Raw genomic sequence first — 103,420 nt, 5'->3', positions numbered from 1 at the left:
AGCCAAAAACAGAACTGAGGAGTCCTGACCCGCAGTGGCTCTAAACCCCAGATCACACTCCCCTTCAAGCTGGAAACAACCCAGGAGTTCTGACTCCCAATCCTATGGTTCTCACCCCCTAGACAATTTTTTGACATAGACAGTGAATTCCTGCAGTTCTTACAACACAGGCTGCAGGTCCTTGGCACCCTTTGAGAAACAGGCCCTGCGTGTTTCTACCCAGAAACTGAAGCACTCAAAATCAGTGGGGAGACATCGGAACATTTGTCTTGCCTATCGCTCAGACAATTTGTCACTCCAGAGTATGTGGTGTAGTTGTAGCCATGTCAGTCCCAGAATATTAGAGAGACAAGGTGTGTGAGATAATATATTTTATTGGATCAACTTCTGTTGGTGAGAGAGACAAGCTTTCAGCCAAGAAGAGCTCTGTTTGGCTGGAAGCTTGTCTCTCTCACCAACAGAGTACTAAAAGATATTACCTCACCCACTTTGATTCACTTCAGTGGACATTTTACCTGAGTAAGGACTGAGCAAAAGTTGGGTGAAGGCCTCCAGATTTGGCTGATAGTGAGGAGTATAGTAAGGGCCTTTAAATGCCAGTTTTAAAACTTTAAATCAAATAGAAAAAGCAAGTAAAAACTCCCTGCCTTCCCTCTGATGAAAAATACCCCCTTGCAGTTTCCATCCCTGTCTTATTCTAAAGAGAAAAAATAGTGAAAAGGACTATTTTGAGACTTGAGTGCTACACATGATGGATTGGGGATCAGTGCTACTGAATGATATAGCAGTGGCCGCAGCAATGCACCATTAAATCTATTGGAAACTGTAAGGTTTGGACTGTTACTGTAGAAGGCAGATGTAGTTTTGTATCATGGTCACATCACTTAAAGGCAATTTTTCAAAAGCTCTGAAATATTTTGATTAGTATTTATTCAATTTGCATGTATGTATATATGGCTTCCATGTAGCCATGTCAGCATTTTGAACACAGCCTTCTGCCTATAATAGTTGTTTGTATCTCATTATAGACCTCCTTGACTATATTCTCTAGGCCATAAAATTGCCTTTAGGCTCATATTTTACAGACTTTAAAAACAAATCTATGCTTTGTTTTTAAGTTAAAGGATGGCAAAAGAAATACAAATAGTTTGTGGTTTATGGCTGCTTTTGCTCCCACCTCCCCTACTAAAAGCCCCAATTCTGCAATGAGCTCAGTATGGAAAGCCCCTTATGCCCACATAGAGTGCCACTAACTTCATAGTTTTTAAGGCTAGAAAGGACTATTGTGATCATCTTGTCTGCTTTCCTTGTCTGCTTTTTAACACAGGCCACAGAATTACACCCAATAATTCCAATATCAAGGCCAATAACTTTTGGCTGAAGTAGACTATATCTTTTAGAAAGACATCCAATCTTGATGTAAAGACTTCAAGAGATGGAGAATCCACCACTCCTCTCAGCAAGCTGTTCCAATGGTTAATAGTGTCCCACCCCACATATTGTTGTTAGCAAATCTGCACCTAATTTCCAGTTTGAATTTGTCTAGCTTACATTTCCAGCCATTGGATCTTGTTATGCTTTTGTCTGGTAGTAAAGGTTTTTTTAATCTATCAGAAATCTTCACATATAGGTACTTCAAAACCACAATCAAGTCACCTTCTAACTTCCTTTTTGGGACGCCTACCACATGGAGCTCATTACAGGATCAGGGCCTCACTAATATCCTGGTAGACAGATGACCTCCTTGCACCCTGATTTTATTCTTCAATTTGATCCGCTATAATGTGTGTTTGGTTCCACAGAGAGCACTGTGATTTATTACAAGATTGTAATGAGCTGGCCTGTATAAGTGTTCAACACAGTTCTCTACTGGATGGAATCACACCTGTGCATCAGAGGCCCTATACTGCTAACAGCTGAAGGAGATTCTCCTTTAGTTTACTTGGTAGAATGCAGTGCTTTCTGGAGCAGAAGGATATGAGTTCTACCTCCACATGTCATGAATTTCAGAGTGATTATTCTGTAAAAAAAAGTGACAACCATTATAGTCCTAGGTAGCATTTTCCCCCATTTGTATTGCATTGGCAAATCTACTAGTTTTATCGGGACAGTTTTCCATTGCTTTTTTGTTAAATATTAATTTATTTGTATTCACTACCTCACATGGGTACGTGTTAAGTCATATGTACCCTGCACCATAGGCCATTGAATGGGGATAAATCTCTTTCCTTGGGGAAAGAGAGAATCCTATCCCATTCACAAAGATTGCCTGAGCTGCCACTCTTGGAGAAGAGGGTCTTCAGCTGTGGCTTATTAACAGAAAGTCAGTGCCATAAAGAGGGAAGGTATGAAAGTAGGCTGGATTTCTCCAGGGGGAGAGAAGAGTGCCTGCCTATCTGTCTGTCTGTCGGCAGTTAAAATCAACTGCTTAGGCAAACTCTCCTAAGAAGAGATCTTTGTTTGTCATATTGTAGGAGCGAAGCAGGTATACTTCTTGGATTCTACAAAAGGGCATCTTTCTGTTTACTCTACAAGGAGCTAGAACTATGCATTTGGGCCTGATGGGGAGTGTGGCTGCCTACAAAAAACTAGATACTTGACGCATTATATCCTGCTCCAAGAAGAATGATACGCGCTTGGGATATTTTCTTCCCCATGCTCTTGTATTGTTTCCCCTTTAGGGGACTAGTGACCCCTTATTTTTGGGTGTTGTGAGCTTTCATGCCTGTAAAGTTCTTTGAGGCCTTCTGATGAAAGCCATCTGTTGTAAAAGCCAAGCAATGTTCAGCTGCAGAAGACCTGACTCAATGAAAGGGAGCAACAATAGCCACTGGATAAAAATAATGTAAAAATAGTTAATATATTTTGAGGACTTGTGTTATTTTACATAGATTTTTCTAATTGTAAAGGTGCCTAACATAGCCTCTTAAAAACCTTCTTTGGGGAGAAAGGTGTAAAACCTATAATAAGTTTAAAAGCTCACTTTAGATGTGTTTAGAACTGTAACTGTTAATGTAGGGCCTAAACTTTTTTGTCTACTGGTTCCTGTAGCAGGAAGAAGAACAGGAGTACTTGTGGCACCTTAGTAGGAATTTACAGATCAGATAAATTACACATTAGATACATAGTGGGTGAAGTAATGTCTTTCACCAACAGAAGCTGATCCAGTAAAAGATAAGTTTTTTTGAATGTACACAACTCTTCTTAGGTGTGGGGCACGTACTCAACAGTGTCCTAGCAAAATACAAAGTGGTACAAACTGGTATAAGGAGTTAATGCCTGTTGCAAGAAACCATTCAAGATGAAGTGACCCACTACCCAGCTCTGTATTTTGAGGGTGGTGTGTAGGTTTTTGATGAGGATTAAGAGGTCAGATAGGGAGTGATCATTTTGTGAAAAGTATTTACTTACAGCTGATATAGTGTTTTTGTCTCACCATTTTTCTGAGTGAACTCATTGGAGAGCTCATTTCACCTACATTGTTGTTACTGGAGCGTTTAGTGCACTGGATGAAATATATTGAATGATGTGATAGGCATGTATAGGACCCATGGATCTTGAAAAGTGTGTTGGGGCACAGTATTAATCTTGTCTCTTTCACCAGCAAAAGTTGGACCAATAAAAGCTATTACCTCATTCATCTTGGGACATATGTGGCTACAATACTGTGAATTAGGCCATATCCAATGAAACCACTAATTCCTCAAGTCTCTTCTTGCCCCATTTTATAACTCAACAGTAGGTTCAGGCTGGATGACTATAGTCAGTGGAGGCTGCTTTTGCAGCTTCCTTCATAACCCCTGCACATCACCTGTGATATTAAACTTACTTTATAAATGAATAAAATAAGTCTGTTTACTGTCCCATTTTAGACATGAAATTTTCTGCCTCATATTGACATGCGGTATCTTGCTTTCATAATGGTAAAGTGCTATCTGAAACAGGGAATTATGAAGCTGAAGTTACAGCAATGTTGTTTCGGCCTAAGAAAAGAATCCTGTCTTGTCTAAAATAACTTGCCCTGCTTTTGCATTACTTATGTTAAGTCTCTTAGCTGTTGGGATGGTAGGTTTTGAGATGTGTGCTACCCTTCCCCCAGCAGTAACCACGATTTGCTGCTTCAGCTATTTTACAAAGTGGGGGGGAGGGGGAAGGGGATGAAACTTTTCTGTTTAAAACTTTTTAGGTTGTTTTGTTTTTTTTTCCCCCCCAGCAATTAAATATTTTTGTAACATTTTGGCTTCAGTGGCAGTTTTTTCCACCTGCGGACGTAAAACGCCCCACCCCTTCTCCCTCTCCCCTTGCAGAAGCCGCTGCCTGCCCTGTGACCCTCCTGGGCACCGCATGGGCGCACACGTGCCCCCCGCCTGTGACCTCTCACGACCCAGCCCCGCTGCCCGAGGAAGGGGAGGGCCGGAGGGAAAGAGTGAGGCCCGCAAGTCTCGCGAGATGACACCCCCCCCTCGCTCCCATCCCGGGTCTCGCCGCTCCGCTCTCGCGAGACGTCTCGGTGGCTACGAGAAGGCGGAAGTGTCGCGCGGTTTGGAGCGTAGCCATGGCCGTTGGGCTGGCGGCGGCCGCCGCGGACTGAGGCCCGAGCGGGAGGGGCCTGGCCGCGGGTACCTGCTCTACGCCAGGCCGGCGCCTGCGGCCTGCCCCGGGGCCCTCCTCCCTCCCCCCCTCCCAGGCCCGCACCGGCCCACGGGATGAAGGCGGCACAGGGGGGCGCCGAGGGTGAGTCGGGGAGGCTTGGCCCTGGCCCTGGGAGAGGCGGGGCTCGGGGGGGGGGAGCTGAAGGGGGAGCCCCAGACGCTGTAGGGGGAGCCCTGGCTTCTGGGGAAGGGGGCGATCTGCTCCAACTTCCCTCAGAGATTCTGCTGCCCCCGCCCCCTTCCCTGCGTTCAGCTCCCCCCCCCCCCCCCCCCAGTCAGCGCCAAGGGATTTAGGTTGCTCCCTGCTCTTTGCTGGGCTAATGGGGAGTTATTTCCTCCCTACACACACGTCGTTCCCCCCCCCCCCCCGTTGCTACCATGTTGCTCTGCTACCCTGCATGGAAGGGGACCGACATGGGGGGCCCACGGCCACCCACATCCGTCACAGCACTACAGCCCATGTACGCTGGGGTTCTTCGCTACCTGTCGCCCCAGTGGGATGTGAATGGTTGCTGGAGCTTACGGGTTCCTAGCCCAGGCTGCTGCATCTTCGTGGGAGCAGCCTGAGGACAGCACAGCTGTTTAGCGTGGGATGTTTCATCTTGGGCTGCGTGGTCTCCTGGTATACGGAACGTACGGCTACCTAAGCCATGTTGATCCAGCATGATCCTATATGGCCCAGGAGAGGTTACAGTAGGTCCTACTGTGCAAAGCTTTATGTTGATCAAAATAGCTTGCGCTTTGATCAAGATACAGCATTATATAGTGGAGTTTGAGATCTTTTTGGGGATGGGTGTAGCATAAAATAGATCAGATTGCAGACACCTTCACCTTCATTAAACATGCCCCTTCAGTTGCTATTACACTGTCAGTGAATGATATAATTTAGTCCAGAAGTTCCCAAACTTTTTTTTTGCTGAGCCCTCCTTTGGAGATTCATGTCCTGAGCATACACGCCCTTGTGTGGGGTGCCTGGTACGCACGGGGTGAGTGTCTGGTACCCACGTTGAGCGAGGGATGCCTGCTACCTATGGGGAGCAGATTGGGTGTGTCCCATGTGGCAGTTTCCACTCCCTAAAGGGGTTGGGGTGGTCTTGGCTGATGGGACCTGGCTCCCTGCCTATCACACTCCTCCCTGTGCAGGGAAGCAAATGGAGCCCTGCTTGGATCAGGAGAGCAGCGGAATGCTGCACCCTATGAGTAGTGGCCCCCTCCTGACTTTGGCCTCTTAGCCTGGCCCTGGGGCACTAGGCTCTGTCTGCTTCCTCTACTCAGGCCCTGTCCAGCAGGGGAGGCAGCTGGGGCTTGGTTCCCTGGGGCTGTACTGAAGGGCTGGGGACAGGAAGGCGCTCTGTGCTGCAGGGGTATCAAAAGTAAGGGGGACAGCTTACAGCTTCCTTCTTGCAGAGTCCCTTCTGGCTTCCCCAGCAGAGCATGGTAACGGCCAGTTGGCAGCAGTGGCAGTGGGGGAGTGAGATGAACAGGGAACCTGGTCCTAACAGCTGAGACTGCCCACACAGCCCCCTCATCTGCTTCTCTTACCCAACTGGGCCCCTCTTGGCTCAGACTCTTCAGCACAGCACAGTCAGGTCCTCACATTCCCCTAATAATGTTGTGCTTCCCTTGCCCTAGAGGTGTTCTCCACAGTTTGGGAACCTCTGATCTATTCCATCACCAACCTGAGTTTGAAAAGTCCCTAGATGTGTGTTTACATGAGCAGTAACTTACATCATCAGGTGCTGTTTCCCTCTGTTTTTCTTGGATCTGACAACTCAGATGAGGTTGCTAAAATAAACTGTGATGATTGCTGTACATTTAAAAGAGTCTAACTATAGAGGAACCTGTTTCTTTTCTAATAAAAGCAGGTGTGGCATTAGCATGGGTTCAGTTGGACCCACAGAAATAATGAAACCACAGGTGCAAAAGCAGGCAAACGTTCATTTGTCCTGGCCTGGTGCAGAGGGGAGGGCGGGGGAGTTGGTAAATGAGCCTGCCCTGCACTCACCCCACGGCAGTGGCTCCTGTCACAGTTGAGGTGTGGCTGGGCCAAATCTGAGTGCCACTGCAATCCTGTGCATCAGGTGCAGTGCTCTGCCCTCCTTCCTCCCCCCATGACCTCGCCTTCGCACCAGGGTGGGAGATGAGTAAGGGTTGTGGTGCTAGGGAGGAGGCTGAGACATGACACTCATTTTTTTAAAATGACTAGATTTCAAGTGATGGTGTCCCTTGAAACCCCATTTACTGTGAAATCTCGAATTGTGTCACTCCCTTGCAGTGTGCAAATAGCAATCCCAGTTCTAGGACATCTCTGCAACCTAATGATACCGTGCCCACAGGATACCAACCCTTCGGTATTGGCTCCATCCCACTAGGCAGGTCAGAATACCTCTAAATCATAGAATTTTGAGCCCTCTGAGGTGCTGGCAGTTGGGTCGGGGCATGAGTCCCTTCCTGTACAGCATTCCAACTGTCGCTGCCTCAGTCAGGTCCTTCACTGTAAATGGGCTCCAGTTGGAGTCTTTATAGTGTGTTATGTTGACTTCCATTCAGTGCTGTGAAGGTGTTTTTAAAAAAAGAAAATAATTGAATACATGAATGTGATTACAGTGGATCTCAAACTGTGATCTGTGGCTTCCTTCTTGGAGATTCACAGAATACAAATGGTTGAGGAATATGTAGTGGGAGGTGGGGAGAGAAGGTGGTCTGTGCGGAGGATCTTTGCCATACAATGAGGTTAGTAGAACAAAAGGGTTGGAGAGGAACTATGTGTATACAGTGCAATAAGAGACAGGAGATTAAAAGTAGAACCTCCCCTCTTTAAAGAACTGCTATACTTCTTATCTTCTGTTTTCCTTGAGGTTTCAGCAGGTCTTTAAACCATCCTCTTGTGTCTGCAAGGGGTACCCAGTCAGTTATAATGCAATACCAAGACTAAACAAGATGGACCAAATCCCACTCTCACATCTTACTCACATATGTAGTACTACTGATTTCCCCAGAAGGTATTTGAAGTCTTATAGTCTCCTGGGTTTGATGATCTTTGGTACAATCTTTGCATTATTTAACTGTGTGTGTGAGTGTGTGAAAAAGAGAGAAGAGTAAATTGGCAATAAGTAAAATTTCTCTGAATTGTTTTATGTTGCTGTTAAGGGCAAAGGACACATCTTTTATTTGGAACTCGCAGGAGTTTTTATTTGTAAAAGTTTGAATTTTATTGTCAGCACGGAGATTAAACAGTGGCAGGCCCCCTGACTGAGTTGTCCCATATCATTTGTCCTGTAGAAACGGAGAAGCTGAATAAGATGAGTTCTCTCTTGGAAAGACTTCATGCAAAGTTTAACCAAAACAGACCTTGGACTGAAACGGTGAAGCTTGTCCGTCAAGTCATGGTGAGAATTGGAGGAGTCTGGATGAGATTGTTTACTGGGAGAATGGTGTAGTTATGTAGTCTGGATTAGTAGTAATACTTCTTTAGCACTCCTCAGCCAGCTATCTCAACGTGATTTGCAAAATATTAATCCTTACAATCGCTCATAGAAGATAGAGTTTTACCAGTTGCACCTAGAGGGCATAGCCAAGATCAGGGTCCCCATTGTGCTAACTGAAACAGGGAGAAATAGTTCCTGCCTGAGAAAGTTTATAATTTAAATAGACAAGACAGACTAAGGAGAAACAAGAAAAGGAGTACTTGTGGCACCTTAGAGACTAACAAATTTATTTGAGCATGAGCTTTCGTGAGCTACAGCTCACTTCATCGGAACAGACACAAAGAGACGATGTAGCTTACCCAAGGGCTAACACCCATGGAACATTGGCAGAGTCAGGAATAGACCCCATGATCCTGCTGCCCTTAACCACTGGACTGCAGTGTCTACTTAGAACTAAGGTACCAGTCCCCTTTGGCAACTAGCTGTTAGTGCAGTTATGCAGCACAGTCTCATTCATTCTCCTTTTCTGGTAGAAGTACAGTTAATTTGTGAGACACTGCACCAAGTTATTGTAGAAGTGTTCCTAATACTAGGCATGTTGCATTCAGTTTTAGCACCACTGCCCGGCTGGTGTGTTTGTTGAAAAGGCAGCAATGGGGAAGGGAAAGATAGGGGGACCAGATAGTAAGTGTGAAAAATCGGGATGGGGGTGGGGGGTAAAAGGAGCCTATATAAGAAAAAGCCCCAAATATCAGGACTGTCCCCATAAAATCAGGACGTCTGGTCATGCTAGGGAAAGGTAACGAAAAGTTTTCTGCAAATATTGTTCTGTGATGTGTGAAATTTGCATGCCTGGCTATTCCCTCCCCCTCCCCCCATTTCTTCCTTTATTATTCTGTTTGTTTAGAATTATGCATATATAAAAAGCTATTAGAGTCAGTTCCTCCAATTCAATCAGCTGCTTAAGGAAAAAAAAGAGGTGTGTGCGCAGTGGATATCTTTGTTATCTTGCTCCTGTTCTCATTTTAGGGACCTAAATGGAAGAGTAATTCTGGGATGGGATTTAATTTACTTTAAATTGTTTGAATAAACAACATTTGGCCCTGAATAATAGTTATAATGACTCACTCTTGATGAACATTGCATACAAATGGGGGTTGTTTTCTCCCTTTTCACTTAGGAAAAACGGGTTGCGATGAACTCTGGGGGCCATCAACATCTGGTGAGCTGTTTGGAGACTTTGCAGAAAGCATTAAAAGGTTGGTAAACTCTTTGGAAATGTAACAACAAAAAATGTACTTACGCTTTCCATGGTGTTCAGAATGAAACATGATAGAAATATTAAATTGTAAAAACAAACAGAAATAGCAAATGTTTCATTTTGTGTTTATGGTATGTGCATTGACATATATGCATGCACACTTTCACACGCACATATTTACCACTTATGCCACAGTAGAATGTCATAGTTTAGGTTGCCAGTAGTATTTTATTCTAAACCATTTGCCTGGCCTCAACCCAAAAGTGATTAGGTATGGGAACATGGAAGAATATCAGTTCATTTCTTTGCAGTTGTGACTGCGATGGTGGGCTGTATTTTTCTTTGTAAAAATTGCTCCTGCTATATTTTGCATGTGGATAATTCATGTGTGCGCACACCCAGATGTGTAACTGTACAAGTGCGTAATGTTGGCTCGTGTGTGTGTGAGGAAGGGTAGTTGAGACTGCACTTAGTGCCAAAGGAATACACTCCTATGGGAAAAGTAAGAGTCATTCGATCTAAACTTGCCTTGTGTCTTTCCTGTTTAGTATCATCTCTGCCTGCCATGACCGATCGCTTGGAGTCTATAGCTAGACAAAATGGGTAAGTCTTCTTTTGTGGCAGAAGCATTTCCTGTGTATCTGTACAGAATCATCATAATCTCACTGCTGGTTTGATTGTTTTTTGTGTGCATCTCATAGCAATTTTTGTTTTGTTTTGTATGTAAGCCTTGGATCTCACCTTAGTGCAAATGGCACTGAATGTTACATCACTTCAGACATGTTCTATGTGGAAGTCCAGTTAGATCCTACAGGGCTGCTGTGTGATGTGAAGGTGGCGCACCATGGAGAAAATCCTGTGGTACGTATAACCTAGAAAGAGGAGATGAGTAACGCCAAAGGCAAGCAATGTTGGTTTGCCTCCCCTCTGCACAAACACAGGGAATCAATTGTGTAAAATATGTCCATCTAGTTCTCATAGAAAATCTCTACTCATGGCTTCAGTGGAAGGTGAAAACCTCCATGGGGAGATTCCTTCTCACTCCTAAATTTGGTGATTGGTTCAGTTCTGTGCATGTGAACAAGAACCACTTAGATAATGGTCCATATTTTTCTTTGAGTCAGAGTATAATCAATTGACAAAGCAGAATTACAGTTATCTGCAGCTTTTTATTGGTTTTCTTCAGCATATTTCTTTATCATTGATAAAACTTACAGTTCTGTAGATGGAAGATGGAAACTTGGGTCAAAATGTTTCAACTTGGAGGCCTAAAGTTAGGCATCATAAAAAAGTGGCCTGATTTTTCAGAGGCAGTAGCATCTGCAATTCCCATTGATTTAATTGCACCTCTGAAAACCATGCCACTTTTAGTAGATACCTACATATGGATTTAGGTATTCAACTTAAAGCCCCCAAGTTTGAAAACTGGTATAGTTGTTTAACAGGAGATAGTATTAAATGAATTTGTGCTGCAAGTGATTGACAAACAGGGCATCAGAACCATGCTGGTGTAGAGCAGTGAGTGTAAAACTCTTTCTGACCAGAAGATAATGGTCAGAAACCTCATTCTGTCCCTGTATTTTATAGTCATAGAAATGTTCAAAAGTCACAGATGAATTTGAAATGAATGTAGTATATGTTCTTTCCATTTCAGAGCTGTCCAGAACTGGTGCAACAGCTGAGGTGAGCAAAAACAGCTGTTCATTGCATCCTGAAAAAGATTCTTTTTCCTGATATTGATCAGCAGTACTATTTTATGGGAGGAATTGTACAGCAGTTGGTAACTGTTCCTTCTTCACAAAGTCTTTGCACTTTCACAAGAGGTTTTCTGGCTTTGTTTGGCTAGGGCTTCCTGACTCTCTTCATCATGCATGGTACCTCTGAAGCCTCTGTACGAGGCCACACAATTGTCTCTTGACCAGGGTGTTTTGCAGAGACATTTAAAAAACAAAAAACTAAAACTAAATCAACTGCGAATATTAAAGGAGTGATTAAAGAAACATATTTTCGCAGTTTTCATGTTGCAAAAGTAAATTCCTAAGTGATTTAAGAATTGTATTATAAAGGTAATAATTCTTAAAAATAAAATGATCTACTATGAACGATTTATTCAGATTGTTTAACAATGACAATTTTTTCCTCCTCCTAGAGAGAAAAACTTTGATGAATTCTCTAAGCATCTAAAGGGGCTTGTGAACCTTTATAAACTTCCTGGAGACAAGTAAGTGTATGTAGTGTATTCTCCTCCCGCCCCCATGGTTATATAATCAGTCTAGGCCCCAATTCTGCAAGCACTTAACCCATGTTAATTTTACACAGGTGACTAGTCCTGTTGGCTTCCATGCCCCTGCTTGTGTGACAGATAACCATCTGTCTTTTATACATAAAAAAGCACTGCATTTAAAGGTCACTGTCAAGATAAACAATATTAACAAATTTCCTTACCAATGCCCTGATCCTCTGTGTATTTATTTGAATTACCATTGTGCCTAAGAGTCCCAGTTGTGGATCAGGATCCCATTGTGCTAGGCGTTGTAAAAGCACAGAACAAAAAGACAGTCCCTGCCCCAAAGGGTTTACATTGGGTTATTCAGGTGCATACATGTTTGCAGGATCAGGGCCTAAGTTAAGACTATGAAGCATAAAAATTCTTATTCTTTTCATTTTCTCCTCTGTGGTTCTGTGCATTTTTTATTTAAAAAACACAGATGTACGTGTAAATCCTTTAATTTTATATTTTATTATAATCATGAAGTACACAGATACCAAATTAGGAATACATATGTACATGATTTGCTCTGTACAAATTGAGAAAAGAAGATAAAATATAATATACAATCTAAGATGTGAGACATTGTATCATTCACTGTTTATATGTCTTATCAGTTTACATTGAAACCATAATAGGAAAAAGTGACTGTCTTTAGTGATTTAATACCATGATTAGGGTAATACTTTTAGTAAAGAATTTAATCTGAAGTTCTGAGGTAACTTTAGGTTCTGTACAGTTTCTTGAATTCTTTTTTTGTTTTCCCATATTGCTTTTTTTCAAGCAAACTTAAAACTAAAATGTACTTGGCTCTTCAATCTTTGGAGCTGGATCTCTCAAAGATGGCAGTGATGTACTGGTAAGAACATTTATACACCTTTGATTTTCTCAATACCTGGGCATGAATTGGCAGCATGATGAGACCGGTACTTTCTGACTTCCTTTTAAAAACTGATGCTTACATTAGAGCAACCCCATGCAACTGGAGGTTGATACAAAGCGTTATAGAAACTGTTCATAATTTTTTCGGCTTTTCTAAAGTCTGTGTTTAACTGCAGAATGAGCAATTGAAATAGAAGGTGAGGAAAAAACAGGCTGAGGATGAAAAAGAGAGATTAGAGATAGAAAAAGAGCAGAGACAGCGTGGACGAGAGACTGACCAAAAAAAACACAAAATAGATACAGCAGCTTTTTTAGTATCTAGCAGGAGGAGATCCTGGGATGGGGTTGATCAGCCACCCATCACAGAGGTTGTTCCAACAAAACAGGTTGGGAACCACTTACGTTAGGTTTAGTGGACTAAAACCCACTTAGCTAGTGGGGAAACTGATGACTCCTTTTGCCAATACTTTGAGACATTTTCCAGTTATAGTGTGGAGCTTAAGATATTTACTTTTATCTGACTGTGAAGTGTGTATTGTAAGATCTTAAAGGAGCCACCAGTGCTTAGACGTTTGGGATTCGAGCTATGCTCCAGCACATCCTAAATGTACTATTCTCTCTGTTGTAGGCAAGCCACCAACGCAAGTCCCCTTGACAAGATTCTTCATGGCAGTGTTGGGTATCTCACCCCAAGAAGTGGAGGTATCTGTGTCTTTTGTGTAACCAAAAGAGAGAAAAGGGGATTGAACAGACCCTTCTTAGTTGTCTGATTTTATTCAGGTGACTTAAACCTTTACGGATGGTAGCTGAGCTTCATATTAGCAGATACTAATAGTGGATAAGAGTTGCCAGTGTAAGAGTGGTGGTCATCTACATATTTCTAAGTATCTCATGATCCAGTAGGGTAGTTTTACTTTTACAAAATCACTCAGTATACTGGATTTAGAATGCACAGTTTCTCTCTGTCAGACATCTTGGCCTCTGTTAAAAAGAGCGACTGTTTGAACAGCTTTGCGCTTCATGTGCTGTGCAGTATTGCAAAGTGAGTATGGTCTGGTTGCTAGTGACTTTTATGAAGGATCAGAGTAACTCATCCATCAAGGCCCTCATTAACCAGCCTTTTCCCACAGGTCATCTGATGAATCTCAAGTATTACGTTTCACCCTATGATTTATTTGAAGAAGGCACTGGAGCCACCATTATTTTGCATGAGAACAACGGTACGTCACCTAAAAGGCTGCTTCTGGCCACTGATTGTACTTTAGGCACATAAGATTTTCAGTCTGTCTAAAACTTGTTCCTAGTTTTGTTTAAACTTTTCTATGAAGTCAGAGGCAAGAATATTGTAGAAGACGGCAGCTTCTTTATAGCGTGAGTGAGTGACTCACTGGTGGTAGAGTTTAGATTTTTGAGGAAAGTGTAGAATTCTGAAGATTGATGGCTGGCTTCTCCTTCATAAGCGGCACAAAATGGCCTTCCTATCTGGAGCTGGCTGATGGAGAATTCACACTGCATAGGGGAAGTCTTCACCAGCAGAAAGCTGGCAGAGGTGGCTCTTCTGCTTTCTACGCCAGCCAGCCCCTTGCCTCTGGCATAACAGAAAGGAGAGGTCATGGCCAATGTGTTCCAAGGGCAAGAGGAGCAGGGCGAAGCAGAGCTCCAGCGCTCTTGGTCATCCACTAACATAAAGCCAATGGTCCATTCAGGACCTTACACCAGTGACAGAAGTTAAACTAGGTCCCCTGCTACTCCAGCTTCCACTGGGGCTGGACAGCCAGGATCAGGGAGTCATGACCATTTGGCTGTCTGCAACCACTGCTCTCCAATATGAGAGAATCAAGGGCAGAGTGACGGACATAGGTTTGATAAGCACATGCAAACCCTGGGACACTTCTCCCATTTTCTGGATACAGTTGACCTCTGGAGGTGAAATCCACTTCTGTGCAGGCCTGCACAAAGCCAGTGCATCACTTAAATCCTGCTTAAGCCCTCAAAATATGCTGGTCCTCTGCACTGGAGTGAATTTCATCCAGGATGGCTAACTCTAGGTTTATTTTATATTGATTAATTTAAAAAGAAAACTAAAAAAAATTCTTTCCCCTGGTTCCAGCTGTGATTATGAGTGTGGCTTTTTGTAGGACGAGAATAGTAAACTTCCACACCTGTTCGTAGGTGTTTGCTCTTCGGTAGCATTTTATACAGTAACACCAAGCTCTGTATCTAGAAAAAGCGAGACAAGTTGGAAAAATAAGACACTGGGGCTGAAATGCTCCAAAATCATAAATAATTTTGCACATAGACGTGTACTGCAAGCTTGTAAAATCACCTGCAAGTTATTGCTGACCGGTAACAAGCCCACTCCAGAAATAGAACTTCAAATAGCATAAACAAAAGGCTGCACACTCAAACTAGGCTATATCAAACTTTAAAAGAGGTGCTACATAGACAAATAACACATCTCTATGTGAGCAGTATTTTTAACTTCTAAAACACATGAATGGGTTTTCCAGCCGGTTTTGATATGGTCTCCTTTCTCTTGCCTCCCCTTCCAGTCCCTCGGTCTTTGGGCATGAACGCGTCGATAACAATCGAAGGAACCTTGGCTATGTACAAACTCCCAATTGCACCATTAATTATGGGATCTCATCCTGTTGACAACAAAGGGTAAGGAAAGGGCACTTCTGCTGGGGCCTCTCACAGTGGCCTCATTCAGATGCTGCTGGCTTGTCACTCTTTTGAGTCATCTTTCCAAGGCATGTCAGTAACACAATGTCATATCATCAGTCATGGGATTTGATGTTGCCCTGATCTGTGAAATACCCTGCACTTGAGACATGAGTGAAGCCTAGTTTTCAGGTGTTAATCAAGTGTCGTAATTTTTCAGAAGTAACAGACACTATACTTCTGTTTGGGCAGAGGATAAAATGTGTATCTTACACTTAAAATATATATACACTTTAAAAAATGTTTCTGTGCATACATCATAATACTTTTCTACCTTACAAGTGTGTTGTGAGGATAAATTCATTAATGTTTGTATGGTACTCAGGAAATTGTTTTCGGGGGATAGGAGCATAATGTACCTACATAAATACAAATATGCATGTAATAAAAAATAACAAGTAACTTCAACGTTTTAGGACTCCATCCTTCTCATCAGTCACCAGTGCCAACAGTGTTGACTTGCCAGCTTGCTTCTTCTTGAAGTTCCCACGACCTATTCCAGTATCCCGGCCTTTCATTCAGAAACTGCAGAGCTGCACAGGTGAGCTGTAACTCTATCAGACAAGTATTCACTAGCTTTTACTAGTAGATTGTTTTAAGCACACCAAGTGAGTTTAACCCAAACTCTTATACTCTCTTTTATATGTGCTTTTGAGGATTGACTAGGTCCATGTTATTGTGCAGCTCCTTTTAGCTCTGTGATGTCATTATGCTCTGCTGTTTCCCCTCAGGAATCCCATTGTTTGACACCCCGCCAACATTTGTCCCCCTGTATGAGCTGATCACACAGTTTGAGTTATCCAAGGAGACCGATTCTGTACCTTTAAACCACAACATGCGCTTCTATGCAGTAAGTATGTCACTAGAACTGGGGAACTAAGCACACAGAAGAGGCAGGTTGAAGACTCTTGAAAAGAGTTAGAAACCCTGGACTGGAATCTATTAAATACAACTCCAGCCTTCTCTTGTACCAGTATAACTGTCAATTAGGGGCATGTTTTTATCAGTAGTTATTCCAGTACAGCCCTTAGAGTGGATGCAGTTATATTTAAAGAGCTACAGCTTTTGTGTGTAGACACAACCTGTTATCCAAGCCAGAATGCTGGAAAAGACACAATCACAGTAGGTTAATTGTCCTGTCTTAACTGTGGATTTGTCATCCTCTGGACTGCAAGAGTTTCTTTTTGCAACTGATCTACCTCCATTACAAAAGGTAACCCAAAACCACGATGTACTGTGTTGGTAAATAAACCGATGCATGTGCAACCAATGAGTTTGTCTGCATGGGTTGTCTTGTTTAATGTTCCTATTTAACTGAGAATCACATACCAGAACACAAGTGGAGAATGTAAGGTGACCAGAGGAGATCAGCAATTTGGTCTAATAACATTTGATAAATGACCTCTTTTAAATGTGTGCCTGTGCTAATGAGCTGATCCTCCTAAGGACAGACTTGCTCTTTTGATTGGGTTAATTGCACAGATGAGAACTATGAGGGTAGCCAAAATTATGGTATGCCGGAGCCTGGATTTATGGGAAGGTATTGAAATCATCTGTACTGTTAAACCACTGCTTCTCTGAGTGACTGCCATGAGCTGGAAAACTTGTAGCTGATGTGAGGAGGGAAGAGAAAGGTACTTTCTGGGTTGGCTACTGTGTTGAAGGATGCAGTTTCCATTGAACATTCCAATATCTGTAAAAAGCAAGTGACTGATTGTTTACATTAACATGGAATTATTTGGCTTCTATAGGTATCTCAGATTCTTAATGTAATTTGAATGGACTTTTTGTGGGTTTATAGATGTTTTTGCAATTGCAGGTACAATGAGTGGGAATTGACTTTGACTGTGTAATTATAAAACCCAAGCACCATGAGAGGTGGAATGTCACCGTGGTGGTTAGGGCAGAGATCTGGGAGATAGCATTCTTGGGTTCTGTATGTGGCTGTTCCACTGACTACATTGTGTGACCTTTGGGTAAGTCACTTAAACAGTTTGTGTGAAATCCTGGGCTCACTGAAGTCAATATAAAACTCACATTGAATTCAGTGAGGCCAAGATTTCACCTTCTGTGCCTCCATTTCCCCAACTGTAAAATGAATCAATACTTAACCACCTCACAAAAGGACAGTGAAGTTTACTGTGTATAAAAGTGCTTTGAGAACCTCTGATGGGGCAGTATAGAGGTACAGAGTGATACTATCATTCTTGGCAGTGGTATTTCTAGACTGGTATTTTGTTGGTTCAGGTTGTAAATCAGTTTATAAAAGGGTTTGATTCTTAGAAAGTGTCTCTACAATGTTTGTCAATTCCAACCACAAAGGTAACTTAGCATGACACAGATTTTGGAGTTGCATTTGCTTTGGTAGCTGTCTTTACTTCCTTGTATCCAGTACCATTGGGGTAACGCACAGGTTGTTTCCTAGGCTCTTCCAGGACAGCAGCACTGCTATTTCCTGAACAAGGATGCTCCTCTTCCAGATGGAAGGAGCCTGCAAGGAACTCTCATTAGTAAAATCACCTTCCAGCACCCTGGCCGGGTTCCTCTCATCCTCAACTTGATCAGGCATCAAGTGGCCTACAACACACTGATTGGCAGTTGTGTCAAGCGAACTGTTTTAAAAGAAGGTGGGTGACACATTGACTAATATAAATAAAATTCTGTGACTGGAGATGATCCTGGACTGTTTTCTGTAGCATATTAGAATCAGACGGCGGGTTTGGGGAATAGGAAATTAGAGGCCCAGGCTGCTTTGCTTCACCTTTTTATTTTTCTTTCTTTTCAATGGCTATATTTGAGCTCATGTCTGTCTTTGTCTCTTGTGCTGTGTAGATGCTGCATTTACCAGCTCCTGTGTCTTTCAGATTCTCCTGGGATCCTGCAATTTGAAGTTTGTCCCCTCTCAGATTCCTGCTTCAGTGTATCCTTTCAGCATCCTGTGAATGACTCCCTGGTGTGTGGTGAGTAGGGTTCAGTGAAAAGCATGTATTTATAAATGGATTTCAGGTGAAGATAGGGGTGTTGTTTTTTGCCACTACAGTTGGAAGTTTAATTTCTCCCAAATGCCTCCTCTCTGTCTTTCAGTGGTCATGGATGTGCAGGACTCCACACATGTGAACTGTAAACTATATAAAGGGCTCTCTGATGCTCTCATCTGCACAGATGACTTCATTGCCAAAGTTGTTCAGAGGTAAACCAGGCCTTCTCTGTGCTGCTATAAGATGCTACTCAGAGCATCTTTTATAAATCCCCAGAACATTAGCCCCCAGATACTGGTGGGCACTTCACAAATATCTAGGGGACAGTGGTTCTACAGTTCATTTTTCTGCAGAAAGATCCCGTTGTGTATCATCTGCTACCTCGCTCAGACTATCCTCCATAGTTATTTATAAAGCACTACAGTTTGTTCAGCCAAAGAGGGTGCTTGAATAGCTGAACATTTGTAGTCTTCCAATTTTGAATAGAAGGTGTCTAATGAAACCGAGTTAATATATCAGTAACTCTTGCTTAACAATCATTGTGTTAAGCATGCCACATAGATTTCTAGCCTCCTCAATTCTCTGTATAATAGTAATAGCGTTACAATAATACAAATAAATAATAATGCCTAGATCTTTTGTAGCAATTTTCATCCATAAATCTCAAAGCACTTTACAAATGACTTAAGTAGCATTATTCCCATTATACAGATGGGGAAACTGAGGCACGGAGGTTTACAGTCATATGCCCAAGGTCACCGAGCAGGCAAGTGGCAGAGATGGGAATATAAGCCAAGTCACTTGAGCCTCTGTCTAATGCCCTGTCTACTGGTACATACGGCTTCCATTATCCTTTCTATTTCTTAGCTACAAAAGAGACAAAATATCATTAAAAGACTTCTGAATTCTGATGAACACCTCTGTCTGGGTGGCATCATTCCAGAACTCCATTTCTATTGCACTTCACCTGTTGTTGAGAGTTTTCTACGCCAGCCTTGGACAAAACCTACCAGATTTGAAGCCATTCATCCTTTGTCTGTGGATTTCAGGCAAATGATGGTCGGGAGAAAGGGAGGCAAAACCAGGGCTGTATTGGAATCTCGGTTCCAATCGTAACTGTGGAGCAGCAACAGCTGACCTTATTAAATATTTGTTTCCTGGATGCCTGTCTTAGTTGTATGTGTTTTCATGCTTCATGATGAGCTTGTATTTGCCTTCAAAGTCTCTGCCTCTCTTTGAATTAGAGGGTGACTCACTCACAGTTCCAACATTTGATAGCCCTGCCACCCCCCAGATTTTACATTTATCAAAATTACTCAGCCCCAGGCAACATTGGAAGCATTTAGAAAACTACAAGGTGTTAATAATGCTCTGCACATACAGAGACCCTACAGACTTCTTTATCAATGTTGATGAATTACCTACCTTCCAGGTCAGTATGATTATTCCTATTTTATAGATGGGGAAACTGAGGCACAGATTAAGTTGACTTGCCCAAGGTCACACATAGAGCCTGTGGCAGAGCCGGGAACAGAACCTATCCCTCCTAACTCCCAATCTCTTTAGCTGCAAGATCATCCTTCTTCTCTTAAGTATTACTTAGTTACTAATTATTAAAGTTTGATTGTAATTAAAAATGTAGCAGATAATATTAATAAAGGCAATGTAGAGAGGCACTGTTGTTCAGTGGTTAGAGGAGTATGATAGAGTAGCTATGAATAGATACAGCAGGGAACAAAAGATTCTAAATTCTGGCAATTCCTGGCTCAGTTGCTGTCTTGCCATGTGACCTGAGGCAAGTCTCTTGCGATTTGCATTAGTTTATCCTCCTGCAAAAGGGAGATAATTCCTAACTCTCAGAGCTGCAGTGAATCCTGTAATGTTTTTAAAACTCTTTAGTTGACAGTTTCTATACATGAGCAAATTGCTTACTAAATCCTTCACACTTTCTGTCTTGCAGATGTATGTCCATTCCTGTGACGATGAGAGCCATTCGTAGAAAGGCAGAAACCATTCAGGCAGATACACCAGCCCTGTCCCTTATTGCAGAGACAGTAGAAGACATGGTGAAGAAAAACCTGCCCCCCGCCAGCAGCCCAGGGTACGGCATGACCACAGGCAGCAACCCAATGAGTGGTACCACTACACCAACAAACACTTTTCCGGGGGGGCCCATCACTACCCTGTTTAACATGAGCATGAGCATGAAAGAGAGGCATGACTCGGTGGGCCATGGGGAGGACTACAGCAAAGTGTCTCAGAACCCTATTCTCACTAGTTTGTTGCAGATCACAGGGAATGTGGGGTCTACCATAGGCTCAAGTCCAACCCCTCCCCATCACACGCCACCACCAGTATCCTCACCAGCAAGCAACACCAAGAACCACCCGATGCTCATGAACCTCCTTAAAGACAATCCTCCTCAGGACTTCTCCACTCTGTATGGGAGCAGCCCTCTTGAAAGGCAGAACTCTTCTTCTGGCTCCCCCAGAATGGAAATGGGCCCTGGGGGGAACAAGCAAAAGAAAAAAAAATCTCGCACACCAGCAGATAAGCCCAAGCATCAAACTGAGGATGATTTTCAGAGAGAGCTGTTTTCAATGGACGTTGATTCCCAGAACCCAATTTTTGATGTCAACATGACCGCGGATACTCTGGATACCCCTCATATTACTCCAGCGCCCAGTCAGTGCAGCACTCCTCCTACTACGTACCCCCAGCCTATACCTCACTCTCAGCCCAGTATTCAGAGGATGGTTCGACTTTCCAGTTCAGACAGCATTGGAGCTGACGTTACTGATATCCTTTCTGATATAGCAGAGGAGGCTGCCAAGCTCCCCAGCACTAACGAGGACTGTCCACCCATTGGAACGCCTGTAAGGGACTCTTCTAGTTCAGGACATTCACAAAGTGCCCTATTTGACCCAGATGTCTTTCAGACAAATAGCAGTGAGACCCCGTACACTGATCCAGCCGACCTTATAGCAGATGCGACTGTGAGCCCAAACAGTGACTCTTCAAACCATTTTTTCCCTGAAGGAGTAGATTTCAACCCTGACTTACTGAACAGTCAGAGTCAGAGTGGCTTTGGGGAGGAGTACTTCGATGAGAGCAGTCAGAGTGGAGATGCTGACGATTTCAAGGGCTTTGCATCCCAGGCCCTAAGTAGTTTGGGAGTGCAAGTGTTGGGGGGTGACGGGGGAGAAAATAAATTTAAAGGAAGCAATCAGGCAGACATGGTTGACTTTAGTATTATTGCAGCTGCGAGCAAAACCCTGGGGTCCTCTGACATTATGGAGCATCACAGTGGAAGCCAGAGCCCTTTACTAAGTACAGGGGATTTGGGAAAGGAAAAGTCTCAGAAACGGGTAAAAGAAGGCAATGGCTCTGGGAGTAGTTTATCGGGTCCTGGGCTAGATGGTAAGCCAGGAAAACGCAGCCGGACCCCGTCCAGTGATGGTAAAAGTAAAGAAAAGCTTCCAAAGCGGAAGAAAGCAGACATAGAAGGGAAATCTCCCTCTCATAGTTCATCAAACAGACCTTTCACCCCACCAGCAAGCTCCGGCGGATCAAAATCTCCTGGAAGTTCAGGCAGATCTCAGACTCCTCCTGGTGTAGCCACTCCTCCTATTCCAAAAATCACAATTCAGATCCCCAAAGGGACAGTGACTGTTGGCAAACCGTCACACGGCCAGTATACAAGCAGTGGCTCTGTCTCGAGCAGCAAAAGCCATCACAGCCATTCGTCCTCCTCTTCCTCCTCCTCTTCTGCCTCAGGCAAAGTAAAAAGCAGTAAATCAGAAGGGTCTTCTGGCTCAAAGATGAGCAGCAGCCTCTACCTGAGCCAAGGTGGCTCAGGTTCAGGTCAGTCAAAAAGCTCAGCTCAGTCTGTGGGAAAGCCTGGATCCTCCCCTATCACCAAACATGGCCTCAGCAGCAGTTCCGGAGGTACCAAGATGAAGCCTCAAGGGAAGCCTTCATCACTTATGAACCCTTCCATGAGTAAACCAAACATTTCTCCTTCACATTCTAGACCATCAGGGGGTTCTGACAAGCTTGCCTCTCCAATGAAACCTGTTCCAGGTACTCCCCCATCATCTAAAGCAAAATCGCCTATCACTTCAGGTTCTGGGGGCTCACATATGTCTGGGACTGGATCAGGGTCAAATATGAAGTCCTCTTCAGGAATGGGATCCTCTGGGTCCATGTCCCAGAAACCACCTCCTTCATCAAACTCTTCTACAACATCTTCATCTTCCTTTTCATCTAGTGGTTCTTCCATGTCTTCATCTCAGAACCAGCATGGAAGCTCCAAGGGCAAATCTCCAAGCAGAAACAAGAAGCCATCCTTGATTGCAGTCATAGACAAACTTAAACATGGGGTTGTTACTAGTGGGCCTGGAGGTGAAGACCCAATGGATGGACAGATGGGGCCAAGTTCCAATTCCTCAAGCCATTCTTTGTCCTCCAAACACAACATGTCTGGAGGTGAATTTCAGGGGAAGCGGGAGAAAAGTGACAAAGACAAATCCAAAGTCTCTGTTTCTGGAGGATCTGTTGACTCTTCCAAGAAGACTTCGGATTCCAAAAACATTGGTAGTACTGGAGTGGCCAAGATTATCATCAGCAAACACGATGGTGGTTCCCCTAGCATAAAAGCCAAAGTAACCTTGCAGAAACCTGGGGAAGGAGGTGGGGATAGCTTAAGGCCTCAGATGGCTTCTTCCAAAAGCTATGGATCCCCTCTGATCAGTGGGTCTACTCCAAAGCATGAACGTTGCTCACCCAGCCACAGTAAGTCACCAGCATACACTCCTCAAAACATAGACAGTGAGAGTGAGTCTGGCTCCTCTATAGCAGAGAAATCCTATCAGAACAGTCCCAGCTCTGATGATGGCATTAGGCCACTGCCGGAATATAGTTCAGAAAAACATAAGAAGCACAAAAAAGAGAAGAAGAAAGTGAAAGACAAAGACCGTGACAGAGATAGGGATCGTGACAAAGACAGAGACAAGAAGAAGTCACACAGCATTAAACCAGAAAGTTGGTCTAAATCACCAATTTCTTCTGACCAGACTCTGTCCATGACAAGTAGTGCTAGCCTATCAGCTGACAGGCCATCTCGGCCAAGCCCTGATTTTTTGATTGGGGAGGAAGATGATGACCTCATGGATGTTGCTCTGATTGGCAATTAATTTAAAAAAAAATAATTTTAAAAGATCTCTAGAACCCCCAGTGGGTTCTAGAGATAGCAAGCAAAGAATCGTTCATTTCAGAGTTCCACACTTACCTTGAGGGACATGGTTTAAAATGAAAACAGTATTCCTGAGGATCTCAAAAACCTGCACAGAATACCTGCGAGTGCTGATCTTTCTGACTGGGAATGGCAAACCAGTCTTCTGACTGTGGCCCCAAGTGTGCAGCTCATTTACACACATGCTGAATTTTACACGTATTAATAGTCCTGTAAAGTCAGTGGGCGTAGAGTTAAGCATGTGGGTAAGTGTTTGGAGAAACAGACCCTAAATTGGTGCAGAAACATAAATTATTGTGGGAGAATCAGATTTTTCCCCCCTCCCTCTCCTTTTCATGAGAAATTTTTAGAAAGTTTTGAGCTAATAACTTTAGGGCATATTTTAATGTTTGGGGCTTGTGGTTTTCTCTTTTTTTGAAGGGTGGCTGGAGAAAAGAGAAATGCTTTGCAGGTTTCTTTTATGGAGTTTCTTCATCATTTAGTGTCTGATTCTTAGAGGTGCTGAGGACCTTCATCTTCCATTGACAGCAGCAGCTCTGCAAAATCAGGCACTGTGTTTTGATGGACATCAGCGTTTTATTCCAGGTCAAAGCGATGAAGGATATTTATGTCGATGTTTGATTGACCTTGCATTTTAGCTATTTATTTATGCCCCTATTTGAATGCCTCATGCTGTTTGGTTTTCATGCAGTCTCTATATTTAAATGGTGTGATGCGGGGTTTGAAGGGACTCTGGGAGAGTGGGAGCTTGGTTAGCTGTGGGTTAGGAAAGCTTGGAAAATGTGAAGCCACTGTAGCTTTGGGAAAGCTGGTAAAATCACAGCATGCTTTGCCCTGATCTGAGCGCTGTTTGCTAGGTTTAAAGGAAATGAAATTCCCCAGAATCCCAGTGCTGTGAAAATTCACAACCTTTACAGAGATACATTTAGGGGCCAATCCTGCAAATACTTAAGAATAGGCTTAACTTTATTCATTGTAAAAAATCCCATTTGAAGTCAGTGCAACTGTTGTTACTCGTGTGTGCAAACGGTTTGTGGAATCAGGCCTTATTTTTTTAATCTTTTTGTTGCAAAAGTGCCTAAGGGGAGTTTTTAATTTTTGTGTGTGTGCAGCACATTTTTCCACAGCAGCACTGCTGGTAATACACACACAAGCATTCCCCATGCCTCCCCCCCCGAGAGGTTGTTAGCTCACCAATAGGTGTGAATCATTCCTGTGCCGGTGTTAGAACTTATGTTGATGAAAACCATGCTGAAATGTCTTGGCTCTGTGAAAACTGATTGGCTGCAATAGAAGCAATAATTTCCCCGAATGGCGGATTTCCCTCTCTCACCAGGACTTTAAAGGAAGAGGCAGGCAAGACCTGCTAGTCTCTGTCCTTGAGAGGATAGGAACGAGAAGTCCATTTTATAAACAAAAGCACTTAGGATTGTTTTGATAGAGGAGGAGACATGGAAGAGCCTGCAGACAAGGGAACACAGTGTATCTAACGAGTACTGTGAACCCATCTCCTTTTAGGTCTTGCAGGGAAATGCACTGAGTGAAATCCTGGCCCCACTGAGTTTTGCCACTGACTTCAATGGGGCCAGGATTTCACCTGTGGGCTTGAGAATACCCTTTATTTTGGGTTTGCAGTTTGAAAAGACTTCAAGGTTTAGGTTTCCTTTAAACTGTAGATATTTCCTGTCTTGCACACAGTCAAGCCCCCTGATAATTTTCAAGCCAAACAGCTTCTCTTTTCTGGCTCATGTAGAGCCCCTAAAAAACTGGAATGGTCGTATCTTTTTGGTGGGTTGGCTTCTATGCAGCTATCGATAGGCTTTTCCATTCTTCCTGTCTTCAGCTCTATTTGGGGCTGTATACTGAAATTGCTGTTGTCACATGGAAAGCAGGCAGGAATTTCTCTCTCAAACACAATAGCTCTCCCTTTTATTTTCCAACCTCCATCCCTTGCTCCTAGTGGTCTGCATTCCATGGCTTCCCTCTCACCAATACTCCCATAGAAAATAGTAAATAAAGTCCAAACCTGCAGCAAATGACATTATTTGATGCAGTATCAGAATTGTATGACTCTGTGGTGTCAATGAAGAGGATGTAAGAAATACAACACCCATCTTGAGACCCTGCTAGAGTGGCTGCATCTTGGAAATAATACTTGTTCAGATGGCAACAGGTTGTCATCTGTTTTCGTTCTGTCAGTCTCATTTTAAGTTGCTTTATTTAAAATAACCCTTTAAATGTCTTTGGATTGTGTGACGGCTTAGCTGAAGCTAACAGCACTGTTACAAAAGGAAAGCAAGGTTTGGGTTTTCAAGGAATAATTTTCTCAATAAAATGGACTGGTGTTTTAACAGTATAAAAGATTCAGTAAAAGGCTTTTTAAAAAATTGTTCAGCTTTGCAAATTATTAAGATTTAAATTATAAATATATTTTAAATGAAACAGCTGAATGTGTTTCCTTCACTACTTACCTAAGACTCAAGTTCAGGGTTCTAAATTTCTCCTGCAAGAGGTGGGCATCATTGCTAACACCTAAAGAAATACAGGGAACAAAGTTGCATCCTCTTTAAGCATCTGTGACTTTGAGTGCTGCGAGAGAAACTGAATCCTGAACAGTAGTCATAGCAGGTAAATAGCTTTTCAGTCCACTTATAATGCACTGTAACCTTTCCCCTTTATACACTTATTTGTTTTACACTAAGTAAGGGAGAAAGACAGCCATTAAAAGTCAGGCAACAGTTGCATGATGCTCCTATTGCACTGATCAGAGATGAGGTACACTTGTCAATATTACACAGACATTTTACATGTAAATGTTTGATCTCTTACAAATGTTTTATTTTTAAAATATTTTTGTTATTCTATATGATATTTTACATCTTTCAGTATTGGAAAGATAAATGTGTAAACAAACTAAAAAATTTTTAAAAAGCCAAACCTTTTAATCTCAGGTTAAGAAGTGGATGTTGAGATTAAAAGAAAATGGTTCTTTCCTAAATGGTCATTATGTAAATAAGTGTCTTCAGATCTGCTTTTTGTGAGCAACCGTGTAAATACTTCCTGCTAATTTTTCATTCTTTTTCAATGTAGAGTGTACTTTCAACTTTTTTGGAAATACTGCAAAAAAACAAAACATGTTTATTTACATGCAAATACATTTCTTTGGTAAGAATATTGTCTTGTCTTTATTTAAAAGCATTCTGCTTCCCAAGAACTGTCTTAACTTCAAGGTATGTAAAGTCAACACTCTTACAAAAAATCATTTTAGAAATCAAAGATTGCTATCGCCTGTCAGTGAAACATTGGTTCTGACAGTACGGGACACATTCTGTCCACTGCTCTGGTGGCATGCAGGAGCCAGAACTTGTGCTGCAAGAGGCTAGGGGAGAATGCCCCAGGCACAGGTACACCATAAGGCCACCTCCTTTGTATGCCTTGGTGCAAGGGCTATGCTAAAACCATCTCCACAGTGCATGGCCTAATGTAGATTTTGGGCTGTAACACAGCCCATTGGCAGCCTAATTTATTCTGTGGGCTGCAGCAGACTAGAATCCCAGGGGTGCAGCCATCTTTGCCCCCCTTGTCCACCAGCTGTGCCTTCCGTGCTGCATGTCTTGGGGGTCAGAGCACTGAATCTTAACGTGTAGTTTTTTAGTGCTCTGGTTTAGAATTACAGCCCTCATCTGATTTAATGGTAAAGAGGAACAAATAAAATGGGGAGGAAAATTTGTATTCCCTAATGATTTGTGCCTTTCATGGCTAGCCCTCTTAAGTGAGAACTGATGATCAAATAATATATTCAGTTTACAAGGTTTTTGTCATTTAGCTCTGTTAGTACCCACAACATACTGGGCACCGTATATGCATATACACAGTCCTTGTTCAGAATTGCTAAAATCACTGGACAGGACCAGGAATTCTTGTAACTAATTTGACATTAGTGAAGGGAGAACTAGTGTTAGCTAGCAACTAGTTTAGTTCTAGCAAAATGTTTGGTGGAGACATGCTTCCGCACAGGAAGCTAATCTATTGGATTAATCTGTTCTGTTACACAAAAATTCAATGTAGTCCAATGGTCACCAAGTTTCACTGGCTTGTTGAATATAAATGTTTGCCATGTGTTTATGGATAAGACAGCTACAGAGCAGTAGTTCTGTATCCCTAGTGGTCCTTTAAAGTCCCTTAATTATAGCTTATGTTCACAATTGATGTGCTTCAGCTGTCTTCCATTCAGTTGTCTCCTATAAACCACTGTGGAACTTAGATGGCTCCTCACCCTAGTACAATTTCAAGACTGTGATTGTTGCTGCCTAAGATCCCCCATAAGTTAAAATGTGCACAGTTGAACAGGATACAGAGAGCACTCACTGGCCCAACTGAGGTCTGATGTGAGGAGAAAGATGGTTTTAAGCAGAAGCACAAGACTGGGAGTCGGGATCTGGGTTCTAATTCTAGCTATACCACTGCCTAACTATGTGATCTTGAGCAAGGTCCTTTTCCTCTTTGTACCTCAGTTTCTCCTATCTGTAAATGATGTGGACCTCTCTCACAATGCTCTTGGAAAAGTTAAGTGATGTTTCTAAGGTCCTTTGAGATTCTCTGAAGAAGGGCACTGTAGAAGTACAACGTGTATTAAACGGGTATTTGCCCACAGGGTGTAGTGGAGAATAGAAAAGGCTCCAACAGCCATAATTTACCACCAGGGACCTCTGATCTAGTGTCAGGGTAGTGCTTTTCCTTTTACTCTGGAGTTTTGTAGTAGATTCTGCTCCTGTTGAATCTGTTTTCCTCAGCTGAGGGAATCTGTCTTTCCCTAAGGCGGAGAGTCCTTCTTTCAAACGGGCTTTTGGTCTGAATTCCTCAGCCCGTCTGGGCTTCTAGCTGCAGCTCACGTTCAGCTGAGTCCATCCCTGCTACCTTCCCCAGAGCCACCGCACCTCTTGCGGCTCGGCCTATTTAAATCCCCCCTACCACGCTTGATTCTCCCGCCATCATTCCGAAGCCCCGCCCAGCGGGGAGGTGATTGGCCGCAGCCGGGGCACGGCGGTTCCTACCGGAAATTGCTGCAGTCTCCTCTGGCACCGCTGGGGGGAGCGCTAGCAGCCACAGCTGGGGGTAAACCATCACTGCCAGAGGGGCAGCCCCCCGGGTGCAGGAGGGGCGCAAAGCTCCAGGGGGAAGGGGGCTGCAATCTCCCACTGGGCAGGTTTGGGGCGTGTGATCTCCTTGGGTAGATGAGGGGTGATGGGTGAAGTTTCCCAGGGGGCAGACGCAGCCCTCTGTTCGGGGTGGGGGGCGTTAGGCTCCTGGAGGACCGGTGGCGATCTCCCCCTTGCAGGGCACTAGGGATAAGGTGAAGGGGATGCAGATTCTGTGGTCAGTCCCCGGGGGGGAGGAGAGCTCCACCAAGAGAGGTAGAAGTGGGGTTAAACCCGAGGAATTGCCATCTCCCCTGGATTTTAGGGGTGTGTGTGTGTGTCTGTCTGTCTGTCGGGGGAGAGGGTGCTGCTGTGCGCCCTGTGTTGAACGGGGAAGGGTGCAGCCTCGCGTTGCGGATCAGATGGCCCTGGGAAGGGGTGCAGTCTCCCCTAGGGTGGGGGGATGCAGGAGCTGGGGAAGGGGTGCAGTCTCCTGTAAGGGGGGAGATGCAGGAGCTTGGGAAGGGGTGCAGTCTCCTGTAAGGGGGGGATGAAGGGGCTTGGGGAGGGGTGCAGTCTCCTGTAAGGGGGGAGATGCAGGGGCTTGGGGAGGGGTGCAGTCTCCTGTAAGGGGGGAGATGCAGGAGCTTGGGAAGGGGTGCAGTCTCCTGTAAGGGGGGGATGCAGGGGCTTGGGGAGGGGTGCAGTCTCCTGTAAGGGGGGAGATGCAGGGGCTTGGGGAGGGGTGCAGTCTCCTGTAAGGGGGGGATGCAGGGGCTTGGGGAGGGGTGCAGTCTCCTGTAAGGGGCGGGATGCAGGCGCTTGGGAAGGGGTGCAGGGGCTTGGGGAGGGGTGCAGTCTCCTGTAAGGGGGGGGATGCAGGGGCTTGGGGCGGGGTGCAGTCTCCTGTAAGGGGGGGATGCAGGGGCTTGGGGAGGGGTGCAGTCTCCTGTAAGGGGGGGATGCAGGGGCTTGGGGAGGGGTGCAGTCTCCTGTAAGGGGGGAGATGCAGGGGCTTGGGGAGGGGTGCAGTCTCCTGTAAGGGGGGGATGAAGGGGCTTGGGGAGGGGTGCAGTCTCCTGTAAGGGGGGGATGCAGGGGCTTGGGGAGGGGTGCAGTCTCCTGTAAGGGGGGGGATGCAGGGGCTTGGGGAGGGGTGCAGTCTCCTGTAAGGGGGGGATGCAGGGGCTTGGGGAGGGGTGCAGTCTCCTGTAAGGGGGGAGATGCAGGGGCTTGGGGAGGGGTGCAGTCTCCTGTAAGGGGGGGATGCAGGGGCTTGGGGAGGGGTGCAGTCTCCTGTAAGGGGGGGATGCAGGGGCTTGGGGAGGGGTTCAGTCTCTCTGGGGGCGGGGATGCAGAGTGCTGGAGAGGGAGGGGGTCTGCCCTACGGTAGGGGCGGGGGGGGAGGTGCAGGGCCCCCTAGGGTAGGTGGGGGGGAGGTGTAGGGCCACCGGGGGGGGGGGTTACACTCCGCTTGGGGGGAGACAGGGGCCATTTCCTCTGGGGTGCGACCGTTGGCCCTGCCCGGCTGCAGCCCCCCTCCCCCCTCCGGCGGGTCCGCGCGCGCGCGTGCTCCCCGCCGGCCGGGCTCGCGCCGGGGGCTGGCTCTCCCCCCCCCCGCGCCCGGCGCTGGCCAATGAGCGGCGCTGTTGCTGGCAGGTGCGGAGTGTTTTTGTTTTGGGTTGAAGTTGAGGCCGGAGGAGACGCGGCGGCGGCGGCGGGCGGAGGCCGCGCACCCCCTTCCCCCCCCCCCGGCCCCACCACCACCTCCTGCCCCGGCGCGAGGAGAGACCCGGGGGGAGCCGCCCGGAGCCACCGGCCCCGCCATGAGGAGGGAGATGAACGGGGTCACCAAGAGCAGGTTTGAGGTGAGGCCCGGCCCCGGGGGGGCCCCGCTGGGGAGGGGGGCTACGGGCTCCTCGGTCGGGCGGGGACCGGGCCCCCCGCGGAGGGGACCCGGCCTCGCCTCCGTGGGGGGGCGGGGAAGGGGTTGGCGATGGCCGCCCAGCACCCAGAGGCGCAGCTGAAGGGGAGGGGGCCGCCCCACCCCGCTCCGGGGAGCGCGGAGCCGGCGGGGGGGGGGGCGGCGGCTCTTCCTGTAGCTGATGGTGATAAAATGCGGTCGGCGGGGGCGCTTCTCATTGTGCAAAGCAGAAAGGGGAATCCTGTTTTGGTAAAGGGGGGGCAGGCTGGGATGTGGGGTCCCGGGCTTTGGAGGCCCTGTCATCGCAGGGGCTGGGGGGGGGGGCAGCGTGTAAGCGTCTCCGGGGTGGGGGTGGGTGTATGGGGTCTGGCGGGGCGGCGGGTTGGTCTTGTAATCGGTAAGGAGACTAATACCGTGGAACTTCCTTTTCTCCCCTTGGTGTGTAATATTGTGGGGGGGAGGGGGGCGTGTTTGTTTGCTGCTCGTTGAGTTATTAGATGTGAACTTCCTTTTAGGGACTGCGGTGAGGGGAGAGTCGCTGATGTGTTGCTGACCTATTGTATGTGCCTGTGTTTCTTGCGGAGTTGGTGATGGAGCGAGAGATGTGAAAATACCTTCTTAGAAACAGACCAGCTGTAGATGGCCTGAGAGAGATTTGAGGGGGAGGAGGAAGCTTGGAAAGAGGAAGGAGGTGCAACATTTGCATTGCTTTGTGCTGTCGACATGATATACGGGCAGTTGCAGGCAGAATTTGATTACTCAGGGTGGGGGATGGAGAGGGCGGAAGGAGCACAAGGAGCAGAGGGTAAACAATAAGATCTATTCAGCATATAATCAGTCTGATCTGGGATAACACAAAGCACCCCATCTAGTCAGGGTTGTTTCCAGCACTTCATTGTTGTAACAGCTATCTTTTTCTGAAGGGGGGAGGAGACGATGTTGGTGACAGAGATGAGGGCAACCGCAAGGTTTACTTCTCATTTTATGGAGATTGTATGCAAGAGGAAAATATCTACCAATTCAAATTTTCAACTGTGGGGTTTGTTGCTCCTTTTGCTCTTGAGAAAAGCTTGAATGAAGGGAGAAGAGCAACCTAGAAAGGGACTGAAACAATGTTGGGTATGGCTCGTTCTCAGTGCTGAGGGGGAAGGTAAACACTATCAAACAAAAATCTTACTGACAACTTGAGGGGTGTCTGATAACTGCAATGAAGAAGAACAGCATGTTCATCAAGAAACTGACCAGTGGATTGAGACAGGTATAGAAATTGAATATAATTATGAAAAAAAATTGAAACTTTTCTTTACAAGAGCTGATGTTGGTTTGATGCAGAGACCATTGTGAACAGAAAGCATCCTTGTTTACAGTGATTTCAGTTTATATCATAGTAAAAGTCAAATTTCCTTAACCTGTGTATGATTTAACTTCTGTATGGAGCCTGATGTGTGTGATTAGCCTCTGTGTGAAGCCTTGAGGCTGGTAGGCATTCACAAAGAAAAGGCCAAATGCAAAAAGTCTCAGGACTGTGGTTATTGCTTGTACCATTCTGATCCATTCTTGGTTGCATAGCTGTTTGAAAAGTAAACACACACTAGTAGCAGCCTTCTGTGGGGAATATTTATTTGATGTTGCGGGGACCTTTCATACTTGTCTGTCCTGCCATTGGATGTTCTTATTAATTTTAGTTTTCAGGTTAGCTGCCAATAAGGATGTACCAAAACAAGATTAATGTGAATCATTGCAAAAGTAATGTTTTTTCTGAAAATGTGTACATTCACAAAACTGGAAGCAGGCAGGGAAGAAATGGAAGTGTCGTCTTCTGAGTTTTCTACAGTAGTGAGCCACATTGTTGGCACTTAAATAATTATAGCCTGAAAAAGTGCTATGGTAATAAACTTAGTCTCCAGTATATCCTCAAAAGTAATAGCCAACCTTTCCAGCTTCCTCAAGGAGACTCCACACCCTCCAATTAGTGGGAGTTGTTTCTGGCCATGAAGTCATTCTTTATGAGAGAGATTCTAAACAACTTGGATATCTGCGCCAATAAATGTGTTATCCATAATAACCCTTCATACTAAAGCAGGACAAGTACATCAACTTTATTCTTTTCTTAGCATCCGTTGCCTATCAGTATTTCAGATTCAAAATATCCAAGAGTTTTAATGGCCCACACATCTGTAAGGCCTTGTCTGGAGTCAAACCTGCTATGAAACGATGCAAATGGAAATCAAAACTAAATATTTCAGCTGTTTTAAAATACAGAATGAAATAGTTTGCAACTGTGTCTAGAAATTTCTCTAAGCAAAATCATCTAAATTTAATTTACATTCTGTCATCATCTCAGTTCTTTTGGGGCCACTTTCTCCTCAGTATTCCTTGCTTAAGATCATTCTTTGGTCTTCCAGTGGTGTTTCCCAATCTGAGCTCTGGTTGGCCTCCTAAAATCCAGAACTAACTTTTTCAGTTGTTGCTTTGGTCACCATTGCGTGGCTCTTATTCAGCCTTTTTGTCATTTTCAGGCCTGTTTTATAAGTCTCCTCCCTCCAGATGAGATGTAGCTAGTGGAAAAAATAACTGAACTGAATATTTCTATAATCTCAGATAGGCCTTGGACACCTCAGGGATATCTTTAGACCCTGAGCATTTCAATCTACTGAAATACAGTGAAACAAACTAAATTCTGGACAAATTGAACAAGGAATGCCAATAAATATTTGGATTTCACTGTGTGCCCCTCTTGCTCCTCTACCCAGAAAATATAAATGAATGGGTAGCCAGTGGTGTACTTACTATATTGTATGTTGTATTGCATAACAGAAAAAGAAGAGAAACTACTGTTCACATGCCATTGACAGAAAGCTAAACCATAGAGCAGAAGTTAGGAGTCATTAGGTGGTGTTCCTGAGTCACATAACAGCATTTGCTTTTGTCAGATCTCTGCTAATAACATAACACTTATTAAATAGTGATAAGAAATGGTGAGTAAATAGTAAAAACATAAATTTAAACTTTCCTGAATAAGGTTTTTTCCTTAAAGGTCCCATATACTTCTGTTCTTAAGTTTATCCAGAGAATGCAAAAATAGACTTTTTGATGTGCATATACCCCCCCAAAACAAACAAACCCCAAACAAACAAACAAGGACACAGGGACTCAGTTTGTTGGGTGACTCGTATTAAAATCCTTTTAGAGGTGGGTGAAATGTCTGCCTGAAGCTTAGCAGATGTTTTAACCTAGAATGTAAGAATGGCCATACTGGGTCAGACCGAAGGTCCATCCAGCACAGTACCCTGTCTACCGACAGTGGCCAATGCCAGGTGCCCCAGAGGGAGTGAACCTAACAGGTAATGATCAGCGATCTCTCTCCTGCCATCCATCTCCACCCTCTGACAAACAGAGGCTAGGGACACCATTCCTTACCCATCCTGGCTAATAGCCATTAATGGACTTAACCTCCATGAATTTATCCAGTTCTGTTTTATAGTCCTAGCTTTCACAACCTCCTCAGGCAAGGAGTTGCGCTCAGTGAGGAACTTCCTTTTATTTGTTTTAAACCTGCTACCCATTAATTTCATTTGGTGGCCCCTAATTCTTATATTATGGGAACAAGTAAATAACTTTTCCTTATTCACTTTCTCCACACCACTCATGATTTTATATACCTCTGTCATATCCCCCCTTTGTCTCCTCTTTTCCAAGCTGAAAAGTCCTGGCCTCTTTATTCTCTCCTCATGTGGGACCTGTTCCAAACCCCTAATCATTTTAGTTGCTCTTTTTTTGAACCTTTTCTAATGCCAGTATATCTTTTTTGAGTTGAGTTTATGCATAACTCACATGTGGCTCTGTCACTGTAGAGGTACAGTGACCACACTGCATACTCTACCAAAGGGCTGAGTGGAATTTAACCAGATTCAGAAGCAAAAGTCAGTTTAGTTGAGCTGTGGGAGGACTAGGAAGGATTAAACAGGAAGACTTAGCATTGTGTTGGAGGAAATGGGGCAAGAGATGGTAACATGAATCACCCCCTGTTCATCTCCCTTGTGCAGTATTGCCCATGTTTTGCAACTCTGGATGCCATATAGGCAACTTGCCAAGAGCCTGAGAATCTTGCATATTTTGCATGTAAACACAGGATTTTTAGTAAAGTTTCCGCACACCCAAAATATGTTTGAATCTTGCTCGAGAGATTAACTGAAATTGCCTCAGGTTTGAGTTTGCCATAGGTTAAAAACTTGCGTTCTGTCAGCTTTGTCATTATGTTGCTGTTATAGAGGGGACAGTGGCGACATGAAATGCTTCATATCTCCCTCCTGCAATGTGGTAGACTATTGCTCGTCCTTCCAGATACAGAGTATATAATGGCTTTAAAGGTGGTGGGGAGCTGAGAGTTGTACCAAGAAAAAAGGCTTGATTGACCTCAGCCCTCTGGCCCCAGAGTCCATGCTCAGATGTCTCAAACACCTTTTGCTACCAAAGAAAGGTACTAGCAGACTGCTGACAGCTAAAGTGCAGACACTAGCTAATGACCTTTTTGGGGAGCAGTAGCACATAGGACTGTGTGCGCGGTTTCGCAGAATTGTTGCGCATTGCAGCACAGATGTTTCATGATTTTTTTTAAAATAGTTGATGGTGTTCTTATTATTCCAGAATAGATTTTCTACTCTGGAAAAGTTAGAGCACTTTTTATTTTAATTTTTTTTTGGGGGGTAGGGGGAAATGGGGAGAAAGGAACCATATGCTTGAAATTAAAGGCTTTGACTGGATAAAGGTAAAGAGAAGCACAGGCATGTACTGCAAGTGTCACGTGTTACATGATCATTGACCGAACATCTCTTTAGATTCAGCAATGATATCTCCCTGTTGATTGCATATTACTTCTCATGGCTAGGCCCTTTGACACGTACGTAAATGGTCACTTTTCTTGCTTATTACTGAAACAGGCATCCCTTGTATGCTAGGCTCATTTTGTTTCAGACTGTGCATATTCACTTGAGGCCTAAGACATATCAGGTAATTTGTTTTCCTTTCCCCTGCTGGATTACCTTGCTACTTAATTTGTTCAAACTAATTTAGCCCCATTATGTAAGTGATCTTGATGTGTGTTTTTGCCCTATGAATATGGTATGGTGTACTTAAAAGTATGTAGTAATATACTGGGTCATAAATCTGCGTGTGGATGGATCACCCGTGCATGTTTTACCTTAACCTGTTGATCTTTCAATTGGAAGTACACTTTCAAATAGCTGATTCTCTTACGTTTGGCAAACTTGCCCTGTCCCCTTCCCAGCACCCCATGTTAATTATGGGGACCGTATAGCTTGACGACTTGTACTGGTGCATTTGCTAGGAAGTAATAGCAACATCAGCATATCTCAGGTAATGGGGTTTTCGAGAATTTGTGATCCCTCTACTGGTTCTCTGTTAGCAGAGTATAAAATACTAGGCCTTACAGAAACAGATTGTGTATGGTTTTGTCTTTCTCAAAGGGGATCATTGTTTGAATTGTATGTATAATGTAGTATTTACAATTTGTAGACCTACCAAAGTCAAATAACTTTGACAAGTGAAATTTGGCCCCGATAATGCTGGACCATTTCTCTTAGATATGTTTTAATATCTGACTATAAAATTTTTAATGGAAAACCACAATTTTCTTGTAATTGTTTTAAAAAACAAATGGTGAAAGGAATATATATCTTAGCTCAAACACTGTGGTAGTGGATGACCCATAGCATACTTCATGGAGAAAGCCATGTCCCTGTGAAGTCAGTCTGATCAACTGTAAGGGAGAGAATAAAAAGGAAATCTGCTGTGAATACTATCTTTATGGCTATTTCAGTCTGTGTGTAAAAACTCTTAACCCTAGCAGCACCAGCACACCCCCCCACCCACGTAAGTTGAAGCAAGATGTGCAGTAAGCCATCTAATTCTTTACAATGGGGTTAATCCCCTTTCAGGGGCTTGATTTTCTGTTGTTACACAGAGGAGTCAAATGCTTTTAGCACTGTTGTTAACTCTTAGGGTTAGTCTACACTAGAAATGCTACAGTGGTGCAGCTGCAGCGCATCTGGTGAAGATGCTCTCTGCTGACAGGAGAGAGCTTTTCTGTCGTTGTCATAAAACCACCACACCAGCGCTTAGGTTGGAGTAACTTATGTCACTCTTGGGGGTAGCCTATTCCACCCCTGAGCAACATAAATTATACCAACATAATCTGAAGTGTAGAGAAGCCCTTATAAATCTGGCCAAGAAGCCTTTTTGCAATTTACTCAGTAATCAGTGATTACAGGGTGGCTATACAGGAAGGGATGAAACATCTTTCTCTGATACTGGTGATTAAAAGTGATCTTCATAAGGAACTCAGTCTTTCGTAATGGACTGTCAAATCACTTTTCCTCATCAGCTGTCACTTGCATGTGGAGTAAATTGCATATTAAACTATTTCTAGGAATAATAAGCTTAGGAGAAGCCTCAAGGGCTAGGTTCTGTTTCATACCACTTAGTCACAACTTTGGGTTTGGCATTTTATGGCTACACAGCAGCTGGGAGGTGCAATTCCCAGCTGCTCAAGCTAGTGCACTAAAAATAGCAGTGGGGATGTTGCAGCATGGATGGCAGCTAGGGCTAGCCGCCTGGGTGCCTAGCCCAAGCTGCTCCCCATGCCGCAGCGTCCACACTGCTATTTTTTTTTTTGCATGCTAGCTCAAGCAGAGCTAGCATAAATCTGTCTAACCATGCTGTGAATTGCACTGCTCAGCTGCATTGTGGACGTACCCTGCATCTAAAGAGCCTGTGAACATGGGGAGCATGGAATGAGGGCAGCTGTCTATGTAATCGACAGTCAGTAGATACCTATTCCCTGGTCCTGCTGACACACATGCTTAGAGAGGATGCCAAAGCAGTGAGACTACTAATGATAGAGCTTTATTCAATAGACAATCTTTTCCCTAGGAGATTTTATACAGATTAAACTGGGTAGAAAAAAGAAGTCCCTGGGTAACTGGAAAATTTACAAGAAAAGCTGACCCCATTTGAACTGCTTGTATTTATAAATTAGCATTCACAACAGTGTAATGCTCAGAGTCCCGAAAAGCCTTACATTTAAATATCACTTATAATTGTATGGCTTCCCTTCCCAGAATTACTTTTTCAGCACCTCAAACAGGACAGCACAGTTTTGCTCATATGCTTGTTAAATAGAAATGCCAGTTACAGTGTGTGCTGTGAAGAAAGAACTTCTGAATAAAGATATTGCTAAATTGGTTGCTGTATATATGTCACTGCATGAACAATAATGTTGAGTTTATTTTACAGGAAACTTGTGGTATATTCCCTAACCAAAGCCAGACAGGAGGTGTGGGTGCACTTTGAGAGAGTGTTAGCAAAAAGTCTCAACTTATATTTTGCTGGGGGGAAAAAATACTGCCATTAGGCATTCTAAACTATTCTTCCCCTTTTGGACTTGGTTGTATTCCATGTGAGCTATATTTCATTCACTCTCTCACAACCTGTAGGAGACTTCTTCATTTATTCCATAAGGGCCCTAAGAGTTAAAGGTAATGTTCTTGAATTCATTGATCCCATTTAATGCTAGATTTTGGACATGAGCCAGCTGTTGTAAAGCCAAGGAGCTGCTCGTAAGTGAAAAAAATCACAACATTCCTATATTTTTATAGCCTGGAAAAAAACATCATTCACATTTGACCTACCAGACCATAGTTCTTGTAAACAGTCTATTTATCTATATTTGAAGATTCTGTTGTTAGCCTATAATGTTCAAACAGAGACTAGAGTATTTCAGGTGGGGATGTGAATTGGCACCTACAAATACTTATCAACTATAGTTTCAATACTTCCAGATTTTAGTTCATTCTAGATTAATGACTTGCGAGATTTTTTTTTTTTAAACCTCACATACAAAAGTGTCAAAATAATCTATGAAAAAGGTGGGTTTTTACTTCTAGTTGGTCACATGGCTTTAAAAGAATACTGGTGTCCTATTTAACTGCATTATCAGAAAATGAATTTAAGTGAGCTACAATATTTTTAAATTATATTGAACTGAGAATTTATACCAGTGTTTCATAGATCTTCTGACTTGTTAATAAATCACGCGATCTTACATTTTAGCTGTCTAGACATGTTTTATAGTAACTGGAAAACTAGTGCCAAAAATGGACAACTCTACATATTTACGGAAATATCTGAAGTCATCTTATCATGTCAGGCCATCTGTGTGGCTGCTGCTTTTACTCTTCCATTCTCCCACAGCTTTGTACTTATTGTTAAATCCTGAAAACTAAAATCTCCTTTCTCATTCTCGCCGACTCCCTATTTCTCTGTAGATGCCAGCCCACACTTGGCTGAACACTTGAATATTTGCAATAGGAATAGCATTGCATTTCAGTCTAGTTTCTGTTGGGCTGTTTTAGTTTCTCTCTCACACGCATGCATACGCACTGGAGCGACTGTAAGAGGACTAGGATTTGGCAGGCATCCACCGTATTGTCTCTCAGTTGGATGAACAACCATAGGTCCCAATGTGACAACATAGGCTAGAGGAGGAACTTGTCTATCAGCTATTAGCTTGGAAAGCTCCAGATAAACTGCATCCTTTTTTCTGTGGTGCTTTGAATTTCATGCTTTAGAAGAACAGTGTTCAGGTTCAAGGTCCACATCTAGGCTAACACTTTGTGTTAGATTATTGGGTTTGGCACTGTTTCTCTTAAAGTCCTGTGTGATTTGATTTAAAAAGAACAGCCCCTCACTGATGCTAAAGTCAGATGCAATCTCAGCTGAGAACCAGCTGACTTTGTCAGCAACATAGTAAACACTCCTGACCTTGCTAATACGCACAATCAGCTGTCTTATACTTCTGACTACTTGATGTTTAAACCCCATGAAGAGCTACCATTGTAACTAGTATTTTAATGCCCATCTTAATTGAGGTAAAATATGGTTCTTGACCACTAAGCATGTAGCCATTAACTGATGTCTGTCAAAAGGCATTTCCACCCCTTGAGGTTGGTACATGCTAGGGATACCGCCTCACCTTTCTTCCTTGTATGTGGTGGTATTTGTTATGTCTCTTTAAAAGAGAGCATAGAGGATGTCACACCTCTCAGGTGATGTACCCGCAAAAGTAAACCGTTTGTTAGATGGAAATGAACAATGAATAAAATGTTAGCATGCAAATATACATCTTAGCCATCCTTCCAATGAGAGGGAATGTGAATTTAACCTGGAAATTGCTTGGATATAAATTGCACTTGTTGATAAAGCAGAGACAACACACATGATCTCAGTTCCTCCATCTGATAACATCCTGAATTTGGCAGTTTAGATGCTGCTGTCATTGTCTTGCATGTAGGAGAGAAGAGAATCTGATTGCTGTGCTGTCCAGGGTTTACTGTGCATGAACTATCTGTTTTTTGGAAGAAGGAAGGGGCAGACTTTATTTTTAAAGGGAAGATTTGAGTATGTTGCAATAGTGGTGTGTCAGAGACTAGAAGGTGAAGCCAATACTCAGAAAATTGCTTTAAGTTTTTAAGGTGATAAAGTAAAGTAATAAAATTTATGTGGAGTTTGTTCTATAGATTAATGTTCCCAAACAGTTTTTGTAAACAGTGTGTCTTAAAATGACGACTCATTTTTAAGATGTTTTAGTAAAAGTAAGAGTAAATCTAATTGAAAAGAGAACTTGAAAAACACAGATGTTTAGTTTTTCTTCTTAGGTTCAACTTCCTCCTGTACGTACACACATTCCTCCACTCTGCCAGAGGTGACATTTACAGAAATTTCTTAAGATTTCACCAGCCCTGGAAGACCTTCGCAGCACACAGCCTGGTTAGAATTGGGGTCCTAGGTAGTTCATATTCCATGTTTTAGGCTGTTTTCAGGAAGACAACACTGCACTGGTTTATATTCATAAAGTTTTATTTGGAACTGTGAGGACTAGAAGCTTAACTGTTTTCTTAAATTCAGCATTAACTAAATTCTAAGCACCCTTCTCACTAAAGAAAGTTTTCTACTCCCTAGTGCAACATGCGTAAATCAGTATGTGGGTCCCTGAGAGATGAATAGAGATGTTTGTGTTTTCTCCAGTTGTACACTTCGTATTTTAAAAGCAAACTTTCCAGTATATTCAGCAAATGGAAATCTCATTTATAGGCAAAATATTATATGCTTCACTAAGGCTTGGTGGGAGGCACAGCCTGGCACCAAACTAAATATGCTCACCCACGCTTTAGTCTGTCAGACTGAAGTTGTAGAACCCACAGTCTCATTGCACCCACACTTTTTGAGGCTCTGATCGTGTAAGCGCTGTTGGAAAAGCTCTGAAACAACTGCTGCAATAGTATGATGATGTAGTACTAGCGTAAAGGTGATTAACTGTAGATGAATTTCCTTACACTCGTATGACTTCTTAAAAGTTACAATAGTGTCAGACAAAATATATTGTCAGTTTGCAGTAACTAGTATCCTGAAGAACTAGAGGGGATGGTCATAGCATAGTATGCGCTAGAGGACAAAGGAAAAAGTGACAAAACAAACTAGACAGTCTCCTCCCCCCTACCCCCCGCCCTTTCAGGCTGTATACTTTCCTAGGCTATAAGATTTGTACTTATTTGAGTCTTTCAGATACTTTTGCCCATGGGCACACAGAGTCCATTCAGTTAGATTTCTGTTCGGTTTGGATCACTGTGGTAGTTTTACATTCTGGAGAGAAGTACTATAGTGTTCTTAAATGGGTACTTAATGACAGAAATCTCTGTAGAGGCATCGGTCTAGTAACCAATGCAAAATCGTTCTGTTTGGGATTCTTTGTCATTAGCACATGGAAGACTTTGCATAAATTAAAGGGCATCCAGCAAGTTATGTCAGGTGACTGAGCCTGAAAGATCCTTTCCTTATAGCTGTCACCTATGGCATTAGTCTAACAAAGTTCTTAACAAAATGCATTCCCTGTATTTGTACGCACACGCTCATCAGAACGCTGGGAAAAAAAGATAATTCTAGCCACGAGTCTAATAGGGTTAGAATTTTTCTTCTTCGGCAATAAATGTAGCTTGTAGCCCAATTAATACATTGTTAAGAGTTGATTTTAGGATAAAATCCAACAGTTTTATAATTTCTTCAGAGTTGCAAAGTCATACTGCCTAACACATAGTTGCAATTAAATGAATCCTGTGTGTTCTCCCTTTTCCTTCCTGTCCCTTCTAATAGGGGACGTATTTCCATGTAGAAATACTGCAGAACTGCATAGGCACAATAGCTCGGGAAATATTTCCAGAGCAGTGAAATGCCTGTGTGTGAAATGTAAAACTTCTAGCTGACATATGCCCTGGAAAATTCCACAGGTTCTGCCAATTTTCCAGCTTTGGCACATGAGCTGGAATATATTTATGGGAAACACAAGCCATCCTAACCTACTAACGACCAACTCCTTTAGGTATTGTGACGTTGGCATGTTGTCCACCTCTTGGCCATGGTAACAAAGGAGTCATTTCAAAATATAAGCAGACATTGCCTTCAAAGGCCTGTAGGAGATTAGCAGTATTTAAACAGGACAGTCTTACTCTTGTCTCTTGTGTGGGGGGGTGGAGGGTGAGAAAACCTGGATTTGTGCTGGAAATGGCCCACCTGATGATCACTTTAGATAAGCTATTACCAGCAGGACAGTGGGGTGGGAGGAGGTATTGTTTCATATTCTCTGTGTATATATAAAGTCTGCTGCAGTTTCCACGGTATGCATCCGATGAAGTGAGCTGTAGCTCACGAAAGCTCATGCTCAAATAAATTGGTTAGTCTCTAAGGTGCCACAAGTACTCCTTTTCTTTTTGCGAATACAGACTAACACGGCTGTTACTCTGAAACCTCCCTTTTTCTGGTTATTTTACTTGTCAAAATACCACAAATTTTCCCTAGCCATGTAGCAGGTTATGGCAGTCTGTACAATGTGCTACTCCCCGTTTTGAATTCCACTCCATTTCCATTGTGGTGTGTTACCTCCTGCCTTGAGATATTTCTGCACCCTAGTTTGTGGTATTAAACACTGACTGCAGTGAAGCTGTGTTCTTTGAGTTATAGTCATCCAAGTGTGGAAGACCTCTGCATAGCCCAAAACCACTGAAGCACTGCTGTAGCTATCCAGTGGGGAGGTATGGGAACGGAGATACTCTAGAGGGTCTTGTGCACATCAGGAGGGCTATATACTGCCTCTGAAAGGGGATATTTTCGTGGTGGTAGAGAGGCAACTGGAGGGGGCGGGAATGGTTTCAACAGATAAACTGGAACAGTGGCTGGGAAGGGGCTGCGTTACTGTGCCGTGGCTTGTCTTCATGTTGGAGGTGTGTGTGTGTAAATTCTATACTCCCCTTCTACCCCTTTGTTCTTGTGCAGTTCCTTGCACAATCATCCTGGGCTTTACATAAGGGGTGGATTTCATTCTTTGTGGGGGCAGAGGTTTGGGTTAGATTTTACATTTTTATATGGGCAGCAAAATTAACACACAATAAATGCATTTGTTTTCTTATAGTTTCTGGCAAGAAAACCCATTCAACAGAAAAACATCTGGTGTTGGAGGGATGTTAAGAAAAGCAAAATCAAGGTCAATAAAAATTATTTCTGGAAATAAAGTCAAAAGATTTGAAGTCCTGGTTAACTTCTAACATTTCAGAAGTTAGGTGTATTCTTGGTGCTGACTTGCCCATGAGCCCCCACACCACAGTAAAACTAGTCACCCTTTTCAAAAGTTGTGCAGGTAAGCACAATCCTTATTTGGAAAGCAGATTGGTAAACATGGAAGACTGCAGATTTACACTGTACATCAAATGGTTTCTGTCTTTACTCTTTTTCTCCCTTTCCATTTCAATTGTACATGGAGAGAATAGGTAAGGACCTCTTTCTCTGAGGAATTTGTGTCAGTTCTTCTGTTTGATTTATTATTGATACACTGCCAAATAATTAAACGTTAGTTCTTACCAAGCTTGTTCCCCCCCTCATGCATACCTGCTTAGTGCATAGGGAGGAAATAATGCTGTATAAATAATTCTTGTCTGTATAATCTTATTTTGATTTTTACAATGCATTTCTAGAACTTGAAGTGCATGTAAAAATCAGAGATCCAACTGGCCACATTAGCAATCCTAGTCAGTCTATCCCCCCATCACTTGAGTACCATGCTTTCCGACAAGGCTTGTGAAAATAGGTGGGACTTTCACTGTAGCCTGAGTGTCACCAAACTCGGTATTCTTTCCAAGCAGAATGAGGGCCCTTCGCTGAGAATGTCCTGCCTCTAATCCCCTCACCTTAAATCTACAAGGTGTTACCATCAACAATTTGCAACTTCCTCAGTATTGCACAAGGTGAAGGACAGTTTCTATAGTAGTCAGAAACTAAACAATGGGAAGGGCTTTGTAGATTTAGGTCAACACCTTGAATTGCACTTGGAATGGACTGAAGCAAGTGGTCAGGTGTCATACGCTGCCTGTGGAAAACTCAAAGCAGGCAGCTGCATTCTATAGTAACTGGTTTCCAAGTAGCCTTGAAGTATAGCCTCAGCTAGGGATGGGAGGTAATTAATGTAATGCATGGGTCACTGTGGTGGTCAGAATCCAAAAGAAACAGTTGTAACTTAATAGCCAAGTTTAGATGGGTTTGCGGGGTGGGAATGAAGGAGAAGTTAAGTTGTAAACTTCTAGGTGTCGTCTCTATTTCAGGACTTTATGTGCCTTGGATAATCTCTTCTAACATGAACCTTTCTAACCTCTATCCTACCATTATCTGGCTTGTCTCTCTCCACTCCCCACAGAGTGTGGAATGTTGGTTCAAACATACTATACTTGCACAGACTGTTATGGGGAGAGAGGTCAGGTACACCTCTGTATTACTCTGCCAATAGGACTTAATCCAGAATCCCCTTTCCTTACTGAGCAAGTAGGTTTTGTTGTAGGCAACTCACAGCTCCCAGAATGTTGACAATGCTGCTTTGGTACTCTGGTCATAGTCAGCCCCAAGTCCAGCACGACAAACTTGTGATTTGCACTGTCATTACCTGCAAAGCATCAGGTAATATAAATGGTTGGAAAATAGAACTTGGGTTTATAAATCACTAACTGCTATTGAAAATTTTACCCTTATTTCTAAAGAGCAGTTCTGATATCTGCTTGGGATGACGGTACGTGTGTTTCTTTTTATATATGAAAAGAAACCCATATTCTGTGGACTTTTGTTTACAGTCCACCTGCTTCATTACCTCTGTCTGCAGGTGATACCTACCTAGGAGCCTTCATATATGCAGCATGGTGGTTTATTGTGTTAAAGTATGATATGTGTAAGGACAGTTTGGAGTTTTTCTGGTCTACTGTAGGACTTTCAACATTCAGATGTCTTTCCTTACTTTGCCTTTTGTATTTCAGGAAAATAGATGTAGTCTATTTAAGACATGGGAGATTTCTGCTGTCCTTTTTTAACTCTTTTAATCTGATCCTCTGTCAACAGAAGAGTGACCTACCTGGTGGTGTGTTAATGCTGGGTTTATTTGCTTTGCATCTATACAGCCAGACTGGTTTAGTGAAGCCCACTTAATCAGCTGATAAGAATCAACCTTTTCAGAATGTAACTTCACTGCTCATCAGTCTTGTTAGGCTTTGCATTTGTGGGGTATAACTTATCCATACACAACAGTTCTTGCGTGTGTTTTAGGAGAAAGGTTAGAAACCTTGTTAATGAATGAAACTCGTTATTTTTAGACTTGTTTGTTTGCCAGGTTTGATATAACACTTTCACTGTCAGTTGGAAATGTGCTTCAGCACTACTGTATGATAGGTATGGGAAACTTGAATGCTTGACCCAAGAATACAGAGCAACAAGGCTGCACACATCAGTGATCTAGGTATTCATAAGTATTCTCTAATTGCCCCTCCCCCAGGTTTAAGTGCATATTTCAATGGGAGGAAGTACTAAGCCTTTAAATACATGCAGATCATCCATGGAAGCACATGAGATTCTGCCTTCCTTATAAGACTTGTTGGTAACTAGAAAACTGGGGCTTGGCTAGTCTGTTTTTGATACAGCTAGTGAGGTGGTTTTAAAATTGATTAGCTGATCAACAAGCCCTTTGTAAATTAGTGGACTGCTATGTCGTTGAATAATCTTTAGGGGTGTGGGGCGGCGGGTGAGAATGTGTGTGTGTCTCTGTATGAGAGAGAGATAAAAAAAACCTCTTGCTTACTTGCCAGTGGAGAGGAATGTAGTATTCTCCCTGAATCCTCTCTTCCCATTGCAGAGCTATGCAGATCATGCTACTCTTCAGGTCATGCTTTGTGGTCACGATCCTGTGGAGGAGCAGGCACTGCTGGTGATTTTCTTCAAAGCTCACAAAAGCTGTTCCTTTATCCTTTCACTACAATTGTACAGGCAGTGGTGGTACCCTTCTAGTTAGGATCCTGAGTTGCAATCAGTACCTCCTCCTCATCTGCTCTCCTTGCTCTTTTCTTCACTTTTTGTCAAAGAAACAGGAGCCAGCACACACCCTTCCTGAGTCACCATTGCCTGTACATTGTGGCTCCCTGAGTGCCCCATTGTTGCCTTTCTTTCCAATTCTTCTTGTTCCCTGCCCGCTGGCACTAGTGGCACAAGGTTGTTTGGTGTAATGTGCCATTTTTCTCTTTCCGTGAAAAGGCCTGTGCTTTGATGCATGTTCACAGCACTGACAGGGATTGAAAGTCCCTTGTTAGCACCATACGCGATCAGATGCTCCTTCATACAGTAGGTTTCGGCCTGTAACACCCAACAGCCCCTGTTCTCCCAGAACTGTTTATAATTAATCCCTCTCTATCAAGCCATGAAGCATTTTTGGCCCAATTGAGCAAAACTACATCAGGCATCAAATGCCAGTCGCACACTGGTGCCCAGTCTGAGAACTTGAGAATTTAAGCACAAAGTTGGCCCTGTCGATGCAGTTGAAATTGTCTTGTTAACCAGCAGTTTTGCTCCTAGAAGTAATGATTTATAATGAAAATACAGGGTGGCTAAATGGTTTAAACTGTTTTTGTTTGCAGATGTTCTCAAACAATGACGAAGCTGTGATCAACAAAAAACTTCCGAAAGAACTGCTGCTTCGGTAAGTTGCCTTCCAATTTGTGAAACTGGAGAATTTCTATGTATCTGTTTACAAGCAATAGCTAATTTAGCTGGTTCATTCACAAGTTATGAGCTTGGATTGCTTCAATTATAAAGCCATAAACAAACACTATGCTGATCAAAGGCCTGCATTAGCCACAGTTTATGCTAAATATTTTGTTGCTTTTTTATGTCTTTGTGAAGTGTTAAATGAATTTGCTGGTCAACTGTTTTCATAGATAAAAAAGTTATAGGTCTAAAAGGCCTTTAATAAAAATAAATGCTAGGTATAGGCTAATACCTATACAGTCTAAAATAGAGAAGGAGTACTTGTGGCACCTTAGAGACTAACCAGTTTATTTGAGCATAAGCTTTCATGAGCTACAGCTCACTTCATCGGATGCAAGTGAGCTGTAGCTCACGAAAGCTTATGCTCAAATAAATTGGTTAGTCTCTAAGGTGCCACAAGTACTCCTTTTCTTTTTGCGAATACAGACTAACACGGCTGTTACTCTGAAGTCTAACAAAAAGAATATAGGCAGAGAGTGTCCTATTTTAATGTGAAATGTTTCATCTGAAAAAAAACCCACACAACCCCTTTCTCCCAAAGACTTAAAATGTGAGAAACTGTTGGACGATGGCCAAGTTCCCACTTGAGCACATTTAGTCGCAGCTGCTGTAAATAGTAGCTGAGTGCTCAGCATCTCACGGGATGGAACTCCTGTCATGGTATTGTGGAATCTAGCTTGTGTTAGTATCTCAATCTATTTCTTATGCTGTGAGTATTACCTTCATGTTTGCTACTGAAGTGAAAGTTTGGAGCAACATAAGTTTGGGCAGCTATTTTTCAAATCTGGAAACAAAATTCTCCCTTTTTTCATCTCTTGTTTTGCTCAGACTAGAGCATAGCTTGTACAGAATAGTAGCTGGCAGTCTGTGCTGAGGATCTGAATTATTAAAATGAGCAAACTTCTTGAAATGCGTGTGAGTATTGCTCAGTGATGTTCAAGATTTAATGGTAGTAAAGTCTTTGGAGGTGAGCCCTAGCCTCTGAAAAAAGCACTAGTCCATTTAAAATAAAATGAATAACGATTATCTGATATTCTGTAATGTTTGTTACTTCTCACAATACCCCATTAGTTAGAGCCACAGATGTTGGGAAAAGCTTTCAAAAACACCTATGTGATTTTAATGAAAATCATTGGGACTTGGGCTTTGAAGTCACATAGTTGCTCTGGAAAAATTTACTTGTCACTGTAGCACCTGAACATGTAATTCACTAATCTTCCTTGAAGGGTAATGTCTGGTTGTTTACTGGCCACAGATTGGGGTGTTCCCACCACTCAAAGCACCAACTCTGCTACCTTGAATCTTGCTCTGGTTGTTTGAGTTTTCATCAAGTGTATTGAGAATCACTTTTTCCAGAACCGTCTCCACAGGCATCTCAAACCTTCCTAATACGGAAGTAAATCTTGAACTGAAATAACTGATTATTCTATAAAATGTTTAGTTCACAACTGACACCATATATTCTCCTTGCTGTTGTGGATAGTTGGTTTTGACTTTGCAGTGTAGGCACTTAGCAAATGACAGTCCCTGTCCCAAAGAACTTATGGTCTAAAAGACAAGCCACAATAGGTGGATGAGATAAGCTGGAGGATGAGGAGGCTGGGGTAACAAATATAGGATGTCTTAGCACAGACTAGCTGTGTGTACAGTTCTGAGCCAATTACCACGTGTAAGTGCGGCACGGGAGTGAGTGTGGAAGAATGGGTGATCGAGTGGCACCACTGGTATAGCGGAGGCAGGAGTCTACCCTCACAATAAGATAACCGGATGTATAGGTAGGTTTGGGTCCAGATTGCAAAGGGTTTTGATAAGGCAAGAATTTTGTGTCTGATGCACTGGAAGAAAACGTTCCAGTGGAGGAAGTTAGAAGGGACGACACAGTTGGTGACAAGCTAGAAAGATGTTAGTAGCAGCATTTGAATGGACTTGAGGCGGGGGGGGGGGAAGGTTGCAGGCATCAAGGCCAGAAGGGAATAGATGATCAGAGCTTGGATGAGATTTATGGCACTGTAGTCAGAATGGAAAGGTCTCAGAGGGGTCAATAGGCCCTTTCAGAATCTAGGGAAGTTGTTGCAAGATGTTAGGAGGAAGAGCTTTTTCTCTCTGTGGTCATGTCTACTAAGGTATTTTGCTCTCTCAAAAAATTTCCACTTGTGTTAGTCAATGGAAGCAATAGTGCAGACAAAGATCCTAGGGCTGGATGCGTTTTTAGTATGGGAATGGTACTAGTAGTTCATCCCTTGATGTCACTTTTTCTTGGTACATGCTGATGAATTGTGTTTTGTGTTCAGGATTATGCTAAACTTTGTTTTTAAAAGGAATAAGGAGCATGAGTTTATAAAAGTTAAAGTTCATAAGTAAGGGTTTGGCATGCTGGAATCCATCATTTGCATTCTGTGAAAATTAATTAGTGCAGATTGACAGTGCAGCCTTTGAAAGAGACTTGGATGCATTTGTCTAAGGGGATCTCCTGTAAATGAATGTCAGTGTCTACAAGACAAAGACTTGTGTGTGTCAGCAATGCTGCTGGATAATTTCTTGTTCCCCAGTTTGGCCATTCTGAGGATGGTATTGATGTATCATGTATGTGGTTGTGAAGTGAAAAACTGTACTTGCGCCCATTCAGTTGTGGGAGGGTGCAAAATGGGCAGACAATAGACCTTATCACCCACACAATGTAGAAATCTGTGTGAATTTATTATCATTCTCTCATCCTGCCTAGCTGCTGAGGTTTTTGGTGAAGACCTACAGCACTTTACATCTTCAAATGGTCTTTATCTAAACACTTTTGTGAATACATAGGAATGGATTCATTGCCCTTTCTACAGATAAGGAAATGGAGGCACAGATTAATAGTAATTTAAGTGTTCCAGGCTGGAAATAAGGCGCAATTTTTGACAGTGAGTAATTAACTATTAAAACAATTTACCAAGGTCAATTTTTAAATCAAGATTGGATCTTTTTCTGAAAGACATGCTCTAAGAACTATTTTGAGGATGTTCTGGGGCCTGTTATATAGGAGGTCAGACTAGATAATCACAATGGTCTCTTATGGGTTTAGAGTCTGTGATTTCCATCCCCCTGCTGAATCCAAAAAGCTATGCTTGATGTGAACTTATATGAGAGCAAATCTGCTAAATGTTTCTCTTTTGAATCCTGAGCAGGAGATTTTAAACCAGTGACTAAGCAGTTCTGCTGTGGCTACATGGCCCACAATATTGTTGGAAATAGTGACTTGACTCTTGCGTTCTGTGAGTGTATCCCTCTAATGAGAAGCCCGTTGTACAGCATAATTATCAGTCTGTATGATCTTGCTGTCAAAATCTCCATTCAAATTCCAGGATTTGCCCCAAATATTTTTGTGTTATGGTAATGCCTAGGGATCTCAGTGTGCAAATATAGAATAAGAGCACTGTCCTGAAGAGTTTACAATCTAAATAGACAAGACAGACAAAGTGTTCGGGGGAGTGATGTAACATATAAGCAGGTGAACACTATGAAGTTTCACAAAAGTCATGTTAGTGCCATGATTTTGTTTTTTTTTTAATTTTGCAGGGTGGAGCTTTGTTGGGAGAGGATTATTTCAAGAGACAAGGAAGGTAGAGGTCACATTAAAGGAGGGTAGGAAATCCGGGGTACATGGAAGACTGGATGTGAGGCTGGAGTAAAGAAACTGTAAGGGAAGGGGCAGGGAAGACTGGAGTGAACAGTCAATCAGCAAAAAGGGAAGAATGTCCACAACAAAAGCTATTTTAAATAGTACACCACCTCTCTTCTCCCCCTCCCCCACCCGCCTTGATCTCAGAGTCTGCATGTCCCTGCTTCAGCCACTTATCTCTGCTTCTGCCCATCTGAGTCTCTGGCTGGCTACTCCCAGCAGTATTTGCTGCCACGTTTCTATGGCTGGAGTGAGGGGTGGAATGGCATGTACCCTGCTGCACCAGAAGTCTCTTCACAGATCTGAGTCCAGGGAGCATTAGGGTTGAGGTACTCAGGCTGGGTCTCTGCTCCTCCCTTCTCTTCTCCCCCCCAATGATATTTCTGTACCTGCTTCAGCTGTTTCTCTCTGTTGCCACCAGATGAGTTTCTAGGCCCTGGTCTACACTAGGACTTTAGGTCGAATTTAGCAGCATTAAATCGATGTAAACCTGCACCCGTCCACACGATGAAGCCCTTTATTTCGACTTAAAGGGCTCTTAAAATCGATTTCCTTACTCCACCCCTGACAAGTGGATTAGCGCTTAAATCGGCCTTGCCGGCTCGAATTTGGGGTACTGTGGACACAATTCGATGGTATTGGCCTCCGGGAGCTATCCCAGAGTGCTCCATTGTGACCGCTCGGGACAGCACTCTCAACTCAGATGCACTGGCCAGGTAGACAGGAAAAGAACCGCGAACTTTTGAATCTCATTTCCTGTTTGGCCAGCGTGGCAAGCTGCAGGTGACCATGCAGAGCTCATCAGCAGAGGTGACCATGATGGAATCCCAGAATCGCAAAAGAGCTTCAGCATGGACCGAACGGGAGGTATGGGATCTGATCGCTGTATGGGGAGAGGAATCCGTGCTATCAGAACTCCGTTCCAGTTTTCGAAATGCCAAAACCTTTGTCAAAATCTCCCAGGGCATGAAGGACAGAGGCCATAACAGGGACCCGAAGCAGTGCCGCGTGAAACTGAAGGAACTGAGGCAAGCCTACCAGAAAACCAGAGAGGCGAACGGCCGCTCCGGGTCAGAGCCCCAAACATGCCGCTTCTATGATGAGCTGCATGCCATTTTAGGGGGTTCAGCCACCACTACCCCAGCAGTGTTGTTTGACTCCTTCAATGGAGATGGAGGCAATACGGAAGCAGGTTTTGGGGACGAAGAAGATAGCTCACAGCAAGCAAGCGGAGAAACCGGTTTTCCCAACAGCCAGGAACTGTTTCTCACCCTGGACCTGGAGCCAGTACTCCCCGAACCTACCCAAGGCTGCCTCCTGGACCCAGCAGCCGGAGAAGGGACCTCCGGTGAGTGTACCTTTTTAAAATACTATACGTGGTTTAAAAGCAAGCATGTGAAAGGATTACTTTGCCCTGGCATTCGCGGCTCTCCTGGATGTACTCCCAAAGCCTTTGCAAAAGGTTTCTGGGGAAGGCAGCCTTATTGCGTCCTTCATGGTAGGACACTTTACCACTACAGGCCAGTAACAAGTACTCGGGAATCATTGTACAACAAAGCATTGCAGTGTATGTTTGCTGGCGTTCAAACAACATCCGTTCTTTATCTCTCTGTGTTATCCTCAGGAGAGTGAGATATAATTCATGGTCACCTGGTTGAAATAGAGTGCTTTTCTTCAGGGGACACTCAGAGGAGCCCATTCCTGCTGGGCTGTTTGCCTGTGGCTAAACAGAAATGTTCCCCGCTGTTAGCCACAGGGAGGGGGGAAGGTTGAGGGGGTAGCCACGCGGGGGGGGAGGCAAAATGCGACCTTGTAACAAAAGCACATGTGCTGTGTATGTAATGTTAACAGCAAGGTTTACCCTGAAAGAGTGTAGCCACTATTTTATAAAATGTGTCTTTTTAAATACCGCTGTCCCTTTTTTTCTCCACCAGTTGCATGTGTTTCAATGATCACAGGATCTTCTCCTTCCCAGAGGCTAGTGAAGCTTAGAAAGAAAAAAAAAAAACGCACTCGTGATTAAATGTTCTCCGAGCTCATGCTGTCCTCCCACACTGACAGAGCACAGACGAATGCGTGGAGGCAAATAATGTCAGAGTGCAGGAAAGCACAAAATGACCGGGAGCAGAGGTGGCGGGCTGAAGAGAGTAAGTGGCGGGCTGAAGACAGGGCTGAAGCTCAAATGTGGCGGCAGCGTGATGAGAGGAGGCAGGATTCAATGCTGAGGCTGCTGGAGGACCAAACCAGTATGCTCCAGCGTATGGTTGAGCTGCAGCAAAGGCAGCTGGAGCACAGACTGCCACTACAGCCCCTGTGTAACCAACCGCCCTCCTCCCCAAGCTCCATAGCCTCCACACCCAGACGCCCAAGAACGCGGTGGGGGGGCCACCGGCCAACCAGCCACTCCACCACACAGGATTGCCCAAAAAAAAGAAGGCTGGCATTCAATAAATTTTAAAGTTGTAAACTCTTAAAGTGCTATGTGGCATTTTCCTTCCCTCCTCCACCACCCCTCCTGGGCTACCTTGGTAGTCATCCCCCTATTTGTGTGATGAATGAATAAAGAATGCATGAATGTGAAGCAACAATTACTTTATTGCCTCTGCAAGCGGTGATTGAAGGGAGGAGGGGAGAGTGGTTAGCTTACAGGGAAGTAGAGTGAACCAAGGGGCGGGGGGTTTCATCAAGGAGAAACAAACAGAACTTTCACACTGTAGCCTGGCCAGTCATGAAACTGGTTTTCAAAGCTTCTCTTATGCGTACCGCGCCCTCCTGTGCTCTTCTAACCGCCCTGGTGTCTGGCTGCGCGTAACCAGCAGCCAGGCGATTTGCCTCAACCTCCCACCCCGCCATAAACGTCTCCCCCTTACTCTCACAGATATTGTGGAGCACACAGCAAGCAGTAAGAACAGTGGGAATATTGATTTCGCTGAGGTCTAAGCGAGTCAGTAAACTGCACCAGCGCGCCTTTAAACGTCCAAATGCACATTCTACCACCATTCTGCACTTGCTCAGCCTGTAGTTGAACAGCTCCTGACTACTGTCCAGGCTGCCTGTGTACGGCTTCATGAGCCATGGCATTAAGGGGTAGGCTGGGTCCCTAAGGATACATATAGGCATTTCAACATCCCCAACAGTTATTTTCTGGTCTGGGAATAAAGTCCCTTCCTGCAGCTTTTGAAACAGACCAGAGTTCATGAAGATGTGAGCGTCATGTACCTTTCCCGGCCATCCCACGTTGATGTTGGTGAAACGTCCCTTGTGATCCACCAGAGCTTGCAGCACTATCGAAAAGTACCCCTTGCGGTTTATGTACTCGGCGGCTTGGTGCTCCGGTGCCAAGATAGGGATATGGGTTCCGTCTATGGCCCCACCACAGTTAGGGAATCCCATTGCCGCAAAGCCATCCACTATGACCTGCACATTTCCCAGGGTCACTACCCTTGATATCAGCAGATCTTTGGTTGCGTGGGCTACTTGCATCACAGCAGCCCCAACAGTAGATTTGCCCACTCCAAATTGATTCCCAACTGACCGGTAGCTGTCTGGCGTTGCAAGCTTCCACAGGGCTATCGCCACTCACTTCTCAACTGTGAGGGCTGCTCTCATCTTGGTATTCATGTGCCTCAGGGCAGGGGAAAGCAAGTCACAAAGTTCTATGAAAGTGCCCTTACGCATGCGAAAGTTTCGCAGCCACTGGGAATCGTCCCAGACCCGCCACACTATGCGGTCCCACCAGTCTGTGCTTGTTTCCCGAGCCCAGAATCGGCGTTCCACAGCATGAACCTGCCCCATTAGCACCATGATGCATGCATTGGCAGGGCCCATGCTTTCAGAGAAATCTGTGTCCATGTCCTGATCACTCACGTGACTGCGCTGACGTCGCCTCCTCGCCCGGTATCGCTTTGCCAGGTTCTGGTGCTGCATATACTGCTGGATAATGCGTGTGGTGTTTAATGTGCTCCTAATTGCCAAAGTGAGCTGAGCGGCCTCCATGCTTGCCTTGGTATGGCGTCCGCACAGAAAAAAGGCGCGGAACGATTGTCTGCCGTTGCTCTGATGCAGGGAGGGGCGACTGAGGACACGGCTTACAGGGTTGGCTTCAGGGAGCTAAAATCAACAAAGGGGGTGGCTTTACATCAAGGAGTATTTCAGGCAGGACTTCACGGAGGGTTCCAATAAGAAATAGTGCACCTAAGTTATTGTTCTTATTGGAACAAGGAGGTTAGCCTGGCCTCTGATTGATACATGGCTAGATTTACCTCGCTGCACCTTCTCTGTGAGTGACTGCAGTGTGACCTAGAGGAATGAGTCCCCTAGACAGGGGAGGAGGCAAATGAATACAAAACAAATCTGGTCTATTTCTTGTTTTGATCCACTCCATCTATCTTTTACATCTTTTGGCTGGCAGCAGACGGTGCAGAAGGACTGCATGCCATCCACATCTCATGGCTGCTCAGCAGAAGATGATACAATAGGACTGCTAGCAATCCGTATCGCCTGTCTGCTCACCATATGACAGTTCAATAGGACTGACTGCAGGACTAAAGAGAATGACCTGGTCAAGTCACTCCAAATTTAGTCCCTGCGCCCATGTCTGCACCTCAGACATGACGAGGACGGCTACCAGTCGTACTGTACAGTCTGCTGCCAGAAGGCAATGGGTTGCTGCTACTGTGTAGCAAAGCCGTACCGTGTCAGCACCCAGGAGACGTAGGGTGACGGTTACCTGAGTGGGCTCCATGCTTGCCGTGGTATGGCGTCTGCACAGGTAACTCAGGAAAAAAGGCGCGAAACGATTGTCTGCCCTTGCTTTCACGGAGGGAGGGAGGGAACGGGGGCCTGACAATATGTACCCAAAACCACCCGCGACAATGTTTTAGCCCCATCAGAGTGCTCCATTGTGACTGCTCTGGACAGCACTCTCAACTCAGATGCACGATTGTTTGCGGTTGCTCTGACGCAGGGAGGGGCGACTGAGGACACGGCTTACAGGGTTGGCTTCAGGGAGCTAAAATCAACAAAGGGGGTGGCTTTACATCAAGGAGTATTTCAGGCAGGACTTCACAGAGGGTTCCAATAAGAAATGGTGCACCTAAGTTATTGCTCTTATTGGAACAAGGAGGTTAGCCTGGCCTCTGATTGATACATGGCTAGATTTACCTCGCTGCACCTTCTCTGTGAGTGACTGCAGTGTGACCTAGAGGAATGAGTCCCCTAGACAGGAGAGGGGGGGAAGCAAATGAATACAAAACAAATCTGGTCTATTTCTTGTTTTGATCCACTCCATCTATCTTTTACATCTTTGGCTGGCAGCAGACGGTGCAGAAGGACTGCATGCCATCCTCCTCTCATGGCTGCTCGGCAGAAGATGGCACAGTACGACTGCTAGCAATCCGTATCGCCTGCCTGCTCACCATAAGACGGTTCAATAGGACTGACTGCAGGACTAAAGAGAATGACCTGGTCAAGTCACTCCAGATTTAGTCCCTGCGCCCATGTCTGCCCAGGCGCTCCCGACCTGGCCAGGAGCACCTCGGACACGACGAGAACGGCTACCAGTCATACTGCACCGTCTGCTGCCAGAAGGCAATGGGTTGCTGCTACTGTGTAGCAATGCCGTACCGCGTCTGCCAGCACCCAGGAGACATAGGGTGACGGTTACCTGAGCGGGCTCCATGCTTGCCGTGGTATGGTGTCTGCACAGGTAACTGAGGAAAAAAGGCGCGAAACGATTGTCTGCCCTTGCTTTCATGGAGGGAGGGAGGGAACGGGGGCCTGACGATATGTACCCAGAACCACCCGCGACAATGTTTTAGCCCCATCAGGCATTGGGATCTCAACCCAGAATTCCACTGGGCAGCGGAGACTGCGGGAACTGTGGGATAGCTATCCACAGTGCAATGCTCCTTAAGTCGACTCTAGCCTCGGTACTGTGGAAGCATTCCGCCGAGTTAATGCACTTAATGTACTTAGAGCATTTTCTGTGGGGACACACACACTCGAATATATAAAACCGATTTCTAAAAAACCGACTTCTATAAATTCAACCTTATTCCGTAGTGTAGACATACCCTAGGGGCTTACACCTTTTTAAAAAATGTACATTTCTAAAAGAGCCAAACCATCAAAAGGTGGAATTCAGTTTATCGCCTTCTCATTCCAGCAGAGCTGCCAACTTCTATTTGGACAATGTCGACCTGCTTGGTTTGTGTAGCAATGAATTTAGATGCTCCCTCCCTGAGACAGGCCAACAGCTGGCTTATTGACTCTGAAAGGTGAATTCATGCTTCATTTTTGGCACTAGTTGTGGTTAATTTAGACATCTGTTTTGCCAAAATAGCTGCGTGCCAATAGTTTCTGTACTATCTAACATGATGGCATCAATAGTCCATTGAGAAAGGGCATTCATACGTTAAGGCAAGCTGCCAATTGACTTTTGAATGTAGGCCAAACTCCACTGGGAAGTCAGAAAGAGTTTTTTCCTAGAGAAATGGTGGTATCTACTAGTTTCCTAAGGAATTTTTACTCCACAAATATACATTTCTCTGGCTTGGTCTCCCTGGCCCTAAGGAGTTTGCCTTTTCCAAATTGGTTCATAATAAGGTCACGCAGCTTTAAAATCCTCCCCCTCATGGTTTGATTGCCTTCTGTTCAGTCCCCGCTCTGCTGCCCCATAATCTCCTGCCTTGTCTCAGCATACAGCGCAGTGGCTTTACATCTACCTCCATATTGATTTCTCCTTCGGTAGCTTTATTTCTGCTCCAAATGAGTGAAGAACAGAACACAATTGAATGGCTCACCTATTGGAGGCTCAGCAAACCGTAGTCTGTGTCTACTTGGTCAGGCCATAGGAACCAACTTAATAGGAAGGGAACAGAGCTTGACTGTTTGCCAGAAGCTGGGAATAGGCGACAGGGGATGGATCATGATGATTACCTGTTCTGTTCATTCCCTCTGGGGTACCTGGTATTGGCCACTGTCGGAAGACAGGATACTGGCCTAGATGGACCTGTGGTCTGACCTAATATGGCTGTTCTTATGACTTGAATAGGCTGGGTTGAAGGTCAAAGCGATACATTGGATGGTAGCCTTTTGACAGCTGCATATCTTTAAAGGCCTCATCCAGCTCACCTTGACGTCAAAGGCAAAACTCTCAGTGTTGTCAGAGGAAATGGTGGTGGTGATGGGAGAGAGTAAAGAATCTCTCAGAAAATCCTGACTGGATTTGAAGAAGTTGGAACGATAGAAATGTGCTGGACGTTTCTTCATAGAATATATTTTGGCGACTTACCTTGCTGTAGACTCTGCTAGTACTACCAGAGCAGGCAGTATCCTGCCCTTTCACAAAGCTTTTCTGAACCCCTTGGTCCTACTGTTATTGAAGAGTGGTCATAATTTGTTGCTTTCCAATGGAATTACTTAATCTCTCTCATAGGAAACAGATTTGACTTGGGTTAATGCTGATAATATTTAGATAAGTGTCTGCCTCTCCCCCTCCAATGACTGTTTGAACAGAAGTTAAACGGCATGGATTATATTCTTGCTGCCACTCCTCTGTGAGGGGGGAAAAGGCAAGTACGACAACATAGCAGTCAAATGTTAGCAGATGTATTTCATCAAAATAAATATGCTGTGTAGAACTTAAAAGCAAAATGAATATTTTCATGGTTGTTTGAAATTATAGCTGATTTTCTTCATCCAGTAAATCAAAACTAGAAGAGTCTTCATGCAGATATACTATTAAATAACCTGCTAATTTTTTTTAACCAACTTCTCAAGGTTTGATTCCGACTGATAGCTATCTTTATTAGCCTAGTAAATAACAATGTAGAGCTGTACAGTGAACTAGAAGGATGTTTTGTACAATATTTTTATGCCCAGAGTCATATCCTCCAAAATAATTTGGAACAACACCAAGAGGTGGCTCTCTTTAGTAAAAAGAAAAGGAGTACTTGTGGCACCTTAGAGACTAACCAATTTATTTGAGCATAAGCTTTCGTGAGCTACGAAAGCTTATGCTCAAATAAATTGGCTAGTCTCTAAGGTGCCGCAAGTACTCCTTTTCTTTTTGCGAATACAGACTAACACGGCTGTTACTCTGAAACCTCTCTTTAGTAAATGAACGTTGCTATATGTAGGATCTAGAAAGGACTAGTTAGATCTCTTCCAAACTTCTGAAAGCACAGAATGCTTCCCTGTTGTACAGTCTCATTTTAAACCAGTCATGGGATATTAACAAAAAATGTTTGTTTTAAATAGGGTTGGATTATCTATGCTTGGGTTTTTATGTTCTGTTTCTACTGTGCAGACTGCATAATTCAGATTAGGGTGAGGAGAAGTCCAGTATTTAATTATGACCCATACTGTGTGTGTATTGGAGGAGGAACCCTGTTTCATCATTGCCTAGCCATGCAGGGCAACCTGTTTTTCCCCTCTAGCAGTTTCTCTGAGGAGAAAAGCCTGTCCTTGGAGTTACATTGGAAAACGAACTTCAGGGCATTCAGTGTGCTCCTGTGTTCTCTCCAGCAACTGTGAGGTGCTACAAGCTTGAGCCAAGTTGTGAAGCAGCCAATGTGCACAGCAGAGCAGTGACTTGCTGAAACAGTATTCGTTCATAGTCTGATTCTGCTGAGTCGTTCTTTGGTATCAGTGAGAAAAGACTAGGGGAAAAGTAGTGCAGACAGCATTTAGAAGTGTCTTTTTTGCCTTTTAAAAAAAAAAAAAGAGTAATCTTATTATCTATTTAAGAGTGATTTTAAATTTGTTTGTCTTCCATGAACCTAGTCATTGTCAGGCAACCACTCCCAAGCAACCAGTCTAGCTTGGGCAGTCAAAAACCCTACAAGAAGAGTGCAGGGAGGCTATTGAGGGAGGTGTGGCAAGAGAAATGAAAAGTAAGATTAAGAACCCTGTAATCTCCATATATTGGACCATACAGAGATGGACTTTTAGGATCAGGAAAACTTTTCATGTGCTTTTATTTACTCTGACCTCAGAGGTGTACCCTCAAGGGCGAAAGGGGCAATTGTCAGCCATGTTAGCATCCTTTATACCTTGGTTCCTGTTTCTGGAATATTTATTAATGGCTTGGAATTTCTATGGAGGAAGAAGAATTATAATTTGTGAAAAGTGAGCTTGCCTTATGGTTTAGCTGTGGTTGTGTTCTATAGATACTTGTGCTTCATGTAACAAGAATCCAGAGAGACAATAAAAGTATTTTGCTCGCTTCCAACATGCCCGTAGTCCTCACATGACGGCTGATACATTGGCTGATATCTTCCCTCAAATTAAGTATGACATTTGTATGCTGAGGATTTATTAAAAGATTTCAGACAAGGTATTGGATTCCTTTCTGAACACCCAGTACTGGAGTCAGAGCTGAGTGTAATAATGAAATGCATGTTAGCACCAGAAAATGAGGTTGAAAAAAGCGGTCATACTTCCAGTATGTCGGTGTGGACCCTACAGCAGGTGTGCATGTGCCTTGTGCATATGAGATTGAAATTTTCTGATTAGCAGAGTTTGTTGTCCTTCATGCTTCTGTGTAAGGGCATAAAGGATAAATTTCAGAGTGACAGCCGTGTTAGTCTGTATTCCAAAAAGAAAAGGAGGACTTGTGGCACCTTAGAGACTAACCAATTTATTTGAACATAAGCTTTCGTGAGCTACAGCTCACTTCATCGGATGCATACTGTGAAAAGTGTAGAAGATCTTTTTATATACACACAAAGCATGAAACAATACCTCCTCCCACCCCACTCTCCTCCTGGTAATAGCTTATCTAAAGTGATCACTCTCCTTACAATGTGAATGATAATCAAGTTGGGCCATTTCCAGCACAAATCCAGGTTTTCTCACACACCTCCCCCCCCACACACACACACCCACAAACCCACTCTCCTGCTGGGTTTGTGGGTGTGGGGGGGGAGGTGTGTGAGAGAACCTGGATTTGTGCTGGAAATGGCCCAACTTGATTATCATACACATTGTAAGGAGAGTGATCACTTTAGATAAGCTATTACCAGGAGGAGAGTGGGGTGGGAGGAGGTATTGTTTCATGCTTTGTGTGTATATAAAAAGATCTTCTACACTTTTCACAGTATGCATCCGATGAAGTGAGCTGTAGCTCACGAAAGCTTATGCTCAAATAAATTGGTTAGTCTCTAAGGTGCCACAAGTACTGCTTTTCTTTTTGCATAAAGGATAAAGTGATTGCAACCCTCCCTCAGCTCCTTCTGACTACCTGTGGCAGTGAGATAGAACTTGGTAAGTCTCCTATCTGCTACTTTTCTTTTGAGCTTCATACTCCTCTTCTAGACAAGTTCTGTCATAACCAGCCCTCCTGCACCCCCCCTTATTTTTGGTTACTACTTTAATTTGGACCTTCCTGAAATAGTGCAGAAAGTGGTCTAAAATTTTCATCTAGACCAGTCAGTCAGCCTACCTTAGTTTTGGGAAAAAGAATGCTCTGTGCTGGGAGATGAGAAATTGCACACCCTAAAAGATAGGAATTATTTTGGTGAAGTTCTCTGGCCTGTTACACAGAAGGTCAGAATAGATGATAACAGTGGTCCCTTCTGGCCTTGGAATCTATGAATGTATATTGAAAGGACCAAACAATTCAAACTGTCTCCCTGTCTGTTTATAGCCATAGCCAGACATTTTAAAAGTCAAGCCATCTCTTCACAGAGAACATTGAAATGGATAACAGCGTATCTCGCTGTGTTAGCTGGCTGGTGAGCCTCTCACTCCACCAGGACACAAGCAGTGTCCTCCATCTGCTTCAAGAATGTGCCGGTATCAAATCTGTAAGGTGGCAACTCACTGACCTTTGTTAAACACCATGCCTTGGACTTGGCTGCCAGGTGAGCAGTACTTCAATCGCTGTTCAACTGATTCAGCTTGAACTCCTCATTCCCACTGTCCTCAGGAGATGTTGCTTGCAGGTGTCCCACAATGGGGTCAACACTAACACCGAAAGGATTATTACTTACCCTGCAGTAACTGTGGTCCTTCGAGATGATATAGTCAATGTGGATCCCACTGCCTTCTCTCCCTTCCCACTCTTAGAAATCCTCAGTTATACTGGCCTTTTTTATTGCAAAGAAACTGGAGGAAGGTTGCCTGTGCTCCATCTTTTATGCCCTTGGATGGGCGCATGAGGCAGCCCAGGGTGATGCACTGCCCCAACGGATACGCTCGGCCAAAAAGAGAGAAGAATCCTCTTGTGCACAGGAGGCCCATGTGCTCCTATAGCGAAATCCACTCGGACTCTGATGTCTTGAAGTGTTACAGTTACTGTAGAATAAGTAAGTGTTCTTTTCCCACCCTGCTGTGGGCTGGCTGCCAAAAGGGTATTTGCAATGTTGTTGTAGTGTTGGTCTCTGGATAGGAGAGACAAAGTAGATGAGGTAGTATCTTTTATTGGACCATCTTCTCTTGGTGAAAGAGACGAGCTTTTGAGCTTCACAGAGCTCTTCTTCAGGTCTGGAGAAAGTAACCAGTGTCCAAGCTACAAGGTGGGTCGGATTGTTAAGCATAAGCATCATTGAGGCATGACAGTGGCTGTCTCCCTACTCATTCAAAGCTATCTGGCTACACAACTGTCCATACATGTGGAAGAGCCTGTTTATGTAAACGACTGTCCAGATCACTGCAGTCAGTAGGGCTTCCTCAATGCTGCGTAGAAATGATGCTGGCTTGCGGAAAACAGATGAATTATGGGAGTTTTAGTTTGACCCAAGCCACAGACTTCTGGTTGGCATTTCACACTGCATCGAGAAAAATCATAGAATATGTAGAATCCAGTGGAAGAACACTGCACCATGGGATATGTGCCCAGAATGCTGTGTGGGTATTTTAAAAAAAAAAAATGCAGAGCTTTGTGCATGCAATGATTCACAAGGGAAGTAACTTAAGACAGCATAAATAAAGCTGTGTAGAAGCACTCTTTTGCTGTAGTTATAACGGGAAAATACACTGAAAAACCTTTCCCTGGTAGACAAGGCCTTAACTGCTTTGCTGATAAAACACTCAATGCTCTGCTGTAGGCTTCTTATTGTTCTGTCACACCCATGCTGCGCTCCCCTCTCTCCTCTGTCCAGGAAAGAGCTACTTAAGAGCCTGTGCAGAGTTGCTGAGCACCAGAGGTCACAAGGTTAATGAAAACAAGGGCTTGCAATCCTATTTCCTACAGCAAAGCTAAACAAAATGGCTAATGAGGGTGACCTTCAGCATGTTGACAAATGAGACCTCCAGCGAGGCACACGTCTGTGAATTAATTTTTGTCTGTCTTTATGAGAAGTGGATGTGATAAATAGCTTATTTCCTTTCAAGGTAGTCAGCAGACATGCTTCCACTGATAATGATGTCAAAGTTTTTCACTCTCTTTTGATAATGCTATTTGCTGTAGCATATCATGTCATTCCACACTGCCAGTCTCCACTTCTGAAAAATTTCAAACCCATGGCTTTGCTACTTACAGATTACCTTGTGAAAATAATTGTACTATCTTTGAATACAAAGCATGGACATTAATGTTCATAAACTGCTTTGTCCTGCTGGTTTGTTGGCGGCAGCAGCAGCCTTGATAACCCCTCCTAATTCTTACATGATGTAAAGTGGAATTTGTCAGCAGTACATGTTTGTTCATTATTTTAAGTGCCTTTTCCCCCCAGCTTTACCGCTGACTTAGATGCAGAGAATAAATTGCACAATCCCAGGCTGTGGATGCATTTCACAATTAATATAAAACAGTTTCTGTAACACATTAGCCCAGGGATCTTGCCAGGCTTATAAATCATGCAAAGAAAAACAAACTACCCACAATATTTTCCAAACTCCGAGTGTTTCCCAAACCTTGCTTTTGCCCCCTTCTCCTGAGTTAACCAGCCTGTCTTTCCACCTCTTACACCAAGACCAGAGGTTCTCAACCTGCGGACCTGGGCTGCTTGCTGCCCAATCAGCACACAGCAGCGGCCCATGTGACATCCTCAGGGCCATACAGATAATATTGGATGCAGTCCACATAACACATTGTGGGACGCATATGGTTGAGAACCACTGTCCTAGACCCTCTTGGGGAGGTATGAACTGAGTCTTGCAGGATCTCCTTGAAGGTCACTGTATTCAGGCTCTCCCAAATAAAGGAAGTAAGTGAAGCCTAGAACAATGGACACCTTACCAAGAACACCGTGCTGCCAGCCCCCTCCTACTTATGCTAAAGGACTGTTCATTTGAGCACCTTATGGTCCCAACTGTTGCAGTATCTGTGTCCACCAACCTGGAAGCAGTAGGCAGAGAGATTTGTCAATCATCCACTTTATATAAAGGTACTACTCCACCCCCTTACTATCAGTCTTTGCCTCTTCACTCCTGTTTCTTTTCAGTTTTAGCTTCCTCTCTAGCCCATCTGGAGAAAGATCAGAAGTTGGTGAGGCTTGGGAGTGAGAAGGAGTTTTCTGAAGTAAACTAGGGGTGAAGGAGGGGAATAATTTGCTGGAGGGTTTCCAAATCCTTGCCCAACTTCTACAGTGCCCTCAGCTCTCATCCCAGGTCCTTCCTAGTTCAAGTCTGGCAGTAATTATGGCAGCAACTTCCTGCTGCGTTGGGGTGCATTGAGTCTTTAGGTGCCCCATCTTTCCTGGGTTAGCTTAATGCTCGGGAGCATTTATGTTTGAAGTTCTATCTTCTTTGTGGCACCTTGAAACTCTTTGATGTGTATCGGCTACATTATCTAACCAAATTCCTCAGTAGCAAAGCCTGTATAATAATCACAGCAGTTTTAAAATATTACCTAGATATTTCCACAAGAAAACTAATCCTGTTATGTAAAAGGGAAAAAATGGATGCCTCAAGTGTGTGCAGAAAATTCTGGGATTTAATAGTTCAATTGACCCACAAATCCCCTACAGCCACATACAGTAGACAAAATCTGGGGGTAAATAGGGTTAAATTAGTCATTGATGTTTCTAACCTTATATAAACACTTACTCCAGTAACAAAGGCACCTTGAATGAAAGTAAACGGACCATACCTTGTAAATAGTTACCTGTCAGAGTAACAAAAAAAATAGCTTATCCCCTTAACCCTTATATAATGCAAATGTTAACAAGTTTCCTTCTTTCTAAAAACTCTTCAATTTTAAATATTAATACACACATTTCATATATGCATGGGTATGTGTACTGTCTTTTCTCTTAACTAAATACGTCTTATCTTTGCAATAAACTATTGACCGAGTGATAAATTCAATTTTATAGTTGCCATCATGAGCATTTGCTGTTTAATGTCTTTTTGATCTCTATTTGATCCAAACTCCAAATGTTCCCCAACCATGCTTTTGCGCCCTTCTCCTCAGTTAGTCTGCTTGTCTTCCCATCTCTTACTGCTAGACCAGTGGTTCTCAACAGTGTTTAACACCTTATTTCTTCAGAGTTTAAGTGGATTTTGTACTTCATTTGTATATGTTTAAATGACTTGAGAGTAGAAAAACTGAGCCCAGTGAAAAATAACAAAGTACAACAATCTGCTTCTAGGATTCTGATAAATAGGGCAATAAGTAGATGGACTTCTATGCACCAAGCTGTTCAGAATACTTAGGAGTGCCCTCATGCAAAGGAATGGCATTCCATGTAGGAGTGACCCAGCCATCTCACTCCTAACACACGTGACCTAGACAATTACACAGGCACACTAATGAACTCGGCTGACTTTATGCAAATTGCACTTACCTTCTATTTCAAAGCAAGATACTCCTTCTACCTCATCCTTGGGGCATGAGGACGACAATGCTTTTAATCATTTCTCATATTGTAGTACTTAATTATCACAGGAAATTATATATAAATTCCTGAAGTGGGACCAGATCCTCATATTTTACTGAGGTGTTTAACTTGTTATTCACTCCACTGAGTGCCATCGGAGCTATGCAACTGTTAAGGATAAAGGGATTTTTCACTGGTAAACAAACAGATTTTGTACAACTGTTCTCTTGTGTTGAACTATAACTCTTTATCCTGCTATTTCCTTAACGAATTGAACATTTCTGACTGCTGAGCTACAAGGTAGCAGGAAGCGTCTGTTTCGATAAATAATCATTTAGTTTACTCTGTCAGCAAATACTACAAGGTACAAGATTAAATATTTCATAGCAGTCCAATATCTGGGACTCTGCTTTCATTTGTTAACTGCTTGTTCTGCACTTTTATTTGCAGTCAAGCTTTCATCTGCATTACAAAGAAGTTCTCTATCTTCAAGCTTTTTTTTAAGCTTTCCACTTTTTTTATTTTTAGATGCAAATAACCAAAATACCTTTATTTATAAAAAGTTTCTCTTTGTTTTCTTTACAGAATATTCTCTTTTCTGGATGTGGTCACTCTGTGTCGTTGTGCTCAGGTTTCCAGGGTAAGAATCTTTATGTATCAGTTAAAATCTATCAGCACTATTCTTCTTCTTCTTCTGACTCTGACATTTCCAGATTGCCCTCTTTATCTCAGATTGGGAAGAACATGCCAGCAAACTCTGTTCAAAGAATGTCTCAGCTATTTATACATATTCCTCTTTCTCCATAGTTAATCTAGTGATGCCAGGAGTTTCTGGTATTTCCCACAGCAGTGAGTGGGTTTGAATGTCTAGCTATATCCCTTTGGTGGCAGCTAAGGACCTATTGAAGAAGAAAAGTCAGCTACATCAATACTTTAAAAAACATGTTTTCTGAACAGTTTTTAGATGGGGTACAGAAGGGCTGCTTTAAACAGGGGAAAATGTTCAATTCACGTTAGCTGAATGATGTTTTTAAATGAGTTGTGCTAATATCTGGGCTTTGAATGCAGATGTACCATGTTCATGAATTAAACTTTAACACAACAAAGAGAACCCAATGAACAGTTATCCTTCTGCTCCAATGTAGCTGATGGAAATATAGATGGAAGGAGACTGGAGTATTTCATTCAGTGTTTAAGTAGTAAAGTAGTTCGTAACTTCATGCAACTCAGCAAACATAGTTCAACTCGAGACTCCTTGAGGGAAAATGGGTGTGAAACTTCCACTAACTCGAATGCCAATTCAACCGGAGCTACTAGACTTGTTTTATGGACTCTTGTCCAGAATTTCTGCTTTTTATCTTGCTATCATCTAATAAGACACATCTTGTTCACAGAAAAATTACCGTAATGAATCATCTAGTTCTAAATGCTTATATAAAAATCCTTGTCTGTGGAGTCACTAGTATATTGGAATTACCTTATTGGCTGATCCCAGTATCCACTGACTCTGTAGGAGAAAGCTGAATAGTTTTGGGTCCACTTGATGATACGCTGTCCATGGACTTGCTTTTCTTAATGGTAGCCCTCAATAATACAAAAATGATATTATAAATTGCTTTTATTTGCAATTGAAGACACCACCCAGCCCCTAGACACGATGGTCATAATCATGTGTTTGGATCCTACTAGATTTTTATGCTAAGGATGACTTCATTTTCTCAAAGGAGCAACTCTGGCTATTAACTGGCTCACATAGGCTTCCAAAGGCATTTACCCATCTTATCTATTATTCCCATTTTGTCACACCCTTGCCTTTTCACTGGGCACCTGTGAACACATTGGAGCTCAGAAAGACAGATGACATGCAGCCTTCTTTTAATGTGAAAATATTGCTCAGTCTAGCCTGTACGCAAATGTATAGTACTCTCACTGGATCACACATTACAACGTGCATTGTCTGACTCTGTACCATGAATTAAGTCCACTGGCACATTTCTTTTCCACTTCATATTTTCCTGGTTTTGGGGGGAGTAATTAAATGAGAAACAGGACATAAAAGCAATATCACAATTGAGATTTTTAAATGCACAGAAATCAGACAACTCCACTAATACCATTATGGTTCCATCAGCTACTGTAAACTCTACCTCCTTGTGCATGCAATATGCAGTATTTCATCATACTGTAATGGTAACTTCAGTGCATGACTTGTGTGATTGGGTATTATGAATAGAATGAAGGCAGAGTTACAGGTGTTGTGAGAACGTAACTTTATATTTTATGACTTATGTATTTAAAACTGCAATCATATCATTACTTTAATGTACCTTTTTGCATTTAATAAACACAAGCTACAGGCCTCCAATTACTTGTTCTCACTCACAGGATAAGTAATACATATTTTTAAAAGCCTGTCAGTTTCTTCTCTTGAAAAAATCACTTTTTAAAGTGAACAAAAGCGGTCGCGGTGCTACAGAAATGTTTTGCAAAGTGCATTTTATTAATGAGGTGAAACTTTAACAATGGATTCTTCTTTGGAGGACTCTGTGTATTCCCGCTTGTGGAATATGGCATCTCTGCCATAGAGCTGTGGAACTGCTTTATAAAACCTTGTCCCCAGGGGAAATGGGAGAGATCTCATGCAAAGTCACACTTGCCCTACTCTACGGGCATGCCCCCCCCTCCTCCCTGCACCTGCCTCAGTTCCTGTGCAGCCTAGTGTAAACAGAACTTACTTTGTGGCCTTGGTCTAGCTTATTTTTCTTGTGGTTAGAGTAGCATAGGATAGTTTAGCTTACACATCTTGTCCTTGTAACCTTGGGCCCCTCACCTGGGCCATATTAGGACACCGACCCTCATAAGGGCTTCAAGAAATGCACTTGGTAGTCATACTAGAGCCTGACTCCTGAGGCCAGTGCCTTCTCTGTCTGCGTGAGACTCTCTGGTAACCCAGTGTGCAATTTGCCATGCCATCATCACTCCTTGCACTAGAAGAGAGAAGCTTCGAGCTGTGGACTCATCTGGCTTCTCTATGCCTACACCGGATACTCTGGGCTTATTGAGGGTACTGAAACCAGTCTCTACGCCAAAGACCTCTGCAGAGGACCCAAGACTCATTTTGCTGCTCCGGCCTTGGCACCACCTTTTATATCCGTCTCAAGGTCTACATCTCCTCAGCCCCATTGCCCAGCACCACCAATGCCAGCTAAATCAAAAGTGGCACTGAGACCAAACCTACAGTGTGTATTAAGGCCTTCATAGCCATGGTGAATTCACAGGAAGTGCTTGTCTTGGCATATCATGCTTATTTGGTACAGTTACCCTCAGCCCTGACTCCAGACCTATCTTCTAGCAATGATGCCTCTTTCTCAGCATTGCAAGTCCATGCAGAAACCATCAGGGTAAAAGTAAGGAGAAGAGGAAATGCACTCCTGTGAAAATCATGACTGGCATGACTCTAGGGATGGGGGTGTGTGTGTGTGTGTGTGTGTGTGTGTGTAAGTAAGAAGAGCAAGGAGATAATAGGAAGCTTTAGGGCTTCAGCAAGGTTGCAATGTCATCCTCACCCCCTTTCTGCTCCCATAACCCCAGTTTGTGGAGAAATACTGATAAGTGATGAAGTTTTGGAACTTGGGAGACACTAACTTGACATATCAAATAGCTTTATAGTGGAAGAACCTTTTATGAAAGTGGATTGGACTTACTAAGGAGAAATGCCCAAAACTCCCTGAAATTTCTTAATTCTTTTTTCTGAGAAGTTTAATTTTTAGTGTTGATTGAATCTTTTCACTTAATGGCCTGTAGGAAATTAGTCTCTCCCCACAGTGCATACTCTCAGTCCTTTCAAAGCAGGAAGGTGCTTCTCTTGGCAGTGATAGTTTGTTCCAAATATGATGGAGTTTTTCCATCATTCTGAGGTAATCTTTGAGATGCAGAGACTTCCAATACAGGTTCCCAACTACATCTACCTGCACTGACCTTATCATGGAAATCTGGTCTCAAAATATTATAGATGTGGCAAATAGTATAAGGAAGCTAACCGTCAATATATTAATTATAAACTCTCCCTGTTTCCCCTTCTTTCCCTCCCTAGCTATTGAAACCTGCTTAGTCCCAGCCATCCTTACACTTACTAATTTATATTGCAGTATCACCCAAGAGCCCTAGTTGGGTTCAGGGTCCTATTGTGCTATACATGGTAAAAACACATTACACAAAGATGCTTTTTGTGCTGAAGAGCTTTCAGTCAAAGTATAAGATTAGATAACAGGCAGATGCAACAAATGAAAGTGGGGAGCACAAGATAACAATGAGAGAGTTATGAACAGCATGAGGAGCAGTGGGGTCACACACATCAAACCTTTGCACTGTAGGTACTGGGCACATTTATATAGTCGTCCTCCTCTCTCCCCCCTCCCCCCCCCCCCCCGCTTCCAATAAGGGTCCTCTTAGCATATAGAATGCACCTAGGTTTTTAGGAGTCCTCCCCATGGAGATATAGTTAACAATTTGAACCTTAAATATATAGTCTCTGTGTGTTAAAGTCCATTGTTCTTTGAGTGGCCTCTGCATATTCCCACTTGTAGGATCAAGGCACCTGTGCCACAAGCTTCCAGAAAGCAGTGTCCATTGAGGCCACTCGTCTCATGCCCCCATCCTAATGAGTTCTGGGAGTATGAAAGGGGGAGTGGCCCCAACTACCCCTCAGTCCCTTTCTAAATGCCAAAGATGCAGCAAGCTCAGATCGCACGGTGTCCTCGACACTTTTCCTGTCAGTGTTTTTCTTTTTTCTCTTTCTACCTTTTTGAGGCAAATTTTGTTTGTACTGAGTTATCCTTTAGCTAGGTTTTTCTTTTAAAAGACATGAGGAAATGCCTGTTGAGCATGGGCTTTGTCAGGACACAGGAGCAGATTGGGCCTGCTCACAGTGGGGAGGTTCCTCCAGTCAGCTAAGCTGACACTGAATAAGTTCGCAGTCAGCTTCAATGATTGTCTTGCAGGAATGGGTTTGGCTGTCTCTCGCACCCATGCACATGGGAGGCATCTCAGGCTGGTCACTATAAAAGTCTCTGCGTCTGTCCAGGTTGACCTGGATACCTAGCTATGTGCCGAAATTGGCTCTCTGGCTGTTGGATTCAATTTCCAATGGATCTGGATCCGTAGAGCTCAGGTCCAGCAGCCTAGTGTGGATCTAGGCCTGCAAAACCAAGATCTGGTGGCTTAGCATGTATCCAGAGCTGTAAAATCTTGATCCAGATCTGGTGGCCTACTATGGATCTGGGAGCTGCAAAACCTGAATTCAAACAGAGCACAGATCTAGAATTACCCCCACCCACCCTGGGAAAAAAAAAGCCATGTTTGGCTTTGGATCCAAATGGAGGTAGGGCCAGAACTTGAATCCAGATGGAGCAGTCACACATGAAGGACTGCTGAGCACAGTTGCCGAGAAGGGGTCTGATTACCTGGGATCTAGCCAGCATGGGGAGCTGACATCTGTTACTGCTGAGTCACTTGTCTAAGAATTCTGTACCACTGAGGCCCCAGATCTGCCCAGGTCATTGGACTCTGGTGTTACACCACCACAATCCTTGCAGAACTGCTTGCCTGACTGATTCTGTGCCCAACATAGTGGCAAAAGCAAGCAGATCAGTTTGGAGGCCCTCACAAACTAGAAAGGGGAAATGCATTGCAAGCTTCTAATCAGGTCTGGAATGGGGGGGTCTCTGTTACAGCATAGTATTTTCACATTGTGCTTCCTGTTCAGTCGTCTTCAGATGCACTTGTTGGATGCGCTGCTTACCTGGGTGAAGGTTTTCCCCTCTCAATGCTCCATCTGTCAGACCCTTGCCCTGGAGGTGAGAAAAGGAGGATTGGTCTGTTCTTAAACTTTTTTACTATGAGACGTTGTATAAGCCAATTTACTTAGTTGTGGAATTGTCAGTTCCCCTTGGTTCTGGGTAGGGACTGTTGAGGTTCTCTTGGGCTCCCAGCCCATTCCTAAAGGCCGGTTCAGCTTTCCAAGAACTTAGAGAATTTACAAGAATCTGACAGGCTAAGAACTGATGCCAGGCTCAGAGGCTCCCTTAGGTTGTGAGGGTGCTATACCCATCACAGTTCTATCGATTCTGAGATTCACGGATCCAGAGATTTCTTTGCAACACAGCCTGTATACGAGGAACAGGATGCAGTGTCCCAGGATCCATCTGAGGCTCCGGAAAGGATGGCCTATTGACTGAGTCACTTTGCAACCCGTGAATTCAAAGGCAAAAAAAGAGATACTTGTTTTAAAAGGCGCATTGCCAAGGGTCAGCAAATAAGATGCAGAGCACTGTAGGTCCTATTTTACATTAAGAGCTTTTTGTGAGGGATTGTGATATTTCTTGAAGCTGACATCATAATATTTGGTTGGATCCATGTGTCTGAGCTCTTATAGGAGGAAATTCTGTTAGAACATTATTGGGCTCTGGGCTACCTACCTTCAGTTCTAAGCCAGAAAGGAGACTTTTCAGGTCTGCTTCCGGTTCCACCATGGAGTACGCAGCGTGTAGGATTGGGTAGTGTCCTTTTTTTAGCCCCTTGTATGGGTTCTAGAAACACATAGGGGTGCCCATCCTTAGCATTACCAAGCTTTCCTTGGAAGAAATAGACTTGGAGTCTAATGAAGCAGTTGACTCAGCACTTTTGGAATTCTCAGTAAACATAGCTTTGATTCCTCTCATCTTGGAAGGAAAAGCTGCACATAAGGGTTGAGACTTCCATCACCTACACTTAGTGGTGTGTGAGATTTGTTTCCTGGCCACAATGTGAAAGAGACTTGATACCTATTGTATAATGTGGACAATAGGACTGTGTCGCACGGGGCAAAATGCTGTCTGGCTGTGCTAACTCCCTAAGATTCATCGTGTTCACCTCTGGGTTCCAGAAACAGAACTCTCCTATTTTCTGAATGGTACTAGTAATAGCACCCTTCTGTGCCATAGTCCTGTATCTGTCCCTTTACACATAGCTTTGACTAGAGTAAAAGAATACCTCTCTCAGTAAAAATGTGCCCTATCATTTGGCCATGCTCTGGCAGAAAGTGTTCCATTAAACGCCTGGCTGTCATGACTACTCGCTGTGAATGGTTGGGTATCTGTCTGTGTGTAGACAACAGTCTAAGATGTCGTCTGAGATTTCCACCTCTTTCAGACTGCTAGAATGTCTTTGTTCTGGGCCTCCTTTACCTGCCTCCCTGAATGTATCCTACATCTGCATATTCAGAGGAACTTGTTATTGTATCAGGCCACAGCTTATCTACATGTTTCCCAGTCCCTTGGAGAAAAAGAACTGACAGTCTAGGAGCCAGTCTGTCATGGTCCAAAGGTTGCTCATCTGTTTCACAATTATGACTTCACAGGGCTTCATCTTCCTGGAATTATCACTCCTCATCCTGGACAAAGGGAGTGTCCTTGGCATGCCGTCGCTGTGTCTTCATGGCATCATGTTGCATTACTGATACTGGAACTATACATGCGTTTAGCAAAAATGTTCCCTCATTTAGACTTGTTTTGGGGGAGCAAGATTGGTTGCTTCTCCTGCCCTGGCATCCAGAGCTGATGCTTGTTTGGCAGTTCTGCATTCCTTGTTTACCTACAACTCCGCAGCCTCCTTTCCTGGGGGTTGTACTGCTTGCTAAACTCCCACAAGTGGGACTATGCAGAGGCCACTTGAAGAAGAAATGAAGGTTGCTTATCTGTAACCAGAGATCTTCAAGATGAGCCTCTACATAGTCTCACTACCTGCCCACCTTCGAGTCTCAGGTTAGGAATTCCTGAATTAGTGGTGGTGGTGGAGGGACAGGAGGTTAGGGCCACTCCCCCTTTCAAATCCTTGGAACCCTGGAGCGGGGGAGAAAGATGAGTGGCCCCAATGGAGGCTGCTTTCCAAAAGGTTCTGGAAGTTTGCAGTGCAGGTACCTTGATCCCACAAATGTGAATATGCAGAGGCTCATCTTGAAATACTCTGGTTACAGGTAAGTAACTTAGCTGGCTGAAAACAATGTATGCTCTACAAATAGTCTCAGTTGCTAAAGTTTGATTCCTGATCTAAAAATAAGACAGAACCTCAAAAAAAAGAAGCATCTGATTTTAAATGTGCAGAGGTGAGGAAAGGCTAAGTTAAGGTTCCATCTTTGACCTACCTCCTTGTTATTGGACATTGTAGCATGTATGATGTATAGCATCTGTTCTGGGGCCTATTTAATACCTATGTGAATTAGGGACAGACTCTCTCCCTTCATTCTGAGTATTCTTGTTTTTCACATTTTAAGCTGGCTCTGTAATAATCCCTTTTAGCTTTTTTTTTGTGGTTAAATAGCACAAAATTGGTGCCAAGCAAAAATTCTAAACGCCGTCCATTGTACACTGATTGGATTTGTTTATATCCATGCTCCAGGTCACTTCAGAAATCACAGATATACATATGTGAGACTCTTAGTGACTTGTAACTTTCATGCTGGAGCTCACATGAGCAAACTATCTTTGCTTGTGACTCTTCAGCATTCTTCTTTGCTGCTGTTGCTAGTATGTGGAGACTGGTGTTTGTTTCCTTTTTCACATCCCCCACTTCACCTTCTGCTTGATGCTACAGTGATGTCATCCAGTGTGTGTGACCCTTGGTCAGTTTCTCGGGATTCAGCTGTCACAAATCCAGCATTGTGACGTGACTGAAGAATTGAGTAGAAGGAAAGGATGGGAAATCAGGGAACTTGGAGAACTGGTGATTGAACACAGCTTCACTGAGGAAGCAGAAGTTCCAGAAAAAGATATAGTGAGTGAGTGGTCTATTGTTTAAGGCAGAGGGACTAGCTGTCAGGCGGTCCAGGCCTGTTCCTGGCTATGCCACTGACTCAGTGTGACCTTTGTCAAGTCACCTGTGACCTGATATTTTTTAGAGGTGCTGAGTATCTACAGCTTGCACTGCTATCAGTGGAATCAGTGGATGCTCCACGACTCTGAAATCAACCTGCTAGCCTCTGCCTCTTTTCCCCTCTGTGAAATGTAGAACATGATACTCATCTGCCTTGCACGGATATTAAGAGGTTTAATGTTTGTAAAATGCTTTGGGATCCATATGTCACCCCTGTATATGTTCTCCAATTGGAAAGCTCTTTTCTAAAATACAAAATAAAAAGTCCAGTGTGTGGCCCATAAATGGAAATATCGTTTGTGTGCGGATAATCTCAGTGATACCATGGACTTGCCTACCTAAGTGTTCAGTGATATATGAGGAATTAAGAGCGCACTGTGTAGGTGTGGTAAGTCTTATCTGAACTGAGGATATTGCTGACCTAAGGGTTTTTCATCTGTTGCAGTAATTTATTTGGTGCTTTTTCACTTGAGATACAGTGTTGTTTCTAAAAGGAACAAATTGTAACTAGATTCCCACTGGCATTTTTTTTCATATTAATCATGCACTGACATTTTTTTCCCCAATAAAGGCATGGAATGTTCTGGCCCTGGATGGCAGTAACTGGCAGCGAATTGACCTGTTTGATTTCCAGAGGGATATTGAGGTATAATTAAGTGACATACAAACCCATTTTTCTTGTTTAAAAACGTAATTACAGTATGGAATAGATTAAGACCCCCAGCATAATCCTTTCCACCTTCCCTGGAGATAGAAATAATTAATTTCAGTTCTTCTTAGCTTCAGGGAGCCTTTATAGTCTTGGCAATTCATTCAGCTTTTGAAAATGGACAGAACTATTTAACTGTACCAGGAGTGAATGGTATTTGTGTGTGTACATGTACACTTATTTGAAAGAAGCAGTTTTTTGTTTACTGAGAGAGTAGAAATAACTGGAGTAAATATGTGCTTTTGCTGAAAGATATTGCTGGTGGGTATTGGTCTAGATTTTTCTCTCCAACTCAATATAATCAAGTATGGCTTTTATCTAGTATACTTGGACTTACATCATTAAGACACTAAATTTCTCTCTGTCTCTAGTGTCTGTTTTCCTTTGTTGGAAATGGAAACACAAATCTGGAAGATGCCAGAGGTTTCCAGTTCTGAGTTAGTTCTAAAAGATGTACCTCTGTGGGAAGGCCTTCTTGTAACTTTGGATAAATCTGTTAGAAGTGAACTATGGAGTCCATGTAGGAAATGATAACTTTGTGCCTCACGTTGTCATACCATTCTGTAAACTAAAGTCCCTATATGCTTCCTGGCTGAATTTTCAGAAACAAACTAAACTAAAACCCTTATCAGATTGTTACATTCTCATTTTAAAAATTATTTTTTTGGAGATGGGGAGAGGAGAGCAGCATTGTAGATCAACACAAACTGAAAAACATAAGAATGGCTTGTTTGATGTCCTGGTGGAAGCTGCAAGTTACACAGCCTTTGTGGACAGAAGCGTTAAAGTACTCTCTCTGCCAGACATGTCTAAGCATCTCATATAGACGTAAAGGAACTGGCCTCTGATATGGCAAATTGTGTACCCGAAAAATCTGGTCTAAAGGCTCATGGTGTTTGGGAAGTGCCCTGAATGTTTGAAGGAGGGAAGCAAATGTGGTTCTGCTCTCTACAGCAAGTCTTTCTTGAGACATGTGTCTGTTGATTAAGGGAGAAAGTAAAACTAGTAAGAGCATTCCTAAAGTTCTCTGCTGGGATAAGACTTCACTTTAACACAGGTGCAGGGAGGTCATTGGAGTTCCCTGATCCAAGGTAGGAGGAGAAAATAAGGAAAGAACTTTTCAGCCATGGTGCTTTATCTAGACGGTGTAAGAAGGAGAGAGTAATGCTGTGAATTTTAAACTAGGCTTTTCCCTTCTTGAGCAGTTTTACATGGCTTTAAAGTCTCCCCATTCTCTTACTCATCTGTGTTCTAAATATGTATTTGTGCACTAGCATTGGCTTATATTTTAATACAAGATGCTCCAAAATGCTGCTGTTCCTTAACCTAAAAAGACATTCTCAAGCTGTCTAAGTCCTAAATGTTGTATGCTTTAAGAAAGATAAACTTGCAGCTTTTACGTTTTCTTTAAAATATATTTGAATCCTCTGCAATCCCAAACATATTCACAGCTATGGTGAGGCCACTGAGGGCCTATACAAACATATGCGTGGTTTAAAATTCTGTAACCTTCCTTTTCTAAGGGTATGTCTACACTACCCACCGGATCGGCGGGCAGCAATCGATCCAGCAGAGGTCGATTTATTGCGTCTAGCCTAGACGCAATAAATTGACCCCCAAGCGCTCTCCCGTCGACTCCTGTACTCCACCGCTGCGAGAGGCGCAGGCGGAGTTGACGGGGGAGCAGCAGCAGTCCACTCACCGCGTGAAGACACCACTGTAAGTCAATCTAAGTACATCGACTTCAGCTACGTTATTCAAGTGGCTGAAGTTGCATAACTTAGATTCTCTCCCCCTTCCCCCCAATGTAGACCAGGCCTCTAATCAGCATGGGATTTACCTTCCTTTATCCCTTTCAGCCATTGCAACACTTTGGCAGCACATCCTAGCTGCAGTTGGCATTCCAAGAGTAGTGTATTTCAGAGAGTAGGTTTTAAGGAAGGTAAATGAGGGGGTTCAGCAGATTGATAGCCCTTTTAGAGCTTGCTAATACTTTGCAGCTACCCTACTGCGCACATAAATTTTTGGTTTGGGAGGGAGGGATTAAAAATTTCTTAATACAAAATCTTAGTAGTTAACACTTGAACGTGATTGACGTTTCCATTCTCCAATGATCAGAGGAGGAGAATAAAATATTACTGGACACTGAAACTTTTGTGCTGATAGAGTTGTATAGTCTTTCTCTCCTCTCCTCGGTCTCTTTACCATTTCATCATCTAAAGTTGTGGAAAATTCAAATTTGTCCTGGGGTCTCTGGGGAGATATTCTCCTTCTCTCTCTCTCTCGCTCTCATATGTAAAATATGACATTAAACTGCATTTCTCCAGATGTCTTTGAGAGGAAAATTGAAATGCTTCCTCCGTGAGAGAAGAGAACTCCCCTACACTATTCATCTCCACTCTGTCACCCAAAACAAAAATCTTGACATCTTTCATGACCGCACATGCCTATTGGAAATCCTTGTCACGTGTTGTTTCTGTGATTTGTTGTATTTCTTCAGTAATGATACTTCAGCCATCCTTGGGTAACCTCTTGCACGGCCTAGGAGCTCTGACTGTTGAGGATTTTTCTACTGCTTAGCCTCGGCTTTCTTCCTTTGGTTTTGGGTAATTGTTCCTTGTCCATTTTTAGAAGTTGAATCGGTCTCCTTCAGTTTTATATTGGTACCTTGATGGTAATTTGTGTTTGCTCAGGGCCTTTATGCCTGGAATAATATACAGACTGTTTTTAATCTACAAAGTTGTAAATTTAACTTTAAAGAAGAGACTGTGGCAAATAAGAAGTGATATCAGTGGAATTCTTTTCCTGTCTTTTTACAGGGGCGAGTAGTGGAGAATATTTCTAAAAGATGTGGGGGTTTCTTGCGAAAGCTAAGCCTGCGTGGGTGTCTAGGCGTGGGAGACAACGCATTAAGGTAGTGGTATGGCTTCTTCTACTCTTAACTGTGAAGCAAAGAATAGTTCTCCTTCCCCCCCATAGAGGACTGGAATGGTGCATTCACTCCTGAACATGCTAGAGTGAGACCAATAACAATATGCATCCAAAAATAATTGCTTAAGTAAGTGATGAACAATATGCGTATCATTCTTTGTGTGTTTGAAATATGAGCCTTTCTCCCTAGCCCTTCCTAAAAAATAGCAGCATAGAGTCAAATGATGGTATTGCAATATTGGGGGAATTGGCACTAGAAACCTGAACCTCTGTCCCTTGCTCTCGGGCTGAAAGAACTCCAAAGACAAGATATGGGTAACAGCTCATCGTTGCTCTGCGTTGCCCTCTAAGCCCAGCATTCAGTAGCCTGTTTGATTCGATGTCCTTGAGAGATGCTCACCTGTAAAAGGCTGGTGGGGAGGATCAACAGTTAGCCCAAGATAAACAGTACCTGTTTTTTTGTTTAATTATTTCTGTAGTATTAGGGTAAAGCATCTGGAAACACATTGTCTGAAAAGTAGTGCGTTTTTTATCTTTTTTTCTAACGAAGGACATTTGCACAGAATTGCAGAAATATTGAAGTATTGAACCTAAATGGCTGCACCAAGATCACAGATACGTAAGTAACATGTTTATTAGGGGGAATGTTGGAATATTAACCTTTGTAATTATTAACATACACGAATTCTGTCTCAACTGAATGGAAGGCAGTGGTTCCAAATTCTCCTCTGTTGTCCCACCCAATTATCTTAGTACCGTTTGTTTTCTAAATGTGGTATGAGTAAGTGGTCTACTTCCAGATGAATGACTTGTTATGGTCTGATAAAAATTTGAAGACATCAGGAAACCTCTTACATCGAGTGGCTCACTTGTTATTTCAAGGCAGATGATCATATTAGGTTGTTGACATTAAGGGGAAAATATAGCTGAGGAAATAATTCTTTAGGCAGGTATGACTCATGTTTTCAGATGCAGAAAAGGCTGCTAAAGTGTCCACTTCAGAACAGTAAGGCTCACTGTAATGGAACAAAAAAGCCTTGTTCTCCCAGGTCAGAATTTATGGAGACTGCAATTTCTCTGCACATTGAGCAGCTGCAGTTGCTTAGTTTATGGTTCTTGTGCTCATCTGCCACCTCTTGTATACTTCGAGTTCCGATTCTCCTTTGAGTGATTCTGTCTGTTAAATTACAATGTGTACAGTTTTTTTTCCCCCTTTTTCATGCTGATGGTAGGGGGTAGCTTCACTCTGAGGCTTTGGTCTTCTCATTTCTGTGATGAAAGGAGAAGGTCTCAGAGGGAACCTGAGTATGAAGAGGACTGCCTGTCTTGGTGGAAAGGGATCTCTCTCTTTGAAGCTTTTGCTGAGGGGGGGGGGGGGGGGGAAGGAAGTTCCCCACATATCCTTACCTATGCTAGCCCTGACCAGGGAGAAGTTACGGGGGGTGTATGTCTTTGCAAAGGAACCTTCCTAAAAGAGTTGGCAAGAGTTAACCCTCCTGTACTTAAATGCTAACTTTCTTTAATAAATGCTATGAGTATGGATGGACGTAATTTGGTTAATATCCAGGGACCACAGATGTCGTCATCAGTAAAATGTGTCTCAGTTGTGGTGACGCACGTCAAGCCGTGCTTCCACATTGCCGAGCACAGACTGTTAAGAGCTAGGGGAGTTCTTCTGCTTTTCCATCAACTCCACATAGATTTGAGATTTTTCCCATGGACAGCTGGTCATCTATGCTTTAGTTTGCACCGGGATTGCCTTGAAATAGGCATGTATCAAAGTTTTATCTAGTTTCTCTGCCACTTTGCTGTTTTCCTGCTTAAGTGCTTTTTGTAACTCCTTAAAATAACATCACTTACAAAATTGTAAGATTCTTATGTTTCCTACAGTAGCAGTACATGAGGGAATGAGATCAGAAAGAACCATGTTACATGTATGCTCTTTCTGCATTGATTACCTATAGATTCTTCATCTAAAAGTATAGATCAGTCTCAGAATGAAAGTGTGATGGCCTAAAATACTCTTCTTAGACGAATAGTGGTGAAATCCGCTAAATCAGTTTGTGTCCTTGGACAAATAAGATCTGCCAACTGAAGGAACCCTTAAAAAGAAGATTTTTTAGGTATTTTTCTGATACAAGTAGCAACTATTGTTAAGAAATAGCCTCACTTCATGTTGTTGAATTTTTGTTGTCTGTTAACGTCTAAGCATCAGTGTTACAATAGCTTTTAAAAACAATTCATATTTCTGGGGGCAGATAATGCAGCCTAGTCATTGTTCATATCTCATGTGGCCTTCCACTGGAGATAACACATCCTGCAAAAACTAACAATAGCCAGCAAAGATGTGTAGGGATGAGTTATTAATTAGCAGGTGGAAGTACTTCTTTTCGTATTGCTAGTCATTTTATTTTATAACCTTAATATAGTCCTGTGACTCAAAACCATAGTTCATCTTTATTTTCCAGGCCAGAATGCTCCGCGTCTTGCGGGATCAGACTCTCTACCTCTGCACTTCTGCCAGCCCATTGGAGCTAGATAGCTGGGTTGGCGATGGCATCTGGGTTTCTCAGCTGGCCTCCAGACTGGCCTCACTACAACGATTATTTTTTTAAGGGGTATTGCTGGCTGTCACTCGCAGTATATTTCAGGCACTTGTGGGTCTTTCTACACTGTACTAGTTGAATAATCATTTTGAAGGCTTTGATAAAAGAAGCCGCTGGTTTTCCCCAGTACATAGTTGCCTACAGTTGGCACTTGCTGCACAAAATCATAGTTTGTTGCTATTCCCTCAGAAACGAATCCTTAGGCAGGTGAAATCACTGCCGTTGGTGTCGGGGAGTTTGAAGTCCCAGCTAAACAGCAAGCCCCTCAGATGTGCTCCATCTACTCTAGACTGCTACCAGCACTCGGCTCCTGTTGCTAGTGTGTAGTATGTGCCCTTAGTCATGTGATGCTTGGTACTTTTCCTTGCTCATTTTCAGAGGTTTCTCAGTACTATCAAAACAGCCTTGAGCAGCAAGCTGGGAAAATAGGGTAGGGGGTACAGATCTAAGAGTTATTTTGGCCCCTTTGGTAGCAGATGTTAGAAATATCCTATAGAACGGTCTTCAGCATTGGGTTTTGAGCAAATTAATCCCTGAATGAAAGCTGAATGATTCAAAATTTGAAGAAAATCGCTATCCTCTTCACATACGTATAGACTGCTTAGAGCATTTCCTCTATCCTCTCTCCCACCAGTCCACCTCCAATACCTGCTCCATGTAGTATTCTCCATCCTTTTATTTTTTAAGTCGGGGCTTATGTGAATATACTTGTGCACATAGCGTGTGATGGAAAAATATACATTATCATTTCTGTGTACGTCTTTGATGGATAAATGTGTTGTCTGTCTGAAGTATTTTTTTATATATATATATTCTCTTTCAGGACATGTACCAGCCTTAGTAAGTTCTGCTCTAAACTCAGGCATCTTGATTTGGCTTCCTGCACTTCCATAACCAACCTGTCTCTAAAAGCACTGAGGTAGGAACTGACAGCATTGAGATCCTGTGCACCAGTTTAATTCAAAATAGCTTGCTCCACCATGTCCCCTATTCTCTGAACTCCCCTCCTGGAGTTTGAAATGAGTGAATAGGTTACTAGGATTGCAGTCCAAACCTAATACGTGAATGTTGAGCTCTGCTGGGTAATGCCTCCTGGTCTGCAAACAGACAGGAATTAACTAGAAGATGCCTTGTCCTGATAATGATTAGCAGCAGTAGCATAATTGGATTGCACTGAGGTTTCGATGTTTGTTTATTTTTTGAGCAGGGGGCAGAGTGTTTTTAGTTTTTAATTAACATGCCTTGTAAATACCTTTTTGTTAATAGTTGACTTTTGAATTACACAACTCCCATTGCATAGATAGCAAGTGTCCTGTAGTTGCAAAATAAAGACTGGCACATGATTACTTGTCTTAAACTGATTAGGTGACATGGTAACTACTTAACCCTACTAAATGTAATTGCCAAGTAATCTAGAAATGGAAGGGAATGACAGGCAATGGTGACAAGAGATTGGGACACAAAAAAGGAGGCAAAAGAGACCCCTGAAGATGAAGGTTGGGAGTGAAGCCTAAATTATTAAAAAAACAAAACAAAAAAAACTTGAGTAAAGTGGGTTTTAAATAATGACAAATTCATATATCTAAAAAGGATAAAAATATAGAAAGGCTAATCTGAAGGAAAACAAAATAGCGAAGAGGCTGCATTGAGATATCAAAGGAATCAGAGTACAGGAATGGGGAGAGGTTTGGTTTTGTAGCTAGCTTTCAGAAATTGGAGCCTGGTTTTTTAAATTTTTTTTATTTTTAAAAAGGGGCTTCAATCTGGCCTCCAATTTTATAGGGTCAGTTTTGTATCTGCAGTTATTTGCAATCACAGTTGATAGGTAGACAGACATGTAAATGCTGACTGCAAATCGAATGTGTACATTCTGTTTGGGCAAGCAATTATTTTCAAGCACAACTTTGTGTCTGGAAAATCAGAGGCCATGTTTCAGAAATGAAGCCCTTTTGATTCTGATTTAATGTTGGTTTGGCTGTATCTAGGCCTCTCAACCAATAACACTGTGAATAAGCCCAGTCTCTGAACAAGGGAGTGGGACGCAGCCCTATGGCCGACTCTGGATGCAGTAGATCAACCCTCTTTTTTCAGAGTGCCACAATTATTGAATTACTGGTTTCTGAGCCTACCACTGGAGAGCGGCTCTCCTCTGGGGATCTTTGTTTAATAAATGAATGTTCCATGTGGGTGTGGGGTGTGCATGTTGCTTCCTGTGCTCAGTTGAAATCCAGAAATTGGAATTTCCTGTAATCTGGCTTGAAGCTTGATTTCTTATGTTTCCACCCACTTTTCCTTTTACCTCCCAAGTGAGGGATGCCCACTGCTGGAACAGCTGAATATCTCCTGGTGCGACCAAGTGACTAAGGACGGCATCCAGGCTCTGGTGAGAGGCTGTGGAGGACTCAAAGCCCTGTTTCTGAAGGGCTGCACCCAGGTATGACTATGGAGACCATTCGCATTACACTAACTACAACGAGTGCCTTTATGCATTCAACGCCAGTTACAGCAATGAGTGTGAAGTATTGTAGGGCTTGTATTTCCAAACGTTACCTTATTGAAATAACTATTCAAGATCTACCAACTAGACATTAAGTGCTTTATTGAAACTCTCTTTACTAGCTTTGAGCCCAGCATGAGGAGCTGAACACTGAATAATGAAAACTATCTAGTAGTGGAATCTCCTTTCAGAGGATGTAGTAAGCAAAATGACACTCACATTAACCTTTTTTTTAATAATATATAAAATATCCTGGCTATGTCCTTAGACTTATTTTAATCCTTTTTAAAAGGGTCAGACAGTAGTAGAAAGCCTGGCTATAGTCGCATCTGGAATCACATGATAAAAGTTCCTGACTGAGTGGAATCTTCCAGCTGGCTGATGTAGAATTGGACTGTAATTGTTTTGTTTCAAAGGTTTTCCTACAGCAAATTAAACACTTAGTACCATCCTTTCAGAGATGTGCCATGTTCAGCAGTGGTACGGTCCAGTACGCTGTACCAGCAAGGTATTTATAGCCGGTACAGCGTACCGGAAAGAGGAGCAGCAGAGCGGGGGGGCCGCTCGGCCGCTCCCACACATGCAGCCATACCGCCCCCAGCCCTTGAACGAAGGACCTGCCAGCATTCTGCTCCTTTCGCCACTGCGGTTCCCGGGAGAGCCCTGGAGTTCAGGGCTCTCCCAGGAACTGCAGAGGGGAAAGAAGCAGAATGTGGGGCAACCGGGTGGCTGTGGTACTGCCCCCAAACACTCCCGCCCCCCCCCCCCAGCCCTGTCATCCGGCGGAGCTGGCTGCTGTACAGATGGAGGAGACCCTGCGTGGGAAGGCTGGGGTGGTACAGGTCCTGGGTGCTTGTTTCTGAAGGCGCAGCGGGAGGAGGACAGAGTTCATGGGGAGGGGACAGGGAGAGCGTGGGGGCCCCAGGTTGGGGGTGAGGCGAAGTCACATGGAAGGTCATGTGCCCCCTCCTTCCCACCCCCCACCCCCCCGTACTAGGAAGAAATGGATTCCACTTGTACTACTGGCCTTGTTGCTCTTTGGACTGTGTCTAGGCCAAGATGTAATAGGTTCTGAAGATACTACATGGATGGATCTTCAACCCTGACACTTTAGAATAAAAATTGTGCATTAGCTTTTAAGGCTGAAATTTCCATTACCTTTTGTTGTTTGGAGTTCATTTTCTTTAACCTTCCTGTTTTACATGCTGGGCCATGAAAGTACCCACGCTTCAAACTAGAATGAAATTTGCGTAACTCTTTTCATATTCTAGGTATTTAAGAACTTAATATGTTAAATATGGATAGTACTGTGACTTTATTTAGGCAGATGTTACAGTTGGAATAGCTGATATCTACCTTGAGTATTAGAATCTCTTTTAGTGAGAGAGGGGTTCGTACCCAGGTTACAGGTCCTAATGCTTGCTAGCCAGAAACAAGCCAAGGGACCCCATTTTAGTGTCCTCCAAAAGATGACTATGCTTCAGACAGTGTAGTACCTTCTCTAGTACTCTTGGTTGTAGCGTTGGATAGGAACCAAGTTCCGACGTAGGACTGGAAAGTATGATTCGTTGTGCAGACAGACGTGCTCCTGGCTAAGTCAGAATGACACTGTAGAACCTGATACAATATTTCATCCCAAGAACATAAGAATCCCAAAGTGTTCGTAAGTATAGGAATTACTTCAGCTACCAATTCTGGGCTGAGAGAATTGTAGTTTGGCAGAAAACTGGCACCCCGCTTGCTGAAGAACAGTGAAGGCAAGAGAAATTTTGCCCAAGAACATGAGAACAAATCCCCTTACTCCTTATTTTTTTAAAAAAAAATAAGAAGTAGCCATGGGATCTTCAATGCACATGCAGATCAGGCAGGAAAGACTGAAAGAGCAACATGCAGTAAACTACATAGAACTCAGCGTTTCTGTCTTGGGAATGTGAAGTGCTGAGTTGTCCCTGCTGTATTTCCAACCTGTGGTTCCAGGAAATCTACATAATTAAAACCTAAGGATTAAATTTGTAAGCCATCTTCTTGGATGTACTTGGTTTGCTTTTGCCCAAATCTTGAAATTGTGATGTGGGAGGTTTGGGGTGTTGGTTTTAGTTCTTTGTTTCTCTGAAACGGAATTAGTATTTTACCTACTGTTGACATGTAAACTTCAATAACATTTACTTTCCAAAAGATTAGTCCCACTGTACATGGGTGTAGAAAGCGATAAATTTTTCGTATGTTAAGCAAAGCAATAGTACATATATCACTCTGCAAAACAAGCCCAAATATTAGGACCATTGCCAGTAGTTTCCTAAGCTTATGTTACTGTTGTTTTTAATATCCTAGGAGACATATACATGACTGGTAAGAGGTTTAACAATCTAAGCCTATTTTCAGAATTCAGATCACTGAAAAACAGCTCGAACTTCTGGTTATTTATGGACTTTAGTGAAATATTGATGGGAATACATCCTTGTTATCAATTATTTGCCATCTGTTCTCAGGGATGTAAGGCTGGCAATGGCTTTCTGTTAGCAGCTAAAGTGGTATAGAGGAAGGAAAATGGTGATATAGAGGAGGCCTATGAAGCATTAATTTATTAGAAACAAAATTTATCAAAATTAAAAGATAGTAATTTCAGTTCCTATTCTGTTTGTTAATCATGTATTTTTGACCTGAGCATAATTTATTGAAATCAGTAAATTAGGGCTTTTGATTAATCGCAGTATTAATCGCACTGCCAAACAATAGAATACCAATTGAAATTTATTAAGTATTTTTGAATGTTTTTCAAAACATTTCAATTACAATACAGAATGCAAAGTGTACAGTGCTCATTTGATATTTATTTTTGATTACAAATAGTTGCACTGTAAAAATGATAAAAGAAATAGTATTCACCTAAGTACTGTAGTGCAATCTCTTTATCATGAAAGTGCAACTTACAAATGTAGATTTTTTGTTGTTACATAACTGCACTCAAAAACAGAACAGTGTAAAACTTCAGCTCCTACAAGTCCACTCAGTCCTCCTTCTTTTTCAGCCAATTTCTCAGACAAGTTTGTTTACATTTACAGGAGATAATGCTGCCCACTTCTTGTTTACAGTGTCACCTGAAAGTGAGAACAAGCCTTCACATGGCACTTTTGTAGCTGGCATTGGAAGGTATTTACATGCCAGATATGCTAAACATTTGTATGCCCCTTTATGCTTTGCCCACTGTTCCAGAGGACATGCTTCCATGCTGATGATGCTCGTTAAAAAAATGTGTTGATTAAATTTGTGATTGAGCTCCATGGGGGAGAACTGTATGTCTCCTGTTCTGTTTTACTGGTATTCTGCCGTATATTTCATGTTATAGCCGTCTCGGATGATGACCCAGAACACTTTGCTCATTTTAACAACCCTTTCACTGCAGATTTTTTTATTTTTTTGAGAAAATGCAAAGAAGATACCAATGTGAGATTTCTAAAGATAGCTACAGCACTCAACCCAAAATTTAAGAATCTGAAGTGTCTTCTAAAATCTGAGAGGGATGAGGTGTGGAGCATGCTTTCAGAGCAACACTCCCATGCAGAAACTACAAAACCCAAACCACCAAAAAGGAAAATCAACCTTCTGCTCATGGCATCTCTCTCAGATGATGAAAATGAACATATGTCCGTCCGCACTGTTTTGGATTGTTATCGAGCAGAACCCGTCATCAGCTTGGATGCATGTTCTCTGGAATGATGGTTGAAGCATGAAGGGACATATGACTCTTTAGCGCATCTGGCACGTAAATATCTTGCATAGCCGGCTATAACAGTGCCATGCAAACGCCTGTTCTCACTTTCAGGTGACATTGTAAACAAGAAGCCAGCAGCATTATCTCCTGCATTTGTAAACAGCCTTGTTTGTCTGAGCTATTGGCTTAACAAGACGTAGGACTGAGTGGACTTGCAGGCTCTAAAGTTTTACATTGTTCTGTTTTTGAGTGCAGTTATGTAACAACAACAAAAATCTACATTTGTAAGTTGCACTTTCATGATAAAGAGAATTGAAATACTATTTCTTTTGTTTTTTACAGTGCAACTATTTGTAATCAAAAATAAATATCAAATGAGCCCTGTACACTTTGTATTCTGTGTTGTAACTGAAATCAATATATTTGAAAATGTAGAAAACATCCAAAAATATTTAAATGGTATTCTATTATTGTTGAACAGCGTGATTAATCACGCAATTAATCACAATTTTTGTTATCGTTTGACAGCCCTACAATAAACTAACCTTGCAAATCTGTAGACTCTCAATCTCAGAGACAGCGGAAGATAGACTGTATAATGCCTGCTTATTGCCATTATACACATTTTGAGAACTGAGTGGCTTTTCCCCCCCTGCAGTGACAATTCAGAGAGTGATAACTCATATTTTCATGTAGAGACCACTTTGAATGTAACACATTGTTTCAGTCTGTACATTTTTCTTTCTAGCTTGAGGATGAAGCTCTCAAATACATTGGCGCACACTGTCCTGAACTAGTGACTTTAAACCTGCAAACCTGCTTAGTAAGTAATCTTTCCTGTGATTCCTATATTACATGCAATGTAGCTATAAAGGGCATCACTAAACAGGATTGAATAAGACTTACTCCACCCTTGAACATCGTCATTTTCCCAGACTGGAAAATTGTACTTTGGCAAGTTCTAAAAATAAATGTATAAAAATATTTTTTTGGCTTTTTTTCTTGTGGTAGCATTTGGTAGAGTCATACACGCCTCCAAAATAGCCTTGTTAGCTTCCGTTTGTGTCTCTTTGCCCTTCCCATGGGGCTTCTAAGCACGTTTGCAGGGATAGCTGGAAAAATGCTTTCCTTTGGGCTGGAATGTAAGTTTGTTTGCATCCAAACTTTTACAGTAGACTTTAAAACTGAATCAAGCAGCATATTTGCCCTCTAAAAAAAGACACTGAACCAACCATTAACAGTGCCAAAAATGTACTTTTAAGCCAAAAAAGGAACTGGGAGGGGTTCTTTGTGTATATCATCCAGCTCTTCTGACATGGCAGCATTAAGACTGTCCCCAAAGTTGGAAGGGGCTTGGAGATTTGTAGATCTGTGCCTCACTCAATAGTGTGTTTTAAGGAGGAGTGGTTACACTCTGAAGGGAGATGTATACATGATTGGCATGGGGATGGTGTCAACAATAACTTTTCACTGTTGACATTGGGTACCTGGGATCTGGAAGATGCAACTTTTAGAAGGAGGTGAAAGGAAAACTAAGTAAGGTTCTCACTCACCTTTAATTTAACCCTTTATAGAGGGGTTCTCCCTCCCCCCCCCACAAGCTTTTTTTCTCACTTCAGCAGTTGGTCCAAAAGAGCTACTGCCAGTTGCCAAGCTGGTGCTTTCCACAAGGGAAATCGACTCTAGCCAGGTCACAAAATCCAGTGAGGCCCAGGTTGTTCCTGTGTCTTTATACTGACTCATCTCATCTCCTTTCTTTATCTACTCCCACTGTATACCTTGGTCTTGCCATCATACTCTGTCCTCTAGCTGGCAGGGCTAAACTGAGCTCCAGAACTTTGTTAATGTTGCTACTGTCAACCAGCATGTCGCTCTCCTGACAGATTCTGCCTCAAATGTTGCCATCCCAAACTGGTTCCTGGATTTAGACCGAGGTCCAAATGTATCCCTGGCCAAAGGGGATGCAGCTCCATTGAACTCAGTGAAGTTACACAGGTGCTGAATTTGACAAGGATTCAGACCTGTTTCTTGGCATTTATCTCTTGGGCACCAAGGCAGTAGATTGAGTTTTAAAAAGTTGTTTGTAAAACTAAATTGTGGGGATGTTGTGACCTCTAACAGACTTTCCTAATTAATCTTTCAGCCAGAATTACTTTGTCGGCATTGCTGAGGAAGTTGAGAGTGCTGTGGTGTTAGGCAGCAGATTCTGTAGTGCCATCCCCTAAAATATTTGCATGCCTGTGGAATCAGCTGCAGACTATTTATAAGCCATATCAGAGTGCCTTGTGCTGTTTCAGCTATCACGTAAAAATATTTGAACACATTTCTTGGCTGATAAGCATAACTTTTCCTTCATCACTCTAAGCTGAATACCTCCTTGCTTGTCTCAAAACGTAGAATTGGGCAATGCATTGGATCTCAGTCATCGCTACTAATGGTTCTGATGTTTTGTTTTTTCTTGTAGCAAATCACAGATGATGGTCTCATAACAATATGCAGAGGATGCCATAAATTACAATCCTTGTGTGCCTCAGGCTGCTCTAACATTACAGATGCCATCTTGAATGCCCTGGGACAAAACTGCCCACGGCTTAGGTGAGTTTTCAGTCTGGACTCACACAGTGCAGATTGAGTAAAGATGCGGGTGACCTGGTAATGGAACTCCTTGAATTTTTTATTCTAAAGATCAGGACTTCTAGTCCAATCTGGAAGTCCACTTGTTTACCGTGAAGTTATTTCCAGCTGTCCAGCGAGAAGATGACAATGAGTTAGTTACGTCCTAACTTCTGATTCCACAGAATATAATTCTACAAGATATCTTGGTGCAGCAGTGTTCTGTGCCACTCTGATGAGCTTATATAGAATTAGTGACCATTTCCTTTTTCAGTCAGTGTATTACCTTATTTTTGATTAAAACAACTGAAATTAGTCCACAGCTTTTTTGTGTTAAGAACTGGAAACGAGGTTTAAACTGCGTTATTCCCTGCCTCAATACCTAGTTATTAATGCGTGTTGAGGATAGTTTTGGAGCAGGTGAAGCAAAAGATAGTGGCGTTTTTTGTTAATTTTCACTATTTCAGACAGAGAATGGGCTTAAGGTGCCATCTCTTTAAAGATTTTACAGCATAATTAGGAAAATGACATGGTAGAGAAAAGAAAAGAATAGTATTATCTGGCATCTGTTACAGCTGTGTGCCCTGCTAAAATAAGTGGCATCCAGAATAGAAATGGAATTTCTACAATAAACTCAAAAATAAAGTAAAAGATTATGGCTACATGTTTCAGTTTTCATAGATATGCGGTTCTAACTTTGAAAGAGGAAGATAAAGATGCTGTGATTCCAATTGGATCCCATATTTATGTTCAACTCTGCCTGCAGATCAACTGCATAAAATGCCATGCTACTCTGAAATAAACCAAAGTGTCTCTCCCATTTAAGGGAGGTCCTGATCTTAAATTTTTAGAAATGGAAATAATGCTCTCCCCTGCAGCATTATAGCATTGAGGAGTAAAACTTGAGGGAAAAGGGGGAGGCACCATGAAACTGCAGTAGCTGAAGCAAAGAATTTTCGGCAGTCATCTGAACTGGGAATGAGCAATTTGCTATCTAGAAAACTTTAAATCAGTATGTTATGGCATTAAGTACTTATTCTTACATGACCTGAGCATCATCATGAAATACTATGCCATGTAATACATTAAATCGTGGTGAGATTATCAAATGGAGTGGAGGGGGACCTCCATTCAAATGTGCTCGAGTATAATACTCCATGGAAATAATCCTCTCAGAGTACTGCCTTGACTTAGTCTCGCCCTGCCCTGCTCCCAATAAAACAGGGCGCTAAAGCAAAATGATTACCGCATGGTTAGTATGTTCTTAATTCTTTCTGTACAGAATATTAGAAGTTGCAAGGTGTTCACAGCTAACGGATGTGGGCTTTACCACTCTGGCTAAGGTAAGTGCTGCATTCCACTTTGTACATGGTGCATCTCTGTTTCCTGAGAGCTCAGCGTAACTTTAGTCGTTTCCCATGAAATTATATTTTCTAAAACATCTCTTTTTGGTTTAAAAGTTGCGTGGAAATGAGAGGGCTAAGTAGATCTCTACATTGTTCGTTGTTCCTTAAATTTTCAACATTGTATTTAGCCACCCAATTTCCAATTGAATGTAATATGCATCTAAAGTCAATGAAATTAACAACAGTTAGCGGGATACAAATCCCTGTACAATTTCATGCATCAGACAGCTCAACCTGTACTCCTTATGAGTAACACTGAGTTAACCCCCTTTTCCTTTCTGTACATTTAAAAAAAAGATAAACAAATTAGTAGATATTTTATAAATGTCTTTAAATGGGCAGGCTTGATAGATATTCAGTATTATGCTTGTTTTTAGTAGCATTGTCCTCCAGGGAGCAACAAACTATCTGTAGTCATGACCAGCTTCGGAAAGAAGACTTTCTTTTCAAACACACTTCATTTGTGTTGAGAAAGGAGGGATCCAATAATTTTACAAGTACTGACTGGGTGTGTCTAATTTGCTTGTGTGCTTTTATTTCCTGCCTGTACTATGTAGAACTGTCATGAGCTTGAAAAAATGGACCTGGAAGAGTGTGTTCAGGTAAGAGCCCAGCTTTCTGACTATGGTGGTTTCATGTAGGAAGTCACAGCAGTGTGGAAACATGGTCTGTGACAAATGTGTCTAGGTTTTAACAACACCTAAATGATCAGAGCACAGAATCCCAAATTCATTTTTTAAAATGAAAACAACTTGTTCCAGAATCCTGATCAAGAAAAGGAGATAAGTTTGGACAAGATGAATTACTTGTATATGTTTGATCACCTCTATTCCAGTTTTCAACAGAGAATTGTATTGAAAGAATATTGAAAATCTTAAAATCTAAAGATCCTGTCAAATCTAGACTGTGTGCTTGTCTACTAAAGACCATGTATAGTTCTGCAAATCTAGGCACCTTTGAAAAACCTGGCAACTGCAAGAACTACAAGCCCCAGGGTGAGATCTTTGCTGCCATTAAATTGAAAGCTCTCTGGTCCATAAACTGATAGAGATCAGTAAAGGTAATCTCCAAATATTAAATGTTACTGCAGCTGAAGTGTTTAACAACTGTGACCTTGTATATGAAGGTGGAGGGAAATAACTAGAAATAAAGATGAGGTGCCCTCCAACCAAAAATCTCCCAAGAAATCAGTGGGCTATAATTCTTCACCAGCCTTTGAGTCTGTTATCTGACTTCCTTAATAACTCGGTGCCACAGACTCATTCAATGGGGTTTTTTTTAGAATGCCCTTCATATGTGACTGAACACTGTCCTTTAGCAAATATGTCATAAGAGTGAAAAGATTAATGTAAGATTTAAAGGTAAAGTGAAATATTGTGTTAAGTGGGTATGAAATAAGGAAGCCCTTGAAGAGCCTGAATACCATAAGGGCAGAGCAGTTTTCCATTAGAAATGGATAGGAAGACCATGAAGTTAATAGGGTTTCACCTCCTGCAGTGAGAAAACAGACTGGCCCCAACATTCTGCACTAGGGATTTAGGAAGGCCACAGAAAAGGAAATTAAAGTAGTCCAGACAGGAAGTGATTTAAAGCTGTGTCCAGTCTAGCTGCTTTGTACAAAGACAACCTGAAAAGTTGTATTGTGTTTTTTTTTTTTTAAGGGCAAGGGGAGTCGGGGTTGCATGTTTCTTAGATTAGAACTTCATGTCTTGTTTAGCCTAGAAGGATACGTCTACATTGCAGTAAAAAACCTGGGGCACTGAGACTCGGGTCAATTGACTCAGGCTTACGGGGCTAAAAATTGCAATGTAGACGCTCAGGCTTGGGCTGGCCCCCAAGCTCTGAGACCTCCTGAGGGGGAAACGTTCAGAGTCCAGCCCAAGCCCAAACATCCACACTATAATTTTTAGCCCTGCAAGACCCAGTCGGTTGACCCAGGCCAGCTGAGGCTGTGCTTACAGGTCTTTTATTGCAGTGTAGACATACTCTGAGGACTGAAAAAGAGTGAAGTGAGGACACTTCAGGAGCCGGAGACTGAAATCTGAGCAGTTTAGAGCAGAAGGGGTTTTTTAGCAGGCTGTTAATGCCTGTTTAACTTCAGTGATAAATGAACATTTTGGACAACTGTATCTGTAAGTGTTCTGCTCACTCCAGCAAAACCTGGGAAGACCAGACATTCCTTATGTTTCAAATGGGAAGAACAAGAAAACAAGAAAAACTTTAAAAAACCCTTTTAAACTACGCATCGTAAGGAAACAAAAAACGCAGACCCAACTTCTTAAAAATCCTTTCCGATCACCTTCTAAAGAATGAATAGGAACCTTTGGCTGAAATGTGGTCCAGATACAGACCAGTTCTGGAAATGTTCGAGATAGTGATTGCTGTTTCCAATGGGGGAGAAAAATGGTGAATATTTAAGATTCTAACTTGGGGTCAAGTTTTGGTTGGGAAGAAATTGCTGTACAAAGATTTCAGTCTTAAAGGGCTTTGTGTCTCTTCCAGATAACAGACAGTACATTAATCCAGCTTTCCATACACTGTCCGCGGCTTCAGGTGTTGGTAAGTGTTTGGGCAAAAGTTTTTTGTGTTCTCACTTCATAAAATGGGAGCCTCCAGATTTTTCCCAATTGAGGATTGCCTCTGCAATCTGCCAGGCAGGTGATGGTTGTATCTAGTTTAATAACATGCAGTAGTCTGCAGCCCCTTTTTGTCTTGAATATGGAACTGTGACCTGTGAGACTAGAATGCACTCCCAGCTAAGTCAGTCCTATGGATATCAAAGTGCACTGTTGTAATTAGCTTTCATGTTCTGTTTCCCTGCCAAAACCCTTCAGATACCTTTCCTTTTCCAGTGGCATTTTATCCTCTCTTCCATTCTGTGAGTTTACAGCTCCATTCTGGTTCCACAGCTCTGATCACACATCGTATGATCCAAAAAGAAATTCTCCCCCATCTCATTACTGCATTGCAGTTGTCTGCTATTTTGAAGGCTGTTTCAGTGATTTCACACGTTGTGGCCTGAAAGCAATAGGGCGTGGTCCGAAAGCAATAGGGCGTGATCCGGGATTAAGTTGAGAGGTTTTACCAACTTCCCCACAGAAATATTATTAATAATAATAATATATATGCATTTGGATTTTTATTTGTTTTTAAAGCAATACTTTTGATCTATGAGTGCGTTAATCTGTTCAGATTTTATATAATTTGGAAAGTAATTATCTTGGCACATGGTTTAATTGCTTTAGTTACAGCCCTAGATCGTAGAAGTCTATATAATTCATTCAGTGGCTGGGCTATCAGTCTGTCCTGGGAGGGAGAACAGAGATGAGCCCGAGGTTTGGAAGAGCTCAGTTAAAGTCCCTGCTCCACCACAGACTTGTTGTGTGACCTTGAGCAAGTCACTTATCCTCTCTGTGCCTCCATTCTCCATCTGTACAATGCCTCATGCAGGTGCTGTGAAGAGCAATGTATTAAGATTTTGAGGCAGTTCAAATACTGCAGTGATGGGGGCCAGATAAGTACTTGAGATGGAAAGCTGCAACCACCCTCGTTTCCTTTCTTCACACTATGCTTCAGAAGCCGTTGTTGTTGAAAGACAGTTTAATAGCAGTCATCACCTCTGAATCTGAATCTTACTCCATGTGTGAAATGTGCATTATTGCTCTCATACAGGAAGTTTTGACTTGTGGGTTAGCATTTAACAGCCTTGGCTACAGTCCTACAAGGATGTATTCATAGAATAAAGGGCATAAGTGATGGCCCTAAATAAAAAGAACTGGGGTAGGGATGGAGGAGTTCAAATGAGTTCTCTTCACTCATTTGGAGCATGAATGCTTCTGGCCTGTAACCTATTGAATCCAGCTTTGACAAGCCTCCATGTCCTGGAGTAGTCCTTGCAAGTTAGACTTCATATTCAGTGGGAGTGTCTGCTTCAACCTGAGGTGAGGGGACTACAAAGCAAATTTTCTCACTTCTAAACAGCATGTTCCTTCTGTGTGAGGGGAGGGACAGCAGAGGCCACTAGGGAAGGGAGCTCTCACTAAAACAGCTTCCACTCCACCTGCCCTGTGCCTTAAAATGGCAGTTCTATCACTGACGGCATTTTAGATCTGAAGTGTTCAGGCATGCCTGCTGTGCTTCCTTGCACCCTTTGGGCAGGAAATTCCTGTAACTTCGGGTTTTTCTCTGTCTCCACAGTGCTTCGTTGTTTTAGCTGCACAGTTTCTGTCTCTGGAGCACTCACCCAGTGCATTCTCCTCCACAGCGATCTGTGCACCAGCTCTTGTTCCTGGTTCCTCTGCAAACTAAATGATGCATGAACTATGCAGATGCTCAGGGGATGGACTGACATCACTCACAATGGTGGAATGGTGAAGTCTCCCAGCTCCCTGCACAGTTTAGTTTCACATACTAGAATATTTAAAAATAGGGGCAGCCCACAAATGATGGGAAAGTCTGTCCTCCTTATAGTTCCAGTACCTACAGCTCAAAAGAGTATTACCGTTGTGTCTGGGGTACTGTATAATACTGTAGTATTGAAGAGCAGGTAAACTTTATAGTTGTCTTGTCTTTTTTTGACATTACATGGAAGAGCAGCCATCTGTTGGAGGCTCTTCATCTCCCATGATTTCATTCTGGAATGTATTAACAGGCGTGTCGTATGTAAGACAAGGGAGGTAATTTTTTCCACCCTGCTCTGCCCTGGTGAGGGCTCAGCTGTGTGTCCAGTTTTGGGCACCAAACTTTGAGAAAGACATGGACAAATTGGAGAGTCCAGAGGAGGACAACAAAATGATCCGAAGTTTAGAAAAGCTGACCTATGAAGAAAGGCTTAAAAAAAACAACCCCTTGGCATCTTTAGAGATGGGGGACGGGGGGAAGAGGGGAGACACACCTGATAACAGTTTTCAAATACGTTAAGGGCTGTTGTAAAGAGGACAGGAATCAGTTGTTCTCCATGTCTGCTGAAGGAAGAACAAAAAGCAATGGGCTTAACCTGCAGCAAAGGAGATTTAGGTTAGATACTAGGAATAACTTTCTAACTCCAAGGACAGTTAAACACTGGAATAAGTTACCAAAGGAAGTTGTGTAATCTCAATCATGAGAAGCTTTTAAGAATAGGCTGGAAAAACGCATGTCAGGGATGGTCTAGGTATTCTTGGTCCTACCTCAGTGCAGGGAGCTGAGGTCCCTTCCATCCCAGCATTTCTATGATTCTATAACTTGACTGGCTCCCTTCTACATTATATGAACTTCCCCTGTGGTCTACAGATGTCTTGGCTAGTTAGAGAGAGGCACAGGGACTCTGATAACCAGAGTTCACAGCTCACAACCCCCTCCAGTGTCAAGGGACAACTGCAGACTTGCCCAGAACTTTGACATGGCAGATTTGCTGGGGTGTGTTTTGTTCTTCTAGGACTTTATCTCCGTTCATCCTGTCATCTCTCCCGAAAGCGTCCTAGCCTGGTATTCTTGATGGTTGTACAGTAGTGTTTCCAGAGACCACTAACCATCTCTGTTTGGCTGCAGAGTTTGTCACACTGCGAGTTGATCACAGATGATGGGATTCGTCACTTGGGGAATGGCGCCTGTGCACATGACCGACTGGAAGTGATCGAGCTGGACAACTGCCCTTTGATCACAGATGCCTCCTTGGAACACCTGAAGAGTTGCCATAGCCTGGAGAGGATAGAACTTTATGACTGTCAACAGATCACACGGGCAGGAATCAAGAGACTCAGGGTAAAAAAACCAAAAACCTAAGACTTTTACGTACACGTTATTAAATGGCTGGATGGGGAGAGGGTGATTGTGAGGATCCAGACTCACTATAATCTATACCAGGTCCTTAAGATGCCTGAGAGTGCTACAAGGGTAATGCCATCATCTGTGAAAATGATAGCTGTTTCATTCAAGAGAAGGCTGATGACCGTAAGCACTAGCTGGTGGGGAAGGAATGCTCCCTTCCTTCTGTGTAGGATCCGGTTCCAGTTCCAGATGAATAGAACTAAAAAGGAGTACAGGAGAAGCCAGCTTGCTAATGCTTACTTTGCAGATTCACAAACCTGATGTTGCTCCCTCAAAACCTGAGAGTCTCGCCTCACTTCTCAGCAAAGAAATAACTTGAGCCGGTGTTAGATCAACAGCTCATATTAAGTAATCTGATGAAGTATATGACAGAGCACTTCGTATTGATTCTTCCCCATGTGCTAGTAAATAACTCAATCTAATCTCTTGCAATTGGGGAATACACGAAAATAACAACATCTCTTGATGCCTTACCCTTTACAACTTGTTTTTTAACCTACTGGCTAATTCAGATAATTCGGTAATCTACAATGTGTCCCCAAGTCACTATGCAACTTTGCAAAGTTTGACTGTTTATTTCATGATATAATTTAACGTTAATAGCTTGGCATAAGTAAAGAATAGCATCTTAGACCAAAGAAGGGCCAAAAACTATTATTTAAGGCCATCACTGCCTCGCCATAGCTCATCCAATAAGGATTTTTTTGGGTGAGGACATGTGGTTTTGGTGAACTCTGCTGGAGTAGGAGAGGTTTCCAGGCCACCCTCACTAGGCAGGAAAGGGAAATTGTAGATGAGAAAAAGAACTTGGTAACGGTCCAGGAAGATAAAATTCCAGCCCTCCGCTCAGATCTGTAAAAGGCTTGACATTTTTGTGAAAGAGGAAAGATGCTTTTATTTAGGTGGCCAAGCTCAGAAAAATACCAGGCCCCTCAATGTCTCACGCTCTTTTCAGTTGCTCGCCTGTGCATGACTGCGTATTGCACTACCATAGCTGTTCTTTCTTTAAATACTGTGTTTATCTTTTCAGACCCATTTACCCAATATTAAAGTCCATGCCTACTTCGCTCCTGTGACTCCACCTCCATCAGTAGGGGGCAGCAGACAGCGCTTCTGCAGATGTTGCATCATCCTATGACATTGGAATTGGTCATCCTTGCAAACTGAGTATTTAATTACACTTCTAGAATTACAGTGGACACCTGTATCTTCAGCGAAAGTGATCCCAGTGTCATTTGCAAGGGCCAGTGAAAAGGGCTGTGGCACCGGGCCCCTGTAGCCACCCATACACACGCGTGTACACACGCACCACCTGTTCCAGCAACTGATGAACTCTGTGACATGGGAGCTGGATCTGTGTTGTCTTTTGCTGTAGGTGGATTGATATAATTCTGAACCATTCCTACTGGGCATGCTCAGAAGAAACTATTGGGGAAGGGGTTGTGCAAACCCAAAACGGCTGCTGCTGGTTTTTGTCTTTTTTTTTTTTAAGTGTTGGAATGGCACCAAAATCCTTCAAAGCTGGGGGAGGGAGAGAAATGAACATGCTTTATTCTTGCACCCACTGTCCAAAACAAAAAAGAGGTTTTGTTTTCCGTTCTTCAGTAAGGGAATGAAAACAGCAGCCATTGTGAGACATGATTTACTGTGCTTCGGTACTTCCTTGTTTCCATGCTAACACACTGAGCATGCTCACATTGAAGGTTCATCAGTTTCTTCTGTGTTTCATAGCATTCAGCTCAGAGGCTTCCTAGATTGTTGTGATGATATAGCTTGAAATCTGTAATGTCGGGCTCAGGTTTTTACCCCACCCAACTGCTCATTTTTTTACAGATTTCTAATTTAGTAATTTTTGAGATTATTGAACATAAGTTATTTATCAATAAAAATAAGACACTTTTTACCATTAGAAGGCTGCGTCTGAAACTGCCTGTCTGATGGAAAGATCTTAAATAAAAGAGAGAGTGGAGCTCAGGCTAGGATCTCCTGGGCTTATTTGCCCATTTTTACCAATATTTGGGTCTCAACTCTTTTGCATTTCAAGTTTTACCCCAGCAAAGAGAATATAGCTCACAATATAGGGGACACAGCTACATTCTACAGTCCCACCTCCCCCACCCCCAAAAAATCAGAATTGAATCGCTGCTTGTTGCCCTCATCAAGGAATGATTCATTGTTTGAAGCAGGAGGGACCGAAGACCTGAAAATCTATCACTGATTATGGACACATTGTCGTGTATTGAGTTTGTGAACTCTCAGCAACTTTGTTGACGTTTGCATTTTCCACAGGTAAGTGTCTTGTCCTGGAGAAGCATCCATTTGAGTGAAATGGGAGCTTCTTCTATGCCATAAGGGTATACCATGCTTCCAGTTCCTCCCAACTTTCAAAAAGGGTATGTTCTAGCACACTGACATGGTTAATCTGTGTAGCAGCTGTGTTTTGAGTGATTCAGGCAAGCTTAACCCTGCTGCTTCAAGGGAATGTAGAGAACCTGAGCTAGCCTACATGTAATCATTTGATTCCTTGATATCAGGAGTCCAGATTGGCCAGCACAAAAGATGCTAACAGACGCGCTGGCATTGCGGGCTTAATAGGGCTGAACTTGGTCAGACTATAGCAGGTTCCTGGAAGGAGCGATCATGTGTAAGGAATTGCTCTTTTCCTGCTGTCAGCACTCTGGGATAGAAGAGAGAGCACATGTTATGTGAATTGTTCCCGACTGACTGAGACACAGAGGAATGAGCATGCTTAATCATCATAATTGTCCAAGACTGAGGAAACGGCACTCCACCTTTATGGAGAAGAATTACAGGAGACAGGGAAGAAGAGATGGTTTTCTAAAGTACTAGTAATAGATTTCAGAGCTCTGAGGGTTTGTTTTTTTCCCTGCACATTTGTGTGGAGGGCAGTGTGTTACCTACCCAGGGATCTCATCACCACCTGAGTAATTCAGGCAATTAAAATGATCCAGGCATTTTTTAGCACTGTATAAGCTATATTCCTTCATCTACAATTCATTTCACCAATCCATCAGTATGTTTTTGTGAATCTGCAAGATGTTGTGAATCTGCTGGAAAGGCATGTAGAAGAAACCCAGTATGCACTGTTTAAAAGGATACTGACAGTTGTTTCCCGCACAGATTTTAATTTTTATATCTGTTGTATTCATTAAACCCTCTTTAGAAGCTGAGATAATCTTTCCCCTCAACAGCAGAGCTCAAATTCCATTTGCCAAACTTGCTACTTTCCCTTGATTTCAGTGTGTTGGAAGGAGTCTGGCTACGGGTTTACAATGTTGCAACTTATTGACCTCCTGAGCAAGTCAGATGTATGTCACTTTGGGCACCAGAAGCAGTCAGTGTTAGCACAGCTCTGGGAGTAATCTTTTAGTTAATTTCTGGTGGGGCAAGAGGAAAAAAAAACAGTGGGTTTGTAAGTCAAACTACAGAGGGGCTGTTTAATTTCTTGGCAATGGATTGTTGGGCTGGGGGCGGAATTTAAGAATTTAGAATCCAAAGTGTTTTCTTAAACAGGGTAACAGTTTGTGTGGCATCCCAAACTACTTGACAGAGTCCATTTATGTCAAGAATCTCTTTTAAATGGTCTCTTCCTTATGTTTTGTATTTATAAATACAATAAACAACCACTTTCCAAGTTTTGTCGTATCAGAAGAATGCCTTTGTAGGGCAAGAACTTCAACAGTTTAGTGTTTTGGACAAGCTCTGGCTTTTGGAATTCTAGAATAGGTCCCAGGTGCATTCCTGCTTTGTCTTGGTTAGCCATCAATCAGATATATGGGATTGCTAGGCACCGGCGGCAGGGTTATGTCTCAGCCTAAGTGCTGCTGATGCGGAGGTGGTAATAGACTTGAGCACCATTGTTTGACCTGATGAATACAGGAGGTATCACGTATTGAGATGAAGGGATCATCCTTTAGGGATGTGGAGGTTTTTGAGGGGGAAGTGGTGGGAAGTAGTGGAACTTCTTAGAGGTTCAGCAAGGAACAAACCCGTGCTGAATATCTAATCTGATTTGAAGACTTCTACTTGTGCCAAATATGTGAGCTAAATTGAAGGACACTAGACTTCTTTCACTTAGTGTCATCTCCAGCGACTGTCAGTGCTGGTCTTAAAGATGTATCAGGCCATTGACCGTTGCATTTACTTATTGGCTCCCTCTTTACCCACCCACCAAAAATCCCCACACGCAGCCTAAATTGCTGGGGTGATTCCATGGAAATCCACGTGATCCACAATGATAGTGGTGTAGGTTGAACCATGTATTAATTCCTCTGTGTAACCTGTATCTGTCTTTTCAACATGCAGCAGCCGTGAGTTGTCCATGGGCTGGTGCAGTGGTTGTCAAACTGCCCCAGTCCATGCACTTTTGGGAGGGGAAGTGGGGGCGACCTTCAGAACAGACAAGAAGGTAAAGTAAATGAAGACCGAGAGAACCTCTGGACTAATGGAATTTGAGGTCCTCCAGTAGAGGTGCTGTGAGGAGCTCAAACACAACCAAAAATAAGAGGCTTTTTTTAATTTAAAAAAAAAAAAAAAAAAAGACAGCAGTACTTTCAATCATGATTGTAGAACTGCTCCTGAAAGGGGTGGGAGGGAAAGGCGTAGCATGCTGTCACAATGAATATTTAAAATAAAAAAAAAAACCTAAACAAAATTCCTATTTTCTAAACATCATTGTATTCTTCCTTTTTCCTTTTTTTAATTTTAATCGAATGTGTTGTTCATGGCTGGCCCATGGTGTTGTGTTTTGGGTTTTTTTTGGGGGGGGGGGCGGGGGGGTGCAGGGGAGACCAGTATGACAAGGTTCTTCACTACAGTGTCCTATTAGTGGGGGTGGGCAGAGCTGAGGGTTGAACTGACCTGTGATCCTTTGTCCACACAGTGTGTGGCTTAGTGTTTTGGGTTTTTTTTGAGGGGCATCCACCCAACTTGACCAAACTGCAGATCTTTCTCTTTGTGCTGCTTTACCAACAATACTGCAGAGTTAATCAGAAAACTCATGGGCACCGGGAGTCACAATCCTACTCCTTAGCGCTGGGCTTCTCAACCCCATGCCCTACCCTCTTAAGGGCTTTCCAGACAGGTACCAAAAACATACTTTTATCTTTCAAAGCTTCAGGCCAAAATTTTCAGTCCATGTTCAAAAATCCGGTATCTTGCATTCTTAGCCCTTCGTTTCCATCTTTGAGGATAACCTTTCCCTGGGTTACGTGCCAAAACCCACATAATTGCAGGTAATTGCACAGTTGCTGGCAATTGGAGTAGCCCGGGTATAGAGTGGATTCCTCAGCATAATGCCACATCTCCAGGGAAGTCTGCTGGGTTTTTTAAATGCTTCTCGTCTCGTTTACACTCCCCCTCAGATAAGTTCTGCTCCCTTCTTGTTTACAGCTGCAGGGAACATGGCCTTGTACCTCTGGATTCCACAGTGGAGGGACTGTCATTGCGACAGGGCATTATTCTCCTCTTGCTTCTTCCCCGCCTCCCAGCAGGCAGGGGAGGAAAAGGTTAGCACATGTTGCCATGTCCTTGCGGCCACCGAATGTGTTTCCATACCACATTTACCTTCTGGTTTTGTTTTTACTTGGGCAGTGATTTTTTAAAGAAACAGCCAAGGTACGTGAAATTTCTGGCTTCACCAACCCGCCTCTGCTGCTCCTTCACCCCTCCGTTTACTGCCCCCACTGAGACAATCTCCCTCATGTCCCCTCAGATGTATATTATCCCTCCCCAGCCACATGGAGGCTGTTCCTCTCCTAGAACCCATCTGCACCATTGCCTAGCAAGACTAGTATGTGGCAGCTGTTGATCGGTCTTGGCCCCATCCAGTCTGTCCAGATGTTGTTAGCTTGGCTACCCATGCATTGAGGCATGATGCTTAGATTGGCTGTAAGGCCAGGACAGACGGGGTCTTGGAGACTACTTAGCTTTCACCATGACAATCCCTCTTGCACCATCACCTCCTACAATCCTCCTTTCCCATTGAGGCCGTTCCTGCCACACCAAAACCTTTAACCTTTGTGGATTCCTGCAGCTGACCGGATTCCTGAACTAAGGCCATGTCTACACTACAGAGCCTATAATGGCATAGCCCATTAGTATAATCTAAACGCCACATATGCCAACAGAAGGAGGCGTTCCACCTGCATAGTAACACCACTTCCCCAAACGACATGAGCTATGCTGACGGAAGCATTCTTCTGTCAGCATAGTTGCATTTACGCTAGGGACTTTGCTGGCATAGCTGTGCCAGCTAAGGGGTTTTAATTTTTGCACGCTCCTCCTAACATAGCTACGCTGGCGTAACTTCGTAGTGGAGCCCTGACCTGGCTTTCAATTCTTCAGGAGGGTGGTTCAGTATCTTTTTATTTTTGGCTGTGAGGCTCGTAATTTTAATTGGACTTAAAGAAATAGTTTTAATTGTGTTGAGAAGACATTTTGTTTTATTGTTTGCTTTTTAGCATTCAGGATTGGGCTGATGATCTTGTCTTATAGTTCCTTTCTCTTTCTCCCCCGCAACTGCCTCTTATCTTGATCCAGTCCGAATAGCTGCAGTTTTGGATTGGTTGAGTGTACTATTCTCTTAAAGTTGTATGTGTTGGAGAGGTTTCTTTAAGTATTTTTAAACTTTGTTGGATGCATCATGTCCATTAGACTAACTTATTGGACACACAAGATAGAACCTTGTCATACACTCCCTTAATTATATATATTAGAGAGAGAGCTGTAAAATATTATTTTAATGATATTGTAATCTGTGCTTTCCCTCTCCTGGACACTAAGTGTGGATATAATATTGCCAATTAACTAAAAGTAAAATATATATATATATGTAGCTAAATTGTCCTTTTTTTTCGTCTGTGTGATATGCCGGAGTCCTGACTAACACCGAGGTTGCGTTGTGGTAATGCAAAGGAGTGCCCACAAATACTGCCTTTTGAGGTCACACAGCAAATAGCTACGGATCGTCTGACAAAGGCTCTTTAATCTATTCTGTTTCTTATACACTTAGGCTGGGGTTTTCAACATTGACTTCTACAGGAGCAGAGTTAGGCCACCACTGAGCACTTTTGAAATCCC

The 103,420-nt window shown here is 43.0% G+C and overlaps 2 protein-coding genes across 7 annotated transcripts; both read left to right on the top strand.

The window, feature by feature from the left end:
* The first annotated feature begins 4,524 nt into the window (after window positions 1-4,524).
* Window positions 4,525-26,620, top strand: MED1 (mediator complex subunit 1). Its single transcript, XM_048830471.2, has 17 exons — window positions 4,525-4,734; window positions 7,935-8,041; window positions 9,261-9,339; window positions 9,890-9,944; window positions 10,070-10,202; window positions 10,996-11,024; window positions 11,491-11,562; window positions 12,395-12,469; window positions 13,121-13,194; window positions 13,623-13,712; window positions 15,045-15,156; window positions 15,633-15,757; window positions 15,948-16,066; window positions 17,642-17,843; window positions 18,081-18,176; window positions 18,301-18,406; window positions 20,155-26,620. Exons 1-17 carry the CDS (start codon window positions 4,707-4,709, stop codon window positions 23,387-23,389), a joined length of 4,737 nt encoding a protein of 1,578 aa, XP_048686428.1. The 5' UTR covers window positions 4,525-4,706; the 3' UTR covers window positions 23,390-26,620.
* Window positions 26,621-30,291: 3,671 nt separating this feature from the next.
* On the top strand, window positions 30,292-103,175 carry FBXL20 (F-box and leucine rich repeat protein 20). Of its 6 annotated transcripts, none has more exons than XM_048830479.2 (16): window positions 30,292-30,454; window positions 43,049-43,120; window positions 46,575-46,636; window positions 65,716-65,770; window positions 74,609-74,683; window positions 77,566-77,660; window positions 78,228-78,296; window positions 81,107-81,202; window positions 82,591-82,717; window positions 87,241-87,315; window positions 88,957-89,087; window positions 90,388-90,448; window positions 91,069-91,113; window positions 93,014-93,070; window positions 96,041-96,253; window positions 97,350-103,175. In XM_048830479.2, exons 1-16 carry the CDS (start codon window positions 30,413-30,415, stop codon window positions 97,455-97,457), a joined length of 1,383 nt encoding a protein of 460 aa, XP_048686436.1. In that variant the 5' UTR covers window positions 30,292-30,412; the 3' UTR covers window positions 97,458-103,175. The 6 variants fall into 6 exon arrangements, with proteins under 6 accessions (XP_048686436.1, XP_048686439.1, XP_048686440.1 ...); XM_048830483.2 differs by lacking the exon at window positions 43,049-43,120 and adding an exon at window positions 31,026-31,201 and having other exon boundaries at window positions 30,304-30,454; XM_048830478.2 differs by lacking the exon at window positions 30,292-30,454 and adding an exon at window positions 31,239-31,768.
* The last annotated feature ends 245 nt before the right edge of the window (window positions 103,176-103,420 follow it).

This window comes from Caretta caretta, chromosome 27 (assembly GCF_965140235.1).
Source record: "Caretta caretta isolate rCarCar2 chromosome 27, rCarCar1.hap1, whole genome shotgun sequence".
Taxonomy (NCBI): domain Eukaryota; kingdom Metazoa; phylum Chordata; order Testudines; family Cheloniidae; genus Caretta; species Caretta caretta.
The sequence above is the reverse complement of the archived record's forward strand: the minus strand, read 5'-3'. Positions and strand labels throughout refer to the sequence as shown.

Coding starts and splice junctions, on each gene's coding strand:
- MED1 (XM_048830471.2), top strand. CDS start 4,707: ATGAAGGCGGCACAGGGGGGCGCCGAGG. Junction 13,195..13,622: donor TCTCACCCCAAGAAGTGGAG/GTATCTGTGTCT, acceptor CTTTTCCCACAG/GTCATCTGATGAATCTCAAG. Junction 15,758..15,947: donor GAAACTGCAGAGCTGCACAG/GTGAGCTGTAAC, acceptor GTTTCCCCTCAG/GAATCCCATTGTTTGACACC.
- FBXL20 (XM_048830478.2), top strand. CDS start 31,718: ATGAAGAAGAACAGCATGTTCATCAAGAAACTGACCAGTGGATTGAGA. Junction 31,769..43,048: donor TGACCAGTGGATTGAGACAG/GTATAGAAATTG, acceptor GTTTTCTTATAG/TTTCTGGCAAGAAAACCCAT. Junction 89,088..90,387: donor CAAAACTGCCCACGGCTTAG/GTGAGTTTTCAG, acceptor CTTTCTGTACAG/AATATTAGAAGTTGCAAGGT.